The 140,169-nt window shown below is 57.3% G+C and overlaps 4 protein-coding genes and 2 long non-coding RNA genes across 18 annotated transcripts; 3 read left to right on the top strand and 3 right to left on the bottom strand.

The window, feature by feature from the left end:
* The first annotated feature begins 969 nt into the window (after positions 1-969).
* Positions 970-14,683, top strand: LOC102161330 (granulocyte-macrophage colony-stimulating factor receptor subunit alpha). Of its 2 annotated transcripts, XM_021081394.1 has the most exons (12): positions 970-1,371; positions 3,410-3,503; positions 4,259-4,398; positions 5,651-5,777; positions 5,883-6,012; positions 6,660-6,844; positions 9,090-9,223; positions 9,703-9,726; positions 10,285-10,420; positions 12,001-12,103; positions 13,280-13,361; positions 13,764-14,683. In XM_021081394.1, exons 2-12 carry the CDS (start codon positions 3,431-3,433, stop codon positions 13,851-13,853), a joined length of 1,224 nt encoding a protein of 407 aa, XP_020937053.1. In that variant the 5' UTR covers positions 970-1,371; positions 3,410-3,430; the 3' UTR covers positions 13,854-14,683. The 2 variants fall into 2 exon arrangements, with proteins under 2 accessions (XP_020937053.1, XP_020937054.1); XM_021081395.1 differs by lacking the exons at positions 970-1,371; positions 4,259-4,398.
* Positions 14,684-21,593: 6,910 nt separating this feature from the next.
* On the top strand, positions 21,594-38,188 carry IL3RA. Of its 7 annotated transcripts, none has more exons than XR_002341032.1 (13): positions 21,594-21,913; positions 22,061-22,224; positions 23,976-24,072; positions 28,599-28,718; positions 30,318-30,439; positions 31,376-31,501; positions 31,653-31,837; positions 33,548-33,666; positions 34,658-34,684; positions 35,579-35,693; positions 36,646-36,751; positions 37,666-37,747; positions 37,949-38,188. It is a non-coding gene; the product is annotated as an interleukin 3 receptor subunit alpha (long non-coding RNA). The 7 variants fall into 7 exon arrangements; XR_002341034.1 differs by having other exon boundaries at positions 21,594-21,891; positions 23,976-24,096; XR_002341030.1 differs by having other exon boundaries at positions 21,594-21,891.
* A 1,004-nt stretch (positions 38,189-39,192) lies between these two features.
* On the bottom strand, positions 39,193-41,974 carry SLC25A6 (solute carrier family 25 (mitochondrial carrier; adenine nucleotide translocator), member 6). Its single transcript, NM_214418.2, is given in 4 exon segments — positions 39,193-39,740; positions 40,000-40,140; positions 40,639-41,125; positions 41,793-41,974. Coding segments are annotated over 4 exon segments (897 nt in total). The 5' UTR covers positions 41,904-41,974; the 3' UTR covers positions 39,193-39,582.
* A 3,197-nt stretch (positions 41,975-45,171) lies between these two features.
* ASMTL (acetylserotonin O-methyltransferase like) lies at positions 45,172-66,812 on the bottom strand. 4 transcript variants are annotated; one of them, XR_002341029.1, is made up of 14 exons: positions 66,558-66,783; positions 64,847-64,978; positions 63,237-63,284; positions 61,764-61,828; positions 61,015-61,076; positions 59,919-60,027; positions 57,431-57,818; positions 54,226-54,388; positions 53,620-53,807; positions 52,181-52,313; positions 51,242-51,385; positions 49,394-49,516; positions 46,348-47,199; positions 45,172-46,259 (listed from the first exon to the last, which is right to left on the bottom strand). XR_002341029.1 is itself a non-coding variant. In XM_021081390.1 (13 exons), the coding sequence occupies exons 1-13, from the start codon at positions 66,648-66,650 to the stop codon at positions 47,000-47,002; spliced, it is 1,848 nt and encodes a 615-aa protein (XP_020937049.1). In that variant the 5' UTR covers positions 66,651-66,812; the 3' UTR covers positions 45,172-46,999. The 4 variants fall into 4 exon arrangements, 3 of the variants coding, with proteins under 3 accessions (XP_020937049.1, XP_020937050.1, XP_020937052.1); XM_021081390.1 differs by having other exon boundaries at positions 45,172-47,199; positions 66,558-66,812; XM_021081391.1 differs by lacking the exon at positions 63,237-63,284 and having other exon boundaries at positions 45,172-47,199; positions 66,558-66,784.
* On the top strand, positions 54,299-56,775 carry LOC110258199. The gene is made up of 3 exons (XR_002341037.1): positions 54,299-54,436; positions 55,713-55,929; positions 56,739-56,775. It is a non-coding gene; the product is annotated as an uncharacterized LOC110258199 (long non-coding RNA).
* A 3,583-nt stretch (positions 66,813-70,395) lies between the features above and the next one.
* On the bottom strand, positions 70,396-121,181 carry P2RY8 (purinergic receptor P2Y8). 3 transcript variants are annotated; one of them, XM_021081375.1, is made up of 2 exons: positions 120,797-121,181; positions 70,396-75,248 (listed from the first exon to the last, which is right to left on the bottom strand). In XM_021081375.1, the coding sequence occupies exon 2, from the start codon at positions 75,221-75,223 to the stop codon at positions 74,147-74,149; it is 1,077 nt and encodes a 358-aa protein (XP_020937034.1). In that variant the 5' UTR covers positions 75,224-75,248; positions 120,797-121,181; the 3' UTR covers positions 70,396-74,146. The 3 variants fall into 3 exon arrangements, with proteins under 3 accessions (XP_020937034.1, XP_020937037.1, XP_020937036.1); XM_021081378.1 differs by lacking the exon at positions 120,797-121,181 and adding an exon at positions 98,782-99,603; XM_021081377.1 differs by lacking the exon at positions 120,797-121,181 and adding an exon at positions 88,261-89,309.
* Between the last annotated feature and the right edge of the window lie 18,988 nt (positions 121,182-140,169).

A 140,169-nucleotide genomic window follows, 5' to 3' on the forward strand; every position in this document is an offset into this window, starting at 1 on the left:
AGATCAGCTCCTGTGGGCACCTGCCCTTTGGGGCTCGGGGAAGGGCCTGGGGGCTGAAGCTTATTCCCTAAAAACAAGGCATGGGGGGCTTGTGCCCAGGAGCCCACAGGGCCCTGCTGGGTTTCATCATGCCAGGAAGCACCCCCCACCACCACCACCGTTTTTCTTCTTTTGAGGGCCGCACCTGCAGCATAGGGAAGTTCCCCGCTGGGGGATGAATCAGAGCTGCAGCTACTGGCCTCCACCACAGCCACAGCAACACCTGACCTGAGCACCTGAGACCTATACCACAGCTCACGGCAACACTGGATCCTTAAGCCACGGATCGAGCGAGGCCAGGGATCAAAGCTGAATTCCCACGGACCCTGTGTCGGGTTCTTAACCTACTGAGCCACAGCGGGAACTCGCGGAAGCACCCTTTATTTTTATTTATTTATTTATTTATTTATTTAGTCTTTTTGCCATTTCTTGGGCCGCTCCCGCGGCATATGGAGGTTCCCAGGCTCGGGTCAAATCAGAGGTGTAGCCGCCGGCCTACGCCAGAGCCACAGCAACACAGGATCTGAGCCGCATCTGCGACCCACACCACAGCTCACGGCAACGCCGGGTCCTTCACCCACTGAGCAAGGGCAGGGATCGAACCGGCAACCTCACGGTTCCTAGTCGGATTCGTTAACCATTGTGCCACGACGGGAACTCCAGCACCCTTTATATCAAGGGGGCCTTTGCGGGTCTTTCCTTGGGTGCTGAGGCCCGAAGATCTTCCTCCCCAGCTCGGGCTTCCCGCCCAGCCCGCGGGCCGTCTTGGGAGCTGAGAGGGAATCACCTCCCCTTGGCGGGGAGGATGCGCTGGGGCAGGAAAGGTCACAGACGCAGGACACAGCGGAGGGGTGGGGGGGACCCTCATTCCCCTTGACCACCCCAGAGGGAGTCAGGGCGGGAGGGCCCGGAGAGATCCTGTTGCAAAAACAGGAACCTCGGGAGGTTGATTAAAAAAAAAAAAAACAACCGTCTGAACGCTTCCTGTCCCCCAGAAGATAACGCTGCAGTGGCCACACATACGGGGGAGACTCAGCTGATAGAAGATAAAGGATTTCTCCAGACGCTGACCTACGGAAGACCAGTGACACAGAAAAGCCAAACGAGAGCATTTCGGTGCAGAGGGCACGTCTCAGCGAGCAGGCTCCTTCTTGTGGTCGCCCCGAAATCCCACCTCTCGGAAGGCGCCCCCTCCCCCGGGCCCCTCTGCTCTGTGCCTTCATCCCACAGAGCCTTCAGGCCCTGCCCAACCCCGCTCACCAGCTGGACCAGGCTCTGCCCTCAAGAGCCCCCCGAAACGGTCCGAGGAAGATCCCCACATTTGGCCGACAGGTAGGTTGACCTTGCCCATCTTCAGGGCTGTCGCTTTGGCTGAATCCGGTGGCGGCACTGGTTTGGGATGGGACAGAAGGCGGCATCACTCGAGGGCAGGAGAAGGGACTCAGCCTCTGGGGAAGCTGGTTTCCGCATGGCTGTACACAGTCTTGGGCGGACGTGGCAGGGTGTCCGTGTTGAGGGGACCCGGCCACTGTGTGCCCTGCATCTCTGTGCTGTGTCATGTCTACAAGTGACATGTTTCCTTTGGGGTGTTTCTAAGCAGTAACTTCATCAAGGGTTTGTATCAGACGCCCGCCTGCGCCAGACAGATGCCACCCCCCAAACCCCGGACTTGGGGACTCTGATCCATGGGTCTGACTCAGGGACCTTTTCCCCAGCTCTGGTGACACCCAGAAAAGCATGGCATCTCACCTGGGAAGGCCAGGAGTGATGGCACCGTCACTCCATCCTCATAAAACTAACACAATGGGCGACTCATGTTGTGTTCAGAATCTGGGAAATCTTTCGTGCCTTTGCTGGAAAGCCTCCGGGGGCCACCAGAAGGTAGCTGGTGGCTGGATATTGGAGAGGCGTCTTTGGGAGCCTAAGATGGAATACAAGCCTCAGTTATCTCCCTGCCTCCTTGAGCCACGGTTCCATGGCAACGGGGTTCCAAGGCACGTATACAACCTATGCCATGACTTGCAGCAACACCTGACCCTGAACCTACTGACGGAGGCCAGGGATCCAACCCGCATCTTCATGGATACTAGCTGGGTTCGTAACCCGCGGAGCTGCTCCCCTTGGCCAGCTCTTGATGCTGAGATCCAATGGTCTCCCTACACCATTTACTTCCCGAAAGACACGGACCATCCTCAGCCACCCGCTCCACCAAAACTGTGCCAAGGTCACTCCTGACCTGGCTCCTGGTTTCCCTGTAGGCTTCCAGCTCACCTGGCCTCACAGTGGCTTCATCCAGGTGCAGCCTCACCTCCCAAGGCTTCTTGCCCCTCAGTTTCTGCAACACAGGCAGCTCTCTGGCTCCCCTGGGCCACCCAGATCATTCCCAGGCAAGTCTCCTCACCCCAAGGCCACTGACAGAGGAGACCTTCCAAAGCCCCCCTCAGTTTCTGCAACACAGGCAGCTCTCTGGCTCCCCTGGGCCACCCAGGTCATTCCCAGGCCAGTCTCCTCACCCCAAGGCCACTGACAGAGGAGACCTTCCAAAGCCCTGGTTCTTCCCCTAGCGTGGTGCTGGGGGTGTCCCTACCTGAAAGGGCCTTTGCGAGTAGAAGAAAAAGGCAGAACCAATGCGTTTGGCTCAGGGCCAGACAGAGTTGCCTCATGCCCCAACGTGGCTGCTGTGGACCAGCATGCTCATCATACATCCCTTTTTCTTTTCACTGGAGGCCTCTCCTGCCCCTTAGGGGCCACTTAGGAGAATATCAGCTTAACATAATCCTGATACCAACTCAGGCATTCTCAGTGGATCTCCGCATGTAGGAATGTGCACAAAAGATGGCCCATGATAGTGGGCCAGGGGAAAAAATTTGGGGGGGGGTGTTGGCACCCAGAAAATGTTTCTTTAATCCAAGTTTGCTTCGAGTTGGCATCATGAATATATGTTAAACTTGCTAATGCCTTGGAGGGAGTTTCAAGCAGAATTTAAAAGGGGACTGATTTTACCTGATGCCTCAAGGGTGTAGGAGGATAGTAACCACACTAAGCTCTGATGGGATATTTGTAGACCAAATAGGACCTCATGAACCACCTAAGAACCCTGTAGAGGAGCAGGAGAGGTGAGGCTCCCAGGGAAAAAAGAAAGGGATGTGTGATGAGGATACCGGTTCACAGCAGCCTCTCTGGGCTGTGAGGTAACTGTCTGTCCCTGAGCCAAGTGCCTTGGGCCTAACCTTTTCCTCTACTCACAGAGGCTCCGACAGATAGATTCTGATTCCTGGGGACTCCCCCGGGGGTTGTGCTAAGAAGAAAGGGCGCCTTCCTTGGTTGAAATCAGACGTCCTGAGCTGCTGTCTCTTCTTTGGCTGTTTAGGTCCAGCTGTGGGGCTGCGGCATGGTGAGCCCGTTGAATTTTGTAAGCCTCCTGGTGCTCGTGAACTCAGCATGCTTTGTAGACTCACAATTGGGTAAGTGTCGGCCAGTCCTTGAATGCTGGCATCTGTGACGTGGTGGGGCTGCGGCACCCCTAAGGCTTGAAAGGGGCAAAGGTGGGGGAGGGGCACAATAGGGGAAGGGGACGAAAGGGTACCCACCATTAGGACTGAAATAAGCTACGAAGATATGCTGCCTAGCACAGGGAATATAGCTAATATTTTGTAGCTATAAATGGAATATAACCTTAAAAAATTAGGATTTGCTATAGGGTACATCTGCAACTTTTATAATACTCTACATCGACCATACTTCAATAAGACACTCAATTTAGGGAATTCCCACTGTGGCTCAGCAGGTTAAGAACATAGATAGTATCTATGAAGATTGGGGTTTGATCCCCGGCTTTGCTCAGTGGGTGAAGGATCTGGCCTTGCAGTGAGCTTTGGTGTAGGTTGCAGGCCCCTCTCATATACCACGTTGCTGTGGCCATGGCCTAGGCCAGCAGCTGCAGCTCCAATGCAACACCCAGCCTGGAAACTTCCATATGCCGTGGGTGTGACCCTAAAAAGAAAAAAAAAATTTCCAATGTAATTAAATGGCTAATTAGGCCAAATTGGCCTTGATAAAGGAAGAAACAAAACAAAAAGCAAACAAACAAACACAGACCCAACCGTGATACCTGCAAAACATCTCCCCTCAGCTGTAATTATGATGTCGCCTGGGGGCAGGAGTGGGAGGGGGGAACTGACTCTCGTTAACTGTTCTTTTTCTTTTTTTTAAATTACAGCACAGAAGGAATCTCCTATTATAAATACGAAACTAGATAAAAGGAAAAAAATCTTAACCTGGAATTCCAGGAGAAACGTGACTCAGCAAGAATGTATAATTGACATCCCATTCGAGGATCCCATCAGACCAACCGTAGAGGTGGCTGCTCATGGGTCATGCCCTGTGGCTTTGCTTCTAGACAGCTTAAACTTTCCTGAAAAAATGTGTCTTGAGCCTCCCATTCCTAATGTTCTCGTGGGGGAGGAGAACACATTTTCCATCCTCTTAGGTTCAGTGACGGGGTCTGCAAATTAAGTGCACAAAGGGCAGATCAGCAGGAGAAGAGGCATTCTGCTTTGTTCCTATGTGTAATTTTGACACCCATGAAGCTTTACAGAAAAGAGGGGAAAACCCAAAGAAGTGATCAGACCAGGGAGTTTCGGTGTCATTCTGACAAAGGGCAACACTTTTTGAAGACAGGAGGAAACAAAAGGAAAGATGTTTGCTCTGAGGGCTGGTAAATTACGGGAAAGGACTGCTACCTATGTGGGGAAACTAAGGGACGATAAAGGTTCTTTGATAAGATCTTCCTGCGGGGGCTCTCCGTCTAAGTTACACAGGCCACTCTCCACAGGCCAGGGCGGTGTTTTTACCACCTTCCCAAAGGGCAGCCTATGCCTGCTTTCACGCAGAGAAGGGGCGTTAGCAAACTCGTCCTGCAGTTGTTGATTCTCACTGCCTCCTTCAGTTGAAAATAATCCGAAGGAGGGAGAAGCCAATTCTGCCTTTTTTTTTTTTTTAAATGAGGAAGTAAAGGATTTTTTGCAGACTCGGAATTTTGGCTCAGATGTGGGTTTTCCGTGAGGCTGAATTTGAGATGAGCCCGAGACAGCAGGTCTCGGCTTCCAGGGAGGGACAGGCCGTGCCTGGGTCTAGCAGCCACTCACGGGGTCCCTCAGAGTTATACATTTTTTTTTCTTTTTCTTTTTAGGGTCACACTGGCGACATACGGAGGGTCCCAAGGCTCGGGGTCAAATGGAAGCTGCACTTGCCTCTACCACAATCCGAGCCACATCTGCGACCTACACCACAGCTCACAGCCATGCCAGATCCTTAACCCACTGAGCGAGGCCAGGGATTGAACCTGGGTCCTCATGGATTCGAGTCGGGTTTGTTACCGCTGAACCACGATGGGAACTCCCACATTCTTTTTCATGTTTAAAAATATTGAATCACTATGTCATACACCTGAAACTTGCATCATAGAGTGAGTGCATCAGCTGTACCTCGATCAAAAGGAGGGGTTTTGGTCAGAGGCCCCCTGCCTCCTGCAATGGTCTCGGGATTGTGTGTCGGGCCAAGGAGCCTGAAGCTCAGGTGGCGTATTTACCCTTGGCTCCGCCTCTTCCAGGTCTCCGACGACAACTCCTACGCCTGCACCTTTGTCAACCACTTGGTGCACAGGGGGGCCAACCTGACCGTGAATGTCACCGCAGATGGGCAGGTGTACCAGGAGTTCCTGACCATTCCCAACCCAGGTGACCGCGCCCCCCCACGGCTTCCTCCCGTTCGTGGCACCCATGGGTCCGGCGGGGCGCAGGTGCTGGCGGGGCCGCCGTGAGGGTCTGTGGCTGTCTTTCCAGGCAAAGAAGGTTCCGGAGGCACAAACCTGTCCTGTCTTATCTACAACATCCGCTTCATGAACTGCAGCTGGATGCCGGGCCCAGCCGCACCGGCCGACGTCAGCTACCACCTCTACATGTGGGCATCCCTGTAAGCCGTGCCCGGGAGCGGGGGCCTCGCTGGGGGTGGGAGCGTTACCTGCCGAATGAGCCACAGCCCAGACACGCTTCCTCCGGGTCCAGGGGCATCTCTCTAAAGGCTCCCCCAAATCCCAGAGGAAAACGCCCGTGTCCCGGTCACCTTCAGCGGGCTCCCGGCGCCAAGCTGTCCACCCTCCCCCAGTCGGAAAGTGTCAGGAAATTAGCAATTTAATCTTTTTTTTTTTCTTCTTGCCCATGGCATGCAGAAGCTCCTTGGCCAGTGAACAAACCCGCCCCACAGCAGTGACAGTGCCAGATCCTTAATCTACGAGGCCACCACGGAACTCCTATTTTTAGTTCTTTGTTTTGCTTTTTCTTTTTTTTTCCTGTTAGGGCCACACCTGCAGCATATGGAGGTTCCCAGGCTAGGGGCTGAGTCAGAGCTGCAGCTGGTGGCCTATAGCACAGCCACAGCAACGCCAGATCCGAGCTGTATCTGCGACCTACATCACAGCTCGTGACAACGCTGGACCCTTGACCCACCCAGTGAGCGAGGCCAGGGGTCAAACCTGCATCCTCATGGATGCTGTACTGGGCTGTTAACCCACTGGGCCCAGCATGGGAACTCCCTCCCTGATGCCCGTCTTGCAATCGCAGTCATGGCAACGTGTCAGAATGCAGCTGGTACATCCTTGATTCCACGGGGACGCGGGTGGGCTGCCACTTCGAGAACCTCGACGAGCCCCACAACACGGACAATTACTTCTTCCTGCTGAACGGCACCAGCAACGAGACCGCCATCCAATTTCTGGACTCGATTCCCTTTGTAGGCAAGGATATAGGTAAGACAGTGGCCTCCTCTGGCAGTATTCTGCCCCTTCTGCGAGTCGCCCGATGTGTGGACCATGTGCTGGGTCCCACACTGGCCTCGGCAAGATGCAGCATCTAGATTTAGGCTCTGGGAAAGACGCACACAGGGAGCTAGGCTGCTCCTAGCTGTCCCTTGGGGTGGGACGCCTGCATTTTTGGCACCCGTGAAACATGCAAGGTACAAGGGATTCATGTTTTTGGTGATCACAAGTTCTAGAAACACCTCGCCAACCCCGAATTAGTAACTACTGATTCCTGGCTGCTCGGGGAAACACAGGGTTAGCCTCCGGTCACAACATTTTCATCAGCTTATCCAATGCATGGATTCTTCCACCATAAGGCAGGTCGCAGCCTTCCTGTGCTTAGGACTGATAGGAAAAAAAAAGTTTCCTCTACCCTCTTATGTGCAGTGAAAGGGGCATGCAAATTAAATTGGCAATGGATCAACAGAAGAAAAGCCTGCAAGTTTAATTTTAATTTCTACTGGCATGGGCGGGGGTCCACAGAAATGAAATAACAGTAACACCCCTCACGAGTGGTTAGACTCAGGGATGTACATGCTATTTTAATAAAGAGTGATACATTGCGAAGACGGGATCAGACAAAGGGAAGGGAATTTGAGCTTCTGGAGGTGATAAAATGCATGTGTACACTCAGGGAAGATAAGGGTTATTTTCGTAACGTTTATGCAGATTCATCTCAGTGCTGATTTTTCCATCGTTTTCACAGTCGCTAAGCTTCCCCGGGAGTTCTTCTGAGGCACAGTGGGTTAACGATCCGGCGTTGCCATTGCAATGGCTCGGGCGGCAGCTGCGGCTCAGGTCCCATCCCTGGCCTGGGCTCTTCCACATGCCACTGGTGTAGCCAAAGGGGAAAAAAAAAAAAAAACAAGCTTTCCCAGAGAGAGAACTCATGGAAGCCCTCATTGCTCAGGAGTTTCTGCTTTTAGTCAGATAAAGGCAGTTTGGGAATGAGTTCTTTCTGTACGTGTTGCTTCTCAGTTGCCTTCAGGCATAAATAACCCTCATGCCAAAGTGTCATTTTTTTTTTTCCTTTTTAGGGCCTCACCCAGAACATATGGAGGTTCCCAGGCTAGGGGTCGACATGGAGCTGCAGGTGCCAGCCTACGCCACAGCGACAGCAATGCGGGATCCTTAACCCACCGAGTCAGGCCAGGGATCAAACCCACTTCCCATGGATACTAGTTGGGTTCTTAACCCGCTGAGCCACAACAGGAACTCCCAAAGTGTCCTATGTGGGGGGGACACTCTGGTGCCTTTCAGGAGCACCAGACAGAATTTGAGTGCTGTGCTTGGGGGGATGTTTATAACGGTGACACGGGCGACGCAAAGCACAGAAGCGTGGGAAACGCGGTACCCGACCAGCCATGGAAAGAGCACCTGTGTGCCGTCTGAGCTGCGGAACCTCCGCTGGGGACACCCCTGTTGGGCGACTCCCATTTCATGCCACCTTCTGGAAAATAACTGCTGAAGCTCCGCGGGTGCTGATCTGGGGGTTCCAGGCTGTGTTTGAGGCGCAGGCGAATTTTCAGATTTGGACTCCGCAAATAAACCAGACATGCTCGGTAGCAAAGGCGCCGTCTCCCGGCTGAGCCGCGTCCACCAGACTTGAGGCCTGGAAGGGCCCTGGGGTCTTTGAGATCTGAGCATGGGAACAGGGGCCACTGCCCCCTACTTGTCCGTGGACCTCCTGTCCTGAGCTTGGGTGACCCTCCCCGTGGCTTCTCATCTGCGTTTGGGTCTCCTCTTCCGTCTCTTAGAAGGACACTGCCATCTGCAGTCCCTGGCAGAGGAGGGGCTCTCAGAAGCCGACTTCTGGGAGTCTTTCCATCCTCAAAACGCCCAGGTCCAGCCCACCCGGAGTGCCAGTTGGCGTGTCTTCCTTAGGCTGGGCACGCAGGTGACTCCCCTGAGACCTCCACGTAAACGCCAGCCAACCTCCGTCCCGTGGGTCATAGGAAGTCCCGGAGGCCGACGTCTCTGCCCGGATCCCGGCCATTCCACGACCTGGAGGCAGAGGCTGGGGCTCGGCCAGGACAGGCGCTTGCAGCAGGGAGGGGACAGCCCGGGTCTCGGGCCTGGCGCGCCCGTCGCCTTCTCTTCCAGGATCGACGGGGATGCTTCTGCAGGGTCCCAGGTCATGGACGCCTCCGCCTCGTAGATGTCTCACCTGAGGCCTCTTTGCATTTCTTCTCAGAAAAGTATAACCCACCAGCCAATGTCTCGGTCACCTACAATGTGTCCTATTACATCATACGGTGGGACAACCCCAAGATCCGATTCCACCTTTCCCATCACATCCTGTGCTACGAAGTGGACGTGCAGAGAAAGGTTCAGGCCCCGAGCGTCCTGCCTTCTGCGCTCCCCCTTGGAGCGGAAGCCTCACGCATGAGAAGCTAACGCTTGGCTCCAAAAGTCTGTGCTGTGTTTGTACCTTTACTGTCTCTTTGTCCTGAAAATGCTGTTCCTTCTTTTTCTTTCTTTTTTTTTTTTTTTTTTTAGAGCAGCACCTGCAGCCGATGGAAGTTCCCAGGCAAGGGGTTGCATTGGAGCTGTGCCCACAGCCATGTGGGATCCTTAACCCGCTGAGCGAGGCCAGGGATCAAACCTACATCCTCATGGATACCAGTCGGGTTTATTAACCACGGAGCCACGATCGGAACTCCCGCTCTTTTCTTTATTCTTGATTTTTTTAATTAAAAAAAAAATCCCCCTTACGCTTATAATAAGCTTCGTGCCACCCCTGGGTTGGGAGGGGCTCTGTTTGAAGATGGAGAAAGCCCCTCATCGTCTTCCCCTTCTCTTTTCAGGGCAGCGTCTCCAAGGGGGAACCCGTGAGTATCTCCCCCTCTGTGCATCCCACAGCTCTCGGTGGGCAGCACAGCTCCGCTCAGCCTGGGCCCCCCTCTGCCCCTTTAGCAGATGGTCCACAGGTTTGCCTCCCACGGAGAGGCCCCCTGTGGATGGAGAGGTATCCATTGTCCACAAGGACACCCCTGAGCTGTCCAGGGACCGCCGTGCTGTCCCCAGGGTGGGAGAAAAAGTGACAGCTGGGGTCCCCGGAGCAGCACGGCGTCGCATCCACGGGCGTCCGAGTCCAGTTGCTGCCTCCTCGTCCTCTGTGGAATCAGAACAATCCCGACCCACTTCCCACGGGCGTGAGGACCTGCCCACCACATGTCAGAGACTCATAGCTGTGACCCCAGGTGGGGACCGGCTCCACCTGCAGATGCCGAAGCCCCTTAAGGGACTCCCCCCCACCCCGGCCCGCCCCCAGCAGGAGACACGGAAAGGTCACCTTCCTGCCAAGGTCGCAGCCCTGCCTCCCCCCTGCACACAGCCCAGCGTTTGTCACCACCGCCCGTGACCCTGGCTCTGTATGTCTTCGAAAGGTTTTCCAAAGAGGAGAAGACGAAAATAAGTACCTGCTGCCAGGCGCCACTGTGACGGGGGAGCACACCCTGCGCGTGCGCGTGAGGCACGCCTACGGGACCATGTGGAGTGACTGGAGCGCCGCCTGCTCTTTCGGTGAGACTCCCGGAAATGCCTGTGGACCCTGACGGGCGGCCGGGACGGAGGGAGATTGAGCCTGTGAATTCTGCTGCCCGAGCCTCCTCCTCTGGCTCTTAGGAGGCCACTGTCCTTGGCTGGAGGGCCCCCCTCATCCAGGAGGACCTCCTCCAGACTCCTCACTCCATCACACCTGCAAAGACCCTGTTTCCCAATAAGGCCCCGTTTTCAGAGTTTAGAGGAGGGGCACATCTTTTGGGGGTCCGCTGAGCCAACTGCAGGGCCCCTCCCAGCCGAGGCCCCAGGGATGGCTTGGGCGGGCCGTCTGATCAAATACACCATCCACAGCGTGTCTGCTTTCCTGCACCCCCTACTCTGACCTTTCTGGGTTCACTATGGGAGGCCTTCCTTGATGCAACCACACGGACACAGGCCGCTCTGGGGTCATCTTGCTGCAACCCCACTGGGGTGTCTCTAAGGCCCCCAGCCCAGGAAAGCCACCCTCCGGGAGCCAGCCAGGCTGTTCACACTTTTCTCCCCCCATGGGGGGCTCTGTCTGCCCTCCAGGGGGCCCTCCTCCTTCATGGGAGAGGCGGGGGCAATCACACAGGGAATGGCCTGGACGTGTGACAGTGAGCATCGCTGGGCATGGCTGGCATGGCTCCTGGCAGGGAGGTGCCCAGAGCTGCCCCCGTGAGCTTTGTGGTCCAGACTCCCTGCATGCCTGCCCCGTAGGACCACAGGAGCCATGGCTGGACCCCCTGGAAGCCAACAGGGCATGAGCTCTAAGTATGCACCTGCTGAATGCCTAAAAGCCATAGGGCTGCCCCACTCTCACCGCAGAGAGGAGGCGCCAAATCCACGTGCGAGCTTCCTTCCTCGTGGGCAGTGGTTCACGCCTCGCAGAACTCTGGAGCCCACCTGTCAAGTCCGAGTTCCCAAGAGAAAGCCTCATTTGCAATTTTTTTTTTAAACACGTTTTATTGAAGTAGAGTTGCCTTACAAGATTGTGATCATTTGTGCTGCACAACAGAGTGATTCACTTCTACATGTGCCCACATCCATTCTTTTTCAGGCTCTTTTCCCACATAGGTGAGCACAGGATGTTGACTAGAATTCTCTGTGCTGCACAGCAAGTCCGTGTTGACCATCCCTTCCACACACAGTGGTGTGCTTGTCTCATTTGCAATTAAAACACAAACAACTCATACACACAACCACCTTCGTTCCAGCCTTGACATTTCACAATTAGACATTCATTCCTTTGGCTATGCAGTACAGTGTTGAGAGTAACTATGTATTAAGAAGGAAGGCATTGTGCGGTATCCACTTTGCCCTGGTGGAAATGTATTTGGTGGGTCCTCTCTCACGAGAGGGAGGGGGCACTGGATGGGGACAATGAGAAGAGGTCGGGTGAGATGGGCATGGGATCCTAGAACAGTGCCAACATTCCCACTTCCCTTGGGTCCCTGTGTCTGAAAGTTCTTTTCTCTTTTGCTCCAGCCCTGCTTCCCCTACCCCGCAGTCTGATAGTGGGGGTGGGGGCACGAAGATGACCCCCTGGTCACTTCTGACCCTCTGCTTGTCTGCCCCATCAGGCTTCCCTGAAAAGGATTTCGGCAGATTCCTTGTCATCCTGGTCGGGCTGCTGGTGGGGGCGGTGGCTTTGTTCAGCATGGGCCTGATGTTTCTCTGTAAAAGGTAACGCCCCACCCACCCACCCACCCCAGACACCATGGTCTGTGCAGGAGGCCGGCCACAAAAGGCCACACGGGGTGGGAGTGGGGGTGTCACCCCATGCACAAGGAACGGCCAGAAATCCAGGCTCAAAAGGCCGATTCGAGGTTGCTGAAGCCAGAGCCGGGGGAACAGCGGACGGCCGGGCTTCTGCCACCTGAGATCACGCCATAATGGGGCCACATATCCACTCCGGTTCTCCTCCCACGGCCGGCGGGTCCTGGGAGAATCTGACCCTCTGTAGGTGTGGGGTCTGCACGCTCCCTGCAAAACTCAGTCACGATTTTATGCCCAGAAGAACGAGCGTTAACATAAGAGCTTTCCAAAAAAAAAAAAAAAAAAAAAGCCTGGAGTTTTTGCAAGGAGCACACAGGTGACCGGATGACAGGTTGGGGACGTCACGTGGCGGAGTGGCCCTGAGCTCGGCACCGGTGAGGCTCTGTCCCCTGCGTCACCATTAGGAAACGGACGCTGGGTGTCCCCTGACTGCCTGACTGGGGACTGCGATGGAGGCCGACTATGGGTCACAGCCACCACACGGGGGCAGCAGCCGAGCACCACGGACCGACCGTTTCTCCAGCTCCAGTTTCCTGGTTTGAGGCACGGGTTGGGGGGGGGGGTGGCCTCCGGCTCAGATGGGGCTGTGGCATCAACTCGCTGAAGATTTAGGCTCTGTGCCCTGTACCGGCTGCCTGATGATGCCTGTGCAGGATATGCCCACCTGGGGTGACCAGAACCAGGCTGCTGCTGGGCAAGCCTGGCGGGATGGGGGCCCATCCCATCTCCAGGGCAAAGCCCCAGGACTGTTTGACACACGGGGACCAAAGTCGGTGATGGAGAGTGTGGGGTGCTAGTGGCGCCTGGGGGTTCCCATCACGATTGCAGCCTCATGGGGACCCTTGTGATAACTCGGGGTATCCTGTGGTTACTTGGGGATTCGTAGCAGGTTCCGGGGCCTTGGGGGACAGTTGAGGGCCCTCGAAAGGGCCCTGGGGTCACACCAGCCTCACCACTGACTTTGAGCAGAGTGGCTGGTGGGATCCTGGGTTTCTCCAGGATGGGACAGGTGCCACGCCTTGGGGACCAGAAGGCCAAGCCAGCCTCTCTTGCCGTCCACATCTTTGGCCCTTTTCCTGCCAGGTTCTCTCTGAAGCAAAAGCTGTTCCCGCCCATCCCGCAGGTGAAGCAGGACCTGGCGAGCTCCTTCATGTCCAACCTGGAGGTGAGTGACACCGGGTGGCTTCTGGTTCTGGCCACCACCTTTGAGAAGCCGGGGTTCGCCTCTTTGGAGGTGGGGCCGGAAGGGTCTCTGCTCGCTGAGGGGGCCCTGGCAAGGGTGGTGGCGGGAGGAGGTGGGGGGTTTGGCCCTCCAGCCGCCTGCACCGCTGAAGCCCCTCCTTCCAAGCCTGCAGCCCAAAAGCCAAAACCCGCAGCAAAGTCGAGGAACCCCAACAATGTGACCTATTTCCGTAGGGCTCCTCTTTGAGTGTGGTTCTCTCTCTCTTTCTTTCCCTCTCCCCCCTCCCCCCCTCCTCTCTCTCCTCCCCCCTCCCCTCCCCCTCTCCCTCTCCCCCCTCCTCGGAATGAAGAGCTGGTCCAACCCGTGTGCTGTCCTCTCTCGCAGACGGCCTGGGACGGGGGCCACCCCGCGCCGGGCTCGCAGGACCCCGAGGACATCCTCACAGTGGAAGAAACGCGGTGCTTTGCCCGCTGAGACCTGGAGGTGCTGGGTCGGGCCCCGCACCCCAGTCCTTACGAAAACGCCGCCGCAGTGGGCCCTCTGCTGCATCAGCGATAGGACTCGGCGCGGGCCCCTCGCCGGCCCCCGCCCCTTGCATGGACTCAGTCTGCAGCCGCCGCCCCGCAGGTTCCCGCGCCCCACCCGCGACCCCGCCCCCCGCCCCCCGGCGCCCGAGGGATGGACCTGGCCCCCAGCTTGGACGCGCCCGGCAGGTGGAAGAGGATGAGTCCCACACACAGCGGTCCAGATTGTCCGCAGCGGCACAGACTTGGGGACAGACAACTCGGGAGTCACCTGTCCGCACTGCGCAGCCCGCCCACAAGGGGGCGAAATAAACACACACGCGATCGGGTGTTAGGGCATCGCAGGGGTTGCCTGTGGGCACAGCTTCGTGGTTCAAGTTCCTGGCGGATGCTGGTCCGCAGAGGAGGAGGGAGAGAGCCCTTGCCCCGCAGATGCGCTTGCCGGGTGTGCATGGCGTGGCCTCTGTGGGTTCCTTTGCTGCTCTGGTTCCTGCGTGTCTTCCCCTTCCAGCAAACTATGCATTTTATCGAGAACCCTTTATGAACGAGGTTATTTAACTTAAGGTTACAATACAGTGGGTCGCCACGAGTTAAGGTGACGCTCCATGTACTGTAAGATGGGGGTGCCATTCCCTGGTGGCTCAGCGGATTGAGGAGCCGGTGTTGTCACTGCTGCGGCTCTGCTGACTGCTGTGGCTCAGGTTCGGTCCTGGCCCGGGAACTTCCGCATGCTGCGGGTGCAGCCAAAAATAAAACAAAAATAAAATAAAATATTGGTTATATGCCCTGGATTGTCCACATCGTAATTGCTATTGAGAGACTCTCCGCAAGGGGGGATTTGGGGGGATGGGAGGGGGGCGTCCCCATGGATGTGAAAATCCTCAGGCAGAAGTTGGGGTGAGGGGTTCCCTTTGATGGCTAAGAACCTGGGATAGTGTCCCTGAGGATGTGGGTTCGATCCCTGGCCTCGCTCCATGGGTTAAGGATCTGGCGATGCCGTGAGCTGTGGTGTAGGTCGCAGGAGTGGCTCGGATCCTGTGTTGCTGTGGCTGTGGTGTAGGCCGGCGGCCGCAGCTCCCATTCGACCCCTAGCCTGGGAACTTCCATGTGCTGCAGGTGTGCCCCTCAAAAGGGAAAAAAAAAAAAAAAAAGCTGTAAGGGGTAGGCAGACGCAGGGCAGATCAGGGATTCTCATCAAGCCATGGACCCCGCGCCCCCGGCCCCCGGCCCCAGCCCCCAGCCCCCAGGCCTGGCGCTGCCCCTGCTCCAGGCTCCACTGGCCCCTCCAGGCTGCCGTTCACCCAGGAGCCAGGGCACTGGCAATTCTGCAAGGACACCTCCTTCTGTCTCAGAAACACTTCCTGGATACGCCGCAGCTCGGTGGAGAGGGGGCAGGGGTGCAGGGGACTCTGGAGGGACCAGAACGTGACACAGGTGCTTCGAAGGCATCGTGCCATCTGGGAGAGCTTCGCAATATTTTCCCCAAATCATTTTTTTTTAAGGAAAGAAGAGCCAAAAAAAGAAAGAAGAGCAGAACATTTTTCTATTGCCCTCCCTCTCTCTGTTTTTTTTTTTTTCTCTCTTTCTTCTTTGACTATTCCTCTCCCTCTCTCTCTGTCTCTCTCTGTCTCTCTTCAGTCTTGATGGTATTTAGCACATTTACAATATTGTACAACCACCACCTCTATCCACTTCTCATCCCCCCCAAGGAGACCCCATTCCCACGAGCTGTCACTCGCCCAGCCCCAGCCCCAGCCCCTGGCACCATGAACCCTCTTCCTTTCCCTGTGGACTTGTCTGTTCTGGACATTTCCTCTCCATGGAATCCCACAGGGTGTGTCCTTCTGCGTCTGGCTTCTCTCACCAGGCATCGTGGGTTCAAGGTCCATCCAGAGGCAGCCTGTGTCCAAGCTCCCCTCCTTTTCACGGCTGCATCGTTGTCCACTGTGTGGAGGGACCCCATTCTGTTTATCCATCCATCCATCATCCATCATCTGTTCATCATCCATCCACCACCCACTCGTCCACCCATCCATCCATCTACCCACCCAACCACCCATCCATCCATCCATCATCCATTCACCCACCCAACCATCCATTCACCCACCCAACCATCCATTCACCCACCCAACCATCCATTCACCCACCCATCCATCCACCCATCTACCCACCCAACCACCCGTCCATCTACCCACCCAACCACCCGTCCATCCATCCATCATCCACTGATGGACGTTTGGGTTGTTTCTTTTCTCTCTCTCTCACTGCCCCCCCACACACACACACACAGCGTTAAAGCTGAGCACATTCATGGAGGAAAATAGTCACCAGTGCCCCCACGGTGGCTGACATCAGGCACCCCCATATCTCAATATGCAGGACGAAGACACCCGCCCTCCCTGCCCTTCCTCCGCCAGGGGCAGAAGGAGGTAAAGGCAGGGGAGGAGAATGGAAACACCTGCTGACAACCACAGCCCTCTGCTGCATCTCTCCACCGGCTCGGCACGTCGTAGCCATCTGGGCTGGGCCACCCCGGGAAGAGGCCGACCTCGCCGCCAGGCCAGGCTCACCGGGGCTGCCCGCCGGGGGTGTGCGGACGTGGGCAGAGACGCCCCTGCAGACGCAGAAAAGGTGCCCGCTTCCCGATTTCCTGGGATGCTGAACCCCATCCGAAGGCAAACCTTCGAAGAAATGGGCATTTCACAAGAGGCGGCAGCTGCTGATGTGATTTCAAAACTTCGAGGGTTGGGCTGGGGCCAAGCTCAGAGGAAAGCTCTTGCGAAAGCCTTGTGGGGCTTTGAGAAGATAGGAAAGGGGAGGCTGTCGATGGGAGGGAAACTCGTTATCACCGTGGACGCAGCGCCTGTGACCCCAAGATACCTCCCCCCAGTGAGCTGCGCCAGGGTGGCGCCGGAGATAACTCGCCGGGGGTTACAGGAGGTTCCCTAGCTCCGGCCGTGACAACCGGTCCCGGGAGAATGGGCTTCTCTTGGGGTCATCAGCTCCAGTGGGTGGTGGGCTTGGCCCCCCGGGAGCTTCTGATGCAGGAGGATGGATGCAAATTAAAAACCAGAAGAGCTCCTTGGTGGTTCAGAGGGTAAAGGACCCGGTGTTGTCAGAGGAGTGACTGGGGTTGCTGTGTGGTGTGGCTTCAATCCCTGGCCCAGGAACACCCACGTGCCAATGGGACATGAATTTGGAGTTGACATCCACCGAGTGCAGGTGTTGAAAGGGGCAGAAAGGCCCCACCCCGTGCAGGCAGCGAGCTTGGGACTAGACATTGGCTGGTTTTCTGAAGCAGTGGCCGCCAGGCCTGGGGACAGCTCTGGGACAACAGGTCTGTTGGTTCCCGCAGGGAGCAGAGGGCACGCCTCACCCTGCCACGTCCAGGGCGCCAGGCCAGCAGGAATCTCAGAACACAGAGTGTCCTTGCCTGGGGGGCAGGGCAGCCCCTGCGGCAGGATGTGTTTCTGCTGGGAAACTTCATCCGGAAAGGCCCTCCTCTCCGGGGAAACCCACAGGCTACCCACAGGGTCACGGACGCCTGGCTCGCCCGACCCCGAGGACGAACGAAGCCAGCCTTGTACCAGGATCTGGCCCCCGAGGGTCTGCCTGTTGGCAGCCCCGCTGTGCTGGAGCCCCAGCGCCATGGGTCTGCCCTGCAGGTTTGCAGAGCTGGGCGTGGGCCAGCGAGGGAGGGCAGTTGAGCTCCCAGCCTCGCTGCCTGGGCCTCCCAGGTGGTGAGGCTGCCCCGGGGGGAGTTGCGGTTTGGGGCAGGGGTGTCTGAGACCCGCCCCCAGCCCTGCTCAAGCCCAAGCTGTGTTTGCTCCCCACCCCCACCCCAAGAGGTGCCCTTTGCAGCCCCAGCCCAGCTTCCCCAGGGCTGTGCTGGGACCGCCTGCTGACCAGCTGCAGAGAACACCGTGCGACGCCCATGGGGTGCGGGGGGCAGGGCAGCAGCTGAGACCCCCCCGCTTCAAGAAAGGAGACCCTCTCTGCAGTTCTGGAGGGGAGACGAGATAAGATTCTCCCCCACAAACAGAGGTTCCCAAGTGCTTCAGACCAGGCAGGGGTCGGGGCTGGAGAAGCTAGAGAACTGGGACTTGGGGCCACCCTGGGGAGGGGGGGCGGCAGCCTGAGGAACTTCAAGGTCTGTCCTCAGGATGGACCAGCTGGACGCAGCTGTGTCCACACCACAGGCCGCAGGGTGACGGGCCAAGATGTCCTGTTACCCCGTCTGACGCTCTCCCGGCAGACGGGCGGTTTGCACACGTTCACACAAGAGACACAAGCTTTTCTCTTCAACGCACGCACACACATACACAGTGTGTCCCCATGGATGCTAATCAGGTTCTTTACCCACTGAGCCATTAGGGGAACTCCTGGGATATGGGTATAATCCCTGGGTACAGGTGTGCTCAGGTGTCACACCGTGGTGCACCTGACAGACATCTAATCGGGTGTGACACGCGGTCCCTTGTGCTGCCGCGGGTTACGGGTCTGGCCTGCCTGTGGCTCTGGAGCAGGTCCCAACAGCAGTGCAGGTGCAGTCCCTGGCCTGGGAACTTCCTCCTGCAGCAGGTGAAGCCAAAACCAAACTGAAGCAAAGACGCACGTACCAAATAGTCCCTTGCTGGAGTCCAGGGGTTGTAGTCATACCCCCATGTGCGTGCATAGACCTCCATGGGGCCTCACGTCAGACTTAATTAATGTACCCCACGGGGCCGGCACCTGAGCACACCTGTACCCTACGATGCTGAGAATAGCCTAGGAGTTCCCGCTGTGGCTCGGCCGGTGAAGACCCTGACTAAATCCGTGAGGATGTGGTTCGATCCCTGGCCTGGCTCCGTGGGTTGAGGATCTGGCGTTGCTGTGGCTGTGGTGTCGACCAGCCACTGCTTGGCCCCTAGCCTGGGAACCTCCACGTGCCGTGAGTGTGGCCTTAAAAAAATAATCATACTACCCTCTGCATAGCTATGCTCTTCCAGAGGTGGTCCTGCAACCATTGCTTTGTACAGTAATCGTCCCAAGTTTATTCAGCCTGTTATTGCAGCGTCATGATGACACGCAGACAAAAGCATCATCCTAAGCCCCTGTAGATACTGCTGGGAGGACGTGACCGGATGCCTGGACGGTAAGGGGCTTAACCCACCCCTTTCCGTTCACTGGCCGATCCCGGCTTTCGGCGGTGACCACCGTTCCTGTTCGTGCTGGAGCTGAAGGCCGCCTGGGAGGGGTGCTCAGCAGCCGTGCTTGCGCGCAGTGACCCAGCTCCCCAGGGAACTGAGCCTCCGAGTCCCGTGGGGGCGTCCCCCGGCTCCACGGACCCCTCCCTATGTGCCTGGGAGCCCGCTTCCCAGAGAGAGCTGCCCGTTGGGGTCCTGATGGGCCCAGGGCCTCGTGCGGCCCCCCGCCGACTGACTGTGAGGGGGACTGAGAGTTTCCAGGGTGGGCGAAGCTCTGCCGGCCCCGCCCGCCTGGTTGCACCAGCTGGGTCTCCAGGGGCTTTGGCCGGGGCCGGGTGCTGGGTCGGGGGCTGCTTTTCTGGTCTCTCTGGGACCAGCTGGGCCGGGCCCGGGCCCCACCCTTCCCATTCCTATTTCTCTGTTTCTGTTCCTCCTTGTCCTTTCCCGGCTCTCCTGGGGTGATGACCCGGGCTGTGTGATGGACTCAGCCTGAGGGAGGAGACAGGCGATGGGGAAACTTAGGACAGGCAGGTGGAGACGGAGCCGGCTCCCCAGGGTGATGGCAGAGCCTGCGGGATCCTGCAGAGGGGGGGGCCCAGGTGACTCACCTGCCTGGGGGCCTCGCTCCCCTGTGCTGGGCGGTGCCCCATCCTCAGCCCTGTCTGCTCCCCTCACTGTGTCCAGAGACCCCCAGACACGAAACCTCAAGTCCTGTCCCTGGTTAGAGGGACTCTGATGGGGCTGGGGGGCAGCCTTCCTAAAACAGACCGGTCACAGCTGGGTCCTTGCGGGTCCTCCCTGACCTGTGGCTACCCACCCAGGGCTCCCATGGGCAAGGGTCCTGGGGTTTGTGCTGCACTGCTGGGGTCCTTCCAGGCTGGGTCTCCCCACAGAGAGTTAGGGCACCGCTTTCTCGGGTCTGCAGAGCCTGAAGGCTCTGTGATGCTCTCCCTTTGTCTCTTCACTGTTTTATGAGGATTTGGGGCATGTGGGGCAGGGAGAGAGGAAAGACAGAGCTGGAGGGAGGGAGGAGAGAAGGGAAAGAAGGAAGGAAGGAAGGAAGGAAGGAAGGAAGAAAGAAAGAAAGGAAGAAAGGAAGAAAGAAAGAAAGAAAGAAAGAAAGAAAGAAAGAAAGAAAGAAAGAAAGAAAGAAAGATAGAAAGGAAAGAAGGAAGGAAGGAAGAGAGAGATGGAAGGAAGGAAGAGAGAGATGGAAGGACGGATGAACCAGAAGCCCCTGCCATCTGATGCTGGGACCCTGTGCAGGCTGTCGTCTACACCGTGCGTGTCCATCCAACTCCCTTGTTCCAGCCACACCCCCCTTATCAGAGTCCTGAGCTGTGGGAGAGTGGGCGCGTGTTGTAACAGGGGGGCGACCTCTGAGGTCACTTCGGCCTCCTTATCTCTCAACAGCCCCACTTCTGCAGAAACTGCCTGCTTCCTCCGTCCCCTGTCCCCCACCGTCCCCTGTCCCCCCGCCCTGGTCCTTCACTGGCCGGCCTCTGCCCGGCCTGCCCTCCGCCTCCCAGCCTCTCACCTGCTGTCTGTGCCCCCGTGGGCTTCCCCTCCCCCGAGACTCAGGCATCAGAGGCCACCTGCAAACGGCTCCCCCACAGCATCGGGAGCGTGCTGCCCAGGAGAGGGGTCGGCTGGAGGCGACCCCATGGGCGAAGTCCACTCTGGACGGACGGTTAGTCCTCAGCTTTGTCACCTGTTTCCCCCCCATCTGCTTGGAAGCCCCCCCTGTCATCCTGCTTCCAACTCAGACCCAGAGGGACCAGGAGACAAGAGGCGTCCACCAACTGGTCATTGCCCATCATGCATTTCGGAATCACCCCAATTCTTAGCAAGATGCTCATCACTCCTGACGAGGGAAGGGGGGTCTGGTCCTTCCTTTGGGGGACACAGCTTTCATCTCCCAGTGGGCGTGTCAGCCACCAAGACACATGCTCCGTGGCAGGTGGGTGATCCTAACAAAAGACCCCAAACTGGTGACTTAAAACCACGAGAGGTCACCCTGCCCCATCCTGGGGACCAGACGTCCCAGGGCCATGCTCCCTCCAGAGGCTCCAGGGGAGGGTCCTTCCTGCCTCTCCAGCACCTGGGGGCTCCGGGCGTCGTGGGCTGGTGGCCGCCTCCCTCTCGAGTCTGTCTCCCTCCTCCCATGGCTTCACCTATTCCTGAGGACAGCAGTCCTGTGGGACCTGGGGGCCAGCTTGTGCCAGCAGGACTCTGCCGTATCTGAATCCCTCACACCAGCGCCAACCCCGTTTCTAAAGAAACTCAGATTGTGCGATGCAGGGGAAGGTGCAGGGGACGCAGGCTGGGGGGGAGGACAGACCTGAAAGCTCGGAGGAGACACCAGGGCCCCCCCCCCACCACCACCACAAGGCGAGGCTGTGGGTCGGGCGGATGGGCGGTGGGGCTGGCATCTGGCAGAGGCAGGAAGGGAATGGCCCGCAGGACAGGGGTGGGGCTGTCAGGCAACAGCTGAGCAGGACACCTGCCAGCCTCTTGGTGGGTGTTGGGCTGGGGGATGGACGGGACGGAGTGAGCCCTGGGTGGGCAGTACCTCGGGGACACAGAGCGACCTCGCCTTCCCCAAGGGGGTCTTCTGGACGCGTGCATGGAGGAGTCCCGGCCATTCGCGTCGCCGGCTCTAACCCAGGAGGCGGCTCCAGGAAACAGCCCCAGCCAGGCTGGAGGCCGATTAGGACTGTAACAAAGAGGAAGCCACACACAGAAGTGAGAACGGGACAAGGATACTTCGGGAGAAAGAGCGTTTCTTCTGCGGGAGCACGTGTGCCGCGGACACCAGATGCCGGTTCTGGGGGGTGGGGGCAGAGGGGGGGTCCCTAACCAGGTCACAGGCCACATCCCCATCCTCATTGGGCCTGAGTTTTAGGGGTGGGGCTGCCCTGGAGGCTATAAAAATCTTGCAGGGGAAAAGCACGCCTCTTTCTCTTTCCAGAGGCTGCCTGCATTTCAGCCGTGAAAATAAGACCGTGAGGAGCCAAGGATACCCCTGCCCCTGGCCCCTCGTGAGAAGCCAGGGGTCCCCCCCAGCCCCTAAGGCCCCAGAACCCACGCCAAGAGGGGGCTGCCTCTCCCCCTGGACTTCGCCCTGCTTCCCAGGTAAGTACCAGGTGGGAGGGGGGTCGCTGGGGAAAGACACACAGCTTCCCGCGAACCCAAGGCCCCCCGGGGCAGGGGGACACCCCGGATGTGCACACGCCTCGTGGCATCTGAGATGCGTCGTCCAGGGCAACACACAGCAGACTCAGAGGCTTGATGCACAAGGACGATGCTGCGTTTCTCGCTGACAGGACAGCGGTGTCACCTGTCCTGGGGGGACCTTCTCGGTGAGGGGCCGGCCCACACCTGCGTCACAAGCTGGGTCCAACGTGTTGGCCAGATGAGTGAGCTGGACAGTCTGGCTGCCCAGGGCGAGAGCCGGCCCCAAACTGCGGCTCTCGCATCCCGGGCTCTGGGCTGGAAGTGTCCAGAACGCATGGCCGCTATCCAGCCCTGGCCCCTGAGCCCGGCCAGCTCGTCCGAAGGAGGAGAGACCCTTGTGTCTGGGCTTGGCGACGACGCCTCCCGGAGGCCTCCTCTGGTGGGTGATTGATGTCGGGTCTCGGCCCCCCTACCTAGCCGAGGAAGGAGCATCTCAGGTCAAGTGTGTGCACGAGCTGTCATCAGTGGAGGCCCTGCCAGCCCTGCAGAGCCGGGGTTGGGTCTCCTGATGGGGGGCTGGGAACGCCCTGAACAAGGTGGGACGGGGCAGGTTTGGGGCTGCCCTGCTGGGGCCTGGGACCCTGGGGAGGGGGCAACCCGAAGGCAGGCCAGGGTCCCAGGCTCTGCTGTGGGGTCTCTGCTTCTGTGGCTGCCCTGAGCTGGCACCCAGGTGTCAGGAGTGTTGGCAGGAGGTGGCTCAGGTGGGGGAGGAAGTGGGGGGCCAACCAGGGGCCACCGTCACGGGGGTGGGCTGGGGGGTGCAGGAGGTGGGCCCTCGGGGAGGGTCCAGGAGACCCGACCTGCGAGCTGCGGAGGGGGCTGCATGAGGACCTCGGGCAAAACCCTGAGGGGGCGTCGAGACCGCACGGGGCTGAGTTACGGCAACTCGGTCCAAGCAACAGGCTCAGGCTGCACTGATTTACACTTTTAATGGAACTTCCTGCCACTGTTTTGTGATCCCGGGTTTCCTGTTACTCTGCGTGGCACACGCTTTCTGGGTTCCAGACGGGGCTGGAGCCAGGAGCGCCCTCAAACCCCAGGGCGGGGGCGCTTTAGAGAGGGGCTCACACACACACACACACACACACACACACACACACTCACGGAGGCCCGCAGTCTCACATGCACACAAACACATGTGTGCACACATGCAGTACACAAAAGCGCACACAGACAAGCACACACAACTAACATGCACACACATGTGTACACAGCACACACAGACATACACACTGTGATGTGTGCTCAGACGTGCACACATAGGCAGACACACAGATGCACACAGTCACACAGACACACAGACATGACCACACACAAGCTCACACGGGCAGGCACGCCCACTCCACCCATCATATGTCACACAGATACACACGCACACATAGGCATGCCCGGCGCACACGGGCACACACGCACATAGTGTGTGCTCACTCAGACACACATATGCAGACACGTGGAGACAGGTGGTGCATGAAGCTGCATGCACAACACACACGTGCGTGCAAGCACACACAGGCACACAGACCCGTACACACGTGTGCACACGCAGTCTTCCAGGGGGTCCCTTCCTCCTGGAAGCAGCACGACCTCCCCGGGGGCTTTGGCGCCCCCCCCCGCAGCCACCCCCCACAGTTGCTGTCTCTCTCCTCCAGCCCGGCCCTCGCTCCAGTGGGACCTGCGTGGCCATGGCTTTCCTCTGGCTGGCGGTGTTGCTGATGCCCGTCTCCTGCCTTCTGTCAGTGCACCAGGGTAGGACAAGCCCAAGGGAAAACGGTGTGTGCTCTGCGGGGCCCTCGGGCTGGGCTGGTTTTCCGTTGCGCCGCTGACGCCGAGGCCCGCGGAGCTTCGTAGCTCACACAGACACGTTTCATGGACTCGGGGCTCATCTTGCAAAACAGGGGCCTCGCCGCCGGGCGGTGACTCTGGACACGGTCCAGATGCTCCATCCAGAGATGCTCAGGTTTCTGGGATGCTGGGCGGCATCGCTCATCCGGGACTTCGGCTCGCCTCCTCCTGGGCGGGGAGGAGGCCACGGCAGGACCAGGGCAAGGGCTGCATGTGCCGCAGTCCTCACCCACGGGACCTGCACACAGCCCTTTCCTAAGCTGAGCTCCTGGGGTCCTTGTCCACGATGAGGTTCTTAGAAAGGGGGGATGGTGGACAGAGAGAGTTGGGGTGACGCAGCCCCCAAGGCAAGGAGCGCCCCCAGAAGCTGGAGAGTTCCTCCGACTGAGCCTCCACGCAGGACCCACCCTCAGCATCCTGGCCTCCAAGACGGCGAGGGAGAAGCACGGATGTAATCAGAGATGCTGTAGCCACCACGCCTTTGAGAGGCAGACCAGCCGAGCAGGGCGTGTTTGGGGCAATTCCATCCTGCTTTCCTCATTTCCTAGTGAGGACTCTTTTAGGGGGGCAACTAGGGTCTCCTTGGTCTCTGGGAGGCTCCCCAATATTCAATCATGGTGGTGATGGATAAGAAATGAGTCAGGAAATGGCGATGTGAGTTCCCACTGTGGCTCGGCAGGTTAAGAACCCACCTAGTGTGCATGGACGTACAGGTTCAATCCCTGGCCTGGCTCAGTGGGTTAAGAAGCTGTGAGCTGTCGTGTAGATCAAAGACGCGGCTCGGATCCCATGGTGCTGTGGCTGTGGTGTAGACCTGCAGGTGCAGCTCTGATTCAGCCCCTAGCCCGGGAACCTCCATATGCTGCAGGTGTGGCCCTAAAGAGACAACAAATATACAAAACAAAAAAAACCCAAATGGTGCTAAAATTCAGTGGTAACTTTCCATGACAACAAGAACAGACACGGGTGCAAAGTCCCGAGCTGGCCGTGCCCACCTCTGACCATCGGTGTCCGGCGGCCCTTGGGTGACAGGTGCAGCTGGGAGAGATACTCTGGATAGGGGGCAGGAAGACAGCAGGGACCCCCAGGGGGAGCCCACATCCTCAGCTCCGGGAAAGAGACTGGATGTTGCTCGGGCGCCTGGCACCCTGGGATGAGAGACCAGGCTTCTAATGAACGGGGTGAAAGGAGAAGGGGGCCCCGCAGAGGTGTGGGCTGCCTCCGGGCAGGTCTGCACACAAGCCCCCACCAACAGGGGTCCCTGGCTGACAGGTGGACCCTGGTCAGGGCCCAAGGGGGTCGTGTTCACCTCGGGCTCGGGTGCGGTCCCCAGAACTGGTTGACGTGGGCCAGGCTTCAGCCAGCAGGACCACAGCCGGTCCATCCCCCGACCAGAGAGGCTCGGAGATTGCAGCCGGCAGGGTGTTGTTGGCTGTGGTCACGGCCGAAACATTTCATAACCCTGAGAAGTTCATTCGTGCATTTCCTCAAATAGTACTGGAATTCAGATGGTGCCTCTGTGTGTGTGTGCCTGTGCGTGTGTGTGTGCTGTGGGGCCCACTAGCGGCTGCTGGCTGACTCAGCTCAGGCTGCTTAATTAACATACAATAGTCTGGGTGTCTCAAGAGGGGTCTCAAGTGACAGGTATTTATTTATCACAGTCCTGGAGACCAGTGTCTGAGGTCAAGGGGTCCTAGGGACTCCAGGGGAGGGTCCTTCCTGCCTCTTCCAGCTTCTGGGGACTCCAGGCGGCTCTGGGCTGGTGGCCGCCTCCCTCCTTCTCTGCCTCCGTCTTCCCGTGGCTTCTCCTCTGCGACTGGGTCTCCTCTTCTGTCTCTTAGGAGGACACTGTCCTTGGAGGGAGGGCCACCTGATACAGGAGGACATTGTCACTGACCTCTCCCTTCATCACACCTGCCAGGCCCCCCTTTGCAGATAAGGTCCCGCTCTGAGGTCCCGGGGTCAGGACTCCAGCATCCCCGGGTGGAGGACAGGGCGCAGTTTCTCACGAGTGGCTCTGCTCCAGCATAGACTGGAGGGACTGGGATCCTAGCATCATGGCTCCAGCATCCCCGTGGAGGCGCTGGGAGAAGCGTCCCAGGGGAGCGCTGAAGCATCGGAACAGAGAAGGACCACATGTGCTCTCTTCATTTTCTCGAGCAGAACTCAGCCACAGGGCTCTGCCCGGTGCCCGCAAGGGGCGGGGGACATACAGGGGGGTTGGGCGGGGAGGGGGCAGGCTCCAGGTCTCGGGCTCCCACCCCGCATCCTGCCTTTGTCTGCCCGTCTTGTCCTGGGGCCAAGGGTTCTGCCTCCTCTGTGGTCAGTTCAGCCCCATGGGTGATTTAGGACCAGTGACCAGAGACAGGAAGTGAGGCTTTTTTCTTCTAGGAACCAGCCTGCTCTGACATTCTAGCAGCCCCTTGCAAGCCCTAAAACAGTAACTTTGGTCAAATTGTGTAAGACGTGGGTATGGGACACGGTGAAACAGAAGCATTAAAACCAGACACTTGTAGTTCCCGTCATGGTGCAGCGGAAACGAATCTGACTGGGAACCATGAGGTTGCGGGTTCGATCCCTGGCCTCGCTCGCTCCGTGGGTTAAGGATCCGGCGTTGCCATGAGCTGTGGTGTAGGTCACAGATGCGGCTCGGATCCTGCATGGCTATGGCTGTGGTGTAGGCGGGTGGCTACAGCTCCAATTAGACCCCTAGCCCGGGAACTTTCATATGCCGCAGGTGTAGCCCTAAAAAGCAAAACAAAACAAATAACAAACAAAAAAAACCAGACACTTTGCCTTGTTCAAGTCAGACAAAGGAATGTTAGTCTCTCACCACTGAGTCTGAATTACTGCAAAGTGATTTTTCTCACTTTATCAGGGTAAAGACATTTTCTTCCATTCCTAGTTTGCTAAGGTTTTTTCATCCCAAAGGAGTGTTAAATGTTGTCAAAATATTTTCCTGCTTCTCTGGAGATGATGTGTTTTCTGTTAAAAAGGGTGAGTTATACCAAAGGTTAAAACAAACTTACGGGGAGTTCCCGTTGTGTCTCGGGGGGTTAAGAACCTGACATGGTGTCTGTGAGGAGGTGGGTTTGATCGCCGGCCTTGCTCAGTGCATTCAGGGTCCAGGGTGGCCTCGAGCTGTGGCGTAGGTCACCGAAGTAGTTCTGATCAGACGTTCCTGCACCCTGATATGTCTTGTGGTCACAGCCGGCACATGCCTGCCTCTCTGTGTCTAGTCATTTTTATCCGGGGCTGGACATTGTCCAGGAGGGGTGGGGGAGGGTCTGCCTCGGTTGTCTTCCCATTTTTTTTGGTCTTTCAGTGTTTTTAGGGCTGCACCCATGGCATATGGAGGTTCCCAGGCTAGGGGTCCAATTGGAGCTGTAGCCTCAAGCCACAGCCACAGCCACAGTAACGTGGGATCTGAACCGTGTCTGCGACCTACACCCCAGCTCACGGCAATGACAGATCCTTAACCCACTGAGCGAGGCCAGGGATCGAACCCGCTTCCTCGTGGATGCTAGTCGGGTTGCTAACCGCTGAGTCCGACGGGAACTCCTCGATTGACTTCTTTAAAGATGGAGAGTTTTGTTCTGCATATCAGTCTTCGTTGTTGGGTCAACTTGTGTGGAAGCTTGTTTCAGGGAGAGTCACCTTTATTTAGTGTTTTTTGTTGTTTTTTTTTTCCTCTCTGACAACAAAGGCATGACCCTCTGGGGTGTTTCGTAGCTGCTCTGTGGGTTCAGCAAGAAATCTCTGCCTTGTCTCATTGGAACATGAATGTCTTTCACCCAAATAACTCTCGGATCGTGCGTCTTGCGTCTCCCAAGTATTTCTTCCACTAGCTTTCAAGAGTCGTGCGCTGCTCTTTTTGCGTGTTGAGAAATAGTTGATTTCGGAGTTCCTGGTGGCTCAGCAGGTTGAGGATGTGAACGTTCCGGGCTGGAGACTGAATCATGTCCCGGGAGTGACCGAGCCCAGCAGTGACAATGCTGGATCCTTAACCTGCTGAGCTGCCAGGGAACACCTGTGTTTACACTGTATCTATTTATCTATATTGTCCTATAAAATATATGGTTTGGTGCCACTTACACAGCATCCCCAAATCTCAGTCTGTGAAAGAGGCGTTGCTCAACTATCTCAGCCGAATTGTTCTCAGTGAAAACACAGACTGTGAACTACAAGGTCAGGAAAGGTAGCCCCACGTCCTCATCCACGGGGGTGGCAGGAATCCTGTGTTTTCTGACGTCTTTCCCCCATCGTCGGGAGGGTGGGTTGGCAGGGCCCTAAGGAGCTCGTGACGCTTGGCGTCTTCCAGCTTCTGGCAGCTCCCGAGACCTGGACTCCCTGTAATCAGCAGGAGGAAGGGGGTCCCCTGGGGATGCTGGCTGCATCGCCTGCATCCTATAAGCCTATAAACGTTGCAGATCCAGACGCACCGATTAGGAACTTAAGGATAGAGCCGGAAAGTGGACGGCTGAGCTGGGACTCCACGGAAATGTCTCCGAAATTACGTGTTACATCAATTCGAACGTGAAAAGCGAAAGGTGTGCCACGCTCCTGTCCTTGGCCCCAGGAGTCGCCACCTGCGCCCCGGGGCCTGAGAGCCAGCCGGGCCCAAAGTCCGCTTTCCTCTCGGGTGTCACAGGAGGGACACAGGTTCTCCTGGGGGCTCAGCAGTGGGATGCGGGGTCACGGCTGGGCACCGAGGCTCAGGTGCCTGGTCCTGAGCATCTGGGGTGGTCCCACTGGAGGGGTGGGTGTGGAGATGGGCTGAGATGCTGCAGGTGGAGATCTGAGCCCAGCTGAACATGAGAGGTCGGGAGCACTGCACCCCCGCCCCGCGACAGACCCCCGGCCCCCCACCACGTCCCAGCCACAGCTCCCTCCTGGGTCAGAGGGTTCAGGGAGCCTGAGGATCGAGGTGGGTCTCCTGGGCGGTGTCGGTGAGAATGCCAACCCTAGAAATGTCTCAGGAAGGAAAGAACATTTGTCAATTCCTCGAGAACACACCGGGTCCTCTCACCTCAATATTATTATTATTTTTATTATTATTATTATTATTATTATTATATTAGAGTGGATGTACAGGGTTGTGCCAATGTCTGCTGAACAGCGCAGTGACCCGGTCAGACAGAGATACACATTCTTTTTCTCATATGCGCTTCCATCGCGGTCTGTCCCTAGAGGCCGGACAGAGTTCCTGTGCTGCGCAGCAGGACTCATGGCGTCTCCATTCTCAAGTCAGAGTTTGCATCTACGAACCCCACACGCCCCGTCCATCCTCTCCCTCCCTCCTCTCCTCCCTGGCACCCCCAGTCTGTTCTCCTCATCTGTGAGTCTGTTTCTGGTGGGTTTTGTCAATTTAATTTTTTAATCAACGTGATAGCTGCACAGGGATTAAAGAGAGAAATGGTTGTACAAGGTTTGTGTTGACAAAATAGCAGCCCCCCCCCGCCCCAGCCTCAGAAACGCCACTTCCCTTCCTCTTTAGCCCAATTCTGTTGTTCCTTCCCTCTGTCTCTATGACACAGAGTCCCGATGAACTCCGTTTGGCGAAAAATTGTGGGTTTTTCCTCCTAAGCAGCAGGAGGCTTGACCTTTTCTTTCCTACTCCAACTCACGCCCCAGTATATCTCACGCTCGTTCTTTCTCTCTCTCTGTCTCTGGGTCTCTGTTCTGTTTCTCTCAGTCTCTGTGTCTCTGTCTCTCTCAGCTCTGGGTCTCTGTCTGTCTCTGTCTCTCTGTCTCTGTCCCGCTCAGGCTCTGGGTTTCTGTCACTGGGTCTCTGTCTGGGTTCTGTCTCTCTCAGTCTCTGTGTCTCTGTCTGTCTCTGTTCTCTGTCTCTGTCCCCCTCAGGCTCTGGGTCTCTGTCTCTGTTTCTCTCAGTCTCTGTGTCTCTGTCTCTCTCAGTCTCTGTGTCTCTGTCTGTCTCTGTTCTCTGTCTCTGTCCCCTCAGGCTCTGGGTCTCTGTTCTGGGTCTCTGTCTCTCTCCTCCCTCCCTCTCCCCGCCCCACCTCTACGGATGCGGCGACTTGGATGTGAGACTTTGAGAATGGGTCCTACACTGCGTTCTTTTTACCCTGGACACTCTCTCGTCTACATTTCTGGTTCCCCTCGTGGTGATGAAACAACCCTCTTCTCAGGCACAGAACAACAGGTACTGCGCCGTTCAGCCCATCCATGCTCAGTGACCAACTACACGGTCTCCGTGAACCAAGGGCCGCCGTTGTCCACGTTCTCCACGTGGATCCTGTATCTGAGCCAGGTGACCGGGGAACGCTCTCGGGGGGCGTGGGGGGGGGGCGTTTGCACGTGATCCTTCCTTCGTGTTCTTGTTTTAAAGGGCTGCACCTGCGGCACATGGAGGTTCCCAGGCTAGGGGTCAAAACAGAGCTGTAGCTGCCCGCCTACACGCAGCTCACACCTTAACCCACTGAGTGAGGCCAGGGATGGAACCTGTGTCCTCATGAATGCTAGTCAGACTCATGTCTGCTGAGCCACGATGGAAACTCCATGTTATTTCTTAAAAATATGATTCTGGGGAGTTCCTGTTGTTGCTCAGCAGATTGAGAACTCAGCCACGAGGCTGCAGCTCAGATTCAGCCCCTCGCCTGGGAACTTCTGCGTGCCGCAGGTTTGGCCCTACAAAAAAAAAAAAAAAACTTCTGTGTATATATGATTCTGATGGGAAGAGACCTCAGCTGCACAGAATCAAAACTACCTGTGAGAAAGGCAGTTCAGAAAGACCACTGGGGGTTTCTTAGCCAAACCACTCTGGGGGAGGGGTGGGGGCAGGAGGGGGTGGAGGAGGGTATTAAGGCCAGGTCGGGGTCCTTTATCTTTTTTGGGGGAGCCGCACCCCTGGCATATGGAGGGTCCAGGCTAGGGGTCGAATCGGAGCTGCAGCTGCCGGCCTACACCACAGCCACAGCCACACGGGATCCTTCGCCCGCTGAGCGGGACCAGGGATCAAACCTGCAGCCTCACGCAGACTAGTCGGAATCGTTTCCAGCGAGCCACTCTGAGGTCTGATATTTGAGCAGCGTAGGTGTGTCCACACCGCGCTGAAGGTGCCCAGGGCTTACAGGGCGACGGTACCGGCTGCTGGAGCCGAGGCGACCCTCCGTCGTCTACGAGGGCCTCGGGATCAGAGCTTTCCTCTAGAACCGGACCCCCTTCCCCCTCTTCTTGACAAACCCAGAAGGGAACCCAAGGCGGCGGCAAACCTGACTGCTGGATTCACGATGTGCACTTCCTGACGTGCAGTGGGCGCCGGGCCGTGCGGCGCCCCGGACGTGCGCTACCGTCTCTACCTGGAGAATCCACTGTGGGTGCAGCCGCGGGCGCGCAGGCTCCCCGGGGCGCTGGGCGCGGGGCGCGCAGGGCTGCGCGGGGCAGGGGGCGCAGGGGGCGCGGGGGCGCGCAGGGCTCCCCTTGGCGCGGGCGCTGGGCCGCGGTGACCGCTCCGCCCGCCACAGGTCCATCAGATGTGGGAGTGTGTCCACGACGAAGCTGACCCTCGGGGGACACACTTCCAGTGTCGCTTCGACATCTCCGCCTTGTCTGACAAACTGGGCCGCTTAGCCGTTTCCTGGTCAACGGCAGCACAGCAGCGGCTCCAGAATCCCCTGCTCTGAACTTACGAGCCAACTGTCCCCGATGGGTAAGAATCGACGGCCGCGGCTTTAAAAGTCTCCTGTCCGGGTGGGCGCTGCTGTGAGGAATACTGGGGGTGCCGGGGGCGGGGCGGCACTGGCTCCTTTCCCACAGTCCTGGAGGCCAGGAGGCTCAGAGTTCCAGGGGCACTGTAGTCCCTGGCAGGGCTCCACTCCTGTTTTGTTTTATTTTGTTTTGTTTTGCCTTTTTAGGGCCACACCCGCAGCCCATGGATGTTCCCAGGCTAGGGGTCGAATCTGGGCTGCAGCTGCCGGCCCACCCACAGCCACAGCAACGCGGGATCTGAGCGTTCTCTGCAACCTGCACCGCAGCTCAAGGCAACACCAGATCTGTACCCCACGGATGGAGGCCAGGGATCGTGGCCTCGAATGGGAGTATCCCAGTACTTATCCTGCTGAGCCACGACGGGAACCCTGGCTTCCTCTTCTTAGAAGGACCCTAATCTCATCACCCCGTTTCCACCTTCACGGCCTCATTAACCCTGGGCACCTCCCAAAGGCCACCCCGTGATGAGCCCAGGCTTCCTGCCAGGGATCCAGGAGAGGCTCGGCAGACAGATGGGTTCCGGGCGGCGGAGGCGGACCCTGCAAGGGTAGATTCAGACATGGTCCCGCAAGGAGCTGATGGAGATGAAACAGCCCGGGAGGGCATCGGGCCAGCCCACTGAGAGAGGGCCAGGAGGAGCCAGGTCCCACAGGAGCGGGGGTCTGGAGCAGATGAGAACAAAGCAGGGGGTGTGTCCCCATCAGAGTCCCCCGCTGGGACACAGGCTGCCGGGTGACCCTTGAGGAGTGGCGTTGGCCGGCCAAGTGCTGGGGGAGAGACTGGCCCTGGCAGGGCAGGGGACCATCAGCCTGCCCTGGCGGGGGGGGGCAGGAGGAAGGGACCTTGCAGCAGGACCAGGCTTTGTCCCTCTGCCCGCAACCCTGGAGACCTGAAGTCAGAGGGGATAGAACGGGGCTGCCATGGGGTGTGTGCTAGAAAGCTGCCAAGGGCAGGGTCTCGGGGTGGGCGAGGGTCTTCCCAGCCTGCGTCTGACAGCTGGTCCTCAGGCGAGTGGGCACTAACCATCCCAACATGTGCTCGTCGCTTGTATCTGTCTTTTAAGTCTATATATTTGCTTTTTAGGGCTGCACCTGCGCCTATGGAAGTTCCCAAAGGGGTCCAATCGGAGCTGCTGCTGCAGGTCTACACCACAGCCACAGCCATGCTGGATCCCATGACCACTGAGCAAGGCCAGGGATGGAACATGTGTATTCATGGATACTAGTCGGGTTCATAACCCACTGAGCCGCCAGAGGAACTCTCATGTCTCTCGATATTTTTGCCCATTTTTAACCTTTAAACGACATTCTCCTCTCTCCCCCACTGAGTCTGAAGGAGGTCTACTGTATTTTTTTCTTTAAATTTATCTTTTCTTTTTGGCCGCCCCTGGCATATGGCGCTCCCGGCCCAGGGATCAGATGCCAGCCACAGCTGCAACCTACAGGCTGCAATGGCAGCAAGGCCGGACCCTTTAACCTGCTGTGCCGGGCTAGGGGTCGAATCTAGGTCCTGGCACTGCAGGGACGGCCCGTCCTGCTGCGCCACAGTGGGAACTCCGAGGCCTATTGTAAAAGTATCTCCAGGAACAACAAAAAAATTTTTTTGGATGTGTTTCACTCCTTAAATTTTTTTTTTTTTTTTTCTGCCCTAGAGATACTCACCGCCCCCAACATCACAAACAGTTGGTGTAACCAAAGCTATGCTATCATGCGGTGGACAGTGCAAAGTAACTTCAACTTTCATTTCAAGTATGAAGTTCAGATACAGAAGGTAACCCGCCCCCCCCCACCCCCGCCGTGGGCATTGCTGGCGTGTACATACCCCGGGGACGCTGGGATTTTCGGGTCCAAGAAAAGGGGAGTCGGACAACGAAGGAACTCTGGCCAAACAAAAGTGTCTGGTGGGGAGTTCCCCTCATGGCTCATAGGGTTAAGAGCCCAACTAGTATCCATGAGGACGCGGGTTCGATCCCTGGCCCCGCTCAGTGGGTGAAGGCTCCTACACGTCCGTGAGCTGGGGTGTAGGTCATAGACACGGCTCGGATCCCACATTGCTGTGGCTGTGGTGTAGACCTGCAGCTACAGCTCTGACTCGACTGCTAGACTGGGAACTTCCCTATGCTGCAGGTGCAACCTAAAAAAATAAATAAATAAAAAATCTGGCAGATTGAAAGACGCCTCGGACATTGGCGAGGAGGTCAGAACATGGGGGAGATGGCTGCATGTTTCCAGCATGGCTGGGGGCAGAGGGGGTGCTTCTGAATTAATACCCAAAAGACAATCAGCCCCATAGAAAAAGCCGAAGGGTTTCATGTTTTCACTTTACGGCATGTGGAAGTTTCTGGGCCAGGGATTGCGTCCAAGCCACAGCTGTGGCAATGCTGGATCCTTTAACCCACTGCACTGGTTGGGGAACCCACACCTCCGCAGTGACCCCCTGCAGTCAGATTCTTTTAATTTGTTTCCTTTTTACAACCCTCCCTGGGCATGTGGAAGTTCCTGGTACAGGGGCCGAGTCAAAGTTGCATCTGTAACCTGCACCAAAGCTCACGGCAATGCTGGATCCTTAACCCACTGAGCGAGGCCAGGGATAGAGCCTGCGACCTCATGGATACTAGTCAAGTTCTTAATCTGCTGAGCCACAGCAGGCGCCCCGAAGGGCTGGCAGTTTTCTCCTCAGTTGTTCTGTACACTTGAAGCTGCTCTGACAAATAAGGGCCTTTCTTAGGGACCAGGCACCCACGTCTGCTCTTTCCTTCCAGGGCGAGGACCAGGCCTACAGTCAGGAGGTAGGCGCCCCCTGCCCTCCCAGGAATGGGCCCTTTTCTTTCTCTCACTGTCTGTGACTCTGCGAGGAAGCTCCCAGACCGCAGAGCAGACACCGCTGCCTGCCTGGTGCTGCCCACGGGTCCACCCCCACCGCCCCGAGCCCCTCCGGACTCAGTGGGCGCATCGCCACACTGTCACGCACCCCGAAGCTGCATCTAAGCAGCCAGGGTGGCGGCCTCCACACAGGTGGTCCCGCTTCATAGACACCCCGAAATCGCCAGCCACCGACCACCCCCGTCTTTGTCACTCCCCGCCGCTGCCTCCCTCTCCTCCAGCTTCCCGTGGCTTCTGCTCTGTGTCTGGGTCTCCTCTGGTGTCTCTTTGGAGGACACTGTCCTTGGAGGGAGGGCCCCCCTCATCCAGGAGGACCTCCTCTCAGGCCCTTTACGTCTATCTGGATAATCAGACTGGAGGGTTAAAACCACAGGCTTAAAACCCTCCCCCACCCTGGGGACCAGACCTCTGAGGTCAAGGGGTCCCAGGGCCGCGCTCCCTCCAGACACTCCAGAGGAGGGTCCCTCCTGCCTCTTCCAGCTTCTGGGGGCTCCAGGCGGCCCTGGGCGGGTGGCTGCAATTGTCCCGTATCCACACAGCATCTCTCTGTCTGTGTGTTTCTATCTTGTCTGTTTTTATAAGGACTTCAGTTATACCGACAGGTCCACGGTGCCCCCCACCCCGGCCCCCGTAAACAACTACATCTGCTTCGAGCCTATTTCCCAACAAAGTCACCGTCGGAGAGGCAGAGGGTTAGGACTCTGCACACGAATCTGGGGGGGACTCGCAGCGCACCCGTGGCCCCGTTCCCCCCTCGGGCCCAGAATGGACTCTCCCTTCCACTTCCTCCTGAACTGCAGGTGGAGAGAAACTCCTTGTGGCTGTACAATCCTGGAACCTACACGGTAAAAATAAGAGCCAAGGACGCCAGTTTCAATCTCCCCTGGGGCGACTGGAGCGCCCCCCAGCGCTTCGGTGAGTGCCACCCTTCCCGGGGCTTCTCTGTGGCTGGGTCTCCTCTGGTGTCTCTTAGGAGGACACCGTCCTTGGATGCAGGGCCCCCTCATCCAGGAGGACCTCCTCTCAGAGCCTGTCCTTGAAACTGGATAATCAGACAAGGGGGTTAAAATCCTGGGGACCAGATGTCTGAGATCAAGGGGTCCCAGGGCCCCGCTCCCTCCAGAGGCTCCCGGGAGGGTCCTTTCTGCCTCTTCCAGCCTCTGGGGCTCCAGGCGGCTCTGGGCTGGTGGCCGCCTCCCTCCTGCCTCCGCGGGACCCTGGGTGGCAGGAAGATGGCTGTTGCCAACGCTCTCAGTCACAAGATCAGCCTTTTCATGAAGCTTTTAATTTATTTTTTAAAATCAAAGTGCATGTGAAAAGTCCACGATGACCCCAGGTCAAATTCAAGGACTGGGGCAGCTGCGCAGCCAGGGCTTAGCCGGGGAGGGAGCCCGGCTGCGGTTCCAGGCAGAACAGACTGCTGATGGTCAACCTCTCCGCCAGTGTGGCATCAGGCAGAGAGACCGGGTGGCTGGCTCTGCCGGTCAAGGATCCCCTGTGTCACTGCTGTCGCGTGGGTTGGCGCCCCGCCCAGTTACTTCTGCATGCGGAGAGCTGGCCCCAAACGAACAAAACCAGACCAAACCGGGAGTCCAACACACTGGCCAGAGCGCAGCGCTTGTCAGTGGGCCGCTCCCAGCCCTCGCCTCCCAGGCTCCATCGGTGGTGCTGCGGGTGGCGGCGGTTGGGATTCTAGACTTGTGGGAGGGGTTCCCGCGGGGCGCGGACCCGCGCGCTGGTGGGTGCTATTCCCAGGTGGACGGACCCGCCCCAGTGGCCCTGCACCTCCTCCCCGAGCCCCGGGGAGGGGCTGTCCCTGGAGCCCCCAGGACCGGCCCCGACGGGTCCCCTCCGCCCCTCTTCGCAGTGTGTGACGGAGAGAAGGGCACGGTCTTGCCGGCCTGGCTGACCTCTTTGCTGATCGCGCTGGGGATGCTGCTGGCTCTGGGGCTTGTGCTCCTGTTATGCAGAAGGTGAGCGCCCGCCCCCGGTTTGCTGAGTCGTTTTCTGGAGCGCGATTCGCAGGCCACGCTCCCCCCGCCCCCGACCCCGTGCGCCCGCGTCTTGGCTGTGGGGTGCGCGTGCGCTGGTCGCAGGTCGCGGGCCACCGCCTCCCGTCGCCCCGACGCTCTTTTCCCGACCCGACGCTGGTTTCTGCCACCTGGTCCTCGCCGACTGCAGAACCCAAGGAGCCGGGTCCCCGATGCAGCATCTTGGGGGCCCTCCCCGCACTCCCAGCACACGTGGGGAAGGGGGGCTTGAAGCCAGGCTGTCCTGTTGGTCCCTATTTGCTCCCGCCCCTGTGCCCCGACGCCCCCCTCTGCCTCCAACAACCTCAGGACGAGGCTCTGGGTTCCCTCTCCCACCCCGGGGGGCAGCAGTGCCCTCATGGGCTTTCCCACCTGCCTGGCAAGCCCTGTGGCTGGGGTCCCTCCCGAAGGCCGGCGCGCTCTGCCCAGTCGGTGGGCCCCGCCCAGCCCCCAGCCCCACCTCAAGTCTGTCCATCCCATCCCGCACCCCCGACCCGGCTCTGCGGCTCCTCTCTCCTGGCTTCACCCTCACCCCTCCCAGCCGCTCGGTTGAAGGGTGGATAGGCCGCTGCCCCGGAGGGGACCACCGGCTCGGTGTGGAAGCTGTGCGGAGGCCAAGGTTGCCACGGGGATGGGATGGCGGCCGCCTGCTTCTTTACGGGGTCTCGGGCGGTGGGGCAGCCGACCGAGGAGATGCAGTTCCGCCCGCCCCGGACTCGGACTTCTCCTTCCTCCACGTCTCCGGGGGAGGCGGGCAAGAGACCCCTCCCAGCGAGGTCGGGTCTGTCCCTCGTGGCCTCGCTGCCGCCCCTAGCGGCCGGCGGGGCGGGTTTCAGAGCAGGTGACTCTTCTCCCAGGTTCTCAGTGAGGCAGAAGCTGCTCCCGCCCATCCCTCACCTGAAAGACCCCATCAGTGACAACCTGCAGAACGAAAGGATGGTATGTGGCCGCCCCTCCCCGCCAGCGGGTGGGCCCGGGCCACGTGCCCACAGCCCCGCCTGGGGTCCGGGTGACGAGTCGGGCAGGGGAGGGGCCGGTCACCCCGAGGTGCTCCCCGGGGCGGGACCCCCCCATTGGTTCAGCCCTGGCCACAGACCCTGTGGCTCTGCCCCTCTTCACCCCGACCCCCTTACCCCACAGATGGCGTGGGACCCCGAGCAGGAGAGCCGGGAGGAGTGTCCCGTGGCCGAGGTGCAGGTTTTGGGGGAAACATGAAGTTGGTGCGCGGGACTCGCTCTCGGCTGGTCGCCCTTGGACGTGGACGTTGGAGGCGGGGGCAGGGGTGGGGAAGCGCGGTGCAGTGTAGGTGCTGCTGCTGCCTCGCGCAAGGGGACTCTGTGTTGCGCTCATTTCTCCAATAAAGGGCCTGAATTTTCACCCTGTCACTGGCCCTCGGAGGCGGGGACCCGCCGCCGGGACCCACTTTCCGCCTCCTGGACTTAGCGGCGTTCGGGACCCGGCTAGAAAGTCCACTGGGTTTGCTGGGTCCTGAGCCCTGCCTGCCTGGTTCCTCCGCTGGATCGTGCTTCCCTCTCTGTAAGGCTGCGTGAGAAGGAGCGGCTACACGTCCCCTTCCAGCTACAGGAGTAAAACCCGGGAGCCTCCTCGGAGGCACAGGAAACCGGCACACTGACACTCCTGCAGAAAGCCCAGGGCTGGTGATGAAACAAGCTCTAGACGCCAAGAGCAGCCCAATTCTGAACCGGGCAGTTTGCTCAGAAAGCAGATCTGGGCAGACAGGTTCCAAGTGACCCCACCCCAGGAGCTGGGGAGCGTGAGAACTGACCGGTCGTGTCTTGTCCCTTATCACCCCTCAGGAGCTGGGCGACCCTGGGGACAGCCTGCTCAAACTTCCTCTAACCCGACCTCGCCCTGGTCTGGAGGTCTCAGATCTGCCTCCCAGCTGGGGCCGCGGTGCACGTGGCTTCCCCTGTAGCAGACCTCAGCCTGTCCTTCCCAGGGTCACTTGACTGTGGAGGCAGCGGGCAGTGCTGTTCTTGGGTGGCTGGGTGCCCGGTCCCCGGGTCCCAACGCTGGCAGTGGTGACCCCAAGGGCAGGTGCCCAAGATCACACAGAAATTCATGCCAGGAGCAGGCTGACCTGCCTGGGGCTGGTCTTGGGCACACCAGACAGCTCTGCTGTGGTTCGAGTCCAGCTCCAGTGGAGGCTGGAATGGTGGGCGAACGCTCCAGTAGAGAAACCCAAGCAGCACCTGGCTAGGGAGGTGGGGGTGGGCTCAGACGCCCCCGCACCCCTCCCCACCCAAGGGCAGCTCGGCTCCTGGCACAGGCCAGGCAGCCACGCAGGGGCCTTCCCACCTGAAAACCCACGGACGCCCGTGCCCCCGCCACACAGGGGCGCTCCGTTCAGAGGCAAGAGCAGGGTCTGTGTCCTGATTTTATTGTTTTGCAACAGAATGCCCGACATAGAACACAATCGCAAATATTCGGCTGTGCAAAAGAGAACAGTGCTTAAGTACAAAGGGAGACATGATTTTTAAATAAATACTTAAACACAGGTCGGTCCTACAAGCACCTGGGGTCTAGGTCTGCCTTCGTGGAGCTGCCTCCCCTGCGGACCCAGGACGCCATCATTCCCTCCCCCCGCAATCGATCGATGGGTAGCGGCCCCAGGGGGCCGCGCCCTCTGCCAGGCCTGGGCCGTCCGCAGGGACACTGGAATTTCTGAAGGTCAATGGTCCGTGACAGTGGAGAATGATTCTACGTAGGTCCCTGGGTCCCTTGGTCCGCGTGCCCGCCGGGCGGGGCGGGGCCTAGATGACCTTCTTCAGCTCGTCGTACAGGACCAGCACGAAGGCGCCGCCCATGCCTCGCAGCACGTTGGACCAGGCGCCCTTGAAGAAGGCCTTGCCGCCCTCGTCCTTGAAGATCTTCCGCCAGCAGTCCAGGGTGCCCTTGTACATGATGTCGGCTGGGGGAGAGGGCGGGGGTCACGGGGCGGGTCGGACCGGCCCGGAGCCCTCCGAGCCCCACTCCCACCCCCGGCCCCAGGGACGCAAGGGCGAAGGGAGGGCAGGCCAAGGACGTGTGCAGGCACCCCGGGGGCCCTCGTGCAGCCAGGCTACCCCACCCCCGGCCCAGACGCGGAAACCACGTGGCGTCCAGGCCCAGCGCCGCCGGCAGAGGCCGCGCCCGGGGCCCCGCCCCCAGAGCCCGGGAAGCGGACGTACCTCCCTTGCGCCCGGACTGCATCATCATCCGCCGCCGCACGGTGTCGAAGGGGTAGGAGACCACGCCCGCCACGGCCGTCACGGTCTGCGCGATCATCCAGCTCACCACGATGTGCGTGTTCCTGGGGTCGGGGAGCATGCCTGCGGGGCCGCGGGCGGCGTTAGGCCCGGTGCTGCAGCTGCAGCCCCCCTCCGGCTCCACGGGGGGCCCCTGCAGCCCGCGACACCAGGAGTCAGGCCGCGGTCAAACGCAGCACCTGGGGACCGGGACGGCGCCTGCCACCTACAGCACGACAGCCCCCAGGGGCCGAGAGCCTCGGGGAGCGGACTCCTCCGCATCCGCTCCGCGGCAGAGCTGCCTGCTGGGCCCGGGCCTGACCTCCACGGCTTACGTTCCAGGGTGAGCCATGCCTCGCTCACCTAGACAGACACCGTACGCCGCAGCGTCTAACTATTCTAGGAACTGAGACGTTTAAAGAAGTGGGGGGAGAAGACCACACAGCAGAAAGGAGCCCCTTCCAAGGAGAGGAAATGGAGAGACGCAGAGAAAGGCCCCTGTGAGCACAGGGCGCCCGCAGGCCCCGCCCGCACCCGGTCTCAGCGCCCCCGCCCACGCGTCCGCCCCGCGAGCGCACTCACCCTTGGCCGTGTCGTACACGCCGAAGTAGGCCGCCCGGTAGATGATGATTCCCTGCACCGACACGTTGAAGCCCTGGTACAGCCCCCGGATGCCGTCAGACTTGGTGATCTTCACCAGACAGTCGCCCAGGCCTTTGAACTCCCGCTCGGTGGCGGATTTCCCCACGTCGGCAGCCAGGCGGGTTCGGGCGAAATCCAGGGGGTAGACGAAGCAGAGGGAGGTGGCGCCGGCCGCGCCGCCGGAGGCCAGGTTGCCGGCGAAATACCTCCAGAACTGCGTGTGCTTGTCCACGCCGCCCAGGAAAATCTGCTTGTACTTATCCTTGAAGGCGAAGTTGAGGGCTTGCGTGGGGAAGTAGCGGATGACATTGGCCAGGTTGCCCCTCCAGAAGGACAGCACGCCCTGCTCCTTGGGGATGCGCACGATGCAGTCCACGATGCCCTTGTACTGCTTGTCGGCCGCGATCTGCTTGCTGGCGTGCTGCACCTGAGGGCCGAGGGCGGGGGGTTCACACCAGGGGCTCAGAAGGCACTGCCAACGGCCTCCCCGAAACGGTGGGTCCGCAACTAAGAGAGGTCGTGCAAGCGGCCTTAAAGTTTCGCGAATGGCCTCTAGGGAGGAAACCCCCTTTCATCACTCACTGTCCATCATCCATCAGCTGATGCGAACTACGGCCTGGCCATGTTTCTACCTGTGCTACAATTTTGACAGTTTCCTAACAGGTAAGGACAGTTTATTCCGACTTAGAGCCGAACAGAAGGTTTCAAAACGGAGATAGAACTCAAGTCCCGTGAAAAGTCAGAAACACGGCCGTGGAGACCCGCCCAAGGTCACCGCCCGCGCCGCGGTGGGGTCTGTTCACGCGGTGCCTCACGCGCATGCGTCCCCCGGGCCGGGCCCGCAGGACCCAGTGCGCAAGCGCGGACGCCGTGAGCCCAACTACTGGCAGCCAGAGCGCTGCCGCAGCCCCGCTTCTGCGCATGCGGCGGCGCCCACATGACGCGCGCCCGGGCCGCCTCCGGAAGCCCGCGGCGCGCGGACAAAGCGGTGCGGCCTCCCGCTTCCGGTGCACGCGGCCCGCCCGGCCCGCTGTCCCCGCGCCCGGGCCCCTAGCCCCTCACCCGCGCGCGCGCGCGTGCGTAGCCCGCCTTACCTGTAACAGCAGCTTGACCCGCTCAATGGGGGCCACGGCCGTCTTGGAGATGGCGGCGGCAATGCCTCCGGCCAGAAAGTCCTTGGCGAAGGAGATGGCCTGTTCCGTCATGGTGGCGGGGCGAGCAGCACAGCGGCCGGAGAGCGGAGCGGAGGCGCGGAGATCGCAAGGTAGGCGCCTCTGGTCAGCGCTGCCGCCGCCGGGACCGAAAAGACGGGGCTGCCAGAGCGCAGCCGCTAAGGCGCCAACGCCCCGCCCCGCGCCCCCGCGCGCAGAGCCCATTGGCTGCGCCGCCGCCCGGCCCCGCCCCTCCGCTCGCGCCGCGCCCCCGCGGGCTGCCGGGAGCCGCGCTGCGCCCCGCCCCTCGCCCCCGAGGGCCGCGCCCATTGGCTACGCCGCGCCGCCGCCGCCCCGCCCCTTCCCGCGCGCGGCGCCCCGGGGTATGCAGGGAGCAGGGCCCCGCCCATGCGCCCTGCAGGGCCGGGGGCGCGGCGGCAGCCTTGACCTTGTCAAGGTCACGCCGGGCCAGGCGGACGCGACGGACCGCGGCGGCGGAGGGGAAAGGCCGGGGTTGTCGTGTCCCCCGCCTGGTCTTCCTCCGGTCTCGGCGGCGCGCACCCTTGGGCTGGCCCCATTGAGCCCCAAGGCCCGATCGCAAGCGCAGGACTCGACCCCATGATTCCCGAGTTCAGACCGCGACCCCAGGCTTCCTTCCCTCACGCTTGAGGCTTGGCCTTTCCTGCAGAACCCTGAGTCCCAGCTGCGACCCCTCGACTCGCCCTGATGACTCCTGGGCTCTGCGGGATAGAGTCTCGGCCGGGACACCCGGCGCGTCCCGTGGGAGGGGCGACAGATTCAGGGCCATAGCATGAGGAGGCACGGTACCCTCTCTAGGCTCGGTTTCTGGAGGGCTTGCCTGTTCCCTCTGAGAGAACCCAGCCTGTCCCAGGCCTGTCACTGGAGTGCCCCGGAGTACCCCGCCACTCTGTGGGGTTCCCCGGCCCTGACCCTGAGACTCCAGGTGCACTTAGCGAGCCGGGCACTGGGTGGGGGAGAGGAGAGCCGGACCTCCCAGGTCTTGGTGCCCTGGGTGGCTTACTGTGACGTGGGGCCTCCCAGACGGACAGGGACACGTGTGCCGCCATCAAATGCTTATTCTCTCGTGCACTCACGTGCAGTGTCTATACGCGTGTTCACATGCACAGCTCACAGACCTGCAGATGCACGCACTCAGACATGCAGGTCTTCACACACGGGTGCACATCCCCCCTCCCCAAATCGCCCGAGGCCAAGATGTTTTGAAGCGTTGTGAACGCTTTATTGAATTATAAATAGCCCAAGTCATAAGTGTACCTATCACTGAATTTTCACAACCTGACTACACCTGTGTACCAGCACCCCCAGGTTGAGGAGAGAACCTTTGTAGCAACGCTGGTGCAATGACTCTTGTATTTTTATTTCCCTCCCTCCCTGCTTCTCGATTTCTGTTTTTCTCATTCCCCTACGCTTTTTTTCCTCTGTCCTTCCCCCCTTTTTTGGGCGGGAGTTTCCCCTGTCCCCCCTAGCAGGCGATGCTGTGTGCATGGATGCCAAGGAAGCCCCCCCCCCAGCCCTGGGCACCTGCCATTTTTCCGCCCCCGTGTCCTTACACAACCTTCATCTGTCCTCTATTGACCTCCCGGGAGAGGCAGGTAAGGGGCGGGGCCCGGAGGCTGGTCCAGCTGCCGGGGTGATAGCAGCTCCAGTCGCTCAGGTAAAGATGGCTGTGGGGGAGGGCCTTGAAGTTCCGGCACTTCCTGAGGCTTCTTGGGACTGGGGGGCCGGCGCGCCCCCGCCCGCAGCGGCCTCGGGGCTCTGGAAGAGAGGGCGGCGGTGGTTCTGGGCTGTGGCGGAGCGCTCCTAGCTGAAGCAATCATCTGTCTTCATTTGTACACAAGATGTGCCTGACTGGGCAGGGCCGACCCTGTGATGGTTATCGCTGTTGGCTGCGCTCACAGGGGCCAACCAGCCTCAGCTGGTTCTTCAGGCTCCAGCCGGGAGGCCCTGCAAGTGGGAGCTGGAGAGCCTGTGTTGGGGGGAGTAGGCTGGCAGGCTGCGGTTCCCCTCTGACTGACCCACTCCCCTCCCCGAGGCGCGAAGCCCCTCTCTGTGCCCTCCCTGCTTTCCCTGGTCAGTGCCACGCTGTCTATGGGTTCCTCCTCAGAACCCTGAGGGCCCCTGGCTACCTGGGCCCGCCGCCACCATCGGTGCTCCACCAGCGCTTCTGGGAGCGAGGAAGGAGTGGGATCTCTGTTAAGTTCAGAACACGTTTTTCCCTAAAAAGCATTTCAGGTGGCGCAGCGAGTTAAAGATCCAGCGTTGTCACTGCAGCGGCTCGGGTCCTGCTGTGGCGCGGGTTCGATCCCTGGCCTGGGAACTTATACATGCCATGGGTGCGGCTAAGAAAATAAATAAAAATAAGCGTTTCACGCAGGCCTCGAGCTCAGACCCATCTGTCCTCCGTGCTTAGGAGGGGGAGGGGGAGGATGACTTGGTCCTTGTGCTGCACCTGGGCTGAAGGGGGGGGCGGCAGGGCCACACGCACCAGGAACCTGGGCAGGGAGGGGCGAGGTGGACTGTGCAATTGGGATTACAAAGGGGACCGAGGATGCCCAGAGGTGGGGTCCATTTCCAAGACCCCTGGGGTGTGGGCGGGGAAATGGGCGTGTCCCCCATTCCTCACCGCTCTCCCAAGGTTGACTTAGGACGTGGACGGTGTGGGAGCATCTAGAAAGTGGGTGCTTTAACTAAAAGAACCGGAGGAGGTGTTCAAAGGTGATCAGGTTTCAGCTGATGGCTCCGAATGAGTCATGCAAGTTATGAGGGTGGCATCTGGGGAGGCTTGGGGGCGCGGGCACGTGCCAGAAGCCAGGCCATGAGTCAGTCCTGGGACTCCGGCCTGAGACTGGATCAGGCCCTGCCTTTAACTGACCGGATCTGGTGAGCGGTGCGGGGACTTCGAGGGGAAGGCGCCTGGTGGAAACGCGGGAGGACCCTGCAAGGAACGTGGGGGAGGGGCGACACGCTGGGGACTCAGGTGTCCTCTTTAAGGTCTGTCTCCTACTTCCCCCCCCCCCACGGACAGGTGCAGAGGGCAGATGTTACCCAGGATGCCTCCAGAGGGTGTGACGCGGGCGGGCACTCAAATGTCGGAATGAATGAATGAATGAATGACTCGGACCTGGAGGGCGGGGTCCGGGGAGGCGCGGGGAATTGCAATCGAGCGGTGCCTGTGGATCCAAAGACTCAGGCCCCTCATGTGCGCACCCCTACGGATGCTGCTTTTGCATGCATCTAATAAATGGAGACACCAATTGTAAATCAGTCATATTTTCCCATCTCACGTTTTTTTAAAAAAAAACTTTAATGCAAGCAGTTCCAGCACGCAAAAGACAATGAGTTATCAGAAGCCCCAGGCACATTGTCGCTTCCACAAACGTTATCGACCCTTTACTCTCCACCTGGGCGGGTCTCCCTCCAGAGCGTCCTAGTTTTGGGGTTTTTTTTGGGGGGGGCCACACCTGCAGCACACGGAAGTTCCCAGGGTAGGAGTGAAACTGGAGCTGCAGCTGCTGGTCTACACCACAGCCGCAGAAATACCGGATCTGAGCAGTATCTGCGACCTATACTGCAGCTTGCAGATCCGTGACCCACTGAGCGAGGCCAGGGATGGAACCGCGCCTCCCGGTGGGTTCTTAACCCTGATGAGCCACGACGGGAATTCCAGTGTCCTTGGTTTAAGGGCACCGTCGTGGGTGGGGGAACTCGGGGTCAGAGCCTGCAGCAGCCTCGCCGCCTCCAGCCCGCAGGGCTCTGGCGACCAGGACAAAGGTGGGCTGGGTGTCCCCGGGTCGGGCGCCCTGGCACCTCTGGTTAGATATGGGCTTTCTTCTAGCAAACCCCGTGTCCAGACATCCCCGGGCGCCCAAGCGGGCCTGAACGCAGGCCTTCCAAGAGCCCCGGACTCGTCACTTGTCATCCCAGGGGACCTGGCCAGGGTGAAACAAGGTGCCCTTGGCGAGACAAAGGTACCCGCCGTGACTCACCTCTCCTCCCGGGGAGAGGAAGGAGGCTGACGGAAGTGGCCCAAGGGGACGGGCACGGGTCACCCCAGCTCCGCCTCGCGGCGGAAGTGGCCCTGCCGGGAGCCCAGCCCGCGCCCAGGTGAGGGGCGGGGACCTGGGGTGGGCGGAGCCTCCGCTCTGCGCTCCAGGACGAGTGGCTGCTGCTTCACAGAAGCCGTAGGTCCATCCTTACAGGGTCCAGGGGGCCGAGGGGCCTCGAGCGCTCTCTTTTCTCCATCCCACGGGGAGAGCAGAGGGCACTCCCCCTCGACGGCCAGGCTCCCTCTAGAGTCAGGGTTTCACTTCCTTCCTCGATCCCTGCCTCCCGCGGAGACACGATTTTTTTTTTTTCAATAATTGGCGCCTGTACAAAATGATATACTTGTGTGTATGTGTATATAATATCCTTTAAGTTACAAATATACATCTTTCCGTTTGCATGTAAAACTCACATGGTTCACGTTCTATTTCGATAAAGTCCCTTCTGACACACAGAAAACTGTCTGTGTCTCCCGTCTTGTACGTTATGTGTCTAACAGTCTGTGGTTGGCTCTGGAAAGCGCAGGTGATGTGTTGACACCCACAGGGGCCCTGTTAGAAAGGACCTCCCCTGGGACTCTTCAGACAAGAACGTGTAGTCTAACAGCCTCCACGTGACCGCCGCACAAAAGGTTTTGCACGGGCCTCCCCTTGAAGAAATAGCTACGCTGCTGAAGCGCAAAACAGACTCCCGTGGGTCCCTTACCAACAAACGAGCATCTGGCCACCATCCTGGGCACCGGTGTGCGCTGTGGGGTGGGGGCGGAGGTGGGTCCTGCGGCCACAGTGACCGGCCGAGGGTCAGCGATGGGAACCACTGAACAGGCCGCCCACATGGCAGCCGAAAGAGCGCGGGAGGAACTCGCTCCAAACGGGCAGGATTGGGAAACAGGCTCTGGACGCCCCTGGCGTCCTCCGGCGCTGAGAGGGAGCGCGGGGCCTACGCGTCCCCCGCGCACAGAGCCGCACAGACGCGGGCCGAGAGCGCCGTGCTTTCTGTGTCCTTTAACGCCCCCCCCCCCGCCCCCTGCCTCGAAGAGACCTTCACTTCCGTCGGGACGACCCTCAGGGCGCGGCCCGGGTGCCCAGGACCACGCGCAGCAGCGCCCCCGCCCGCGCCACCTGCACCTCCCGGAAGCCGTGTCGCCGCAGCAGCTGCTGGTGGTCGCTGGGGCTCAGGGTCCGCAGCCGGGGGATCCGCGCCGGCGCCACCGCCTCCGCCGCCTCCTCGGCCAGGGCTGCTTCTGCCACCAGGATGCCGCCGCCTGTGGGGAGAGGCTGGATGGTGACCTTGATTCAGGAGGACCTCCTCTCAGCCCCCTCTCTCCATCACACCTGCAAAGACCCTATTTCCCAGGAAGGTGCCCGGTGGGTGTGGACTGCGGACACACCGTCTTCATCCAGCTACGCGGACCAACAAGAATGCCTGAACCACACGGCCTTTTGGGGGACTAAAATTGGCTCCTTTTAAACTTCCACACTTTCAACATGTTCCAGATGCTCCAGAGACGTCCTCACACAGCGACAGTTTCCAAACCCTCTACCCAAGAGATGACTGTGTAGCGGGGCCCCTCAGCATCTGGCCCGTGAGCCTCTCCCTCCTGCCCCCACCCAGGCTGTCACCCTGGGGTCCCCTCGGCCCCGTCCTGCAGAGGGGAGCCCTGGTTTTCACGTTTCTGTCTTTATTTTGCAGGAGCCACCGGAGAGAGGGGCTGCGGTGGAGGCACAGTGATTGAGTCCAGAAAAGCCTTTTTTTTTTTTCGGTTATTTTTTAGAGTCACACCTGCAGCATATAGAAGTTCCCAGGCTAGGGTTCAAATCGGAGCTGCAGCTGCCGGCCTCCACCACAGCCACAGCCACGCCAGATCCGAGCTGTGTCCGCAACCTACACCACAACTCATGGCAAAGCTGGACCTTTAACCTACTGAGCAAGACCAGGGATCAAATCCACATTCTCACGGAGACTTGGCAGGTCCTTAACCTGATGAGACACAACGGGAACTCTCCCTACAAGTCTCAGGGCACGTCGCTCCGTCCACTGTTGCGGCGAGTACCTTGGGCATCCATGGAAATCAGGTTCCCCTCGGAGGTCACAGCTGCCCCTGCGTCTTCAAGCCCCAGCTCTGCTTGGAGGAGCCCGAATGGTTCTGGTGCCCATGCCTGGGGGCTTTCACCTTTTTCTTGGTTTTCTACAGTCGCAGTGAGCAGTGGCTTGATGTGGGATCTCTGTCCCCAGGCCGGGGACTGGCCCCAGGCCGCCTAGGTAAAAGCACTGCATCCTAACCACTGGACCACCAGGGAGCTCCCTGCACCTTCTTGAAGCCCAGGCTCACCCTGGGTGCCTGGGTCCCCGGGACCCTGAGCCTCCTGCAGGCTGGGGTGGTCTCCAGATGCCCGGCTCCTGGGGTCTAGGGCCCCTGCAGGCAGGTTGTAGGGCTCAAGGATGGCTCCCCGCATCGCCTCTTCTGTCCCCTCCCCGTTGCCCTTCCTGGGTTCTGTTTCCAATCTGCCCGTGTCTCATTTCATTTCATTTCCATCATTTCATTTCCAAGGCCTTTCCCGCTGGTTCCCAGCATAAGCAGCGGGTCCTGGAGGCCAGCTTGCCCGTGAGAAGTGGAGTCCATGGCTGCTGGCGCCTCTCCAAGCCGGAGACCCCCGTGTCCACAAGGCGGGGGGGGGGGAGCTTTTCCCCGGAGGCTGGGGGCACACAGGACAGTGGCCTGAGGAGGCCCTGGGCTGTGACACAGGAAAGGGGGCGGCAGGAAGGCCAGTCAACCTTGGTCCTTGAAGACCTGCCTCCTGGTGCCCCCACCTGGCTTTGTGCCTGAGGTGGGGGCCTCGGATTCCTGGAGAGGCCAGAGGGGTCCTAGGAGGGGGTCGTTCCTGCCAGCGGGGCGGAGCCCAGCATGGCCGCCACACGGTCATTCCCTGCAGAGACCCCGTGAATGGACTTGGCTTTTGTCCAAGATCAGAGACCCAGAATGGGGGTCAATTTGCCGAGAGGTGGCTTTCATGGGGACGCCGAAGGCTGCACAGGACAGGCAGCGGAATTGCCCCGGGGACACAGACGTGGGTTGGTCACCTCCGCTCCACTGGCCTGATGACCCCTGTCGGCTGTGAGCATGTGGACACGGCCCGGGTGCCACAGAGCAGCCTGGAAGCCATCAGAGAAGGGACCACCTGAGCCCAGTGGGGCCCTGGCGGGGGGCGGGGGGAGACCCACATCTGGGGCTGTGCAGGAGCCTGGCACCCCGGATGTTGTCACCCAGGAGTTCAGCGATGCATCCCCAGCACCCACGCATCATGCATCAAATCCAAATCCGTCCGCGGGGAGACGGTCAGCTGAGCCTCGGAGGGCAGAGGGGGCGGCCGAATCTATAAAACATACTCTTTTTTTTAAAAGCAGAAAGTGTCTTTGCAGGTTACAGAGAAAAAGTCAGGTGAGTGGTGTGGTCTCACCTGGTTTGCAGCTGTTTGAGATCCTGCTCAGTAACTCGTTCACTTTGTCGCCTGGCAGGTCCTGCAGGATTCCTGACAGGACGTAGAGGTCTGCTTCCGGGAGGGCGTCCTGGAAAACGTGACCTGTTTACAGAGAATGGGATCGAAACGCTAGCGACACAAGACCTGGCCTCCGCTGGACGGCAAACGGGTGCACGACTCTCTACAGGGGAGGGGGGCGGGGGGCAGGGGGGGACCCTCTACAGGGGAGGAGGGAGGGGGAGAGGGGAGGGGCAGGGGGACTCTCTACAGGGGAGAGGGGAGGGGGGCGGGGGGGGAGCCCGCTGTGGGGAGATCCTGTCCCTGAAAAGACGCATTCAGGGGCTGACTTGGGCAAGGACGCTTGTTTGGAAAGATGGTCTTTGCAGAAGTGATGAAGTCGGGGATCTGAGAAGAGGCCTGTCTGTCTGCCCATCCGTCTGTCATCTCTCTCGCCATCAGCCTTCGTCTGTCTATCTATCCATCCATCCATCCATCCATCCATCCAACCGTCATCCATCCATCCACCCACCTAATCATCCATTTCTATCACGTCTGTCTATCTATATCTGTCTGTCTATCCATCGATCCATCCTTCCATCCATTGATCCATCTATTTATCTTTCACTTGATCAGTCTCTCTATCTATCATATCTCTCAATCTGTTTGTCTGTGTATCTATTTATACATCCATCCATCCATCCGTATCTATTCGTCCATCCATCCAAGAATCTATCAATGTATCCATCTATCATTTACCCATCCATCTACCCATCTATGTATCAATCAGTTAGTCTGTCAATCTGTGTCCCTCTCTCTCCGCTTCGAGGCCACAGGGAGAAGGCGGCCACCTACAAGCCAGGAAGCGGGAGAGACATGACCCACAGACAGATCCAGAGACACACAGACAGAAGGACGCCTTCTGGTCATCACTGCAGCACGGTGACCTCCTTAACCGTCATCACCTCGGGGGAGAGTCACACCGGGGCTTCAGCCACGACATACGACTCTGGGGACACCGTTCAGAGTGGAGCTGGGTGACCAGCTCGCTTTCACTAGAAAAGGAGCCGGCGGCCGGGGGCACAGGGTGATCCAGCACGCCTGCCCTCAGGTGGGGCCGCAGAGCAGGTGAGTCGTCAGAGCTGTGAGCTTCCTTTCAGACCATCCCACAGGGAAGCCCTCCTCACGTCTGCCCGAGGCCTTCCTGCTGCAGCCCCTGCGGCACCTCCCCCGAGGCCTTGGTTGTGGCGGCCCACACGCGCATCTCGGCCCGCCTCCCGCCTCCACCCCCGCCATCGCCTCCACGTCCCGTTGTCAGGATCTGGAGATGCGCTCGTGTGTGTGCAGCCACACACACACACACACACAAAGACACGCACACTCAGACACATGCAGACATGCACACTGAGACACAGACACACACTGAGATACAGAGACACACACTGAGATACATACACAGACATGCACACTCAGGCACACGCAGACACTGTTATACATGCAGACATGCACTTAACACAGAGACATAGACACACAGATTCACCAATATATACACACACACAGACACAGAGAAAACATGGATACGTACACATACAGACCGCACAGAAACACACACAGATGGACAGACACACAGATACATGCACACTCAGACACAGACACACACAAACAGAAGCATATGCACTCATACAAACGCAGACACACACACACACACACACACAGAGGCACACAGACACACGCACGCAGAAACAGACCAACACACATGGGCATGCGCTCTGTACAAGACAGAAATAAAGTCACGAACGCCGACACCAGCAGACACGAAGCCGCACTGACCTGGCAGGAAGCGGATCCGCCCCGTCTGGGGTCCCTCGGGCTGAAAGCGCCCGGCGAGCTCGATGACCTCCGGGCGGTCGAACACGGTCACCTGCAGACGTGGGTACTCCTGGGCCAGCTCGCGGGCCAGGGCGCCTGTGCAGCCTGCGGGAAGCAAAAGCGGATGCTGGCCTGCCGTATACGAGCCCCCAGTTGGGTGTCCAAGGGTCAGCTCTGGCAAATCCAAAACCATGCTCCCAGGACATGGCCTGAGGCCTGTGCCCTGAAATGAGGTCAGCTGAAGGGGGGATCACTGGTGTTGCAAAGTCAGGGCCTCGTGGGCTGGTGCTGGAGCAGGTGCCGGCCCAGAGAAGGTGAGCAGGGTGGGCGAAGACTCAGGGGGACTCCCAACTACAAAGCTCTAGGGAGCTGTACTCTTCCCTTCCCCTTTCAGCTGTGGGAATGTAGATGCGACGGCTGGCGCCACAGCAGCCACTCTGGGCCACCAGGAGGAAAGGTGTGCAGAGGATGAAGAAACACAAGCCGGCAGCTTGGGAGCCCTCTTGGGACCCCAGTCCCATGGCAACCCTTGGGCAGGTCTCTGTTCCTCCCGTGTCCGCTGTCCTGGGGTCAGAACTGCGTTGGGAGGGGGTGGAGGATGTGGGGCAGAATCAGACCTCAGGAGATGGGGGCAGACGGGCTCCAAAGTCCTCTCCCCGGCTCAGCAGCCCCCAGGAAGGGTCCCCTCACCTCCAGGGGGGTCCTGGGCCATCCCTAGAACCTGCTAGCACTTGGGTACATCCACCCAAGCCCACACCCACCCTGGATAAATCTCAGCACGAGACAGTTTGCGGAGATAAACCCATTAAGCAAATCTGACGGGGCGGCCGAGCTGCCCGGGACTGAATACACAGGGCCCTTGGCACTGACACCCGGCGGGGCGCTGGGGGGTGTACGCACCTCCCAGGTCGCAGGCGGAGCTGAAGCGGGACAGGTCAAAGGCCGTGGCCACGTGGCGTGCGGTCAGCGTGCCGAGGCCGTGCGCGGCCCTCATGAACCGCAGCGTCCCCTCTGCGCCCTCGTGAGGGGCGTCCTAGCACAGAACGGGGTCTGAGGACACCCACCCAGGGCTCAGGCAGTCCTGCCCCGGGATGAGGGGCCCCCTGGCCTTCCCGTCCAGGCACCGGGAAGGCGCCTCGCCAGACACTAAATCTGCTCCCCTCCCCCAGCCCCCCGGCCGGGATCTCCACGTGCACCACCAGAACCCCGAGAAAGCCACATCTGTTGTTCATCACCCCCAGTTTACGGCGGGTTTACAGCAGCCGAACGACTCAGAGTCTCCGTCTTTTTGGTTTCTTTTCTTTTTCCTTACTTTTTAAATTTTTGTTTCTGATCTTTTTTGTCTTTCAGGGCCACACCCACAGCATGTGGAAATTCCCAGGCTAGGGGTGGAATCAGAGCCGTAGCTGCCGGCCTACGCCACAGCCACGGCAACGCCGGGTCCTTAACCCACTGAGTGAGGCCGGGGATTGAACCCACATCCTCACGGATGCCCGTCAGGTTCGATAACCACTGAACCACGAGGGGAGCGCCTTCTTTTTTTGGGGGGGGGCACACCTGCAGCATATGGAGGTTCCCAGGCTAAGCAGCAGATCAGAGCTGCGGCTGCCGGCCTACACCACAGCCACAGCACCGCCAGCTCAGAACAGTGTCTGCAACCCACACCACAGCTCACGGCAATGCTGGACCCTTAACCCACTGAGCAAGGCCAGGGATCCAACCTGGGTCCTCACGGGTACGAGTCAGATTCGTTTCTGCCGAGCCGCAATGGGAACACCTGTCTTTTCTTTCATCTCTGTCTCTGTCTCTGTCCGTCTGTCTCTGTCCATCTCCCCCACACGGGATGTGAGCCGCAAGCTACGCCAGGCCCCTTCCCTGCCATCCGCAGCCCTGCCTCCCTGCCTCACGTGTGGTCTGCCCTTGGCCAAGGCTGCTGGGGACCGAGGTGGCCCAAAGCCCTGGATGGGTGCCTCTGGCCGAAGAGGGCCTGATGGACCCACAGCGCTTTGTTCGCTGGAGGCAGGGGAGCGGGATGAGGTGAGGCGGAAAGTACTTTGCAAGCCCTGCTCAGAAGCGAGAGTCTGTGCAATTCAACTGCACGCAGGAAAACGGCTGCATTGATGCAAAGCAGCCCCTGCTAGAAAAATGTTGGTGCTGGGACCAGCCAGCGGCCCGCCCACGCCGTCCTCGGCGCCTGCAGGCCGTCTGCAGCCCCCCGTCAGGCTTCCCGGCGTTGGCTGTTTCCCAGGCAGTTCCGACTGCCCCTACTCTGCGACATCCCCGTGCTCGCTGGTCCCTCAGCAGCAGAGGGACGTGGAAGGGACACTGGATTGTGCTACCTGACACAGGGGTTCCGCCTGCATCGCCCCCAGCGCCCTGTGGGTCGGGCCTGCTCCCTCCCGCACGGCCCGGTCCAGGTGTGTCAGGAGGTCCCACACGTGGTCGTCGTGGTACACGGCGAGGCCGTGGAGGGAGTGTTCGCCGTCCGACACCAGGTGGAGCGTGGCCGCCTCCGTGTTGCTGTAACCTGAAAACATGGGGCCGAGTTCCCACTGAGGCTCAGCGGCTTAAGAACCAGGCTAGGATCCATGAGGACGTGGGTTCCATCCCTGGCCTCGCACAGTGGGTTAAGGATCTGGCGTTGTTGTGAGCCGTGGTGTTGGTCCCAGATGTGGCTTGGATCCCGCGTTGCTGTGGCTGTGGCTGCAGCTCTGATTCAACCCCAAGCCTGGGAACCTCCACAGGTGGCAGGTGTGGCCCGAAAAGACCAGAAGAAAAAGAACGAGAAGTCACGCACACCTGCTTCCTCCTTCCATCCCTCCCCTGCCCCCCACGCTCCAGGGAAGAGCAGTGTTCCCGGGACAGAGAGACAGACAGGCTGCCTTCCCTGTCTCCCCTCAGAGTCACCGTCCCGCCTGCAAAGCTGCTGGAAAGACCCCAGGCACCTCTGTCCGTCCTGTCCAGTAAGCCCAGGGCCACGCAGGCATCCAGCAGCCGTTCGGTCCCGCCCGTGGAGGCGTCTATTCTGCGGGCCACGTCCGCAGCCTTCAGGGGGCCTTGGTCTTGTAATACGTCAAACACCTGGAGCTTGCAAGCCGTGAACAGCGCCTGTCCGGGAAGAAGAGTTCCCGTCAGACGCAGGACGTGACCTGTCAGGTACTTTTTCCCCAGGACTCGCAAGGGGAGGCCGGGCTGTCAAGAACACGCGGGGAAGCGTCTCTGGACGCGGGTGGGTTTTGGCCAGAACCGGGTTTTCTCAAGGGCAGAGGACATCGACAGCGACCAGGCAGAGACGTCGTCCCGGGGGAGGACAGCAAAGGCCCCCTGTCGCGGGCTGCACGGGGTGTCCCCAGGTTCCCACGTGGAGGCCCGCCGCGGGGACCCAGGAAGGGGCTGTGCGTCGAGGTGGGCTTGGATTGGCCACGCCGCTCAGGACATGTGTCGCAGGACACCCGGAGCCTCCCGGGAGCCGTCGTCACGTGGAAACTTTCCAGGATAACGGAGGCACTTCTGGGAAGTGCCCGACGAGAGCTGCGTCTACAACTGCCACCGTCGAGCCTCTGGGGTGCTTTGTCCTGCCGGGCCCCCGACAGACCCCAGCCTGGAGGCACGCCCGGCCACTGGGACAGCCTGGTGGCAAGAGCGATGTCCTGGGCGGGGGGGACAGAGGGCTAGGCGGGGGGACGGGGAGATGGCAGAAGGATATAGACAGACGATCGACGGGTAAACAGCTGGCGAATGGGTGGAAGAGGAGCACAGTGACGACAGAGAGAGACGACTGATAGAGACGGGTGACACAGAAAGAACGGGTGACAGATGGGAGAGGATGCAGACGGGTGGACGATGTGGACAAAGACGACAGAAGAGGTGACAGAGGGGACAGGTCGAAAGGCTGAACAGCTAGACAACAGATCGGCGTCATACAGAGACGCAGGCGACATAGAGACAGGCGACGGATAAAGGGATGGACACGGAGAGGAGTAGGAATAGACAGGTAACAGGTGCGTGATAATGGACAACAGACCATGGAAATAACAAAGAGCAAGTAGGGAGTGATATCAACGGATACGTCATAGGTAAAAGGTAAAAAATCACAAACCGAAGCTAGACAGTTGCAACGATAAAAAAGCCACGATAGATAAACCTGATCGATCCCTGGAGATGACAGCTGCGTCGGTGGACGGATGGACAGACGATGGTCAGACTGACAGACAGTCGCAGAGGTACACCCGTGGCGATAGACGCAGAGATAAAGGACAGCGAGATGAACGGGTGGACGTGTAGAGCTTAGTGACAGGCACACACGGGGTGGGGACAGACACGGATGATACCCAGATGGAGAGACGGGCTGATAAACGACGCACGGGGAAGTGGACGGACGGATGACGAAGAGAATGACATCGAGAGATGACGAGAATAACACCCGACACAGGAGACAACAGAGGTGAACACAGGGCGGAGAGGCCAGACAGACCCCGGATGGATGACGGATGAGCGGTGCGTAGACAGAACAAGAGACGGACAGACAGACGCCAGAAGTGCAGCGCGGCCCAGTCGAGTGATGGGGGGACGGCCAGATGAGAGCCTGGGGTGCAGCAAAGCAGAAGCAGCCTTCATTCCGAGTCTGAGCTTCTCCCTCCTGATAGGAGGTAATGCGGGGTGGGCCGGGGGGGGGGGTCGGGGAGGACCGGGGGGAGGGGGTGGGCCGGGGCGAGGGGGAGGACAGGCCCCAGTCCCTTCCCATGCCACTTCCCAGCTCTCAGGGCCACCTCCCTGCTCTAATGCCCCTGAGCAGGTGCCAGAGGAGCAGCCGGAGGAGGCATGGTGGGGAGGGGAGGGGCCCTGAGGGGGTGTCAGCGGGGCGGCTGCAGAAGAGTACAGCCACGTGAGCCACCGCTGGCAGAGACTCAGGGCCCCGGGCTGGGCCTCTGCTGGTCACTCCCCGTCTGGCTGGGGGCCCAGGGCAGCCGCGGTGTACATGCACACAGGGAGGCTGTGGCCGCAGGGACCTGCGGGTTCCAGGAAGCAGTGACCTGGACCCAGGCTGCTTCCTCCTCCGTCCAGGACACCCTCTGCTGGGATGGCTGCCTGGATCCCAAGGCCCCGGGGGACAAGGGCACAGACCCTGACCCGGTCTGCCTTCCAGGCAGCTGCTGACTCGCTGCCAGAGCCCAGTGCTCCCGGCCAGCAGGCTGGGCACCCCCTCCGCACAGTCAGGGTTCCAGCCTCATCTCCCCCAGCTGGAGACATGGTGGGGTGCCCCCTCCAGGGTCCCCTGAGCACAGCTCACCTTCGGACACCTGTACAGACCCCGCCCTGCCGTGCAGACCCCGGGGACCCACAGACCCAAACAGGGGCCGCACACACCGGCTGTGTGGCTCAGGGAGTCGAACCGACACGTCCACCCTCTGGGGTCCCAGTGGCTATTTCTTCTCTCTTTTTCTTTTCTTCTGTTTAGGGCCACACCCACGGCATATGGAGGTTCCCAGTCAGAAAGGAGCTGCAGCTGCCGGCCTGCACCACAGTCACGGCAACGTGGGATCCGAGCAGCATCTGCGACCTGCACCACAGCTCACGGCAATGCCACTGAGCAAGGCCAGGGACTGAACCCAAGTCCTCGTGGATGCGAGATGGGTCCTTAGCCACCTGATCCACAACGGGAACTCCCCCAGAGGCCCTATTTCTGATAATCAACCGGGGACACTGTTCTGGCCTGAACGGAGACCCCCAAAAGGTATGCTGACATCTTCACCCCCAAAGCCTGGAAATGGGGTGTTACTAGGAAATAGAGTCTTTGCAGACGTGAGGAAGCGAAGGGTCTGAGAGGAGGTCCTCCTGGATGAGGGGGGCCCTCCCTCCAAGGACAGTGTCCTCCCAAGAGACAGAAGAGGAGACCCAGACACAGAGGAGAAGCCACGGGAAGACAGGCAGAGACGGGAGGGAGGCAACTACCAGCCCAGGGCCGCCTGGAGCCCCCAGAAGCTGGAAGAGGCGGGAAGGACCCTCCCCTGGAGGCTCTGGAGGGAGTTCGGCCCTGGGACCCCTTGACCTCAGACCTCTGGTCCCCAGGATGGGGGGGGGTTCCTGTGGTTTAAAAACCCCACCTTGGGGTCCTTGGATCCGGCGGTCTGGGGACCCTCAGACAGGTACCTTGGATGCTTTGAAGGCGTCCATCAGCTCCAGGAGGCCGGTGGGGAAAGGCGGCCGGTTCTCTGCCGCCCCGTTGAGATCGGCGTGTGGCGCCCCCAGAGCCTGTGGCCGTTCGCCCACCTTCTCGCCACCACGGCCGCCCTCGTGGCTCCCAGCAGGGTCCGGGCCGCCACCCTCGGCGTCGCTCAGATCCTCGAAGGTGTCCACGGCGGGGATGGAGTCGTGCTTGAGCCGCTGCACGTCCTGGGCCCGGGGCGGGTAGTACAGCCGCGCCAGCTCCTTGCAGAAGCGGTTCAGCGGGAAGCCCACGACGTTGAGGAAGTCCCCGCAGACGTGCTCCACCAGCATGCCGCCCAGCGCCTGGATGCCGTAGCCGCCCGCCTTGTCCCTGCGGGGGGCGGGGATGAGGTGGCAAGGGACCTCCACCCTCCCCGCGCCCCCAGACCCGCGGTCGGGGCTCCGGCAGGGAACCGCTGCCCCCAGCCCCGGTGGGGGAGGGGCAAGCTGTGGCCCCCGGGGGAGCTGCCCCTCCTCCAGGCCCGGTGCCAGGCCATCTCCGGGGGCGGGGGGGGGGGGTGCTGCCCCATCAAGGACCCAGGCCCCCGGCTGTGCCCACCTGCCCCGCTGCCTCAATGGGAGTCCTTGGACAGGGCTCCCCGGTGGCGAGGGCGCCTCTGCTGAGACCCCTCCCCCTGTCGACCACCCAGCACCCCCCTCCCCCACCCCCAGTCGCCCCCAGACCCGCTCCAGGAAACCGCAGTGAGACCCCCGCCCCCTGCCCTGTCCTGGGGGGGGCGGGAAAGAGGGCGCAGCCGGCACGCCCTCCGCCGTGACGGACGGCCTGGCCCCGCCCCTCCTCTTGGTTTGCCGTGGGGACCCGAGGCCCCAGGGCCTGGCAGCCCTACCCAGAGCCCCGCTGGCCCCTCACCATCCCTGTCGCCCGGGTCCCTGCACTGCCCGCTCATTGTAAACGGGGCAAAATCCCCTGGTCAGACTGAACGCTTTTGGGCCCTCAGATGCCCACGTGGAGACCTAACCCAGGACGGGGAGGCTTAGGAGGTGATGAGCTTCTGAGGGATGCTAAGGTCCTTTTTTAAATTTTGACTCTTTTATCCTTTTATGGTCACACCCGCAGCATATGGAAGTTGCCAGGCCAGGGGACGAATCAGAGCTGCAGCTGGCCGCCTATGTCACAGCCACAGCCATGCAGCCATGCCAGATCCGAGCTGCATCTGCAACCTACACCACAGCTCACGGCAATGCTGGATCCTTAACCCACAGAATGAGGCCAGGGATCTGACTCGAATCTTCACGGGCACTAGGCCAGGTCTTTAACCAGCTGAGCCACGACAGGAACTCCAGACACTAGTGTCCTTATCAGAGACCCCAGAGGAGTTCCCATCGTGTCTTAGCGGTAACAAACCCGACTAGTATCCCTGAGGACGTGGGTTTGATTCCGGGCCTCGATCCATGGATTAAGGATCCGGCGTTGCCATGAGCTGTGGTGTAGGTCGCAGATGTGGCTTGGCTTCTGTCTTGCTGTGGCTGTGGTGTAGACCGGCAGCTGGAGATCTAATTTGACTCCTAGCCTGAGAACTTCTGTATGCCGCAGGTGCGGCCCTAAAAAGACCCCCCCCCAAAAAAAAGAGAGAGAGAGACCCCAGGGAGCCCCTTGCTCTTTGCAGAGCATCAGGACACAGTGAGAAGATGCCACCTCTGAACCAGGGAGCAGTTGCACCAGGCACAGAATCTGTCCCACCGGGATCTCAGAGTTCAGCCTCCAGGACAGGGAGAAACAGAAACGAATGTTTTGGTTCCAAGCTCCCTGCCTGCGGTGTTTTGTGAGGAACCCAGGCAGACAAAGATACTCCCGTGAGGATTCAGTAACACAGGAGAAGTTTAGCGCACGGCTGGGCCGTGGCACACACAGGTTGTCACCAGGCGCTGGGGGGGGCTTAGAACTCCCACCAGGGGAGGGTTGCCCGGGGTGGGGTGCCATGTCTGCCTCCAGGCACCGACACAGAGCTTCTCCCACCCCGTGGGAGGCTTGTCCCCTGACTTGACCCTGAAGGGGCCCAAGCAGGCTTTAACCAGCAGAATATGCGTGCTGAGCCTCGGCCACGGGGGCCCGGGGTGCCTGCGTTCACTCCCCGCTGCTGTTGGTGCCCACGCCCTCGTGAGGACGCTGAGGGAGCCACTCCGTGAGGTCACACAGCAGGCCAGTCCCTGAGGCACCTTCGGAGCTGTGGGTGAGGCCACCAGCCACCAGGCAGCCCTGGTCGGGGAGGGGAGTGAACCCGTGACGATGGAGATTGGCTGACCCCCAGTCATGACCTTGACCAGACTGCTGCCTGCACCTGGCACGCCTTGGGGACAGTCAGGGGACACTCGGGTCACGGGGCCCCTGCCTTCCAGGGCCCCACAAGCCCCAGACGCAGGCCGAGCCACGTGCCTGGCGGGGACTCGGCCCCAGGGCCCCCACACTCACATGGGCTCCCCGCTGTCAATGTACTCCCACAGCAGCTCCTCCGACAGCTCCGAGAACTTCACCCGGGTCTCCTCATGGAAGTCCGACACGTGCGTGTCCAGCTGGCCGTCTGCGAGGGGGGACCTGCGGGTGAGGGCCCTCGGCCGGCACATGTGTCCCCGGGTTAGAGCCGCTGCATCGGGGGGAGCTGGCCGGAGCTTTGCGTGCAAGGCACACACGGGTCGTTAAGCGGGGGGCAGGGGGGAGGACGGCTCATGTTATTTTATTTCTTTCATTTCTTTTTTCTTTCTATGCACCTGTAGTACATGGAAGTCCTGGGCTAGGGGTTGAAGTGGAGCTGCAGCTGCCGGTCTACACCACGGCCACAGCAACACAGGATCTGAGCCATACCTGTGACCTGTGCCGCAGCTCACAGCAGTGCGGGATCCTTAACCCACTGAGTGAGGTCATGGGTCGAACCTGCATCCTTAGGGACACGATGTCGGGTTCTGAACCTCCTGAGCCACAGTGGGAACTCCCGGGTTTCCGCGCATTTTTTACGTACTTTTATTTATTTATTTATTTTTAGGGCCACACATGCAGCATGTGGAGGTTCCCAGGCTAGGGGCAGAATCGGAGCGACAACTGCCGGCCTACACCACAGCTCACAGCAATGCCAGATCCTTAACCCACCGAGCGAGGCCAGGGATTGAACCTGCGTCCTCCTGGTTCCTAGTCGGTTGCTTAACCACTGAGCCATGATGGGAACTCCTGTGCATTTTTTTCAAAAGCCTTCTCGTCACGGTGCAGCTTACCCATGCCTTCCAAACCTCCACCTTCCCAACGGAAGACCTCAAAGGAAGCATCTGGGGGGGGTGGCATTGGAGGGGGTCGTCTGACTGTCCCCCACCCAGCACAGCCCCCATCAGGTGAACCCCAAGCTTCCACGTGGGACCCTGACTTTCCCAGGCAGGACGGGAGAGGAAACTCATGTGCAGCACAGACAGAGCCGCCCCCGTGCGACACCGAGGATCCCCCACCCCACCCCCCCGCCCCCCTGTGTGCTGTGGTCCCGACCCCGGGGCTGCGGAGGAGGGGGGCGCACTGGCCGCGGTACCGTGGCTGCAGCAGTGGACGATGGCCACTCCGGTGAAGACGCTGTGCTCCTTCCCGCTCAGCCTGCAACACACAACCGTGCGCTCGTGCCTCTGGCCATTGGCGGCTCCCGCTGCAGCATCTTCCAGACAACTGAGCCCGCGACCCTGTTCCCCGGCCCCAGCCCCGCCCCGGCCACACGGTCTCCGAGGAAAGCCTCCTTTGTGACCATGAAGGTCCAGTCGGCAGGGCTGGGTCAGAGGCATCCCCGGGGGCTCTGTCACAGGACGCGAGGTCCAGATGGGACACCGCCGCGAGCACAGGGACCCAGAAGCTGTGGCTCCTTCCCCAGGCGGTGGCTGTCCCGGCGTGGCCGAGCCAGGAAGGGGCCCTGAGGATGGGGGATGATGGGAGTGGCCCACGCAGGCGCAGAGAGGGACAGCCCCCGCCCCAGGGCGGGAGCTCGGATGGCCGGGCTCCTGGGGGGAGTGCTCAGGTGGCGGCTGGCATGACAAGGACAAGGAGTGGCCAGGGGTGGAGGCTTGGGGACGTATGGATGCCCGGGCAGCCCCTCGGGGCGGAGGTACGTTCAAAGGCCCCGGCCACCGCCACCGATCTGGACCAGGAGGGGCCCCGGCTGGGACAGGGGAGGTAGGCGCAGTGCCCACCCCCCACCCCACCCCGACCAGGGGGCTCGGTGCCTTTGCCCAGCCCAGGTTCCCTGTGATGCAGGCTGTCTCCCAGGACGGTGGACGGCGGACAGCCACCCACCTGGACAGCATGCGGTAGGCGTCCTGCTTGTCCACGGGCTTCTCTAGGATCAGCCCCTCCACTGCCTGCAGGAGAGACGGGAGGGGGACCGTCGCTTCCAGGCCCCCAGCCGGTCTGTGACAGCAGCACTGTTCACTTTTTTTTCTTTATTATTTTTTCTTTTCTTTTTAGGGCCACACCCATGGCCTATGGAGGCTCCCAGGCTAGGGGTCCAATCAGAGCTACAGCTGCGGGCCGACACCACAGCCACAGCCACGTGGGGTCCGAGTCAAGTCTGTGACCTATGCTAGCGCTCACGGCAACGCCAGATCCTTAACCCACGGAGCGAGGCCGGGGATCGAACCCATGTCCTCATGGATATGAGTTAGGTTCATAACCCACCGAACCAACAGGAATTCCCGTCCACTTTTTAGATTTACACTTTTTTAAAAATTCAGGTGAGGAGTTCCGGTCATGGCGCAGTGGAAACGAATCCAGCTAGGAACCATGAGGTTTGGGGTTTGATCCCTGGCCTTGCTCAGGGTTGCCGTGAGCTATGGTGTAGGTCACAGATGTAGCTCGGATCCTGCGTTGCTGTGGCTCTGGTGTAGGCCGGCGGCTGCGGCTCCAGTTCAACCCCTAGCCTGGGAACCTCCATAGGCCACAGCTGCGGCCCTAAAAAGACAATAAAATAAAATAAATTAAAAAGTCAAATCAAATCAAAATAAAATAAAACAAAAAATAAAATCCAGGTGAGATTCTCATAGCATGAAATTCACCATTTTAAAGTATTTGCAACGCTGGGGCAGGACCGCTATCCTGTTCCCCAACCTCTCTGTCATGGAGACCACCCCTGTCCCCGTGAGCTGTCCCTGCAAACCCCTGCCCCAGCCCCTGGAGCCAGGAGGTCACCTTTCTGTCTCCGTGCACTGGCCTGTGGCAGAGCTGCTGGGAGCCCATGCAGGGGGACCTCCCACCAAAAAGGAGGACACTCCGTGCCCCAAACCCCGTCCTGGAGAGAACCGTTCCCCCAAAAGACATCTCGGGGTCCTGCCCCCTGGCCCCCGTGAACGGGACAATATTTGGAAAGAGGGTGGGTGCAGATGGAATAAAATTTAAGGTGAGGTGACCGTGAAGTAGGTGGGTCGTAAGCCACTATGACTGGTGCTTATGGAAGAAGCAAACTGGGACAGAGGAGAGGCCACGGGAAGGGTGTGAGAGGAGGTCCTCCTGGAAGAGGGGGGCCCTCCCTCCAAGGACGGTGTCCTCCTAAGAGACACCAAAGGAGACCCAGCCACACAGGAGAAGCCACGGGAAGAGAGGAGGGCAGCAGCCCCCAGCCAGGGCCCCCCAGGACTGCGGGCAGCCCACCGGAACCGCGGGGAGACCTGGGACAGAAGCATCCTAGATGCTGCGGGAGAAGCCAGCCTTGCGGGGCCTTGACCTTGGTCTCCAAGGACATGGTGGCCAACCTGCAGGCAGAAGAGGACTCACCACGATGGTGTCTGCGCCGATGACGATGTCGGGGGCTCGCAGGTCCTTCTGCAAGAGACCCGGACCCAGCTTCAGCCAGGAGGGCCCTGGGTGTGCGGCCAGCACACTCCTATCGCAACGCACATCGCGCCAGGCGTCCCCGGGTACCCAACAAACGCAGTCGGAAAGGGAAACCTGGGGGCCCTCTGCATCCCCCGTGACACCAGGACGCTCCTCGGACATGTGGGTACCAACTCCGACTCTGGCCGCACTTAACCACGCGTCGCCCCATGGCCCGAAATCAGCAACTAGGGTTCATTTACTCACACCAACTAATAATTCATAACTAGCTATTTATGCCAGCGAATAACTCATAACTGTGCCCTCTAATGGCTAACAACTCATTCTGGTTATTCATACCAGCTACCACGCCTGTGCCGTCACGCGAATGGCAAGCAGGCATCATTATAAGGCACTGCAAGAGCTAAGCTACATTCATTCCATCCCAAAGACCCCATTACACGAATCACGAGTGTAAATTACACAGGGCCACCAAGTCACAGGTAAACGGCACGAATTCCGTCTCCTAAACGATACCGTTATCTCGATGGCAGCTGTTTATTAGATCGTAACACACAGGAAACCGGCTATTTCCGTATTGCGCATGATGCTCTAATAGTACATACGGTCGCGTGTTACACAGGAAGGGTAATAACACATAAACCACACGAATCCCATGTCATCAGTGACGCTATTCTAGTGCAACAGCGTATCATATCGCAACTCAGAGTAATGGATACGGTGTATCAATTATTTTCTCTCTCTTTTGTTTGGCTGCACCCGCGGCATGCACAAGTTCCTGGGCCAGGGATCGAACCCGCGCCACAGCGGCAACTTGAGGCCCGGCAGTGACAACGCTGGATCCTTAACCACGGGGACACCAGGGAACTCGGTTGAGGTATGTCCATGACACTCCTCCATGAATCCCGAGGCAATATCATGTACCGGCAAAATGACAGATGAGTCCTACTCCATACATGATGGGTAAGTGATAAACAGACCTTCTGCGAGCAACAGAGAAATATCACGTAATGTTCCAGACACCGGCTGCCAGGGAGGATCCCAACAGCTTACTACGCAGAAACACTCAGCCGTGGAAAAGCTACACTAACCGCATGCTGTAAATGGCACTTATTTACAGAGTGCGTATTTTGGGTGTGTGTGTGCTTTTTAGGGCTGCCCCTGTGGCACATGGAAGTTCCCAGGCGAGGGGGCGATAGGAGCGGCAGCTGCCAGCCTATGGCATAGCCACAGCAACGCCAGATCCTTAACCCACCGAGTGAGGCCAGGGATCGAACCCACGTCCTCGTGGATGTTACTTGGGTTCCTTGCCACAAGTGAGCCACTGCGCCATGGCGGGAACTCCACGTGCATATTTTAAATTTTGATTTAATTTTCTGCTGCAGCATATAGCCGCTTGATGTGGGAGCTCAGCTCCCCGACCAGAGATGGAACCTGGGCAACGGTGGTGAAAGCAGCACGCTCTAACCACCAGACCACCAGGGAACTCGCATACAACACGCATATCGGATGCCCCACAGCAGGAGATCCTAAGAAGCAGAAGTCCTTGCCTGGTACATCCTGCTGGCCACCTCCAGGGCCTTCTGCTTGGCGGTCTCCACGGCGTACGCATGCGGGGTGGGGAACGAGGCCTTGGGCAGCTTCTCCTTGAACCTGGAAGGGACCACCTCGAACCGGAGGCCCTGGAGAAGGGTGAAGAGGGCGTGAGCGTTTATGGGAGGGACTCGAGGACACGGATGGGGTAGGACCGGACCTGCCGTCACTGGCCTCTCCCACGGGCAGCCCACTGTCCCCGACCATCTGATCCACACTCTGGACACTGGCCAGGTCGGGGCCGGGGGGGGCTCCCTGGGGAAGGCCACTCGGAGGCCAGCAGGGAGGAATGAACTGGCCTGCAGCACCGAGGGGTCAAAGGGCTCCCGGAGAGTCCCAAAGACCAGGCTTCACCCCCACAGGGATCAAACTACTGAAATGACACCGCCTGAAAGAAATGCCACAAAAGAGCCACCAACATCAGCGGGACTCTGACGGCGTTAACTTGGTCCCTTAGTACTTGTGACGAGGCAGCCCTGTGGGATGCAGGTTGTGGACACAGTGACATCTGGAGCCAGGTGGGGACAGGTGAATTACCACAGAGGAGAAAACTCCTCACCACCCCCCAGGACCCCTGCAGAGCATCCCTCTGGCTCTCACCTTCCCTGCCCCCCAGCGCTCCCCCACCTCTCCCCTCCATCACGGCTCCAGCACCCCCGGTTTCCTGAGATCGCACCGTGAGACTGCCTTGTCTCTGTACCCCCCAGCCCTCTCCCTGGAGGTACAGACAGCACCCCTCGCTCTGTACCCACCCGTACCCAGCCCACTCCCCAAGGCCCCCAGGCAGAACGTGCCCACCATGAGCAAGTCCCCTCCGCTTTGACTCTGTCCGCGCCCTGCTCCGGGACAGACCCAGCTCAGGCACACAGACCTGGCCTTGGCCCGCCAGACCCACACAGCCCGGCCAGCAAGCCATCAGGTCACTGGCTCCCAGGTCATGCAGAGGCCCTCCTTCCTCCACCCCACGGACCTGGACCCCGGTCACTAGGGCCCTGCCCCACCCCCACGCTTTGAGGGCTGCACTTGCAGCATAGGGAGGTTCCCAGGCTAGGGGTCGAATCAGTTGCAGCCACAGCCACAGCAACCCAGGTCCGAGCCAGGGGTACAACCTACACCACAGCTCACAGCAACGCCGCATCCTTAACCCACAGGCCAGGGATCGAACCCGAGTCCTCATGGATCTTAGCTGTGTTCATAACCCACTGAGCCACAGCGGGAACTCCAGGCCAGACCCCCGGTAACCACAGGCCCCAGTCCTGGTCACGGGACCCCCAGTCACAAGGCCTCTGTCCTCAGACCCTGCAACCAGGCCCCACCACTAAGCCCTGGCCTAGACACCCTCACCCCCCTAGGCCTCTTCGGGGAGTAGGCCCCCCCAGTCACCAGACCTTGGCCTGCAGACACCCCCTGCCCCACCTCCGACGACACCGAGGTGAGGAGGCCTCCCATCACTAGGCTGAGGCCACCAGACCCCACCCCCTCTCCCCTATCATTAGACGCCTCCGGTCACTAGGCGCCAGCCCGGCAGACACCTCCCGCCGCCCCCGACCAAGCCCGGGTCACCAGGCCCTTGGTCACTAGGCCCCTGGTCACTAGACCCGCCGCCCTAGGCTCGCCCTAGATCCCCGCCCCGCAGACCCCAGCCCAGGCCCGGCCCAGGCCACTCACTGCGTTGCTGAGGATCTCCTGGCGGCGCGGGGAGGCGCTGGCCAGCACCACGTGCTTTTGCAGCAGCTTCCCGATCACCGGGCACAGCACCATGGCGCCGCCGCGACCCCGATCCCGACCCGCGCCGGAGTCCGCGGAGGGATTCAGGCGCCCGCCCAGAGCTGCGCAGCCAAAGAGGCGCGCCGGGCCCTGCGGCCCAGGCTCCGCCCCCAACGAGGCCCCGCCCCGGCGGCTGAGCCCCGCCCAGGCCTTACCCCAATGAAGCTCCGCCCCTGAAGCTAAGCCCCGCCCATACCTGCCCCCAGGAAGCCCGGTCCATCCCCTCCCCAAGCCCCGCCCCGTCTCCCAGAAAGGTCTCCCTTGGGCACCGCTTCCGGGCCAGCCCAGAACGAAGCACCGCCCATCCCATGAAGCCACGCCCCGCAGGTCGCCCCGCCCCTGCGTGGCCGCTGATTCCGGAAGCGCGCTGGGCCCCAGCCTGCGGGCCTGGGGTGGGGGCCGGGGCTGGGGGCAGTCCCCTAACCTGACAACGGCGGGGCACCTTGGGCGCAGAGAGTGGGGCAGGGGAGATAGGCTGTCCTTGTGATTGGGTGGAGGGGTCCTCGAGGGGGGAGATGGGTGTCCCCAGGAGACAGTGGGGGGTGGAGATGGGGGTCCCCTGGGCGAGATGTGGCGTGTACGGAGAGAGGGGTTTCCGCCGGGCCTCGGTACAGTATGAGTGTAGCCCTTCTCAGTCTCAGGACTAATTAAGATCCCATTTGGGGCAGGATCTTCCCTTTTTGTGGGGCCGCCCTGGGCGGTTGCAGGGTATTTAGCGGCGTCCCTGATTTCTGTCCACTAGATGGCAGTAGCCTCTGCAGGTCTGCAGAGATCCAGGGTCCGCAGGGGACCAGAATCGCCCCTTTGTGTGCCAGGGCGATAGACAGACAGATGGATAGATAGATAGGTGATAGGTAAGGTATATAGCTGATTGATAGCTAAGATGGATGGTTAGATGGGTGGATACAGGTTCGGTAACAGACAATGGATACAGGAGACAGAAAGATTGTTTATTGATGTAAAACAGATATGCTGGATGGATAGACAGACGATATATAGATAATGGAGAAAGAGAGCGTTTTATGCTCGACAGGGCTTAGCCTCAGCCCTGCTGACATTAGGACTGAAGGACTCGGAGGGGGGGCAACCTGTGCACTGCGGGGCATTGGGCAGATTCCTGCTCTCCACCCGCCGCGTGCCAGGGCACCCCCTCTACTAGGGCAGACAACTAAAGTGACCCCTGTGTAACACACACACACACACACACATATAAACTAGTACCTATCTGTGTGTATTTTATGCACATGTGTCTGTGCACATACGATGTATCACAGAGGAAGGTCCATAGCCACGTGACATCCTGTTTTGTGTCTCGATGGCATCATCATGTCCCCTTTTCCCTGTAGCTTTCTGTGTGGGGTGACCCCCCAAGGCATCAGGTGGTTCTGCCGACCAGGTCTGGAGGCCTGCGACAGTGGCGTGATGCGGGGACTCATCACTCCGGCCGGGCCCCTGGCCACGGACCTCTAGCCCCAGAGCAGGTCGCCGAGGTCCCCTTGCCCCCTCTGTCCCCCTCGCCCTCCCCAAGGAGGGGCTGGGAACCCGAAGGGCAGGTTTTGCACCCCCTCCTCTACTGCTCCCGTCCACCCCAGGCCCCCATGCCAGCCCCCTGTGGGTCAACCCCCCAAGGATGAACCCATCAGCGAGCTCCTCCCCCGTGGGCTGCACCTGCCCCAACCTGCTACCATTGGGGGACTCTCATCTGATTGGTGAACTGGACATTTCAATAATTATTGTTATTACTGCTCTCAAATGATGAATAATTTAATAATAAGTAAATATTTTTGATCAATACAATAAACAGTTATTAGATATTATGCTATTGCTATAATAAAGAATAAATTGTTACTTATAATTATTATAAGTAATTATTAATAAATTGGTCATCGTGTTTATTAAATAAATGATAATATCTTATAATGTATATTTTACTTATATTTTGTGATTTATATTTTATTATTTATATTTTATTTATAAATAAAATATAAATCAATAATACTATTAATATTACTAGTGATATTATTTATTAAATAAATTATGTCTTATAATGTATACTTATTTTATTTATGAGAAATCTTATATATTATTGATATTATCATATTATTATATTAGATATTATTAATATCATAAGAGTGTCATGATAATATTATTAAATAACACTTTAAATAATTATTAATATTTTTGTAACTATTACTATTATTATATCTAACTCTAGGCATTTGAGGGGAACATAAAGTCCAACAGCCAGGAAGCATCTCTCTGACAGAACCATCTCCCAGGGGCGGTGACAATGACCTGCCCAGGAAGTTGGCTGGAAAGGTCCAGGGGGCGGCCCCAGAGACAGTGTCACACTGCCCTCCCCTCGGCCAAGAGTTTGAGGTTCCCTTCCCGTTTCTGCTCTGCCCAGGCTGGCATCACTTGATTGTGTGCAGACCAAGACACGGCAGCAGGTGTCGCAAAGGCCACCGCGAAACACACTGAAGGAAGGATCCCTATATTTGAGAGCCCATCTGTGTGTCCTGTGAGCGCAGACTCTCCTTTGATGGAGTCACCTCCCCCCACCCCCCGCCGCCCCGGGTCCCCAGAGCCAGCCCCCAAGATTCCTGTTCCACCACCACCCAACAGCTCGATCAAAAAAAAAAAAAAAAAAAAAAGAAAGGTTTATTTTGCGATGGTTCTAGGTTTCCCCATCCCCCTGTCATCCCTCCTCCCATCCGAGATGTTACTGGTCCCTGGAGAGGGACACAGGATGGACCAGTGCTGGAATCTCTCCAGTTTTCCCAGCGGTCTGTGGGGTTCCAGTCCACCTGAGAGCCTCGCTCCTTTTCTTCCAAAGTCCCAGCTTCCTTCTTTCTCAGGACACTGCTGACGAGGTGGGGAAAACAGGCTGACAGGTGTATTGCTGGATTTCACGGACAGTCTGGGAAGGTCCTGATGACAGAAGGTGACAACGAAGGCAAGAACGAAATTGTGGTTGGGCCAAGATAAATGCCTTCAATTGGGGATGCAGCAGGGCCATTGGGCAGGAATTACCAGCTGATCTTGGGTCCCCACCAGTGCAGGAGGAGGCTCTGTGGCCGGTGGCAGGTTCAAATCTCTCTGTGCTTGGGGTTTATCTGAAAGTCCCAGAGGGGCACTCTTCATCCACGCCTGCTCCTTAGGGCTCCCCCCCCCACCCCTGGCTTCTTCATCTCTGCCTGCCACAGGGCTATTGGAACAGCACTCAAAGCATCTCATGGGCCTTATAGAATCGCACAGGCTTCCAAAGACATTAGGGGGGAACAAAGCTGAGGTTAAAAGTTGAAGGTTTTTAACAGCCCATCGGAACCTGAGTGGTCTCTGCTTTGGCCCCGTGATTGCGACAGCCTTAAGAAGTCTCCGGTGACTTTTCCTGCCATTGCCTCCAGACACTGTGAAAGCCTGAGGGTCAAACTATGTCCGTGGCACAGCGTGGCAGGAACAGAGTTTTTGGAGAGATGTGATTTCAGCCCACTGTTTGGGATGTTTGGGTTTGGTCCTGTTTGGAGGCTGAGCTCCAAAATCTGGCTGAAACAAGGTCTCTGGGATCCTGTCTACAGCTTCACATATAAAAACCACCCACACAGTGATGGGCAGCAGACCCACCTGCAAATGATGGATGCCCAGTGGTCACCCAGGCAACAGAACAAAGAGGAAAATGAGTACCACGGATGAACCCCCCAAAAAGTCGTGGGGAGAAAAAGCCAGCACATCCAGCACCTCGTGTAATGTCCTTTATGTCACGTGAACGACGAGGACAAATCGACAGAAGCAGAAACCAGAGGCAAAAAGCAGAAAGCAGCCCAGGTGGACCAGGCTGACCCATGGGTATAGGGCATCTTTTCAGATCGACGGCACTTTCTAAAGATGCTCCGTGGAGATTCGGGGAACCTCTTCCAACTCGCTGTACGTCGCTGCACCTGGAGGGGCTGAGGCCGAGTGATGTAAACCCCGTCACGAAATGGACACATCCAGCAGGAGTCCACTCTCAGGAGGTCCCTAAAGAGTCGGATTCACACAGACAGAAAGGAGACGGCGGCGGGGGCTGGGGAAGGGCAGGGCGAGGCAGAGATTCCTTTTCAGGGAACATGAGAAAGTTCCGGGGACAGACGGTGGGGGGGGGTGGCGTGATGCCACGCGTGTCTTTAATGCCGTCGAACCGCGTGCGTTTGAACAGGGTAAAGACGGTCCATATTATAAGCTTTCTACGACCTTTTTTTTTTTTTTTTTTAATTGAGACGGCAAAACAAAAACAAAAAATTACACACACACATACACACACAAAACCAAAAAAACAAGGCTGGATCGGGAGCACTGGCTTCTTTTATACTCAGCAATTCTGAAAGCGGACGGTTTCCAGCATGGGGCGATCACATGTGGCATCAATCCGTATCTTTGCCTGACGTGGTCCCACAAACCCTCCGGTTCGGGTGGGGATATTTGAAAAACAGGCTGATGTTTTTAAACAGCACGAAACCGAAGCCTCGCTAGGAGCGCTCTGCGTGCGGACGTCCTTCGCCTGCGCGCAGTCCCCGACCACGCACGCACAGACGCACACATGGGCGTGCACGGACGCGTAGACGCACACGGGTGCACGGGCGCACGGGGTGTGCCTCGACGGGCGTGTGAACGTGTGTGTCTGCGTTCGCGCTCCTCTGTTGAAGCAAGCCTGGACGATCACAGCGCTTCGCCCGGGCCTATGTTCAGATACCTTGGGCACGTGAGGGATTCTTTTTTAAAAAGGCCCCATGGAGCCTCCTCAAGCCTCCATGCCACCCACCCCACGCCCTATCCGTGTTCACCCCACGTGTTCGGAACTACATGATTCTTCTGAAATCGAGGCTCCAGGGGGCCTGGCGGGAGGATAACGGGGTAGGTCGCCTGCAAGAAGAGAGGGGCCTTTAGCTGGCAGGGGTCCCGGAAGCCCCACAGAGGCACCTGCTGGCCCTCTGCACTTAGAAAACCCACGATCTTGCTTCTCTGCGTGTTTGGCTGCCCCACACCCTCCAAAGAGCTGTCTCTTGGTTTTTCTGATGTCTCCCTAGATATGGATGTGTTACCCCCCCTTTCCAGGAGGCTTCACAGGGCAACCCATTGAGCAAGGATGTGGGGTGGGGGACACCCCTGCACATGCGCACACACAACAGTAATAAAATGCTGAAACAGGGGCAAGCCCTGCTTCCGGGCCTCGCACAGACCCCTGGGGCAGGCGGATGGTCACGTGAGCTTCCAACTCCTGGATGGAAATTTCCAAGAATTCCAGAGAGCATGTTGGACCCCGGGGGGGAAAGTCACAGGAGGTGGGTCAGCCTGGGTGGCGGAGGGGGGCTGCCCTTCCAAACAACAGCGCTGATGGTGATGCAATGTGGACCGCAGAGCTGCACCCGGCGACCTCCTGTCCCAGATGCTGTTACTAAGGAGACCAATTTCCCCTGACTTCAAGCAGCGTTGCTTATTCACGAAGCAGCAGGAAAAGGCCCTGGGAGGGTGATTTAAGGTTTTCACAGCTTTTTAAGCATCGGACATGGGAAGTCCCTGCCCAGAATGCGGGGCTGCCTCTCGCTGGCTCAGGGTTTCCGCCCCCCCCCAGCGGCGATCTGGCTTTCCAGGGTTCAGCTTTGGGACACTCGGGAAGAGCAGGGGGACAGCACACCCTCCACGGCCAAGGCAGGGCCCTCAGGACAGCCCTTTTCCTGTCTCCTCGGCCTGTAGCTTTGAGTCCTTTCTCTAGGATGTCACTGGCCATCTCTGCAAAGTCTCCCCAGGGGTGGGCTCAGACCCTGTCCTCCATGGGGACGCCCCAGGTGTGTGGCCTGGGACAGAAGGGGATGGAAGGGACCTCCAGGCTGCACCTCGAGGCCAAGGGGGTGGATCCCACAAAGCTGCCCCACTCCCACCCCCGAGTCAGCTCCAGGCACGAGCGCCTCCTGCGATCACCCAACCAGGGGCCAGCATCACAGCCCCAGAATTTCAGAGTGTGTGTCCTGGGGTGGCTGGAACAGTTCCCACAAGCTGGGGGCTTCAACCACCAAACCTAACCCGTCTCAGCCCTGGGGACCAGACATCAGAGGTCAAGGGGTCCCAGGGCAGTGCTCCCTCCAGAGGCTCCAGGGGAGGGTCCTTCCAGCCTCTTGCAGTTTCTGGGGGCTCCAGCTGGTGGCCGACTGGTGGCCGCCTGGTGGCCGCCTCCCTCCCGTCTCTGCCTCCGTCTTCCCGTGGCTTCTGCTCTGTGTCTTCGTCTCCTCTTCTGTCTCTTAGGAGGACACTGTCCTTGGAGGGAGGGCCGCCCTGATCCTGTAAGTGACATTCTGAGATTCCAGGTGGACATGGAGTTGGGGGGGGCCTATTCACTTCAGCACATGTGTGTCTGCTTTTCTCCCAAAGCAGTGATGGCGGGGACCAGTCCGCAGGATGCCCCACAGTCACCCCACCCTGGAGGTCCCGGAGCCCCCGCTACTGGTCCCTCCCAGGTCTCACCTTACAGGCTAAGGGCTGTTTTCCTTTCCCAGGGGAGCCCTGAGCTCAGTCCTGTGTGTCTCCTTGGGATGCACACAACACACAAAGTGTCCCGCTTTGGGCAAATCTCAGCCTCCCAGGAACCTGCTGTCTTGGCATCCTGGGCACTGCAGGGACGGGGCCCTTCATCTTCCCAAAGTAGCACAGGTACTGAGCTGGCACAGGTGTGTCCAGGGGCTGACCGGGCGGCCGGCCCTCCTATGGGCTGCGTGGTCAGGGCTCGCTGTGTACCTGGTCCTCAGAGGACCCCACGGTCAGGCCAGGTGCAACCCCAGATGCCATGGGAACGTGCCAAGGCCCGGGGCTCTGGGCTGGGAAGGGGAGGCAGAGAATGCCCCCCCTGGGGGGGCAGCTGCACCCCAAAGCATGTCAGCGAGCCCCAACTTGTAGCTGCAGATACTCCGTGCCCCGGGCCACTTATCTCCCACCCAGCGACCCTCCACCAATGCCTCCTGGACAGACGTTTTTCCCTCCACGGTAGCCACTTGTGGACATTTAAGTAAAACCTGGCTCCCACTGCTCCAGAATAACCCTCTGCTCTGCAAGCCCCTGTGTGTGTTGGCTTGGCTCCTGGAGGGACCCAGCGATGTCGGGGGGACAACACGGGCTTGTGTGTGGCCGCCTGGTGGAATCCCAGTGCCCAGAGGGGATCGCAGGTGAACTGAACCTGAAGCCGGGGGCCCATGAGGCTGCAGGAGCAGAGCAACCCCCAGCATCCCCGTCCTGAGGGGTGGGGGCAGGCCATGAGTCAGGCGGCCCGCCCTGTGGGCTATCGGGGGCTGAGGGGAGCGCAGGTGCCTTCAGCGGTGAGCTGGCCCCTGCGATGCCAGGGGACCCTCTGCGCCTCGGGGAGGCAGGGGCGGCGGTGGGAGGGGGGAGGAAGGCGAGGAGAAGGGGAGGGAGGGAGGGAGGAGGTCCCCGCGTGTCCCCCCCGTGGCACGCAGCAGGCGCTGGGCTCAGAAGACACTCTCCTGGCGCTGGAGGCAGGGCCGGCCGGCCGGGTCCGCGCCGTCGGCTTGGGCGCTGAGCACCGAGCGCGCCGAGAGCGTGCGCGCCGAGAAGAGGCTGTCCCGGCGCACGTCCCCGCTGTCGGTGGGCAGCGGCCCGTAGCCCAGGTAGTCGCGGAGGCGCAGCTGGAACTCGCGGGAGGCGAAGTAGTAGACGAAGGGGTCCAGGCAGTTGTTGAGGCAGCTGAGGCAGAGCGTGAGCTTGTACACGTGGTAGTAGCTGTGGCCGAAGAAGAGCCGGCTGACCATGTGCAGCAGCAGCACGAAGTTGTTGGGCGCGAAGCACGTGACGAAGGCCAGCAGCACCACGGCGGCCAGGCCCACGGCGCGCCGCCTCTGGCCGCGGCCGTGCGGGTCGGCCGAGCGCAGCAGCGTCAGGATGGTGGCCGTGTAGCAGGCGACGGTGACCACGAAGGGGATGAGGAAGAGCAGGAGGAAGAGCGTGAAGAGGAAGATGGCCCACATGGCCACGCTGGGCAGCATGGTGGACTTGAGCACGTCGAAGCAGGTGACGATGCCCAGCTCCTCCACGGCGTACGTGAGATCCGTGCGCGCCAGCGGGGCCAGCGCGGCCAGCAGCAGCAGCCACAGGCCGGCGCAGGCGGCCACGGCGTAGCGGCGGCGGCGCCAGCGCGCGGAGGCCAGCGGGTACACGACGCCCAGGAAGCGGTCCACGCTGATGCAAGTCATGGTGAGGATGGACGAGTACATGTTGGCGTAGAAGGCCACGGTCACCACGTTGCAGAGCAGCACGCCGAAGACCCAGTGGTTGCCGTTGCAGTGGTAGTAGATCTGGAAGGGCAGCACGCTGGCCAGCATCAGGTCCGTGACGCTCAGGTTGATCATGAAGATGACCGAGGGCGTCTTGGGGCGGATGTGCCTGCACAGCACCCACAGCGAGAACAGGTTCCCCGGGATGCTGACCAGCGCCACCAGCGAGTACACCACCGGCAGCACCACGGCGATGGCCGGGTCCCGCAGCATCAGGATGGTGGCGTTGTCGGGGCGCGTCAGGTTCATGTCCATCCTGGGGCCGGGCGGCGGGGCCGGTCTGGAAGGCAAAGGGGGCGCAGGGGTGAGACGGGCAGGGGAGAGGGAGTCCCCACCCCCACCCCCGCCCGCAGCGTGCGTGGGAGGGGCGGCGGCTTCTGGCTCCTCCTGTGCTGGCCTCCCTCCGGCCCCCTCCCTTGGCCAGAACGGGAGACGTGAAATCCTCCAAGTTTGCGCCCCTACCACAGGCTGCTCCTCCAGACCCGGGATGGGATCTCAGAGAGCTGCCCCTGCTCCACCCTGGTTGGAGGGGAAGAGACCGCCAGAGGGGGATGTGGAAGCCCCGTGTCCAGTCCCCACAGGCAGCAGGCGTGTGATCTTTGCTGCTTGAGCTAGAGGACAAGGGACCCTTCCTGTCACTGCCCACCCCCCCACTGCCTCCTGTGTGCCAGACCCAGGGCGCTGCACACCTGCCCCTTCCTTGGCAACTTCCTTCCTTCCTGTGACTTGGAAGCATGGGGGCCTTGCTGTGAGGCCCGGTGCACAGGCTTCAACGTTGGGGCTGTGAGGATGCCAGGGGAGTGCGGCCAAGGTAAAAGTGACAAAGTTACCAATAGACTGACCCTGTTTCTAAGCTGAAGAACAGCCTGGAGCCAGACCCCCGTCTCCAGACCCCTGGGCTGGCCACCTGTCCTTATGCCAGCCCCCAACACACCAGGTCTGCCCTGTGAACAAGGACGTGAGTAAGGTGTGAGAATATGCCATGGGCCAGGTCAGAAGAGGTCATCACTGGACCCTGACTTTCCTCCGGGAGTCACGACTGCCATGCAGGGAGCTGCCCAGTCCCACCTCCTGCCCCCCTGCGGTCCCCGGGCGCTCCAAGGGGCAGGTGCTCACACAGGATCCACCAGGCAGGGGTCTTACCCAAGAAACTGCCCATGTGACAGCTACCAGGAGGCAGCGGGGGGGGGGGGGAGAGCATCCAACCTCAACGTGAGTGAAGGAGAGAGGTGGGGGGGCGCCCTGACTGCGGCGAGGGCCCCAGAAAGCTCTGTCAGGTGCATGGGGTCCTGTCCCCCAGGAACAGACACCTTCCATCCTGGGGGCACCGGGGGGGGGCCTCCATGCAGACAGGGGGAGGGAGGCGGAGGCCAGAGCTGGGGCTGCCGACGCACACACCGGGGGAGGCCAGAGAGGGGCCGGTGGGCGTGGCGCCCCACGGTCTCCCAACGTGAGAGTCAGCATCCAAGTCATGACCACCTGGGGGACAGCTGTCCCCCAGCCCAGGAGGCCGTCGGCCCTGGATCGTCAGGGGTCTCCAGAGGAACAGCAACGAAAGGATGGGGTGTTAGAAAGATGTGTGTGTGTGTGTGTGTGTGTGTGTGTATATGTGTGTGTGTGTGTATGTGTGTATATGTGTGTGTATCTGTTATATGTGTGTATATGTGTGTGTAGGTGTGTATGTGTGTATATGTGTGTATATGTGTATACGTGTGTGTATGTGTTATATGTGTGTGTGTGTAGGTGTGTATGTGTGTGTATATGTGTGTGTGGGTGTGTAAGTGGGTGTGTATATGTGTGTATATATAGACACACACACGTACATTCAGTTGCATGTGTGTGTATGTGTACACACACGCCATTGCCTAGGTATGTATGTGTCTGTGTACACATTCTGCGCTGTGTGTGCATATACGTGTGGCTTGTATATATGTGTGTGTGTACATGGCATGTAGGGAATAGACTACACAGTCTATGGCATATACATACACACATGGACCACACACACACACACGTCTACTCACACACGTCTGTATCCTAAGCACACATACCCCGTTGGTGTCATTTATCAACATTCTGATGAACGTTTTTATTTCCGTATCTACTTATTTACTGTTCCAGGGCCACGCCGGGGGCGTGTCATTTCCCAGGGTGCAGGTCGCAGCAGAGCTGCGGCTGCCGGCCGCCCCCACAGCCGCAGTGCTGGTGTATCCGTGTGTTTCTGTACGTATTTATTTATGTACGTGTTGGCCGCAGTGTGCAGCAAGCCGCCTGATGGGAGAGTTCAGGTCCCAGATCAAGGCTTGAACCCGGGCCACCGCGGTGAGAATACCGAGTCCTAACCACTAGACCACCAGGGAACTCCTGACCCTGTTGCATTTATATACATATTTCTGTGTGTGTGTAGACACATAAGTTGTACACATATCCGTGTGCAACTGAATATGCACGTGTATTTATACACACACAGGCATGTATATATCTGTGCATTCCACACCCCCCCCCACACGAACGTGCCACGGGGGTGTGTGTATGTATACACAGAAGCATATATGCAATGCGATATGTGTGTCTATACACACACACCCATTCACACACACACATACAACTGTGTATAACAGGGTGTACACCTGCGCAGATATGTCTACAAACACACACATAGATTTGCACATATACACGTATGCCAATGTAAAATATAAAGATTTATTTCAGGGCAGGCTGCGGTGTAGATGGCAGACACAGCTTGGATGTGGTGTGGCTGTGGCTGGGGTGTAGACCTGCAGCTGCAGCTCCCATTCGACCCGAGCCTGGGAACCTCGTATGTGGCAGGTGCAGCCCTAAAAAGAAAAAAAAGCCAAAAGAACAGCATTTATTTCAGGGAATTGGCTCACACGTTTGTGGGGCTGGTGAGTGTTAAGTCTGCGGGGCCGGGGGGGGCCAGGCTGGAGGAGAGACCCAGGGAGGAGTTTCTGTAATGCACACCCACAGAGGCAGTGGGTTCTGAGCCCACTCCTCCTGCCGCTGCACCTTGAGGCTTGCACTCTTTTTTTTTTTTTTTTTTTTTTTTTTTTTTTAATGCTTTTTAGAGCCACCCCTGCAGCATAGGGCAGTTCTCAGGCTAGTAGTCAAATCAGAGCTGCAGCTGCAGGTCTACACCACAGCCACAGCAACACCGCATCCAAGCCACATCTGAGACACACCACAGCTTACAGCACTTAACATATCCTCATGGACACCATGTCGGGTTCTTAACCAGCCGAGCCACAGCGGGAACGCCGAGCCTTGCACTCTGGAAGGTTTATTTTTTCTGCTCTTCCTCCGTCCATGGAGAAGGCTGCCGAGCTGCCCACGCAGCCCACTCCTGACCACCAGCCCCTCGATCCACACGGGGACAGAGCGCAGAGACCAGGGCCAACAGGAAGAAGGGGTCCCAGACGCTTCTGGGCACAGTGGGTCCAAGTTTCACTTTGCGGTTTGTTCTGCAAAGGCAACCCCAAGGCAGCTCCCAGTTCACTCATGCTGGTTTTCAAACTCCGCGTGCTGGCTTCCCCACTTCTCTTTACCTGTGCTGCATCCACCTGGGCGATTCTGGGTTTCTCCTTCCTTGAATGCAGGGAAAAAGAGCTTTCACAGTGACGGCAGCCGGGTGGGGGGGACAGGAGAGAGAGAAGCACGGCGTGTGTGTTTTCTCGCTTTCAAAGAGGCCGCCTGCCTTGGGCCCCTTGACCTGGAGCCCATGGGGTGGGGACACAGGGTGGGGGGCGAGGGCACATCTTTAGGAGGCTGGAAGGAAAAGTGACGTGTGGAGTTGCGTTGAGTCTGTCCTGCATGCCACGTTCCTGTAAGGGGCTGTCTGCCAGCCAGCAAGAGAATCCCCACCAGAAGGCGACCCTGAAAACACCTCGAATCCAGACGCCCAGCCTCCAGGAGTGTGAGAAACAAATGCCTGCTGTTTAAGCCACCCCGTCTGGGACGTTTGAAGTGCCAGAGCTGACCAAGACGGACGGTATACCGATGGCTCAGGCTGTGGCTGCAGGCACCTGTCACACTGCAGTGCCGCTCGCGGGAGGTCCTGGGATCATGCAAATCGTAGCAACCGCCTGAATCCCCTGCACCACAGGTCACGGATGCCCTAATCCATTCCGTGGACTCTGCTTTGGAGCTGGCAAGTGGCGAGGCAGGCGTCATGTTTTGCAGACAAAGGCAGTGGGGTTCCAAGAGGGGAGCGCATAGAGCTGGGGTTCAGAAGGACTCGACCGCCACCGCCGGCCTCCCCCGTTGTGTCATTCTCATGCACGGCGAGCCTCCCCACTATTCTACGGATGGCCTCTGGCTGTGGCCGCAGGCACCCCGGCACCAGCACCGTATGAGCTGTTGTGGTGACCCAACCGTGGTCGCACGCATCCCTTCCCTGCATGGGGGGGGTCCCAGGACCCTCTGGCCGGCTCTTGGGTCTGACTGACGGCTTCTCCTGCGTCTTGATTCGCTCCAGTCGAATCCAGGGATGGCGTTTCCTTCCGGCTGTGTACACCTGGAGCAGCCCTTTCCCCGTGTGCTTGGGACTCGGAAGCCAGAGCTGCCAGCCTGGCTGAACAGCACGTCATGCAAAAGTCGGCAGGGTCTCGGCCAGCCGGGGGGGGGGGGTTCTCTCCTTGGAGCCCACAGGTGGAAACTCTGGGACCGCTTAGGGTTTTAAGGTCTGACTTCTTCACCTTGCCTCCCCCTCGCCGTGCAGCCGGGGGCGACCGCTCTGCTATTTTGCAGGTGTCTGAGGTGGTCGCTTCGCCACCTGACTGTGGTGTGTTCAAGGCCGGGGATCATGAAATCCAGGTGAGGGGCTCGCCAGGCATCAGGTGTGCCCGTCATAGCTCAGGACTGTGCCCCAAAGACGCCCTCTGCACTTTGGCTCGTCCCCACCGTCGCACGCCGGGGGGGTCTATGAGCAGCAAACGTGGCCCGGGGCCACCCCGGAGGCCAGGTCACTGCCTCCGAGCTTACCTGGACGGCAGATCCTGCTTCACAACCTCTGCCCTGGTGTTTCTTCCACCAGCAGCTCGCCATCTAGGCCAAGCATGTGCAGAAAGCGCTTCCCCAAACCCGTGTAAAAATGGCCCCGTTTTCGGTTTGAGTGGCAGCTTTCCGCTCCGCTAGCTCGCGGCCAGGTGCCAGTCTACCCCGGGCACCGGCCCCGCTCCCCTTGGGGACCAGGTCCATCCATTCTTGGCTTCAGGGCACAGGGCCTTCTTGGGGGTCTCTGTGGGTGCCGCCGGCAGGGGGCTGCACGGCAGGGAGCGACCTCTGTCACTTCCCGGGGACAAAGCCGAACGGGGGAGGCTTCTGTGTGCCTGGGGGCGGGGGACAGGGTGTCTGAGAAGAGGGAAGGTGGACAGAATCGGAGACAGAAAAGCCACGGCCCTGGCATGGAGTGGGGGGTGCCCTGGAGGGCAGGGCAGGTGTTTTGGGGGGCATTCTTTCTGTTCCTGCTCGCCCAGGGCTGAGGCCCCCCACCTGCCGTCTTCTCCTCCAGGTGGGTGCTTCAAAAGAAGCGGATTTGCATAACACGCGCAGGCTGCCGGGCTGCCGGGAGGGGAAGCAGCGTGGCAGGAAACCCAAGTGGGCGGAGGGAGGTCCTGGCCGCACTCTGCAGCCCGGAAGCCGCTGCCTCCCGGGTGGCCCCGTGCTTTCACCTGCGCGCCCCCCACCCCCAGACTCTGGAGCCCCAGCCTGCAGCCTGAGGGTGTTTGGACCCCAGAGCCCGGCCGCCTGGGTGATTAATAAAGAAATCACCTCTCGCAGATGCTGGCGCCTCTGAAACCCACAGCATTTGTGGTTGAGACCCGAAGGAGGCCTGGGGGGGTGGGTGGGTGGCAAGATGGAAATTTTGTGAAAAGAGTGCAAAACGGTCTCAGGGGCAGCAGACACCCTGCCAGGCGCCGGGCGCACAGAGGTGGCTCCTGCACTAGGCAGGCGGCCGGGCAGGGGGGCTGCCCCAGGCAGGTGGCTGGGAGGAGCGGCCGACGAGCCCTGCGGGAAAGTGCACGCAGACCCGCCGTGCTGCATCAGCTGCCCAGGGCTGCTGTGCGCCCCACCCTGTCTGGTCCTCTCTTCACAGCCTGACTGAGCTGACCTTGACCTGTCTTCAATATTTACACAGCTTCAAGGCTGCTGGCGAAAGAGGACACTTCAGGGGGTTCTCACGCATGGGCTGGCATGTCAGAGCACGTCCACCCCACAGCCCCCCAACACCACGGCCGCCACCCCCAGCCCTCCCGCCCCAGCCCTCCTGTACGCACATTTAAAAATTAAGTTCAAGTGCACGACTCGGACAGTCCACCCCGTAGACATGCACAGCTCAGTGGCATGGGCCACACTCACAAAGTTTGGCAACTATCACCTCTATCTGTTTGTAGACAGTTTTCATGGCCCCAAAAGGAGACCCTGTCCCCATGAGCGGTCACGCCCCAGCCCCTGGCAGCACGACCCCACTTCCTGTGTGTGGATTTATCTCTTCTGGACACTTCCTGTGAATGGAATCCCACAGTGTCTGTCCTTCTGGGTCTGGCTTCTCTCACTGAGCATCGTGGGTTCAAGGTCCATCCACATGGCAGCCTGTGTCAGAGCTTCACTCCTTTTCATGGCTGCATAATACTCCACCACGTGGATGGATCCTGTTCTGTGTATCTCTCCACCCACCCACCCATCCATCCATCCCCCATCCATCCATCCATCATCCATCCTGCATCCATCCATATGTCCATCCTTCCAACCATCCACCCACCCATCCATCCATCCCCATCCATCCATCCATCCATATGTCCATCCATCCATCATCCATCCATCCATGGACATTTGGGTTGTTTCCATCTGTGAATTTGACTCCTCCAGCGCTGGCTAGTGTGAGCTGCCTCATGGGTTTTGGTCCCACCGAGGTTGTAGCACTTTGCTAGGAAAGCCCTTGGGGCCTCACCCCAAAGCTTCTGGGGGCCACCATTTGGGAGAGCTGGCGGGGTCAGTGCTTTGAGTTACGTGGAATCGTCATGTGCTGCATAGGGGCAGAGCAGACTGGCGCTTTGCTCCTCATCCAGGAGAGCTCCCGCCCAGCAGATCTTGTTCAACAGACTCGGGATGAGGGAACCAAGCTGAAGTCACAGCTGCCCAATGCAGGAAGTGCTGGGAAAACGCAGGGCATGGGCCTCCCCACCCAGACTGTCACCAGCCTCTGAGGGTTGCCGTGGCACCAAGGGACCCAGTGAAGCATGTTGTCAACTGGGGTGTGTCCATAGATGGCAACTAGATCAGTAACCGGGAGGGGATCCTGGGAAGGCTGAGCCAGTGACCCCAAACTGGGGGCTTAAACAGCCTGCATCCACCCTCCCCCATTCTGGAGACAAGGAGACGTCTGAGGTCAAAGGGTCCCAGGGCCACACTCCCTCCAGAGTCTCCAGGCAGCCCCGCCTCCCTCCCGTCTCTGCCTCCATCTTCCCGTGGCTTCTCCTCTGTGTCTGGGTCTCCTCTTATGTCTCCTAGGAGGACACTGTCCTTGGATGGAGGGCCCCCCTCATCCAGGAGGACCTCCTCTCAGACCCTTCCCTTCATCACACCTGCAAAGACCCTGTTTCCAAGGAGGGTCTTTGCAGATGTAATAAGTTAGGTTAAGATGAGGTCCCCCTGGAGCAGGAGCACCTGAGACCTCTATGCTGGGGTCCTTATAGAAAGGGGACATTTCAACACAGACACACAAGAGAGGGAGAAGGCCACGTGGAGACGGAGGCAGAGATGGATGTGACGGGCTCATCAGCAAACACCAGCAGCTGGGCGAGAGCCTGGGACAACCTGGACCCTCCAGAAGGAACCAGCCCAGCAGACCCCTTGATTTCAGACTTCTGGTCTCCAGAACAGACAGATACTGGATCTTTGTTGTTCAAGGCCCCTAGTGGGGGGCGATTTGTTACAGGGGCCGTGGGGAAGGACATGCAAAGGAAAAGAAGAAGAATTTAGCTGATTGACTTCAGAAAGCCAAAGCCACGATCCTGCAAAATAAAAGAAAGCTGACAGTCTCGGGGCAAGATGGAGGAGGAGGGCGATGGAAGCAAAGGTGTGAAAACGGCCCTGTGAGCAACATCGACATATGGTCCGTGACCCCTTTTCTTGGCCAACATATTCGGGGCGGCGGGGGGGAGGTCTATAAATGATGAGCAGCTTTGCGGAAGCCCAGAATGAATGCCAAGTCTGGCCACCAAGGCTGCACCCAAGGCCCAAAGCAGGACCTGACCTTCTCCTGCTCAGGTCTCCTGCCTAGAGTGGGTGAAAGGTCTCCCCAGTAGCACTTACACCAGAGACCCACAGTGCTGGGGGACATGCCCCATGACCCAGACCCAGTGCCCCTTCCAGCCTTGGGAGGGAGAGGGGGACAGGTGTATGCCTGGAGGCAGATCCACACTAGCCTTGAGAATTCAGCCTTGGGCCAACTTGCTGGGGTGGCCAGGATTTTACAACAGGGTCCCATGGTCACCATTCACATACGCAATCTTATTTCTGCAAAAGTCTTGATGGACAGGTCATCTAGACGCATGACGGGTACTAGAGGGGTGACAGGCAATGGATGGAGCCCAGGGCTTCTCACCCAGGCAACACTGTCATCCTTGCCAGGAGACACTCAGCAATGTCTGAAGACATTTCTGGTTGTCGCAACGGGGAGAAGGGGGAGCCACTGGCACGTGGTGGGTGAAGACCAGGGACCGTGTTCAACACCTGACAGTGCACAGGACACCCCACATCAGAGCCATCAAGCCCCAAATGTCAATAGTGCCGAGGCTGAGAAACCCTGACTTAGCATCAGAGATTCTCTCTCTCTCTCTCTCTCTCTCTCTCTCTCTCTCTATCTATCTATCTATCACCTATATCTTATCAACCTACCTACCTGCTTATCTATTTTTTATCTATCATCTCTCTATGAATCATCTACCTATTATCTATCTCTCTGACTTTCTATCTTTCGGGGGGAGGGATCCCAAGAACCAGAGTGACTGCAGAGAAATCACAGAAGGAGAGAGAAGCTTGAAAGGAAGGGCACGAGCTGGGGAAGCAGAGGGACAAGGAGGAGGTTGAGGATGTCAAGACCCCTTTGAGGAACATACCAGAAGCATCACACCCTGCACCTTCCCCCCCACAGGGCCCCTTTTGCTTTCATGAGTGTCCTTCCACGCTGGAGCCCAACACATCTCAACAAGACCAGGGTCAAAGCTGCCTCTCTATGCAGCTTCCTAGGTTCCTCCCACCCAAGAAGAAGTGAAGGCAGCCTCTTCTGGGATCCCAGGTGCCAATGAGTTTCAACGTTGCCTAAATGTTTAGACCTTCCAATTAGAGAGCATGTGCATATTTGCTCTGAGTCAAGAAATATAAAGAAACAGCAATATTTGTGCTTCTCCTCATGCTTTTGCCTTTAGGACCATCGACTCCAAGGTGGCCCCTGGGAGATGCTGGCTCTGAAGCATCCTTCCAGACATGCCTCAGTGTACATCAAACACGCACGTGTGCACACTCACCCACACAGGTAGGAGTTTTACTTTGCATGTTGTACATATCAGCTCCCGCTCCCTTCCCGCTTTATACAAACTGACAATGTCCCCATCCCACACATAGAGTTCCCCTCTGCTGTTTTCCACACTTGAATGCCCTGTGGTGCATTTCACCCTGTTCCCCAACCTGTGGGCATTTGGCTGGATGGCCTGAACTTCGGACTGTGCACACACACACCTCTGCAAGCATTTCTGGGCATGCATGTGACACTGACTTCTAGAAGACTTCCCCAGCAGTAGAACTGCCCATCCAAAAGGGGTACACATTTGAAATTGAATGCATATAGTAGAAAAGAAGAAAGATCTGAAACCAACCTTCTAAGCTCCCACCTTAGGAAACCAGAACAAGAAGAGCCATTTAAATCCCAAGTGAACAGAAGAAAAGAAATAATAAAAATGAGGGCATAAATTAATGAAATTAAAAACTGGAGCTCAAGGGGGGGGAAGATATCAAAAGTTGGTTCCTTGAAGAGATTAATAAAAAATGATAAACCTGTAGTCAAGCTAACTAAGAAAAAGAGAAAGACAAAATGAATAATATCAGAAATGAAAGAGGAGACATCACTACAGATCTCATGGACATTGAAAGGCTGATCACGGAAAACTGTGAACAATTCTATGCCCACACGTTGTATGACTTAGATGAAGTGGAGCACTGCCTTGACATAATCTGCCAAAATGCCCACAAGGAGAAAGAGACCCTTTGAACAGCTCCATCTCTATTAAAGAAATAGAAGCGATAATTAATAACCTTCCAAAAAAGAAAGCACCAGGTCCAGATGGATTCACTGGTGAATTCTACCCAGCATCGAAAGGAGGAATTACAGTAACTCTTTACCATCTCTTCCAAAAAACAGAAGCTGATGGATTAAATATCTCACATGTACACTGTGCCCATTTGGGTTTGCAGCTAATAGAATAAGGTGGGGGTGGGGGGAAATCTCATTTTTTGCATTCTAACCAACAATGTGTCATCAACCTGTTTCATCTTTCCCACCAACGGGTGAGAAGTGCTGTCTCACTGAAGTTTCAATTTGCACCTTCATTTTGGTCATAGAGGTTGGCTGAGTGTCTTTTTCATGTTTGTTCTCACACTGGCATTTCCTGTTGGCAATGCCTTTGTCCTACTGAGCCTGACCCCCAGCCCCATTGGTCTCCTCACTGGCCACTCAATGCTCTTATTAAGGTCACAGTAGCGGCTATTTCTAGTGATGATCATTGATGACATCTGTGCAAATCTATTTCTGGGTTTGCTATTCTGCTCCCTTGTCTCTTTCACCCGAACCACACTGTCTTGATCACATCAGGTAGTGCCCTCTGACTGTGTCCTTCTCCTGCAATATTGTGCTGGCTGTTCTGAGTCACGTCCCTTTTTCTCTGGCGTGTATGCTGCCATCAGCTCTTGCCCTCTGCAGGTCATCTTTTAGTTTTGTGAGTGGCATTTCACATGACATTCAGTTTATATCTTTCTGTCACAGCTTCTTCTCCTTTACACGTTCTGTATTCTGCGTCCTGTTCAGGAATACCTTCTCTACCCCCCACTCTAAAAGATTCTCCTCTCTTCTTTTTTCTGAGTGCCTTCATGGTTTTATTTTCTGTTGCCCTGGCTGTATTGTAACTGTTCCTCCTGAGCCTACCCTTTGCAGAGGTTCAGTGTCTGCTGATCGAAGGCACAACAGAATCCAAGAAAACACAGCATAAAACCTCAAACTTTCAGAAAGCAAGGGTGTCTGAGACGTTGCTGAGTTCACTTACCCACCAGAACCTGACTGTCTTTCAACAGGGATTCTGAGCCTCATTTAAGGTGTCTGTGTGGGGGCAAGGCAGAGACACTGCCATCCTGATGCCTCCTTGTAAGATGTGGATATAGACCAACTGGTTCTAGAGCCTGCGGGGAGAGGCAAAACCCCAGAAGAGCCACTACATGATTGGAAGACAAGAACGAAATTGGAGGATTGACAACTTCAAAGCTACAGTCATCAAGACAGTGCAGGGAGAGGCAAGATGAGGGAGGGGAGTAAGTGGCACAAACTACTATTATAAAGAAATAAGCTGCATGGATGGACTGCACGATGCAGGGAATGGAGCCAAAATTTTACAATAACTATAAATGGCATATAAACTATAAAGGGAATCTAACCTTTTAAAATTGTGAATCACAACATTACACGCTTGTAAGACATATTGGATAGCTACTATTTTTCACCTTAAAAAAAAGGAGAATCATCACCTTTTAGGAATATTCTAGGTAGTTTTTTTGTTTGTTTGTTTGTTTGTTTGTTTGTTTTTTGGCTGTGGTGTGCAGCAGCTTGATGTCAGAATATCAGTTCCCACACCAGGGATTGAACCCTGGGCTGCAGCAGTGACCTAACCACTAGACCACCAGAGAATTCCCTCTTAGGTAAATTTAAAAAAAAAGAGAGAGAGAGAGAACGAGAGCAAGACAGTGTAGCATTGATGAAAGAATAGAGAAATAGGTCAAGGGAGCAGAAGAGAAAGCACAGAGACACCATAAATACAGTCAACCCATCTTTGACATAAAAGCAAAGGCACGGCAACAGAGCAAAGAGGGTCCCATCAACTAGTGGCACTGGAACAACTCACAGCCACGGGCGAAAAATATGAACCTAGACACACACCTGATTCTCTTTATTGTAACTCAAAAGGGACCTCAAATCTAAAAGTAAAACACAAAACTATAAGCATCTACAAGATCATGTAGGAGAATGCTTAGCTGCTCTGGGGCACAGTGACGGTTTTTTAGACACAACACCCAAGTCACAATCCATGAAAGAAATCACAGAGACGTTGGACACTAAAAAACATCTGGAGAGTTCCCTGGTTGTCGGGGCTTTCACAGCTGCGGCCCAGGTTCAATCCCTGGCCTGGGAGCTGAGATCCCACATGAGGCTGCTGCATGCCACGACCCCCCAAAATAAAATAAAAAGTCTGTGCTGCAAACGACCCTGTCAAGAGCATACGAAGACGAGCCACAGAGTGGGAGAAAAGATTTGTGAAAGACACCTCTGGGGAAAAAAAAAGAACAGAATCCAAAATATATAAAGAGCTCTTAAACAACCAACAATAAGAAAACAGGAGTTCCTGTTGTGCCTCAGTGGAAACGAAGCCAATTAGTATCCACGAGGACGTGGGTTTGATCCCCAGCCTTGCACAGTGGGTTAAGGATCTGGCCTTGCCAGGAGCTGCGGCGTAGGTCACAGATGCAGCTCGGATCCCGAGTTGCCGTGGCTGTGGTGTAGACCTGCAGCTGCAGCTCCAATTCGACCCCTAGCCTGGGAACCTCCATATGCCACTGGTGTGGCCCTAAAAAGATGAAGACAAGACAAGGAAAAAAATAGGAAAACAAACCACCCAGTTTAAAAACCGTCCCAAGACTTCTCCAAGCAGGTTGCAAAGAAGCGAGGAAAAGACAGTCCCGTCCTGTCCCAGGGCGTCAGGGACTCCAAGACAAGAGAGCACCAGACCGGGATCAGAGTGACTCACATCTGAAAACACCGCCACCACTGCCACCCGTGTGGGTGGGTCCAGACCGAGACCTCTATCCCCGCTGGGCGCCCTGCGAGGGTCCCTGCGTCGGCGGTAGCCCCCTGGCCCCTCTGAGGCTGAGACCCCTATTTATGTGGGACGTGATGCCTTCAAGCCTCCACAGCCTGCAGGCTCCCTGTCTCCGGGCCACCCAGGGACCCCCATTACCTGTGTGTGGCCGGAGGGAGGGCTGCTCCGTTCTGTCCACTTCCAACTACGGACGCGGGGCGGCTGATGGGTGCCCGGGCCGCGCCACCTGCCCCGCGCGTGCTCCGTGGAACCTCAGCTCCCGGCTAAGCACAGACGCCCAGGCATAGTAGCCTCCTCTCCGTCGCTGCGTTAACGTTCCCCTCCACTGCACAACCGGCACGCAGCAGATCACAGGTGATTTGCATGCCGCCGGCCGTCTACACCCGCGCAATGTCCATCCGCCCCCGGCAGGACGCGGCCCCGATCCCCGCGTTCCCTGCCTTGGGCGTCTTTCTCTCCAAGCTCCTGGCACCACCTAACGAGCCAGACACCTCTTTCTGCCCCAAAGCCAGAAGGCTCGGCTTTTCTTTTGCAAGACTTTTTTTTTTTTTTTTTTTTTTTTTTTTCCATTTTCAAGCTGCACCTTCAGAGGTCTCCTCAGAATGGCACCTGCAACTTCAGCCTCTGTCTGTGAAGCAGGAAGCCAGGCAAGGTGGATGCATTAATGAATGTGAAGCACCCTTCTGTGAAGAAGAAAAAAAAAAAAAGAAAAGAAAGAGTGGGCCCCCGGGGTTGGGGGCCTGCCAGGAAATAGGAGTTTACAAGCAGCAGCCCTGTCAGTTCAAAAGTGCTTGTCTCATGGGTGAACCCGGACACCAGCTGTGTGAACAGGCTGGTCAGAGCCGCTTGACAGATCAGCCGACTGTCAGCAACAGAGAGACGGACAGAGAGACAGAGAAAGGCGCGCAGCTTTCATCTCCTAACGCCTCTGCGCTGTTTCAAGAGAGGCCCTAAAACCAGCCAGGACCTACCGGACAGCACAGGGAACTCCCCTCAATATTTTGCCCTCATCTATCAAGGAATCAAATCCGAAAAAGAATTTATATGCATATATGACTGAATCCATACACTGTCCTCCTGAAACGAACACAAGATTGTAAATCAACTCTATTCCAATCAAAATTAATTAATGTACCAAATAAATAGGAGTTCCTGTCATGGCTCAGTAGGTTAAGAGCCTGATATAGGATCCATGAGGATGCGGGTTCCATCCCTGGCCCCACTCAGTGGGTTAAGGATCCAGTACTACCGTGAGCTGTGATGTGGGTGACAGAGGCGGCTTGGATCTGGTGTCGCCGGGGCTGTGGCGTAGACCGGCAGGTGCAGCTCTGATTCGACCCCTAGCCTGGGAACTTCCGTAGGCCGCAGGTGCAGCCATAAAAAAAAAAAAAAAAAGATAAAAATTTAAAATAAATAAAACAACAAATAGTCCCTCAAATGTCTTCATGACTAGTGAGACAATCCTTTAGCCATAAGCAGAAGGCCACACTCATGCAATTTCTGTCAAGTCCTACAAAGGGGCCCAGGAGACTGGCATCCAAATAAGATTTGAGAAGGAGCTGAGAGGCCTCGGGGGGCTTGATCCTGCCCCACCCCGACACTTGGCTCTCGCTTGGTGTCTTGATTCAGACCTTGTGACCAGAACCCAGAGCTGTCCTTCTTCTTGCTCTTGAGACGCCGTCAAAACCTCTCTGGGTGAAGCGCGAAATCTCCCCAAAACGCCACTGACACAGACACAGACGCAGGGCGTGCTGACATATCAGGACGTGCTTGGCACCCAGAAAAGGATATTTTATTGTTTGGGGTTTTTTTGGTTTTTTTCAGGGGCTATACCAATGTCAGGTGCACATTCCCAGGGCCAGGGATCCAGCCGGAGCCAGAGCAGGGACACACCAGGTCCTTAAACCCCTGCACCACCAGGGAACTCCAGAAAAGAATATTTTAAAGGAAGGGACCCTGAAAAGCCCTTTTGAGCATGGAACTGCAGCAGACATAACACTTCACAGACACACCTCCCTCTGAGTCCCCTCGATGCCCCCAGGCCCAAGTGAATAAGGTCAGATATAAGGGGCTTGTAGGCTGCGCAGACCCCATGCCAAAACCCACGAGGGTCCCCTGAGAATCCCAGATGCCCTGGAGCGAGGGTCTCTGAGAAAGGAGCCCACCCCCCCCGGAGAGGGGGGTGTGAGCAGAACATTTTATTTTCTGGGTTTTTTAGGGCTCCACCCACGGCATATGGAAGTTCCCAGGCCTAGGGGCTGAATCGGAGCTGCACCTGCCGACCTACGCCACAGCCCCAGCAACCTGGGATCCGAGCCACATCTGTGACCTACACCCCAGCTCACGGCAACACCAGATCCTGAACCCACTGAGCGAGGCCAGGGATGGAACCCGCGTCCTCACAGATACTATCTTGGGTTCCTTACCATTGAGCCACTACGGGAACTTCAGGGCTTGCAGATTAACTCTGTTTTGCATCTGGAACATAAGAAAGCCATGACCCTCTGCTAAGACCGAGTCCAAGGACTGAGCATTGCCAGGGTGTGTCTGGTGTGTAAGTGCAGTGAACACACAGGTTTTGGGGGATGCAAGGCCAAAGGCCGACCCCACCTGAGTACATGGAACACAGGTAGAACCTGGATGCTGTTTAACTGAGAAGAGGTGAGGTCGGGCGGAGGCTGTTCTCCTAGACACCAACCCCAGAAAGAGAGGCCTGGCCAGAGGGGGACAATTTAGGGTCAGGAAGTGGCAGAGCCCAGGGCTCGGTCAGGGAGCCTACCCATAAGCCTGGGTTTCCTTGCTGAGCCAGGAAGGAACAGTGGATAAACAAGGTGTGCTGAGGGCAGCTCTGGTTTAGGGTAGAAAGTGCCAGCTGGTGACTGGGGGGTTCCCCGGGCTCGCGGATAGAACAGAAACTTGTCAGTATGGGTCACTGTCCTGAGGCTGCCATCACTAAGCACCCCATCAGGGGCTTAAAACAACAACCCTCCACCCTCCCCTCCCCTGGGGACCTGGTGTCTGAGGTCAAGGGGTCTCAGGGCTGCCCTCCCTCCAGAGGCTCCAGGGGAGGGTCCTTCCTGCCTCTTCCAGCTTCTGGGGGCTCCAGGCGGCCCTGGGCTGGTGGCCACCTCCCTCCTGTCTCTGCCTCTGTCTTCCCGTGGCTTCTCCTCTGTGACTGCGTCTCCTCTTGTGTCTCTCAGGAGGACACTGTCCTTGGAGGGAGGGCCCCCCTCATCCAGGAGGACCTCCTCTCAGACCCTTCGCTTCATCACATCCGCACAGACTCTCTTCCCAAATAAGGTTCTACTGCAGGTGTCAGGAGTCAGGACAGGGACATGCCTTTTTGAGGAACTCAGTTCCACCCCCGTAACATGCAATTGTCATCCAGACCAGCATCCCTGCCACGGCAATCAGAGAAGAAAAAGAAATAAAAGGAATCCCAACCGGAAAGGAAGAAGTAAAACTATCCCTGTTTGCAGATGACATGATGCTACACCTAGAAAACCCTAAAGAGGCTGCCAGAAACTGTTAGCGCATCCATCAATTTGGTAAAGTCGCAGGATACAAAATTAACACACAGAAATTGACTGCATTTCTATACACTAACAATGAAGGATCAGAAAGAGAAATTAGGGAAACAATCCCATTTACCATCACGTCGAAAAGAGTAAAATACTTAGGAATAAACCTACCTAAAGAGACAAAAACCTGTACTCTGAAAACTACAAAATGCTGACGAAAGAAATCAAAGATGCGCAAAGACATGGAAAGACCTCCCATGCTCTTGGATGGAAGAATCCACATTATCCAAACGACCACACCACCCAAGGCAGTCTGCAGCTTCAGGGCAAGCCCAGTCAAATGACCAGGACGTTTTCCACGGAACTAGAACAAAATAGTTAAATATTCGTCTGGAAACACAAAAGACCCAGAAGAGCCAAAGCCATCCTGAGAAAGAAAAACGGAGCTGGAGGAAGCAGGCTCCCCGACTTCAGACTATACTACAAATCAACAATCATCAAAACCACATGGTACTGGCACAAAGACAGAGATATAGATCATGGGACAGGATAGACAGCCTGGAATTAAACCCACGTACCTACAGTCAATTCACCTCTGACAAAGGAGGCAAGAATACACAATGAAGAGAAGACAGTCCCTTTCATAAGCAGTGCTGGGAAAACTGGACAGCCGCATGCAAAAGAAAGAAATTAGAACATTCTCTAGTATTGTATACAAAAATAAACTCAAAATGGATGAAGGGACTAAATATAAGACTGGACATTATAAAACTCTTAGAGGAAAACATAGGCCAAACCCTCTCTGACATGAACCACAGCAATATCTTCTCAGATTCACCTCCTACAGTAATGACAATAAAAACAAAAATAAACAAATGGGACCTAATTAAACTTAAAAGTTTTTGCACAGCAAGGGAACCCCTAAAGAAGATGAAAAGACAACCCACAGAATGGGAGAAAATCTTTGCAAATGAAGTGACGGACAAGGGATTCGTCTCCAAAATATACAAACACCTCCAGCAGCTCAAAACCAAAAAACAAACAAACAAACAAACAAGCCCATCAAAAAATGAGCCAAAGACCTAAACAGACACTTCTCCAAAGAAGACATGCAGATGGCCAAAAAACACATGAAAAGATGTTCAACATCACTGATTATTAGAGAAACACAAATCAAAACCACTATGAGGTACCACCTTACACCAGCCAGAATGGCCATCATCCAAACATCTACAAACTATAAGTGCTGGAGAGGGTGTGGAGAAAAGGGAACCCTGTGACACTGTTGGTGGGAAGGTAAATTGGTGCAACCCCTGTGGAAAACAGTACGGAGATGCCTCAGAAAACTAAACATAGGACCACCATTTGATCCAGCAATCCCACTCCTGGGCATCTCTCCAGAGAAAACCATGCCTCAGAAATATACATGTACAGACTTTGAAAAACTTAGGGTTTCCAAATAAGACAGGTTGGGGGTCGGGGAATGCACTGGGCGTTTGGGATGGACATGCTATAAAATTGGGTTGTGATGATTGTTGTACAACTATAAATGTAACTGAGTTTAAAAAATGCTATAAAAGTAAAAAAAAAAAAAAAGATACACATACTCCCATGTCCTTACGGTACTATGTAGAGTAGCCAAGCCATGGAAGCAACCTACATGTCCATCAACAGAGGAGTGGATAAAGATGGGGTCCATATACACAATGGAACACTACTCAGCCCTGAAAAGGAAAGAAATAATGGCATTTGCAGAAACATGGCTGGACCTGGACATGATCAGGCTGCATGACGCTAGTCAGACAGTGAGATGCCCACATCCTGTGCTATCCCTTCCATGTGGCATCTGAAAAAAAGGACACAAGGAACTTCTTTGCAGACCAGATAGAGACTCACAGACTTTGGAAAACTGATGGTTTCCAAAGGAGAGAGGTTTCAGGGGAAGGGATGGGCTGGGGGTTTGGCATAGAAATGCTGTCAAATTGGGTTGTGATGATCACAGTAAAACTATAAATATAATAAAATTTATTGAGTAAAACATATGTTCTATATACCTTATATATCTGCGTATAAAACCTATGTATGTGTGTGTGTGTGTGTGTGTGTGTGTGTGTGTGTGTGTGTGTGTATAAAAGCCCGGCGTCTCTTATGAGGGGTGGTTTAAGTCCAGGCGTCCTGGGGAGAGGCCCTGAGAAGGACCCCCCCGCCCTGTCCTGTGCAGGCAGCACCTGCCACGAATGCACACCTGGATGTGACGATGCAGGAGCACTGGACACACCCAAAGGAGAAGGGGGGGAACTAAGAAAATGTGAACGTCACAAAAGAGGAAGAGAGGCTGGAGAAATGCCCCAGAAAGCCTGGGGAAACGGGACGACTCAAGCGACCTGGCCCCGAACTGAACTCTGCTGGACGGGGTCCGTGCTCTCTCTATGGATGTGATTGGAGCAGCCCCCACAAGGGGAAAACGGGAGTTTTGCAATAAAGGGACGTGGCCATGTGAAATGTACCAAGAGACTGTACCTAAGAGGATATCCTACTGTTAGGGAGATGGACGGACGGACGGATGGATGGATGGATAATAGATAGACAGGCAGACAGACAGACAGAAAGGCAGGTAGATAAGTAGATAGAAAGCCTAGTGAGATGGATGAAAATTTAAGTACGTTTGCCACAAATGTTTCCTCCTTGCTCACCTCATTTCAGCGCAGAATTTTCCATCCAACTTAAGACGCCCCTGTTAACTGAATCTAGTCTGCTCCCGGCCTTCCATCACCCATGAAAAATGATATGACATTAAATGTTTACTTGACGGTTTCATGAAAAAGTGGTATCATCACATGAATGGAAGGAAACTGAGGGGGTGACTCGGGGGTGGGGGGAGCGGAAAATCCCCTACATGGACCCACGTACGTTAATTTTCCACGTGAAATCGATTGCCTGCCCACAGTGTGTCCACGGAGGCAGGATGGGCTGGTGGTGAGGGGCCCAGAGGGGGCGTGAGTGGTGGGGGGCGGTGAGCAAGACGTCGGTCGGGTCTCAGCTGTGTCAAGAGGGAGCTGGGGGCCTGGGGCAGCACCCTCCCTCTGGAAGCCCGGGTTCCTCCTCAGAAGACACGGATCCTATCAGCTTCCAGTGGGTACTTAAACTCGGCACAGTGAGTCAGGGGCCTGAGACAACAGGAACGTGTGTTCTCAGAGTCCTGGGGCCAGAAGCCCCATATCAAGGGGTGGACGGGGCTGGGTCCTTCTGGAGGAAGGTTCAATGAACACAGGAGAACTTCTGAAAGTAGGATGACAAATCGTGCTTTGAAATGAGACAGTGAAGGGGAAATAGTTGAGGCAAGTGTTTAACCCTTCCGTCTGGCTGTCTGGACTGTCCATCCATCATCTCTCCATCTGTATCTCCTACCATTTACCGTCATCCTATTATCATCATCTATCCTTTCATCTACCTACGTATCCATTGTCTTTATATCTATGACCTATCACCTACCCATCAATTTTCCACCCACCATCTATTAATCATTCTACATCTATCCCTCTGGGTTTATTATCTCCCTATAGATATCACTCATTTGTCCCCTATCTATCAATCTATATCTATTTTCTCCAAGTCTGTTTATCTATCTTAACCATCTGCCTAATCTGTCTATATAGACATTCCAGTCTTTGCCTCCATCTTCCCCTGGCTTCTCCTCGGTATCTGTGTCCCCTCTTTGGTCTCCTAGGAGGACACTGTCCTTGGAGGGAGGGCCCCCCTCATCCAGGAGGACCTCCTCTCAGGCCCTTCACTTCCTCACACCTGCAAAGACCCATTGTCTACATAAGGTCCTGTTCTGAGCTTGTGGACAGATGTGAATTTGGGGGGACATGATTCAACCCAAGAAAGCGGTGGTGATGATGCAAAGGACCATCCTGAGATGCACGGGGTCATCCACACCCATGGTTGGGACCACCCCTCCCAGGACAAAGTACTTAACACACCGGTTGTGATTGTCACTGTTTCAGTAAAAGTCGGGGGTCTGAGAGTTGGGTGGGACTGTAGGAGGTGCAAATAATATAGGCATGAAGGGTGGTCCCAGATGAGGTGGGAAGCCTGGAGGTGCTCCCTGAGCAAGGAGAAGATTCCTTTTGTCAGCTTCAACGCCTCACTCTTCACAAACTGCCTCGTGGAAACAGTCTGGTCTCCAAGATTTAAACATAGAGTGACCATGTGACACAGCATGTTCCTCTCCTAGATATAAGCTCAAGAGAAATAAAAACATATGTCCACACAGAAATATGTACACGCATGTTCATAGCCATGCTGTAGACAGCAAAGGGTGGAGACAACCCAAGTGTCTGTGGATGGATGAAGGCATGGACGGGTGGATGGGTGGATGGACGGATGATGGATGGATACGTGGATGGATGGATGGATGATGGGTGGATGGATGGATGGATGATGGGTGGATGGATGGATGGATGACGCGTGGATGATGGATGGATGGGTGGATGGATGGATGGATAGGTGGATGGATGGATGGATGGATGGCTAGGTGGATGGGTGGATGGATGCGTGGATGATGGATGGATGGGTGGATGGGTGGATGGATGGAGGGATGGGTGGATGGATGGATGGATGGAGGGATGGATAGATGGGTGGATGATGGATGGATAGGTGGATGGATGGATGATGGGTGGATGGATGGATGATGGGTGGATGGATGGATGGCTGGGTGGATGGATGGATGGCTGGCTGGATGGATGGATGATGGGTGGATGGATGGGTGGATGGGTAGATGGATAGATGGATGGATAGATGGATGGGTGGCTGATGCATGGAGAGATGGCTGGATGGATAAACTTCATGGGGTCCATCCACACAGTGGACTATGACTCATCCATGAAAAGGAGGGAAGCTCATATACAGCCTGCCTTGTGGATGGACCTTGAACCCACGATGCTCAGGGAGAGAAGCCAGACCCAGAAGGACACAGCGTGTGGGACTCCATGGATAGGAAACGTCCAGGACAGAGACACCCACAGAGACAGGAAGCAGATTTTGGGTTGACAGGGGCTGCAGGGAGTGGGGAATGAGGACTGTTGACTTTAGGGGGACGGGGTGTCCTCTGAGGGCATGAGAACGTTCGGGAACCTGAGGGAGGTGGTGGTGGAACGACATGGTTAATGTGCTCCAACCCCGCAATGGTGCATCTCAAAGGGTGACTGGCGTGTTGCACACACGTCTACATTTCAACAGCAAGAAAGGCCTCCTGTGCCGCAGGCTTAACCCTGAGGACATTGCTGCTGCTCTGCGGGATCCTAGCTTGTCCTCTCCTCCCGGCTCCCAGCGCCACCGCACATCTGGAGACTTTCCCCGTTGATTCCAGCCTCCTCAGCCCTCAGGTCGGTGCTGGGGTGCTTGGAGCTGGCCACCCGCCTTTGGGTCTGTGGTTTCCCTGCGGATTGAACCCCACCCAGGCCTGGAGCAGAGGGAGGCTGGCCCAGGGCCATCGCCGATGGTGCAAGGCGTCATCCGGGAAGCCCCGGCCTGAGTCCCAGGGTCTCCCATTGTTCTTATTTCCTTCTTCCCCGAGGCCACGGCCAGCATCTTCCTGGCTCTGTGCCCTGGGACCATGAGGAAAGCTCTGGCCCACGTTCCCCGAGCCCTCGGACCGCGCCTCCCGTGGCGTCGTCGAGGTCAGCGCGGGCAGGCCCGGCTCCTCGGCCCTCACTCGAAAACAGCCCGCACGGTCCTCAGGCGGTCCTCAGGGACGGCGAGGTGCAGAGACGGGGAGGGACGTGCAGGGACACAGCCCCTCTGTCCCGAGCTTAGAGCCGGACACAAGCACGGTCCAGACAAAGGAAGGGCGAGTGAACGGTGACACACAGGACGCAGTGGGTGACTGATGGGGGTGATGAAGGAGGGAGGGGAACGGCGCAGGTTCTCTGCAGATGCAGAGACGCCTAGGTGGACCAGCAGAGGGAAGACGGCCGCAGAGACGGCGACCAAGCCCCGTGCGGAGACTTTGGCCAAGTTAACCAGCTCCCCCTCAGGTCCCCCCCACGGCAGGGACCTGGTGTCCAGCCGCCCTCCCATCCCCCCGCTGCAGGGGACCTGGTGTCCAGCCCCCTTATGTCCCCCTGCTGCAGGGGACCTGGTGTCCCTTCTTCCCTTGGGACTTGTCCCTTTCTGAGACTCTGGTCCACAAAACTGCTAATCGTGCAAGAGTGAGAAGTGGCCGAAACCTGGCCAATCATGGATCCCCTCACTCTGTCCTTGGGTATGTGTCCAGGGGTGGTCATGTGGCCCCGCCAGGGCCAATCAGGACTCCCAAGAGGTGCCAGGAGAGAGAGAGGGAATCGCCTTTCCATCTGAGCTTTGCCGTCTAAAGATGGGGATTGGGTCGTCCAGGACCCCTTTTCCCTCCACAGAGCCATTGGCCCTTTTCCAGAGACACTACAGTTTGCAAGGGAGAGGCCAGCAGAGCTGAAATTAGGGATGGGGACAAGAGAGAAAACAGGACTGGACAACCATTTAAGCCCCTGGATCCAGCCATGCCTGAAGCTGCCCTGACATTCCTAATTATCCAGTTCCACCATTTCCACGTTAACCTCAGCTCTCAAGAGCCACATTTCTATTGTTTGCCACCAACCAAATAGTTATAACTCATCACCCACCAGGAACCGGCATGCTCCAGATTGGGTGCCCACAGAGCCCACACCTCCTGCCTCGGCCGCTCCTTGCCGGCCATGTGCTTGCAGTCGCTGCGCCCACCTCTGCCCCTCCCTCCGTGTGGATCTGGGGTGGGGGGTTCCTTGACTCAGAGCCTCTGTTTCCATATCAGCAGAAATGACCAGAGGAGCATCCTGGGAGGTGGCAGACGGAGGGCTTTCTATGGGAGACTCCGCCGTGGCCGGTGCTCGTCTTCCAGTCTCACGGTTCCTGTGCTTTCCTCGCAAACCCCACACATACTTTTAGGATTTTGGGGTGCCTGGGTCCAAAAGACACAACCCAAAGGGGAGCCAATTGGACATAAGCCCGTGGCCCCACAATTCCCTGGCATCTTTAAAGTGGAGACCCATGTCCGCCTGCATCTTGGTGCATCTCAGGGGGGCCCCTTCCCACCCGCCCCTCTCCGGGTCCCGGGACTTACGGTGGCCGGAAGGGTGGCGGCAGTCCTGGGCCAGCAGACCCCGTGGAGTGTGCCTGAGCGGGGCGCGGGGGACTGTCACCCCCACTGCCTCCTGGGTGGAGGAGGCTACCCTTTGCAGAAAGCTCCCCACCGGAGTGGGGGTCGAGGGACCGCCCCCCCACTCTCCTGGGGACTCTGCTGTCAGTGCCCCCAGCCGATCTGCAACGGACACCGTCCCCAAGGACCCAGCGGGCTCCTGTAACGGTCACCTGTCATCTCAAGATTTAATTAAATGCACAGAGGTTATGAAACTTGGAGCCTGCAGGCAGGGCGCCCAAGGATGGAGAAGCTTCCTCTTTTTCACGGTGAGGCCCCTGCGGGGCAGAGGAGGTCACAGGAGGGGATTTTACGTATTTGTGTAACACACACACACAAAAAAAAGAACAGGTTTTAAAAAATACGTCTCACCGAAATAACTTCAGGAATCACTTCCTACGAGTGATTAGTCTGTGATGACAAGCGGTCCTACACCTAAGAGTTGGTTCCTTTGAATATTTGTAATAACAGTTTGCTTTTCAAAAACTGTGAACATGAACTGTTTAAAAGCTTACTCCGTCCTGTGCGATGAGGGTTTCTTGGTCTTAGGACCTGGGATGTGTTCTCTGAGTTTTGTCCCTGTGATGGACTAAATTGTACCCCTCAGTTCATGTCACAGCCCCCTGACCGCCAGGACCGAAGGATGGGGCTGGGGAGACAGGTGTGTTTTTGCGTGTGTGTGTGTGTGTGTGTGTGTGTGTGTGTGTGTGTCTTTTGAGGGCTGTACCCACAACCTATGCAGGTTCCCAGGCTAGGGGTCGAATCTGAGCTGCAGCTGCCGGCCTACACCACAGCCACAGCAACCTGGGATCCGAGCCGCACCTGCGACCCACACCACAGCTCACGGCAACCCGAGATCCTTAACGCACGGAGCGAGGCCAGGGATCGAACCCGCATCCTCATGGATACTTGTCACCTCTAGTTACCTCTGAGCCACGACGGGAACTCCCGACACGAGTCTTTCAAGAGGGGATGGAGGCAAATGAGGTCACAAGGGTGGGTCCTGATCCCCCAGGACGGGGGTCCTTAGACGAAGAGGAGGTCAGGACACAGACACCCACACAGGGACAGCCCCGCGGCGGAAGCCGGCAGCTGCAGCTCCGATTCAATCCCTAGCCTGGGAATTTCCACCTGCCCCAGAGGCGGCCCTAAAAAGCAAAAACCATAAAACATAAAAGTAAATAAAAATATGGCCCCGATCCAGGAGGACCTCCCCTCAGACAGGGCTCCAACCCACATGGGGGCAGGTGGGCTCTCCGGGGGACTTGGGGTGGGGGGATCCCTTTCTGTGCCTCCCTTTTCTGCAGCCGCCTCGTTGCTTGTCTGGTGGCCCTTCCTCCGCCTGCAAAGCCAGCTTCCTCCTCTTCGAATCTCTTGGTCCAGTCTCCCTCTTCCACACGGAAGCCCCCCCAGGTTTCACTGCCCACCCCCCCATACCCCAGGGCCTCTCCCCAGCTCCCAGTCAGCCCACCAGCAGACGTAACTCCATCTCCCACCTCCCTCCTCAGCGACAAGTAGCAAAACATATTCCCAGGCTCTGGGGATTCAGAGGGGGTGTGTTTTAGGGTGCATTAATTCATTAGAAATTAATTCAGCAGGACCATGAGACTGCCGTCTGCAGAGCAGGGACCCTGCGGAATGAATTTCTAAATGCTGCTCTAATCCTTGCACAGGGACCAATGCATTGAGCGGGGGGGGGGGGGGGGAGGCAGGAGGGAGGGAAGCAGTGATTATAAGGAGTGGGGGGGGGTCCTGCCTGGGGGAGGGGCTGGCCTCAGGGATGCCCCCCACGGCCAGCAGCCGGCACTTCCCAGTGGCCTCGGCCGCTGAGATGGCCCAGTGAGGCCAGTGAGGAGAAAGCATCCGACGGGGCCAGGAGAGCAGCTGGGCGCAGCAGAGGTGGCCGGCTCCAGGCGGGGGACCTTGCGGGTGGGGAAGGACACGGGGTGCAGACAGAACAGAGTTTAGGGAAGTCACAGGCCAGTGTGGGTGCCTCTAGGAAGCCATAGGCATCCAGGGACCTTGCCCACGGCTGTGGATGGGGTCCAGCCTTCAGCTTCTCTAAAGCTTGGAGGGCCAGACACGGGTTTTACCACTGCGCATAGGAGCGCAGGGACAGTGGGGGTGAGCAGGACGTGTGGGTCAGCCGGGGCTGACTCAGAGGTTAAGGATTTCAACACCAGTTTATCCCAGAGGCTCCCTTGGGATGGTCCTACATGGCGGCTGTTGTGACTGAAGCCACTGTGACCACAGAGGTGCCAGCCACTCTCTGGGGTGCAGATGTCACTTATCTGGGGCTACAGACCCAAACCCAGGATGGCTGGATCATAGGGCAGCTCTATTTCTGTTGTGGGAAGAATAAATACAGAGGCCAATGGGCACGGTGGAATATTATATAGCCACGAAAAGGGAGGATGTTCTGACACCCGTTACAACAGCACGGAGCCCGAGGACGTCATGCTCAATGAAATTGAGTCCCCAGAACACAAATCCTGTGTGATTCCGGGTACAAGAGGCTCCTGAAGGCCCCAGATTCACAGACACGGAGAGGAGGAAGGTGGGGGCCGGGGCTGGAGAGGGGCTGGGAGTTCGAGTTTAATGGGGCCAGAGTTCCATTTTGGGAAGATGAATGAGTTTTAATGACCCGCTCTGCAATATTACTAACAATCCCGTGTTGTGGACATAAAATCTATTAGGAAGGCAGATCTCATGTTCACGGCTCATCGCAAAACCAAAATACGGTAAAATAAACATTGTTGAACTCAAATAAAATATGGGGGAGACAGAGGTCCCGTGGTGGCTCAGCGGTAACAAACCCAACCAGAATCCATGAAGATGTGGGCTCGATCCCCGGCCTCGCTCAGTGGGCTAAGGATCCCGCATTGCTGTGAGCTGTGGTGTGGGCTGGCAGCTGTCGCTCCGATTGGGCCCCTAGCCTGGGAACTTCCATATGCTACTGGTACAGCCCTAAAAAGCAAAAAAATAAAATAAATAAAATAAAATGGGGGAAGTTTCAATTAGGAGTTTGGATTTAGTATGTGCAGACTACTATAGGATGTGTGTTTCTGTATGACTGAGTCACTGCACTCTACAGCAGAAATTGACAGAACACTGTAAATCCACTCTAATAAAATGTTTTAAATGAAAAAAAAATTTTTTAAGCTACTCTAAATGAAAGAGATAAAAGCAAGGACCTACTGCCTGGCACTGGGAACCAGATTTAATTTCTTGTGATAACCTAGAATGGACAAGAGTCTGAAAAAAGAAAACAAAGGAAAATAAAAGAGAAAAGAAAAACTGAAAAGATAAAGCTATTTAGACTTGGTGAGGGGAAAAGAGGGGCGATTTCTGTGTTCACTCCAGCGCAAGCTTCCTGCCAGCTGTGCACAGGTTGGTAGCAGGTCGCGGATGCCAGTGTGGTGGGGTTTTCTGGTCAGGGGCTGCCCGGGAGCTGGGGGGTGATCCTGGGTTGCGCGAGGGCCCCCTGTCATCGCAGAGCGCGTCTGAGTGCCTGAGGGCGGTAAGAGGAGGCAGGAGGGAGCGGGGCTACTCGCTGCAGGTGCTGCCATGAGTGTAGGAGTTTGCACAGCAAACCCGGCTCAGAGGGCGCCTTTGCCGCGTGACGGCACCTGCAGGGGGCGCTGTGAGGCAGGGGCCGCTCCCACCTCTGCTGATCCTGAGAAGCTCAGCTCCTGTCCACATGCCTCCCCGAGGACCCCTGCGTGTGCGCCCCGCGGGGACGCCGCGTCTGTGTGCGTCGGGGGGCTCCGGCGAGCACCGCTGACCCGGAGGCACCTGCTCCAACCCCCGGGCACGTCGGGTCCGTGGGGGGCCGGTGTGGCTCTGAGCAGCGGCCACCCAGCCCGGAGAGGCCCCAGCAGCAGCGCGAGCTGACGGTCCCCTCTGGGAGACGGGGGATGGCGAGGGTGGGGTGGGGTGAGGTGGGGGGTGCGGGGTGTGTGTGCGGGGGGGGGGATGTCACCGGGCCCGGCAGGGAAGCGTGGGCATCTGCAGCCCCTGCTGCGGTGCCACGTGTCCCAGTTCTGTCCTGTCCGGGTGGGGTTCTACCCTGACCTTTGCCCGCGACCTTGGGGCCACGCGACAGGGTGGGAGACCGTCCTCTGAGTGTCCGTGGCCGATCCGGCCTCATCTGTCTTGGAAAGTGACTCTGGGACCAGGGGACTCCCGCGGGAAGCGGTTTGCAGCGTCCTGTGCAGCGAGCTGTGCTCCTGCGCGCGTCGGCGCGTGTCTGCTTCACTTTGGCTTTGGCACTGGGAAGTCAAGCTGTTTCCAGGTGGGTGGTGGGCGCTGGCCCCGGGTGGGCAGGGCAGAGAGCGTCCTCCTTCTATCTGTTGATCCTCATTCTAAGCCCCCGTGCCTCCCCCACTGGAGCGGAGCAGAGTGTGTGTGGCTGACAACCTGGGGACCAGGCTGCTTCCTCTTTCCCTGCGGCGGGGGCGGGGCGCCACTTCCCCTGCACGTCACCTGCTGGGGCCTCTGTGCCTGTTGCCACCCCGCCCCCTCGGGCCCTCCGGTTCCTCCGGCTCCTGTTGCAGGACAGCCCTCTCCCCAACGGGCCCCACAGCACTGAGGCCGTGCTCAGCGCCTCCCCCAGCAAAGAGCTCCTGAGCAGGGACCTCTCCCCCCCCCAAAGGGTTCCTGTCTTCACCCCTGGACTCTCTCAAGGGGACCTTATTTGCAAATAGGGGCTTTTTTTAAGGGTCCTTATTTCTAAGAGCCTTAAAGTTTGTACGCCGATTTTAAAATAACACTGCAAATAATTTCACAAAAAAGATTACTCTCGAAATTACTTTTAAATGGGTTAGGAATATGAGGAAACAATTTGGACATGGGGTCTGTGCAGGTGTGATGAAGAGAGGGATCTGAGAGGAGGTCCTCCTGGATGAGGCGGGCCCTCCGTCCAAGGACAGGGTCCCCCTAAGAGACAGAAGAGGAGCCACAGACACAGAGGAGAAGCCACGGGAAGACGGAGGCAGAGACCGGAGGGAGGCGGCCACCAGCCCAGGGCCGCCTGGAGCCCCCAGAAGCTGGAAGAGGCAGGAAGGACCCTCCCCTGGAGCCTTTGGAGGGAGCGTGGCCCTGGGACCCCTTGACCTGGTTGCCTGGTCCCCAGGGCCGGGGGAGGGTGGTTCCTGTTGTTTTAAGGGCTCATTTGTGGTCCTCTATTTCGGCCTCCAGGGAACCACCACAAATAACCTTCTCTGTGCAGGCTAAACCAACTTCAACGTTGACAGCTACTAATTTACCTTTTAAAGGATGCAGACAGTGTCCGACTCGCCGTGAACAATCCCGTCGCTGAAGACAAGGGCCCCCCGAGCGCTGGGCAGTCGCTCAGAGACCCTCACTCTGTCCGCACTCTGCCCACAGGGACGCTCCTTTTAAAGTGTGAAGAATTTCACACTATTCCTTTCATGGGGTTTTTTCAAAAAGTCACCCTACCCCCCCTTCCCTTCCTGAACTTGGCTTTCATTTTAACCACTTTAATGGTCTCTTCCTAGGGTCGCATCCACCTACGTTGGAAAGTCTTTTGTGTATCACCCCCCCACCCCGTTCAACTCAAAACAATAAAAGTGGGTGTGGCCCGGACACGTCCACGTGGGTGTCACTTCCTGTGCGATGGGGCCCTGTGGGCTGAAAGGTCTCTGCTAAGTGGTCCTCAGATGAAAACTGATCAGAGTCCCATCAAAATACTACAGCCCTTGAGCCAGGACAGTGAAAGATGAGAGCGAGGAGGGGATTCTCGTGCACTGCTGGTGGGCGTGGAACTTGGGGCAGCCCACCGTGGACGACACGATGGAGAGTCCTCGGAAAACCGAATGTAGAACTCCCACATGACTCAGCAACCCCACGAAAGTCAAATTCAAAAAGAAACGTGCACCCCCCATGGTCACAGCAGCACTAGGCACAACAGCCGAGACGTGGCCGCCCCCTAAATGGCCACCGACAGAGGAATGGATTAAGACGATGTGGCCTGTATACACCGTGGAATATTACTCAGCCGTAAAAAAGCACAAAAGCATGCCACTGGCAGCAACGTGGAGGCAACCAGACATTCTCATACGAAGGCAGGCAAGTCAGACGGAGCAAGACACATACCATAGGCAATCTCTTCTATGTGGAAGCTAAACCACGGCACAAAGGAACCTCTCTACAAAACAGAGACGGACTCACGGACATGGAGAACAGACTGGTGGTTGCCAAGCGGGAGGAGGAGGGAGTGGGCTGGATGGGGGGTTTGGGGTTGGTAGATGCGAACCAGGACATTGCGGATGGAGAGGCCACGAGGTCCTGCTGTGCGGCACAGGGACCTCTAGCCAGTCTCCTGGGATGGACCCGGGTGGAGGAGACTCTGAGAAAGGGGATGGATACATATTATGACGGGATCACTTGGCTGCACAGCAGAAATTGCCACACATTGGGCATCAACTCTACTTTGACATTTTTTTAAAAATAAAGTAAAAATGTGTACCGGACGTTACTTCCTGAATGCGATGAATCACGGCCATGGTTTTCCTATGCACGTCACAGAAAGGAACATCCAGACTAAAGATGGGCAGAGCCGGCCGCTCGTCTGTCCCGCGAGCTTTTTAACAACCTTTGAGTCTCCTGCACATTGTACAGGGTCGTTTAGGACCAGGACCCCACGCTCTCGAGCCAGAACGCTGAGGTTTTTCACGTAACCCGTTGCTGAGTCACGGGGTACCACGCCGCAGCTTTGAACAAGATGGTGCCAAACTCCCACCCCCGAGATTCACCTGGCACGTGTTGCACATCCCAGGGAAACGATGCCATCGCATTGGAAAGAGTGCGTGTGGCCCACTGGCGGCTCTCTGTCCTTTGCCGTATTGCGGGTCCAGGAGGGGGCCCTGAGCACCTGCATCTGAATCAGCCCCCAACCCTCAGCACAGGTGCCTCCCGGAGTGGGGACGTGGGCCCCACTGGGTTAGGGATCCCCAGCTTGGATGTTACAAGGGTGGGCGTCTCCTTTGCTGGGCGTTGCTGGGGCCATGAGCCAAGTGGTAGGATCTGTCCTGGGCGGCGGGGAGGCGCTTGCTTTTCTCCTGTTCCCTCAGAATGCTAAAAGTTTCTCCGACTGGCATGTATTTCTTTTTTGTTGGTTTGCTTTTTAAATATTTTTGTCTTTTTTAGGGCCGCACCTGTGGCCTATGGAGGTTCCCAGGCTAGAAGTCGAATCGGAGCTGCAGCTGCTGGCTGACACCACAGCTCATGGCAACGCTGGATCTTTAACCCACGGAGCAAGGCCAGGGATCAAACCTGCAACCTCATGAATACGATGCCAGGTTCTTACCCCACCGAGCCAGAGCAGGAATTCCATATTTGTTTTTTTAATTTGTATTTCTTTACTTTTGACCATGCACGTGGCATGCAGAAGTTCCTGGGCCAGGGATTCAACCTGAACTGTTGAAGGGACCTGAGCCACAGCCATGACAATGCTGGATCCTTAGCTGCTGAGCCACACGGGAACTCCTTGGAGTTGCATTCAAACTGCAGAGAATTTTTTTAATTTTCTTTTGTTTAATATTTAAGGGAAAGTGTAAGAAGTTCTTGCGGTGGCTCAGCAGGTAAAGAAGCCAACCTGTGAGGATGCAGGTTCAATCCCTGGCCTCACTCAGGGGGTTAAGGATCCGGAGTGGCTGTGGCTGAGGCGTAGGCTGGAAGCTGTAGCTCTAATTCGACCCCCAGCCTGGGAACCTCCATATGCTTCGGGTGTCGCCCTAAAATGAAAAAGAAAAAAAAAGTTGACCGCAGGGAGACCTCCGCAGAGGTCCCACTTCCATCCTTTCCCGAAGGCAGCTGCTGAACATGGCCAGGGATACACGGAGATCCTCCGGGAAGCCACGCGTGGGGCAGCAACCCGCCAGGGCTCCCGCGGTGGAAGGGGGCCTAGCCGGGTGCCCGGCTCTTCCGTTGGGGTCCCCCCGAATGGATGGCCAGCGGCTTCCCTCGGGGCGCTCAGGTTTCTCCGTGCTGCAGGCTGAGATGTGCCGTCGCAGAACGTGAGGCCCCGGCCACACCCGCAATGAACCAGCAGGGCCTCTCGGTGCTGAAGGGCTGGGTTTCCTGGGTACGACGTGCAGGCCAGGGCACCGCGCCTTTCGCAATTGGGAAGGTCCCGCGAAGCAGATCTTTATCTTTCCAAGAAGGGCGGAGCGAGGGCCCCGCCACGTGCCTTCCCGCCTATCTTGGGGTGCTGATCACGAGCCCCCTTCGCTGGCCGGAGTTCCTGGCATTCACCGTGGCGGGCATCGAAAAATCGAGGCTCTCTGTCCTGACATCTCCGACGCATCTCTGAAGACTGAAGGGGACTTCCCTTTGCCTCTGGCCACAGCCTTCGGAGGCTTCTCAGATGCGGGGTCGGATTTGCCCCGGACGGGAGGTCCTTGTCCCTCCTCGTGGCCACGGTGTGAAACTCCTGGCGTATCGCGTTCTTGCGTGGCTTCCCGTTTCTAAATTGAGAAGAGAAATCTATGCTACGGAACAAAGCCCCTTCCTGGCCTTCTTGGAGCCACGCTCCCGGGTCCTCGTGCCACGTCATGGTGGCGTCCGCCGTGGCTTCCTGCAAGGGCTTGTAGGTCACTTGTGGCCCACAACAGGGAGAGACAAAGAAAGGAAGCACTAGATCCACACAAAGGCTTGGACAACACAACGGAACACGCGCTCCCTCACGCCCAGATGCCATCTGGGATGAGCTGCCCGCCGCGAACCCGCAGGACCCTTCTCTGTTGCTGCCACAGTGACCAGAAGCTCAGCCACGTCCCCGTGGCCCGGTGCCTCACGAGCGTTACACGGTGGAGTCCTCGGCGTTTCCATTTTCTGGGCACTCGCCGTTCTCTGGGGCAGGGGTAGGCCCTGCGAGTGTCCACAGCCACAGAAGAGCATCGAGGGGGCAGCTGAGTGGAGACCAGCAGGACCCATAAAGTTGCCCACAGAAACCCAGGATGGGCATTCGATCCGAGGCCCTCTGGAGGACACGGGGAGGGCTGGTCGGACCCCGGGGGCCAGACACGGCTCTGAGAGGCAGGGTCAGCCCTGAGCGTGGCCCCAGGGCCCAGGCGTTGTCCAGGTGAATTGCTACCAAACTGAGCCGGTGAGATTTATGGGTCCGTGAGGCTGGACCACAGTGTCCTCCACATATGGGATCAAACACCAGTCTAGATGTTGCTTCAAAGGTGTTGGTTTTTTTTTAAGATGGGCTTCACATTGAAATTCTTGAACTTTGAGTAAAACATGACCTTCCAGAATGTGGGTGGGCCTTGTCTAATCAGTTGAAGGCTTTTAGAGAAAAGAGACGGAGAGCCTCCAAAGAAGAGGGATTTCTGCCTCCAGACAGATCCCAGAGTCAGGGTGCAGCACTGCCTCACCCCCCGGGGCTCCAGACTCCTGGTCTACCCTGCAGAATGGGGACTTTCCATCTCTCACAACCACATGAGCCAATTCCTTCAATTTCTCTCTCTCTCATCTGTCTATCTCATCTCTATTATCTATGGATACAGATATAAACACCCATCATCTGTCCCCTGTCTTGTCTGTCCATCCATCCATCCTTCTATATCTACCATCTATACATCTGATATCTGTCTAATCTATAGATAAGTGTAGATATCTGATCTATCATCTATAAAGATATATACACCCATCATCTACCATCCAGCTTATCTATTGATCCATCCATCCATGTTATATCTTTATTTCCCTAATCTGTAGAAAAATACAGATATGTAAATCTATCATCTATCTTGCACCTCTATCCATCCATCGATGCACGATGTGGCTCTGTCTGCCATCTATCTGTTTAATCTATCTCTGTCTTTCTCTAGGATCTATCTTTCTATCATCCGTAGCTGAATATAGATCTATGCATCCATGCATCCATCCACCCACCCATCCATCCACGATGTATCTTTCAATATCTGTCATCTATCTCTACTATCTGTTCCTCTATCATCTACAGATAAATATACATGCATCCATCCATCCATCCATCCATCCATCCATCCATCCATCCATCCTTTTGGTCCTTGTATTAGTCTTCTGCAGAGAAACACAGGGTGCAGGGCATGCATGATAAGGAACTGGCTCCCATGATTACAGAGGGCACGAGGTCCCAGGACGTGCTGTCTATACTGCAGACACCCAGGAGAGCCAACAGGGCCTCTGTCGGAGAAGACTGCTGTCCCGCTCCGAGATGGTCGGGCAGAGACGGCTCTTTCTTCCTTACTTGGACTTTGGTGCTACTCAGGTCGTCAGCAAATAGGGGGACGGACCGGGGCCCACCCAGCCCGGGAAGGGCCATCTGCTCCCTTCTGCCCACTGACTCGGATGTTCCACTCATCCAGAAACACCCTCCCAGACACACCCCGAGTCACCAAACGTCTGGGCACCTCCCGGCCCACAGAGCTGACACATGAAACGCAGCACCACAGCCTACTTCTTGGGAGAAGCTGACTTACAGCTGAACCTTCGGAGAAGCAAGACCTTGGATGATGTTCTCATTCCCCCCAGCGTGGAGGGGAACACGTCTCTCTCCCTCTCTCTCTCATTTCTGGGACCCCTGCCTTCCGGAGACACCTCCCTGTCACAGCTGAACCCCCCCCCATCCCGTTATCCTACCACTGGATCGCCCAGAACTTCAGCAAGACAGTCAGTCAACAGCAGAACCAGGTAACTTCAAAGCCCACAGGACGAATCAGGGCCACGGAAGGGACGGGGTATGGGGTGACGATTAGACATGATTTTTCTGGAGGCATCAGAGACGTGGGGGCGCCGGGAGTGGGGCAAGGCCAAGGAGAGAGACAGGTCTGTCCTGGGCGAGGTTCGAATCAGAGACGCTGTGGATCCAAGGAGCCCTGCGCCACCATCACAAGCATCAGAGACCCCCGTCTCATGCACAACCTCCTGCCGGGGGCCAGGAGGCTCTAGAACGTGGAGAGATGGGGCAGGTCTCCTAGACAGGGGCTGGGGGTATCCCACAGGCTTGGACCAGGTCACCTTGATGCAGCCAACAGGCTTGGACCAGGTCACCTTGATGCAGCCGCCCTCTGAGGCCCAGAGAAGATAAACTGCCACCACGAGTGGGCCAGCGTCGGGGCCTCACCAAGCCGCAGTACCAGAAGATCATCACTGAGCCACGAATCAGCGTTTCCAAATTTACCACGTGTCCCATGATGGAGGCACGTGCTCATGTGACCGTCAAGGCCCAGGTGCGGCCGTGGACCCATTGTGGGGATTGGTAAACCGAGGCTCGGAGGGATAGAGGCCCTCCACAGAGAGGAGGAGGCCTGTAGACAGATGTCTTCAGAGGCGTGTGTGTTGGTGCAGCCTTCTTGCCATGAGAAAGTGGTATTTTTCTTGTTTGATGGAAGAGGAAATTGAGGTTAGGTCATTAGGTCATGGGGTGGCCACGGTCAGACACACAGCGCATACACCTGGCGGCAGGCTCGGAGCCACGCCGGGCCCCCCGCACACCCCTGCTCCTGGCAAGGCCAGACCCGGCCCCGCCACTCAGGATCCTAGAGGCCCACAACGTGTCCTCACCGCCCACGACCACAGTGTCCCCCAGGACCAGAACGTGACCCCGCGGTGGAGCCCCAGACAGACACGCTGTGGGTTTGGGGCAGGACGAAGGCTGGGCTCCGTCACGGTGTGTCGGCTTCGATACAACGCGTGCTGACTTACTGGTCAAGACGAGAGGCCCCAGCATCCCTCAAAACTGTGGGCGGTCAGCCCACGAGATGCAGCCCACGGATGTAGCTGTTCAGCCAGGCCGAGTGTCTGTCAAGGGCTTTCAGCAGGGCCCGCTCGCCAAGGTCGGGAGTGGTTTCCAGGTGTCGCCCCTGGAGGGGAATGTTCCCATCCGGAGGGCGGAGACTAGAGACGCTGCTCAGCCCCTCAGCGTGCACAGGACGCCCCATCAGTCCTCCAGCCCCCGTGTCCCCGAGGGACCTTGACCTGGCCTGAGAGACTTTCTATCCACTATCCACTGATCATCTGTCGTCTGTCATTTATCTTTCATCTGTCACCCATCCGTCTGCGTCTCTATCATCTATGTGTCTATGTATCCGTTCTCTACCTCCCTCTCTACAATGTATCCATCTCTCTCTCCACTCATTGTCCATCCATCTGTTCATCTATCGTCTCTCTACCTTTTCTCCAGCACATATCATCTAAGTACCTACCGTCTATCTGTCCACCCTCTGTTTCTCTCTATAGAATCCATCCCTCCATCCTTCCCTCCTTCCCTCCATCCATCCCTCCACCCATCCACCCATCCATCATCCATCCATCCATCCCTCCATCCCTCCATCCATCCATCATCTATCCCTCCATCCCTCCATCCATCCATCATCCATCCATCCATCATCCATCCCTCCCTCCTTCCCTCCATCCATCCTTCCATCCATCCACCCATCCACCCATCCATCATCCCTCCATCCCTCCCTCCTTCCCTCCATCCATCCCTCCACCCATCCATCCATCATCCATCAGCCATCCCTCCATCCCTCCATCCATCCATCATCTATCCCTCCATCCCTCCATCCATCCATCATCCATCCATCCATCATCCATCCCTCCCTCCTTCCATCCATCCATCCCTCCATCCCTCCCTCCTTCCCTCCATCCATCCCTCCATCCATTCTTCCATCCATCATCCATCCATCCTTCCCTCCATCCATCCATCATCTATCCCTCCATCCCTCCATCCCTCCACCCCTCCCTCCATCCCTGCATCCATCCACCCTTCCATCCATCATCCATCCATCCATCATCCATCATCCATCCATCCATTCATCCATCCATCCATCCATCATCCATCCATCCATCCATCCATCATCCATCCATCCACCCCTCCATCCATCCCTCCATCCATCCACCCTTCCATCCATCCATCCATCCATCCATCCATCCATCCATCCTTCCATCCATCCATCCATCCCTCCATCCATCCACCCTTCCATCCATCCATCCATCATCCATCCATCCATCCATCCATCATCCATCATCTATCCCTCCATCCCTCCCTCCATCCCTGCATCCATCCACCCTTCCATCCATCCCTCCATCCCTCCATCCGTCCATCCCTCCCTCCATCCGTCCATCCGTCCATCCCTCCCTCCATCCCTGCATCCATCCACCCTTCCATCCATCCACCCTTCCATCCATCCCTCCATCCCTCCATCCCTCCATCCATCCTTCCGTCCCTCCATCCACCCCTCCATCCATCCATCATCCATCCATCCTTCCCTCCATCCATCCATCCCTCCATCCATCCATCATCTATCCCTCCATCCCTCCATCCATCCACCCTTCCATCCATCCATCCATCCCTCCATCCATCCATCCATCCATCCATCCATCCCTCCCTCCATCCATCCCTCCATCCGTCCATCCCTCCCTCCATCCGTCCATCCCTCCATCCATCCCTCCATCCATCCATCCATCCCTCCATCCATCCATCATCCATCCATCATCCATCCTTCCTTCCATCCTTCCCTCCCTCCCTCCATCCCTCCCTCCCTCCCTCCGTCCATCCATCCCTCTCCATGCGTTCATCTATTCATCCGTGCAGCCATCATGTGTATCTTTTATCTATCAAACATCCATTTCAGTATCTATCTATCTGTCCATCTGTCTTTTCATCCACTTATCTATCTGTCCATATCTATTTTTCTATGTATCTATCCCTCTGTTCGTCCACCCATGCCTCTACACTCATTTAGCCATCTACCTATCTATCTGTTTATCTGCCTGTCTGTCTATCTATCTGTTTATCTATCTACCTGTCTGTCTGTCTATCTCAACCTATCTACCTATCATCTATCTATCTACCTAATCACCTGCTATCAACCTACCACAGTGGCTCATAACAGGGTCATCAGATGGACACTAGGTGCTGTCTGGGGACACTTTCGGTTGCTCCCACTTGGGAGAGGGTCCTCCTGGCGTATGGACGGTGGAGACCAGGGACGTGACACAGCCTCCTACACAGCACAGGACGCCCCCCACCGGGCCACCCTCTGGCCCCAAATGCCCACAGTGCTGAGGACGAGAAAGCTGGCCGGGGCCCTAAACCACTGCAATCCACACAACGGACTCTGATTTTCCATGACAAGACTACTGAGCGTCTCCTGATCCTTTGGGAAGCCCCGGTGTCCTCAGTGTCCTGGACAGTCAGCCTATGCCGTTCGACCAGGTGCGCGTCCACCAGGTGTGCTGAGGTGGACCCCTCCGTGGGGTCTCCTGACTGTGCTGGGATGTCTGGAGAGGGAGGGCAGGAGTGGCTGGTGGTCTGATCCTTGTTACGGCCCCCGGATGGCGTGAGGTCCTCGCGGTCAGTCTGTGGTCAGTGTAGGACCAGGGCTGTGTCATCTCCATCCCCTCAGCCATTATCCGCATAGCCCACATTTGTGGGGCCACGGGTGTGGGGCTTCCTCAATGTGCCCATGGCCTCGAAGTTTCCCAGCCAGAAGCAGGAGGAGCTGAGCCTGGGGTGAAAGTCTGAGAAGGATGGAGGGGCCAGGCAACGGCAGCGATCCAGAGGCCACGGCACACAGCGGAGACCGAGGTGGGGAGATAGAAAGACTCTCCCAAGGCCCCTTGAGAATTTCAGGGCCGCTCTGCCCTCCTTCTTCCTCCCAGCCCCTAACCCAGGGACCATCACCGCTGACAAGTCAGTAGAATTGACAGGAGGCTCAATGGTCACAGGGCTTGTGGGTCCAGGGCACAGTCTAGAACATGAACGTCCAGGGGCTGCTGGAGCAAAGGACCCACACTAGCTCCCCCTGGAGGCTCCAGGGGAGGGTTCTTCTCGCCTCTGCCAGCTTCTGGGGGCTCCCGGCGGCCCTGGGCTGGTGGCCGCCTCCCTCCCGTCTCTGCCTCTGTCTTCCCGTGGCTTCTGCTCTGTGTCCGGGTCTCCTCTTGTGTCTCTCAGGAGGACACTGTCCCTGGATGGAGGGCCCCCCTCATCCAGGAGGACCTCCTCCCAGATCCCTCATTTCATCACCTCTGCACAGACCCTTTGTCCACATGAGCGCCCGTTCCTGGGGTCTGGGCATGAGGACAAGGCCGTAGTTTGGGGCTCCGTCATTCAGCCCCCACCCCAGGGTGATCAATTGTTTCCATTCCTCACAACGGTCCCCATTTAGCCCCCAGAGCTCCGCCCTCTGCCCAGAGCTTCCTGCTTCCCCGGCAAATCGAGATGACTGGTCAGCCCCCATCCAGCACATGGACTGTGCAGTGCTGGGATGGGGCCCCTGGGCAGGTGCCAGGTGAGGGGCGAGATGTGGGGAAACGGGCCCTGTGCACACCTGGTGGACAGGTGAGCATGGTGGTGGCGAGCGGGGGCTCCCTTGTGCTGGGGGGAGGTAAGGCTCAACACCCGGGCTGGCAGAGCCTCTGAGGACAAGCCGTGCGTGTGCCACGTGGATGGCAGCCCCCACGTGCAGGGGCCACCAGCCCCCACCCCATGTCCGGGCCCTACGGGAAGCCCCCGCACGTGGCTGGGGGCTGATGTCGGCCCACCCCCGCCGAGTCCCAGGACCCACTACGGAAGTTTTCTGAGGCTCTGAGCAAAATGGAAAGCACTTTCAGCAGAAAAAGAGGATCTGAGGCTAATTCATGCCCGGGGCTTGGACGCAGACCAAACCCTCCGAGGCCGTGTCACGCTGGACACGCGTGGCCTGTTCACGTTCTCGGGAAAGCGTGCTCAGCCGTGGCCAGGACCCGATGACGTGTCCCAGGGCTGGGGGGTGAGGCCAGAATGTTTGCCGTAACCTTTCTGGCTCCCCTCAAAAATCCCTGCTCTCGAGTATTCTTGGTTCTCAGGAACCTCTCCAGTGGCCCCATCATTTTTCTGGCTCCCCAGTTTCTCTCTGGTCCGCAATATTCTCTCTGATTCCCCAACGTTTTCTCTGCTCCTCAATCTCTTGCCGGTCCCCAAGCTTCTCTCCTGTCCTCAGGAGTTCTGGTCCCCCCCACCGCCCCGCTCCCTGGTCCCCCTGCATCTCTCTCGTGGGGTCCGTCTCCATCCACGGCAACCTGGATGAGTCCTGATGTCTTCACGGGGCGGCCAGCAGGGACCCACCCCCGAGGCAGCTCAGGAACAGCAAAGCCACCAAAGCCACCGCCGCAGGAGGGAGGATGCTGCTCAAAGCCACGTCCCCACCCCCCACGTGCAGAAACCTGCTGTCCAACATTTGCATGATTGTTTAGAACAGGCAACGGGCGGGGCGGTCGGGTGCTGGTTTAGCAGCGAGCCAGCCCCGGGGGATCGGGAAGGAAACCAGCCAGCCGTGGCCACCGGCCGCGGGTGCTGGGCTCTCCAGGGCGCGCTCCGCGGGCTTCCTGTGAGTCAGAACCTGCAGGAACCGCGAGGCTCAAATGCGCCCGCACGGTGTTTATAGCCTGGGATGAGGAAGTAAGAGTGGGGGTGTCGGAGGGGACAGTTTGCTTTCCTTTCTGGGTTAACTGCAGTCACAGCTCCGCGGCTCAAAGGGCAGATGCAGTGGCCTGTGGTGCCCTTGCCCTCTGCTGCTCACGCCGCCCTCGCTTCATCATAGAATGTTGTCACCCCCACGTGGACGGCTGCTGGAGCTTTATGTATTTATCTTGACTTTGTCTTTTTAAGGCCGCGCCCACAGCATGTGAGGTTCCCAGGCTAGGGGTCGAATCAGAGCTGCAGCTGCCGGTCTACACCACAGCTCACAGAAAACACAGGATCCTTAAGCCACTGAGCGAGGCCAGGGATCGAACCCGCGGCCTCATGGGCACTCGTCAGGTTCGTTACCCCTGAGCGACGATGGGAACTCATATTTTAGGTTTAAACACTTACTTAAACACTATTTTAGCTTTAAATACTTACATTTTAAACACTACTTAAATACTATTTAAATTTTAAATACCATTTTAGCTTTAAATACTTATTTAGATACTATTTTAGCTTTAAATAATCAGAGAGAAAGCTCAACATCCCCATGCATAGAGCAATGATAATAATAGGAACAAGAGCTGTCATCATAGCAGGCAGTGTAGACTGCGGACGGGCTGGGTGCCTTTGAGAAGGTCCTGACGGACATGCTTTAGAATTCGATGGAGGTGGTGGTGGCACAACAATGAAGGTTCTAGATGCCTTTGGCCTGGATTCGCAGCAGGGAATTTTAGGGGACGTGACGTTCACCGCCACACCCGAAAACAACCAACACAGCGACACTTGCTTCCGTGACGGCGTTTCTGGGCATTTCAGCCCCTGTCTGGCTTTACCCTAATCCCAGCTCTGCTCAGCACCCTCCCCGGCACCATGGTGACGACGGAGAGTTGGGTCCCGCAGGGTAGCCAAGCAGCGGGGTCCCTGAGTCCACCCAGGCTCGCTGCAGGCAGCAGCTCTCTTCCCCCCATGCCTTCTGCAGAGCAGGGCACACAGGTGGCCTCGGGCAGGTGCTCGAGAGCCGGTGGACCGCAGGGAGGGGGGAGGCATGTGTGCAGCTCCACCTGCTAGAACCTGTGGGGCACGGGTCCAGGACCTAGTGAGGGTGCGGGAGTGGGGACCACAGCCAGCCAGCCAGCCAATGCACTCCTCCTCCTCGGGTAAGGGTGAGGACGCCGAGGCTCACGGAGAATTTCTTTGAGCCGTGTTGAAGCCCGGTACCCGGGGAGGTGGCCTTCCTTGGAAATAGGGTCTTTGAAGACGTAATGCAGGTGCCATTTAAGTCAGGACGTTGGTTAATCATGACGGTGGTCTAGTGCACACGGCGGGGGTCTTCATGAGAAGAGAAGGTACAGAGACACAGAAACAGCCACTGGGGGGCCCCTCACTAACCCGAGATGACTGGCGTCCTTCTAAGAGAAGACACAGAAATGCAGAGGGAAGATGGCTGCATAGAGATGGACACAAACATGGGAGGGAGGTGGCCCCGCCAAGGATGCCTGCAGCCCTCAGAGGTTGGAAGAGACAGGAAGGACCTTTCCCTGGTGCCTCTAGAAGGAGCCAGCCCTGCAGGAACCTTGGCGTTCCAGCCTCCAGAATGTGAGAGGACACAATTCTGGTGTTTTAAGACACTCCGTTTGTGGAGGTTTGTTACAGCTGCCCCCAAACACGATTTCGGGGGAATTCACTGGGAACCAGCCTTCTCTCCTGTTTTATCTGTCCATTCCTTCACTATTCTTCCTTCCGTCTATCCATCTATTCATCTAGTCATCCATTGATCTATTCATCCATCCGTTCTTTCAACCATCCACTCATTGATCCACTCACTCACCCATCCATCCATCCACCATCATCCATCCATCTATCCATCCATCATCCATCCATCCACCCATCATCCATCATCCATCATCCCTCCATCCCTCCATCCACCCATCCATCCACCCATCATCCATCATCCATCATCCCTCCATCCCTCCATCCACCCATCCATCCATCCATCATGCATCCATCCATCATGCATCCATCCATTCATCATCCATCCATCCACCCATCCATTCATCCATCCATCCATCCATCCATCCACCCATCATCCATCCATCCATCATCCATCATCCATCCATCCACCCATCCATCCACCCATGATGCATCCATCCATCCATCATCCATCCATCTATCCATCCATCATCCATCCATCCATCATCCATCCATCCATCCATCCATGATGCATCCATCCATCCATCATCCATCCATCATCCATCCATCTATCCATCTATTCATCCAGTCATCCATCAATCTATTCATCCATCCATTCTTTGAACCATCCACTCGTTTGTCCACTCACTCACTCACCCATCCATCCATCATCCATCCATCATCCATCCATCCACCCATCATCCATTCATCATAAATCCATCCATCCATCCATTCATCCATCCATCTACCCATCTATCAATCTACTATCCATCCATCCATGCCTCTATTTATCCTTCTATCTGCCACTCATCCATCCATCCACCTACTACCCACCCATCATCCATCCATCCATCCTCCAACAAACTGAGCCCATGTCCCTTACCAACAAGGTCACAGCTCATGCAGGCAGCCTGCCCCTTTGTTCCCTGTCACTATGACTAAGGGGTTATCTCTGATCCTACCCCTCGCCTGCCTGCTGGTCTGCCTGGGACTCGAGGATAGGAGTGACCTCAGCCCGTCCCACCCTGGCACGCGTGCCTATTACGCAAACACCTGGAGACCAGGCCTCCCACCGCAGGTCCTCGGAGGAGACTGCCCATCCTGGCAGATGCGCCACACCCGTGGCAGCGAGTGACCAGGCGGCTGGGAGAGGAGGCATCTCCCAATCCACCCACTTCCTCTGTTCCCTTTATAGCATGGGATGTTACCACAGTCTTCCAGCTGTTCCCATTTCGTCAGTAAAAATGCCACTTGTTGGCGCCAATGTCTGGCTCTTGGGCAGATGAGGTGATCCCATGCTATGCGGGTGACACACACACACACATATGCCAGGGCCTTTCTGGGGATGGTGGGGGATGAAGCCTGGCCCGTTTCCCTCCAGACATGGGCTGCCTGAGGGGTATTCTGCTTATGCCATACACACCATCTCTGTGCCCTGTCCCGGGGTCTTTTTACCTGAAATTATTAGGTTATAGGGGCAGGAGTGCACAGCTCAGATTAAGAAATGGGAGAAAGCGGTCCCACCCGCTTCTCCCCCCAGGACCCAGGGGCTGTGACAGGGCCCTGCTTCTCTGCCCAGCCCCCTGGGTCACCATCCCATGGCCCTTCTCATCCTTTCCCTGGGGGCCCTGAATTGGGGGCCGTTCTGCTCCACAGAGGACACTGGACAATGGCTGGGGACCGTTTGGGGTGTCATGGTTTGTGGGGGTGCTACTGATATCTGGTGGGTGGGAACAGAGTTGCTGTTGCTCAATACCCACAGGGCGCATGACACCCCCAAATTATCTCGTCTAAACTGCCAGTGGTTTGAGTTGAGAACCCTTCCTTACCATGACAGCCTTCTATCTGTCCTTCTGTCTCTCCATCCATCATTCATCTACCTGTCCATCCATCCATAATCTATCTATCCACCCACCTGTGGATCCACCCATGATGCATCCGTCTATCATCATCCATCTATCCATTATCAATCTACCCTCCCATCTGTCTATCCATCCATCACTCATCTCTCCGTCTATCTGTCTATCCATCCATCCATTAGCTGTCATCTGTCTATTGATCCATCCACCACCTATATATCATCTATATATCTGTATACCTATCATCTATCGAATATGGACCAATCAACCACCTACTTATCTATCCATCCGTCAGCCCCTCTACCATCTGTCTAGCAGTCATCTAAGTAGCCATCACCTGTCTGATTTATCTGTAACCTCTTTGTCTATCCACCTATCAGCTACTTTTCGGTCTCTCCATCTCTCAGGTCAGTGGATCTATCGCATCTATCTATGGACAATCTACCTACTTATGGATCATCTAATTTATCTATTTACCTGCCATTTATACCTTATCTATCTATCTATCTATCTATTTATCTATCATCTATCTGGGCTTGTGGCTGGGGCGATTTTGTCCCTCCGACCCCATGACATAGGACAACGCCTGGAGGGGGGTGTATTTCCGGTTGTCCCAACTTGGGGGAGAGGGAGATTTTGGCACCTGGTGGGTGGAGAGTGGAGAGGCCGCTCCACACCCCACAAGGCCTGGCAGGACCACCCAGCCTGGACATCACTCGTGTCACGGCAGAGCTGTGCCCCGACCCCGTGTCCCTGGCCCTCCATCCTGCCCCAACACCTGCTTTGTCCCTCTCTTCTGGCACCTCCTCGCTTGGTCGGGGATCCTGGGGTCCTGCTGTCCCGCATAAACAATGGCCAGCCGCCCACCACGGCTGTTAAAGTCCAGGGTTCCCTATTCTCAGCCCCCTGTCATTCACGGGCCTCCCTCGGGTATCAGGCCAGCACCACCTGCTGTGAACACAGCCCCGCGGCTCCGCCCGGCCTGGCCCACAGCACCCTCCTGCCCCGCCTTCACCCTGCAGCTTTCCTCCGGGACCGCCCCAAGGCTCCCTCCACCCAGCGCACACACCCCATCCTCACCCCGGACTCTTCCCTGGGCCTGGTCCCTCCTCCTGGAGGGGCGGGGCCGCCAGGGTTCGGGGGACCGCGTCCAGGGGGCGCACCCCATCCCTCCATCCACACCGACCTTGGCAAGGCCCGAACAAACGAGATAAAGTCACCATCTCGGCAGCGGCAGCGCGGCAGCGTCTCAAAAGCACCCTTGGAGCTCACGTCCGGCCCCAGGCGCCGGACCCCTCGCTCGGCTTCTCACCCCGAGGCGACGGCGGCGAGGCCCCGCCCGGGCTCCGTGCGTCCCCTCCCCTCGCCCCGCCTGCTCCGGGGGGTGCCGGCCGCCTCTGACCACAAGGGCTGCGCAAACGCGACCACACGACCGAGGAGAGAAAAACCCCTCCTCAGTTTGGAAGCAGAACCACGCGCTCCGTCATTCCTCTTAGTCAGGCGTGACCCCGAGGCGCAGACGGCCCGGGTGGCGCTGGGCAGCCGCCAGGCGGCACGTGGGGCGGCCCTGCTCCGCAGACTGTCTGCCTCAGCTTCCAAAACGCCCCGAGAAGCTGGGCGTGTGAGCGAGCCGGAGGCGTCCGCTGCTCGGAGCGTCCCCCCGGACTCAGGCCCCGGGCGCCGCCGCCTTCGGGGCTCACCTGGGTGCAGGTGTGTTCCCGGAGGCTTTTGCACGAGAGGGAGCGGGCCAGCGCCTCCGCGCCCAGTGCCCGTGGCTGCGCGTGCCTTTCTGGACGATTTTCTAGCCCGTCTGCACCCGGGAGAGGAGAGGGCACGCAGCCTCGCTCCCAGCTCGCGTGAGACCCTCCCCGCGACCCTCCCTCGTTGCAGACGAGGCACGTCCATAAGGAAACGGCCATGAACTCACCTGCACCGGCCGCGGCTGCAGCGGCGGGGCGCGTCCGCGGTGTAGACGCCACCGGGTCGGAGGGCGGCAGCTGTGCTTCAGAGCCGGGGGTCAGGAAGCGGCGTCCTGTGGCCCCTGAGCGAGCCGGGGTCTGTGTGGGCGAACGGCCCCGGGGCCAGCGTCCCGAGCGGCCCCCAGGCTCGCGGCGCAGGATCCATGGCGAGCCGGCTGCACGCCCGCCGGACCAAGTCCCCAAGGCCACTTCCAGGCTCAGCGGCGCCTTGGACACTCGGGGTAGGTGGAGAGGAAACCCGTTTTGAAATTTCCTGTGCAACCGTCTGTGTACGCCTGCCGCCCTGGGCCGAGCCCCGGCCCCCTCCTATCAGCGCGCGCCCTGCTGGGGGCGGGGAGCCGGCGCCCAGAGTCCGGGCCCCGGGGCTCGGCCGCGACCCCAGGCGGCTGCGGGGAGACCTTCCCGCCCCTGGGAGGGGTTGCTGCCTGCAGAAGCGCTTCTGACGCGGCGGCGGGGGGGGGGGGGGGAAGGGCCCCTGGGTCTTGGAGGTGCACCCGGCGGGGACCCGCAATGTATTCTAGAGGGAACAGATGCCTCGGGCTTTTTCCTTAAGAAAAGAAAAAGTTAGAAGATAATATAAGTAAACTATTTTTTAAGTAAAAAAAACCTAGGTGTTTATTCCCTCTGGGAATAATGTATGTATTTGTATGACTGGGTCGCTTTGCTGCACAGCAGAAATTGGTACAACATTGCAAATCAACTATAATTAAAAAAAGTTTTTTTTTTCCCCTTTTTGGTCTCCCTGCCAAGGGATCAGATCCGAGCCGCGGTTGTGAGCACAGTTGCGACAACGCTGGATCTTTTAACCCACGGTGCGGGGCCAGGGATGGAACCTGTGCGCTGGTGCTGCACAGCGGGAACTCCAAATTTTTTTTTAACTGATACTAAGGGAAAACAATCTGTAAATATTATGAATGTTGAATATCGGTAATCATAAGGACAAATTGAAGGACAAGAAATCGTTTTTTGAAAGTATGCTCGCCGCCTGCACTTCCCCTTGCACGCGAAAGCTGCGTGCTGGGTGACCTCTTGCAGCCGCACGGTGTGCGAGTGCGTTTCTGGTTGTGCAGATGGGATCTTGGCGTTGTGTTTTTCTACTCGCAATAGCGTGGCATCTTTTTAGAGCCTGCCCGCGTCGGAAGTGGGCAGCCGGTGGCGGGGGCGTCGTCACCCCGCGTCGTGGGGCGGGGGCGGGGCCGCGGGCGCGGGCGCGGAGGTGAAGGCACAGCCGGGGCGCTGGGCCGAGCGGCGGCGGCTGGAAAGGCGCTCGCGGAACCGAGGGCCGGCGCTGAAGCCGAGGCGCGTTCTGAGTCTCCGAGACAGTGTTGTGGGAAGTCTCAGGGCGATGAATTAGCAGAGAGGGCACCACTGTTCCGCTGAGAAAGCGGGGTCCTTTACTTACAGTGCATGGAGGATACACGGAACCCTATCATCTTTCCATCAATCATGTCTTTACCTTCTATAATCTATAGATTAGAGCCATCGTCTATCTCTGATTCTCTTTTATTTATTTATTTTATTTTATCTATTTGCTTTTCCGGGCTGCAGATGTGGCACATGGAAATTCCCAGGCTTGGGGTCTGATCGGAGCTCCAGCTGCCCGCCTGCACCACAGCCACAGCAACGCCTGATCCAAACCGCATCTGACACCTGCACCACAGCTCACGGCAACGCTGGATCCTTGACCCACTGAGTGAGGCCAGGGATCAAACCCGCATCCTCATGGATACTGGTCGGATTCATTTCTGCTGAGCCAGGACAGGCACTCCTGTCATCTCACTTTATTTTGGATCACCTAGTGATCCTCTATCTTCATACTTATATGTTTATTTTGTACTTATCCACTATCTACCCATACACCTTCTCCTTCTATCACCGGTTTATTATCTATCCGTCTAGCCATCACCCCGCCTGCCTGCAGGCACAGAGCCATTAAGCATCAATCTTCCTATTGCTACATTTATCTATTGTCCACTTATCGATTACCTGTCATCTATCTTCTGTCTCGTGTATCTATTTATCATCTGGCATCTATTTATCTTCTCTGTATCTATCAATTATTTGTCTCTCCTCCAGCTGTCCATTTTCTTTTTTCTTTTCTTTTTTTTTTTTTTTTTTTTTTGGCTTTTTGTCTTTTTGTCTTTTGTTGTTGTTGTTGTTGCTATTTCTTGGGCCGCTCCCGCGGCATATGGAGGTTCCCAGGCTAGGGGTTGAATCGGAGCTGTAGCCACCGGCCTACGCCAGAGCCACAGCAACACGGGATCCGAGCCGCATCTGCAACCTACACCACAGCTCACGGCAACGCCGGATCGTTAACCCACTGAGCAAGGGCAGGGACCGAACCCGCGACCTCATGGTTCCTAGTCGGATTCGTTAACCACTGCGCCACGACGGGAACTCCCAGCTGTCCATTTTCTATGCTTTTATCTCGCCGCCGTCCATTATCCGGCTACCCGTCGTCGCTGTAACCATCACTATGCCCCCTCTCCACCCTTCCCTCCATCTCCACCATCAGCCCTTTTCACTGCAGTGTAACCCGTGGATAGGTGTGTTCACTTCCGCTGCACAGCCAAGTGCTTTGGGTACATTCTTTTCCGTAGGTTTTTGCCGCCCCTGCAATACACTCTCTCTCCTCGTCTGATGAGGATGGAGGCTGTGGAGGTTCGTGGAGAATTTCTTGGAGCTGGGTTGAAGCCCAGCACCTGTGAAGGTGGCCATCGTTGGAAACAGGGTCTGCGAAGAGGCCCGGTCCACTCGGGGTCTTTCCAGCAGGTGGAGGGTCTCCTCTCCATCCTGGCTTATGGGGGTCCTGGCTTATGGGGGTCCCGGTTCATGGGGGTCCGGGCTCCCATGTGGGGGTGGAGGGAGAAGAGGGGTGGGAAGTGTGTGACCTGCCACCAAGGGGGCAGAACCCCCAGGGTAGATGCTGAGGCGGTTTGAGATAAGCGTGTGCCTCAAGCGTGTGGGGGGCCATGGAGGTGCCCCTGTTTCCCCATCCCCCCCACAGAGACCAGGCCCAGCAGCCAGGCCACCGTCCCAAGCCTGTACTCGGTTCGTGTCCACCCTCCTTTCAGAGCAAAGCCATCCATGTCCCTGAGAGGCAGTGACGCCAGGCACCAGTTTGGCAGAAACTGAGACCAGCTCCTCAAGAGGGCGAGTCCCTGCCCCGTGGCTTCCTGGCCTCTCTGCACCCTGGGTGGACCTGCTGGTGCTGAGAGTCGGGTGAACAGGCGGGAAAAGGAAGGGGCACACCCTTTCCCCCCACACCACAGCAACCTATCGGGCCCTCTCCATCCGGGGCCGGGCCGTTTCCCTCCAGAGGCTGGCATCAACGAAACCTCAAGAGAAAAAAACAAGGTCATGGGTACAGGGGCCCAGGGAAACCATTTCACTTCCCTGCAGCCCTGGCTCAAGGCCAGCCTGTGAGGCCTCGGTGTATACGTCATGCTTGGGCATCTGGGGGCATCAGAAAAGGCACCCATCCCCATGAACTGAGGAGAGAGGCAATAATACAGAGAGGCAGCAGGATTCGCGGTGGTGCAAATGGGACTCAATTCAAGTGTCTACACATGGGTGGATGCATGATGGAAGGATGATGGTTGCATGGATGATGATGCATGGATGAATGGTGGATGGGTGGATGGTGGATGGATGGATGGATGGATGATGGATGGATGGATGGATGGATGATGGATGGATGGATGATGGATGGATGGATGGATGGATGATGGATGGATGGATGGATGATGGATGGATGGATGATGGATGGATGGATGGATGGATGATGGATGGATGGATGATGGATGGATGGATGGATGGATGATGGATGGATGGATGATGGATGATGGATGGATGGATGGATGGATGGATGGATGGATGGTGGATGGATGGATGGATGGATGGATGGATGGATGGATGATGGATGGATGGATGATGGATGGATGATGGATGGATGGATGATGGATGGATGGATGGATGGATGATGGATGATGGATGGATGGATGGATGAATGATGGATGGATGGATGGGTGGATGGATGGATGGATGAATGATGGATGGATGGCGAATGGATGGATGATGGATGGACAGACGGATGGATGGGCAGAAGGACAGATGGATGAATGGATGGATAAACAGCATGGGGTCCATCCACACCATGGACCACGCCTCAGCCATGATAAGGAGTGAAGCTCGGACACAGGTTGCCGTGTGGATGGACCTGGAACCCACGACGCTCAGAGAGAGAAGCCAGACCCAGAAGGACGCAGCATGTGGGACTCCCTTTGTAGGAAACACGCAGAGCAGGCCAATACACAGGGACAGGAAGTGGGTTCATGGTGCCAGGGGCCGGGGAGGAAGGGGGGAGAGGCTGCTGAGGGGACCAGGTCTCCTTGACCCCATCAGTATCTAGAACCAGACAGAGTGGCAGTTACACAGCCTCGTGGGTGCAGTCGGTACCCCCGGAGGCGCATTTGAAAGGGGTCAATCATAGGCTTTGTGGATTTCATTGAAGTTAAAAGCAAAAGAAATGAAACAGACACCCCTGCCCCAGGGCCCCCCGAGCCTCCCCGTGGCCCCCGCCCCCTGCCCCGCAGCCAGAGAGCAGGTGGAGGTGACAGGGGCTCTGGGAATAGTTTCTCTGGAAACAAAAACGAAAAGTGAAACTGACAACAGATATGAAGTCAGTGGAGCACCTTGGATTTTTCTGAGGACGTGTGTGTGTCCCCTCCATTCCCGCCGCCACTGAGGCCCCGTCCCTGCTCTGAGCCTCCTGGGGAGGTTTGGGAAACGGCCACGTCGATCTCAAAACCGAAAGCAAACCCCGGGTCCGTGGGACGCCCGGGCCCGAGTGGACCTGGGGCATCTGTGTGGGCTGCGGCCAAGGTCACTGCAGAGCGCAAACCCTCACCCGCCAGGCCCAGCCCTGCCCCTGGGGGCTCCAGGCCCCCGAGTTCTCAACACCTCAAAGACGCCACAGCTTGCACACTTTAGGTAATACTAGTGTCTCTGGCACCTCCGGCAGCTGGTCCTCGGCAGCTGGCCACAAGCTAGACACCTTAAAACCACAGGGGCACCCCACCCGCCGATCCTGGACACCAGATGTCTGAGGTCAAGGGGTCCCAGGGCCGCGCTCCTTCCAGAGGCTCCAGGGCAGGGTCCTTCCTGCCTCTTCCAGCTTCTGGGGGCTCCCTCCCATCTCTGCCTCCATCTTCCCATGGCTTCTGCTCTTTGTCTGGGTCTCCTCTCTGTCTCTTAGGAGGACCCTGTCCTTGGAGGGAGGGCCCCCCTCATCCAGGAGGACCTCCTCCCAGACCCTTCCCTTCCTCACACCTGCAAAGACCCTGTTTCCTAATAAGGTCCTGTCCCCAGGACAAGCATCGCAGGAGGGGACATGTTTCAACCCTGAGGAGGTGAGGCTTGCAGTTGCCCTGACGCCACCATGGTGACCCCGTGGGTCCCTGAGACAGCCCGCCCAGGGTGTGAGAGTGCCAGCCTGTGAAGTCTGGGGCCCCGATGTGTGAACCGCAGGACCCGGTTGGAGGCTGACCTGCTGATGTTTTCCAGAGCATTCTGAGGAAGTGGATTGAGGGGGGAGGGGCTTCTCAAGGCCAAGTTCACCTGCACAGCAGAGGCTGCCTCTCCCCGCGGGGGGCGTGTCCTCAGAAAGGTTGTCTGCCTCTCCCATCCTCCCCGCAGGGGACGTAAGGCAGCCGGGGGAACTACGATGAGGATTTGGCCACCAGAGGCAGTGACACAGCAAGCTCTGCAGGGGGACTCTTGGACAGGGAGGCAGGAGGCGATGTCCCCACAGCATGAGACCTTCCAGAAACTCAGGGCCAAGTTCAACCAAAGCTGGAGCCATTTTGAAGTTGCCATTGGGGCTCAGAGGGTTAAGGATCTGACTAGCCTTTGAGAGGACGCGGGTTCGATTCCTGGCCTCGCTCAGAGGGTTAGAGATCCGAGCTGCCACGAGCTGTGACGTGGGCGGCAGAGGGGGCTCGGATCCTGCGTTGCTGTGGCTGCGGTGTAGGCCGGCAGCTGCAGCTCCATGGACCGTCCACATGCTGCAGGTGCGGCCCTGAAAAGAAAAGCAAAAAAGAAGGAAGCCAGCAGAGAAGCATCCTGCAGAACCACTGCCCAGCAGCCCCCAAAGCTGACCAGGTCCCCAGAAACAAGAGCTGTCTGAGGAAGTGGCCCAGCACAGAGGTCCCCCCAAAGATGAGAGGCCCTGGATGGGGGGCCCTGGGGGGCCCTGGATGGGGTCTTGAGACAGAAGCAGGACGTTAGGGGGAAAATGAGAAGATGTGAATAAAATACAGCCCTCGGCCTGGGCAGCGTTTCGGTGCTGGTCTATTCACGGCAGTAAGCGCATCAGATTGAAGCGGGATGTCACTAGGAGAACTGGGTGCAGAGCCGGGAGCGGGGTGGGGAGGGTCCCTACTGACTGCATTTTCCCTGCTCACCCCCTCCCCCAGGGGCCCTCAGCCCAGGCCTCCTGGACAGGCAGCAGGGTCGCCTCTGGGCCCCCAGCCCCGTATCTCTGTATCAATCTGTCTCCCGCCCCAGCCTTCTCCATGTGGCTCCCCCAAAGCCTCGGCTCCCAGGCTCACCTGCCAGGGAGGGGGCTGTAGGGCTTCCCCTGAGCCCCGCCCTGGCTCCTGGTCGTGTGCGGTGATCAGGTTAATTCTGAGACACTCTGGGGGTTGTGGACCCACCCACAGAGAGCACCCACCACCGTGCGGTTTGGGGTTTTCCTCTGGGGCCGGTGCCTGGCCACCCCACCTCTGATCCCCGCTCATCAAGGCAGGGACAGAGCTGCTCAGGGCGCGGGGACCCATCCCTCCTTCCTGCTCTCCCTCCTCCTCAGACTCCTGGCTCTGGGCAGCTCAGAAACAACAAAAAACCACATCTGTCTGTCTGTCTGTCTGTCTATTACCTAACAAGCTATGTTATCTATCTGTGCATCTATCTATGTATATATCTATCTAGCTGTTTATCCATGTGTGTGTGTGTGTGTATGCGCTGATCTTTGCACCTGTCTATGCATCTCTCTAGGCAGTTGTCTCTCCATCCATCTACTGTCTAGCATTTATCATCATTTCTTTTATTTTTTCATTACTTATTGAGCTTTATTACATTTATAGATGCTCACCAATCATCACAACCAAATTTTACAGCCTGTCCATCCCGAACCCTCAGGGCCTCCCCCCACCCCCCAACCTGTCTCATTTGGAAACCATACGTTTTGCAGAGTGGGTGAGTCAGTATCTGTTCTGCAAAGAAGTTCATTGTATCCTTTTTTTTAGATTCCACGTGTCAGTGAAAGCATTGGATGTTGGCGTCTCGTATGTTGGCTGACTTCCCTTAGCAGGATAATTTCTAGGTCCATCCATGTTGTCAAAAATGCCCTCATTTCTTTCCTTTTAATGGCTGAGTAATGTTCCATTGTGTCTATGGACCACCTCTTCTTGACCTGCTCCTCTGTCGATGGACACTGAGGTGGTTTCCATGTCTTGGCTGTTGCAAATAGTGCTGCAGTGACCACTGGAGCACATGCGTCTTTTTGAATCATGGTTTTCTCTGGAGAGATGCCCAGGAGTGGGATTGCTGGATCAGATGGGAGTTCTATGTTTAGTTTTTCTGAAGCATCTCCATCCTGCTTTCCACAGGGGCTGAACCAATTGGCATTCCCACCCACAGTGTCACAGGGTTCCTTTTTCTCCACACCCTCTCCAGCACTTCTTGTTTGTAGACGTTTTGACGATGGCCATTGTGGCCGGTCATTTACCTTCTATCTGCCTGCCCATCGATCGACTGATCCTTTATGCATCAATATATCCTCCATCTCCGTAGTCTACCAGTCCATTTACCACTGATGTCGATTGATCATCCGTCTGTCATCAATTTATCATCTCGAATCTATCATTGATCAACCAAGAACCAAGCGTCAATACCAGCTTATCATCTGTCTCTAATCTAATCACATCCATATCCACATATCATCCATCCGTCTAGCCACCTGTCTAGCCATCCATCCATCCATCTAGCTGTCCATCACCTAATTTAGCTGTGTACCATCTGAGTGTGTGCCTCATCTCTCTATATCTATATGGGTCATCTTTCTATCAATCGCAGTGGCTCATAGCCAAGGTCAGTTGTGCCCCCAGGGCACACATGGTCAAGTATGGGGACAATTTGCTTGTAATTACTGACGAGGGGGGCCTTGGCCTGTGGTGGGTGGGGACCAGGGACCCTGCCCAAAGCCCCACTGAGCACAGGACGCCCCCCTCAGAGTCCCCCAGCCCCCACATGGGCACATCTGAGGCTGAGAATTCTGCTCTCGGAGGGGGAGGGTCTGCCCACACGGTCCTTCTCGGTCTGTCCCTGTGTGAACCCCGGCAGAGCATTCTTTTGGCGACACTGTCACCATCACCGTGTTTTGAATTAGGGACCACACGAAGGGGGACGAGACGGCCAGTCAGGGAGTCTCCAGTCTCTGTTAAGTGGGCAGCTTTCTGTGCCCGGAGAGCCCGCACTGCCCACCCACAGGCACACGCGCTGCTCGGAAACGGTTAAGGGGATGTGCCCAGCCCCACCCAGGTTCTCAGAATGTTTACTGAAAACAAGCCCAGTTTAAAACATCAGCAGAGGAGTCCTGCTGTGACTCAGCATGTTAAGTACCTGACATGGTATCTGCGAGGATGCGGGTTCGATCCCTGGCCTCGCTCAGTGGGTTAAGGATCCAGCGTTGCCGTGAGCTGTGGTGTGGTTTGCAGACACAGCTCAGATCCGCTGTTGCTGTGGCTGTGGTGTGGACCTGCAGCTGCAGCTCAGATCCGCTGTTGCAGTGGTGTTGGTGTAGACCAGCAGCTGCAGGTCTGATTCAACCACTAGCCCGGGGACTTCCATACGCCATGGGTGTGGCAATAAAAAAACCCCAAGCAAACAAATAAACAAAAAACCCCGCAGAATGTCATGTACCTGTCTTCAAAATAAAACTCACCGGCTTTCTTTCCTTGGGGTGTCTTCCTGTGGATTACGACTCCGCCAGGAAGAGGAGGGAAGCTCGGACACAGGCTGCCACGTGGAGGGACCTTGAACCACGATGCTCAGGGGGGACGCCAGACCCAGAAGGACACACGGTGTGGGATTCCGTGGATAGGACACATCCAGAACAGGCAAGTCCAGAGAGCCAGGAAGTGGGTTTGTGATGAGAGGAGCTGGGGGAGAGAGAGAGGGAGTGGCTGCTCATGGGCTTGGGATCTCCTTGGGGGCGTGAGAATCTTCTGGAACAGAGAGAAGTGGCGGCCACACAACATCGTCAATGTACTAAGTCCCACTTTATTTTTCGTTTTATTTTATTTTATTATTATTTTTTTGTGTTTTTAGGGCCGCACCTGCAGCATATAGAAGTTCCCAGGCTAGGGGTCAAACTGGATCTATAACTGCCAGCCTGCACCACAGCCACAGCCATGCAGGATCCTTAACCCACTGAGCAACGCCAGGCATCCAATCCGAATCCTCACGGATACTGGTTGGGTTTGTTACCGCTGAGCCATAACGGGAACTCCTATTTTACATTTTAAAATGGTTTTATGGTGGAGTTCCCTGGTGGTCTAGTTGTTAGGACTTGGCACTGTCACTGCTGGAGCCCGGGTTCCATCCCTGGTCTGGGAACCAAGATCCCCTATCAAGCTGCTATGTGCCACAGCCAAAGGAATAAAGAAACGATGCAGTTTTAAGTTATGGGAATCTCACCTCCATAAGGAATCATGCCGGATTTCTCACAGTGGTGCAGTGGGATCCGTGGCGTCTCTGCAGCGACCGGAGGCAGGTTCGATCCTGGGCCTGGCACATTGGGTCAAGGGCCCGGTGTTGCAGCAGCTGTGGCATAGGTGGCGACTGCGGCTTGGATCTGATCCCTGATCCGGGAACTCCATATGCTGCAGGGCGGCCAGAAAAGAAAATCACCTCATTCTAAAGAAGTGAGCTCTCTGCTTAGAGAGCAGCAGGGGGGCGGGGAGGGCCCTCGTTGCAATCCTGATACCCCTTGGCAGTCAGACCGGGTTCCGCCAAACGAGGCCTGGGCCAATGACCCTGGCAGGACCGTGCAGGCACTCCGCCTGATGCAACTTCCAGGAACCAGGCGGCAAATATTTATAAACCTCCAGGGGCTCCTGTGAATGGCTTGTGTGGCATTTTGTGCCCTGGGCCAATGTTTTTCCTTTGTTTTATTTTTGTTTTTAATTTTTTTTCCTTTTTGGCCGCACCTGTGGCATACAGAACTTCCCGGGTCAGGGATGGAACTCAAGCCGCAGCAGCGACCCGAGCCACAGCAGTGACAAGGCCAGGTCCTGAGCCCCCAGGGAGCTCCTGCTCTTCCTTTCCAAGGCGCATCCCAAACATGGACCCAGAAGGGCTGGCCGCTTGGTCAGCCGCCACAGCCTGACAGCTTGGGGTCTGGTCAGGTTTGGCGGTCTGGGTGTCGGCTGGTGTGTGCAGACAGCAACAAGATGCCGCAGACGCGTGGTAACCGTCTGGGACAGGACCCAGGCTTGGTCCCTGGGGGAACCTCAATCCTGCAGCCAGCCATCCTTTTGGAGGCAGATTTTCCAGCGCTGTGTGTCCAGGGACACAGTCACCCCTGGAAGCATAAGGAAAAGGGGGTGAGCTTGGCCAAAATGGGCTCTTGGCATGTGGCAGGTGGCTGAGCTCTTCCTGCCGCCTCCACGGAGACACAGACAGAGGCTGCGGTGCTCATCTGTTTCACACCCAGGCTGCGAGGGGTTCATCATGAGCCACGCCTGCTCCTCTGACCTCAAGGACTGTGCCGAATTTCCGTGGCCAAGCCTTCCAGCAAGAAGGTGGTGTGCATATTTGGACCGGGCGACGAGCAGATCCAGCCAATGCCATTGTCCCGTTGTGCAAGCTAATCTCAGCCTCGCAGCCTTCCACGTGCAAGGAACACAGCTCGCTTGTGTTTGTTTCTGCAGCAGCCCAGGACAGGAGGGAGAAGCAGTGGGTGCTAGGGAACTGGCTTGTTAACAGAGAGACCCAGGCATGGGGCTCCTGGCATGGCAGGGGCAGAGCCCCTCTGGGGAGGGGGCACGGGGAACATGGCAGCAGACACCTGTCCCAGCCCTAAACACCCCTGGAATTCTGAGTGTCAGACTCGTCACCGTGGCTGCATGAGGTGTGGTGAGAGGTGAGGTGAAAATGGAACAGGAAGAGGGCAGGAAACGAAAAGCCAGCCCCACCCGCCCTCTCTCTGTGGTGACCTGACAGTTTACAGAAGCCCCACCTCTGAGCCCCACCTCTGAGCAAGGTGGGGTGACCGAGGTGGGTTGTGGGGGAGAAAACCCTGGCAGGACGGGGGAGGGTTTCCCTGTGTTTGCCAAGTGCACCCCGATTCAGGCAACAAGGTCACAGTGATTCTGTCACGTGATCCTGGACCACAACAAAAAGGGACACGAACATCCACCGTGAACTAAACGTTACCATTTGCAACAAGGACGAGGCCAGTGAGGTGAAGTTCATTCATCACTATGAGAGGTTGATGGTCAGGGGAATTGTGTCAGATGTGGCAAAACTCTCAGCTGAAAATCAGATGGTGAAGGAGAGTTTGAGTGTTTTTTGATGAGTGTTCATTCATTAACGTTAGGACAGTAAAAATGTAGAGAGGATGGGTGGCTGGGTGGGTGGATGGATGGATGAGTGGTGGATGATGATGGATGGGTGGTGGATGATGGGGGGGGGGGGGATGGATGGATGGGTGGGTGGATGAGTGGGTGGGTGGGTGAGTGGATGGATGGATGGGTGGGTGGATTGTTAGATGGATGGATGAGTGGGTGGATGGATGGGTGGATGGATGGATGGGTGGTGGATGATGATGGATGGATGGGTGGGTGGATGAGTGGGTGGGTGGGTGAGTGGATGGATGGATGGGTGGGTGGATTGTTAGATGGATGGATGAGTGGGTGGATGGATGGGTGGATGGATGGATGGGTGGTGGATGATGATGGATGGATGGGTGGGTGGATGAGTGGGTGGGTGGGTGAGTGGATGGATGGATGGGTGGGTGGATTGTTAGATGGATGGATGAGTGGGTGGATGGGTGGGTGGGTGGATGGGTGGATGAGTGGGTGGGTGGATTGTTGGATGGATGGATGAGTGGGTGGATGGGTGGGTGGGTGGATGGGTGGATGAGTGGGTGGGTGGATGAGTGGGTGGGTGGATTGTTGGATGGATGGATGGATGGGTGGGTGGGTGGATGGATGAGTGGGTGGGTGGATGGGTGGATGAGTGGGTGGGTGGATGAGTGGGTGGGTGGATTGTTGGATGGATGGATGGATGGGTGGGTGGGTGGATGGATGAGTGGGTGGGTGGATTGTTGGATGGATGGATGAGTGGGTGGATGGGTGGGTGGGTGGATGGGTGGATGAGTGGGTGGGTGGATGAGTGGGTGGGTGGATTGTTGGATGGATGGATGGATGGGTGGTGGATGGGTGGGTGGGTGGATGGGGTGGATGAGTGGGTGGGTGGGTGAGTGGATGGATGGATGGGTGGGTGGATTGTTAGATGGATGGATGAGTGGGTGGATGGATGGGTGGATGGATGGATGGATGGTGGATGATGATGGATGGATGGGTGGGTGGATGAGTGGGTGGGTGGGTGAGTGGATGGATGGATGGGTGGGTGGATTGTTAGATGGATGGATGAGTGGGTGGATGGATGGGTGGATGGATGGATGGGTGGTGGATGATGATGGATGGATGGGTGGGTGGATGAGTGGGTGGGTGGGTGAGTGGATGGATGGATGGGTGGGTGGATTGTTAGATGGATGGATGAGTGGGTGGATGGGTGGGTGGGTGGATGGGGGGGGGGGGGGGGGGGGGGGGGGGGGGGGGGGGGATGGTGGGTGGGTGGATTGTTGGATGGATGGATGAGTGGGTGGATGGGTGGGTGGGTGGATGGGTGGATGAGTGGGTGGGTGGATGAGTGGGTGGGTGGATTGTTGGATGGATGGATGAGTGGGGGGGGTGGGGGTGGGTGGATGTGGATGGATGGATGATGGGTGGGTGGGTGGATGGATGAGTGGGTGGGTGGATGGGTGGATGAGTGGGTGGGTGGATGAGTGGGTGGGTGGATTGTTGGATGGATGGATGGATGGGTGGGTGGGTGGGATGGATGAGTGGGTGGGTGGATTGTTGGATGGATGGATGAGTGGGTGGATGGGTGGGTGGGTGGATGGGTGGATGAGTGGGTGGGTGGATGAGTGGGTGGGTGGATTGTTGGATGGATGGATGGATGGGTGGGTGGGTGGATGGATGAGTGGGTGGGTGGATGGGTGGGTGGATGGGCAGATGGATGGTTGGATGGGCAGATGGATGGTTGGGTGGATGGATGGATGGATTGATGGATGCTTGGGTGGGTGGATGGATGGGTGGAGAGGACAAAGGTGGCAGTGCTCTGGCATTGGACCCTGGTTCAGCTAATGGGTCGCTAGGATTCTCAATCGTTGCAACCCTCTCTGCCCTAACATCAGGGTCCCGCTACCAGAGGGAGACCCAGTGCCTGAGGGTGAGTCCTTGTCTCACTGACCTCTCCGGACTGGGCTCTGGGTCTCCCTGGCAAGCCTCACTTGTTAGAAGCCCCTGATGGGGACCACTGTCCTGGGCCTGTCCCCACTGTCACCTGTCACTGGAACCTTCCAGCTGGCCCGTCCCCACAGAGTTTGCTCTGGAGGCTGAGCTTCTTCCTGGTTCTGCTGACCACGGCCAGGCACCTTACCCTCCGTTCCAAATCACACCCCAGTTACCCTACGGAGAAAAAGTGAGGCGTTGGTGAGAAACCGCTCCTTTCTATGAAGGGAGGGGTTCTTCTTACCTCAGCTCCGTGTCTTTACCTCCTGTTCTGAGACAACTGTCTAATCTGATCTTAACGACATCTGATTGCTGCTTCTCACATAGGAAGCAAGATCTTCCCCCACCCCCATGGCCTATCTCCTGAAAACATCTCTTGTGCGTTGACATCTAGTGAATTCCCGGAATTTGCATCACGGGAACCAGCATTCCTCTCATCGGGTTATGTTTTTCAATGAAAAATCCTTGCCCAGTTGCTTAGCAACCTCCCTGGTTGTCAGATAAACAATGGTGATACCCTAGATGCTTTCTTAGGAAGGTGGTCTGATTCTCAGGATCTCATCCTTAGCAGAGCTGGACACAGATCTTCTGTCCCTGTGACCTCACCTCCAGCCCACTGCCAGTGACTAGGTGGCTTCTTCCTCCTGTTGAGCACACACCCTGGGTTTCTGCGTCTCCGCACAGAAGCTCCAAGAGGATCATTGTCTAGTGAAAGGTGGGTGGGATGAAGGCCCCGAGGGAACCACACCCATAATACAGTTCCTTCCCAAGGGCTGGAGCGGGGATGCGGGTCCAATTCCTTACCAAAAAAAAAAAAAAAAAAAAAAAAAAAAAAAAAAACAGCACTAACGATGCAGATGTGGGGGCAAAGGCACATGAAGGTTGAAGGGTCGCTATTGAGAAACTGCGGAGAAGACACCAAAGACACTTGACTTGGGTCTACAGGTGGGGACAACCGGGCTGAAAGCGCAGTCCATCTCTGCACAGACGCAAGGGCCCTCCCTCACTTAATCGGCCTTCCACTCCAGGAAACATGCACGTCTCTACAATTGTGTGACAGGCCACGTAGGCAGGGGGAAGTGGCAGATGAAATCAATCTTTATGTGGTGGGGGTGGAGGGGTAACCACAGCCTCCACCTGGGTGGTGACGACGGCTGGTTGTCTGGTTCAGCCTGGCGCAGACCTGCCAGGACCGCGTTCTCCTGGGGAGCCCCCTTGAGGGCTGGGTGAGCTCCCCGTGGACAGTGCCAGAACCACACTTGGCCACTGCTGCCCGCGTTTGGTGTGGAGGACACCTCTCTGCTCCGGGAGGCCAGGTCCTCTCAACTTCCTCCAACAAGCCCCGTGGGCCCGCCCTCAAAGCTCTGCTCTGTTCTCCTCTGGGGACCCCACCCGGGCAGCTCCAGGCTTTCACGTCTTCCTTCCAAGCACCACCCTGCCTTGTAGCACTTCTGCACCTTGTTTTTGTCTAGTGAAGACTTAAGCTGACCTGAAGAGATGTTTTTCTTTGCCCTCTGCTCCTGAGAGGTGACTTCCAGGCCCTTGCAGTGTCCTGCTTTCATGGGGCAGGGGGGTGGTCTTTGCTCACTGGACCATTTAAAGATGTGATTTGTGCTATGCGGACTTTGGCCAGATCAGCTCCAAACTCCAAGAGCAGATGGAGACTATGTACATTATTATTCTGAACCTCTGGAAGGGGCTGGAGATGAAAGGGCAGACACATGTAGAGTAGGTGGTTGGGTACCAATACAATTGGGTGCCAGGGCTTGGGTGAGTTTCCCTGGTGGACAAGAGTCCACGCATATTGTCACATGTTGATGCTGACATCGATGGATGGATGGGTGGATGGATGGATGGATAATTGAACTGGTGGATGGATGGATGGGTGGATGGATGGATGGATGAAATAAGAGATGGCTGGCTGGATAATTGAATTGGTGGATGGATGGATCGATGGATAATTGAATTGGTGCATGGGTGGATGGATGGATGGATGGATAACTGAATTGGGTGGATGGATGGATCGATGGATGAATTGGGGGATGGATAGGTGGATGGATGAGTGCATGGATAGATGGACGGATAATTGAATTGGGGGATGGATGGATGGATAATTGAATTGGGGGATGGATGGATAACTGAATTGGTGGATGGATGGATCGATGGATGAATTGGGGGATGGATAGGTGGATGGATGAGTGCATGGATAGATGGATGGATAATTGAATTGGGGGATGGATGGATGGATAATTGAATTGGGGGATGGATGGATAATTGAATTGGGGGATGGATGGATGGGTGGATGGATGGATGAATTAGGGAATGGATAGATGGATGAGTAGATGAATGGATGGATGGGCAAGTAGTAGCTGGGTGGATAGTTGGGCAGATGGGTAAGTAGATGGATGGGTGGATTAATGGATGGGTTGATGGATGAATTGGTGGATAGATGGATGGATGCATGGTGCCCAGTTTCTTCTCTTTCTGTCCTGGGGATGCACCGCCTGTATCATGGCTTTTCCTACTTCTAGACTCACCCTGGGCTCCTGACCTTAACAGGACAGCTCCATTAAGGCTGCAGGCACCTCCAAGCTAACTCAACCCTGCTGGACCACCTGCCTCCCTGCTACTGCAAACTCCACTTTCTCCTGCTGATTTTCCCTGGTCATGTCCTCCATCTCCCCTGGTGGCCAGAGCCAGGGAGCTTGCAGGCACTCTCCTCCCAGCATCCCTGACCCCTGCAATCCAACCAGACACCCTTGACCAAGCTCTGAGCCCTTTACCCCACCCTCATCCTCCTTCCTTCATCTTCGACATCGCGGCAGTGCCCCCGCCGCAAGCTGCTGATCCCGCCGTCTGAAGTCACTGTTGAAAACCATATCATCAGGGGTTCCCGCTGTGGCTCAGGGGTAACAAACCCAACTTGTATCCACGAGGATGCGGATTCGATCCCTGGCCCCGTTTCGTGGGTTGAGGATCTGGCGTTGCCGTGAGCTGTGGTGTAGGTCACAGAGGGGGCTTGGATCTGGCATGGCTGTGGCTGTGCTGCAGGCTGGCAGCTGTAGCTCCTATTTGACTGGGAACTTCCATATGCCACAGGTTCAGCCCTAAAAAAAAAAAAAAGCAAAAAAAAAAAGCAAAAGAAAACCCTGTCATCACACCAGTGCTGCACCGTGAGGTCTCCATGGAACACTGCATCCTGTTGCATGAGTACTGCTGGGTCTGACTCAGCACAGGGGTTACTGTAGTGGCTGACTCAGCACTCTATATGTGCGCATCAGGGCTATGTTCATAGGTCTCACAATGCAGCCAGAGGCATTAATCACACATAATCCTTTTATACCTACAGGGACGATATATATGCATGTTATATATACATGCTGTGTGTGTGTGTGTGTGTGTGTGTGTGTGTAATTTGCAATATAACTTAAACATACACTTTTTTATATATACCGGGAATAATCCTGTAGGATGAATTACCAACATTGAGACGGAAATCTCAGAAAGAATGTGGGCACATTAGAAATGACCATTGATAGATTTTGTTGAATTTCCTTTCTAAAAGCAGGTTAATTTATGGCCGCAACACAAGCAGAGGAGAGCATGCCTTTCCCGCACCACCTGCAACTTGCAAGGTGCCTTTTTATTTTTACCCTGCTGCTCATGGCGCAAGAAATGGCATTAAAATTCGGGAATAAATGAAGAATTGACCAAGAAGAGACTGAGTGGCACATGGCGGATTTCATCAATAAGGCACCATTCATGGAGAACCCCTGGGCTGATGCATTTGCTGAGGAGGCGGGACCCTCCAGACCTTGGCTCAAGACCAGACCAGAGAATCAATATGGCAGAGCTCCCAAGAGAAGGGTCATCAAGGAGGTGGGTGCGCCACCTGGTGGAACAGAGTCGTTTTGCATAAAGTCTTGAGGTGTGGATGTGTGAGGCGGAGGGAGAGAGGGATGGCTATATTGGTAGAAGGGTCAAAGGGCAGATGGCAACGTGGGTGAGTGGGTGGATGGGTGGATGGGTGGGTGGATGGATGCATGGACAGATAGGCTGACAAGTGGATGGGAGGGTAGAACATTTGATGGGTGGGCGGGTGGATGGATGGATGGATGGATGGATGGATGGATGGAAGGAAAGACAGACAGATGAAAGGGTGGAGAGTGAATGGACACATCGATGGGTGGATGGGTGGATTGTTGGATGAGTGGATGAGAGCCAATGGGGAGATGGAGAGTGGGGTGGATGAATGGATGGGTGGGTGATTGGAAGTACAGATGGATGGAGGGATGCAAGGATGGATGGGTGGATGGATGGTTGAATCGATGGATGAATGAATGGACGGTTGGATGAGTAGCAGGTGGATGGATCACTGTGAAGATGGATGAATTGGGAGGGAGGATGGATGGATGGGGTGGATGGGGGGGGGGGGGGGGGGGGGGGGGGGGGGGGGGGGGGGGGGGGGGGGGGGGGGGGGGGGGGGGGGGGGGGGGGGGGGGGGGAGGGTGATGGATGGAGGACGTGGATGGGTAGTTGGGCAGATGGATGAATTGGGAGGGAGGATGGATGGATGGGTGATGGATGGAGGACGTGGATGGGTAGTTGGGCAGATGGATGAATTGGGGAATGGGCGGATGGGTTGATGGGTGGGTGGATGGATGGGTGAGGGGACGACAGAAGGATGAGTGGATTGTTGGATGGGTGGGCGGATGGGCCAATGGATAGATGAATAATGGCGTGGAGAAATGGATGGGTGGGCGAGTGGAAGGACAGATGGATGGATAAGAGGGTGGATAGACGGGTGCGTGCATTTGTAGGTAGAGGGATGGATAACCGGACAGACAGATGCATGCATACACATATTCATACACTTATTGACCACAAGCTTGCACTAGGTATTTTTCTTGTAGGAATAGATTCATGGGGTCTCTGGACATGGCTCAAAGTGAAAGGAATGCCAATGCAGAAGGGGACGGTGTCTAACCTGGAGGGAATTCTCTGAATCACAGGGAAGCCAGAGTGGGATCAGCTCTGGGTTCAGAACCAGATGTTCAGTTTTGCTTATATCAATTCTTTGTTTGTTTTGTTTTGTTCTGCTCTGTTTTCCTTGGGGGGGGGGCACACGAGGCATATGGAAGTTCCCATTCCTAGGGGTTGAATGAGAGCTGCGGCTGTCAGCCTATGCCACAGCCACGGCAACACAGGATCCGAGCCGCATCTGTGACCTATGCCAGAGCTTCTGGAGCCTCAAGCCACTGACTGAAGCTAGGGATTGAACCCACGTCCTCATGGGTATTATGTTGTTCCTAACCCGCAGAGTCACAGCGGGAGCTCCCTGATCTCAATTCTTGGGGTTCCTCATAGAATGCCTCCATCCAGCCGGGACCTGGGTACCCAGGTCCGCCGTAATTAGTTACATTAGGATGAGGTCACCGTGGAGTAGGATGGGTCTAGTCTAATGGGAGCTGATGGGGTTCTCTGCTCCCTAGGAAAATAAGAGACACAGAGGCAGACGCCCACAGGAAGGGCGGTCCTGTGACGGTGAAGACAGCACAGGATACTGCCAGCCCAGGGACACCAGCAATTGCCAGCAAACCGCGGGACCTGTGGGAGAAGCCTGGGAAGACCCCTCTTTGGAGCCCGCAGGAGGAACCCAGCCAGCCCGCACCCTGATT

Source organism: Sus scrofa, unplaced genomic scaffold (assembly GCF_000003025.6).
Source record: "Sus scrofa isolate TJ Tabasco breed Duroc unplaced genomic scaffold, Sscrofa11.1 Contig1537, whole genome shotgun sequence".
Taxonomy (NCBI): Eukaryota; Metazoa; Chordata; class Mammalia; order Artiodactyla; family Suidae; genus Sus; species Sus scrofa.

Coding starts and splice junctions, on each gene's coding strand:
- P2RY8 (XM_021081375.1), bottom strand. CDS start 75,223: ATGGACATGAACCTGACGCGCCCCGACAACGCCACCATCCTGATGCTG.
- ASMTL (XM_021081390.1), bottom strand. CDS start 66,650: ATGGTGCTGTGCCCGGTGATCGGGAAGCTGCTGCAAAAGCACGTGGTG. Junction 64,979..66,557: donor AGGAGATCCTCAGCAACGCA/GTGAGTGGCCTG, acceptor ACCCTTCTCCAG/GGCCTCCGGTTCGAGGTGGT. Junction 51,386..52,180: donor CTCCGCCTGCGACCTGGGAG/GTGCGTACACCC, acceptor TGCTTCCCGCAG/GCTGCACAGGCGCCCTGGCC.
- LOC102161330 (XM_021081394.1), top strand. CDS start 3,431: ATGGTGAGCCCGTTGAATTTTGTAAGCCTCCTGGTGCTCGTGAACTCA. Junction 3,504..4,258: donor CTTTGTAGACTCACAATTGG/GTAAGTGTCGGC, acceptor TTTAAATTACAG/CACAGAAGGAATCTCCTATT. Junction 13,362..13,763: donor CCTTCATGTCCAACCTGGAG/GTGAGTGACACC, acceptor CCTCTCTCGCAG/ACGGCCTGGGACGGGGGCCA.